The sequence below is a fragment of the Rhamphochromis sp. 'chilingali' genome, assembly GCF_963969265.1.
Source record: "Rhamphochromis sp. 'chilingali' genome assembly, chromosome: 5".
Classification (NCBI taxonomy): Eukaryota; Metazoa; Chordata; class Actinopteri; order Cichliformes; family Cichlidae; genus Rhamphochromis; species Rhamphochromis sp. 'chilingali'.
In genome coordinates this window covers 12,993,078-13,137,256 of record NC_137932.1, presented here as the reverse complement: position 1 = coordinate 13,137,256, position 144,179 = coordinate 12,993,078, and the positions used below count along the sequence as shown (strand labels likewise).

Below are 144,179 nucleotides of genomic sequence, written 5' to 3'. Positions count from 1 at the left end.
TACATTTCAATTCTAAGTCCAAAGTCTAATGCTGCAGAGTGAGAAAGTAAATTCTTAATCAGGAGACAAAGTAACAGCAGCACTTGGTTAGCCAAACTTAGTCAAGGCCATTGGTATGCATGGCACATTTTTTGCCCCAAGTAACAAACAAGGCCACCCTGCACTGATGAAAACAACTGTATACGTGACGTAAATGTGGTCTTAAACAGACATTTGTCAGTATTAACTTCACTCAATGACACCAGGCTGCAACCATCAACAGTCAAATAGTCTTGTGATCAAAAGAATATTTATTAATATGAGATAAATTAAATTCCTTTGGCACAATAGATTAGCTTGGAGATTTTTGTATGAATGTATTTCACTGTTTGGATTTTAATACTACTTCATGTCTCTGCCACTTCCATTCCTTACACCCTTTGTTGTAATGACATTAAATTAAAGTCAAGTGCTGCTAACTACCCCAGTATGATGTGTATGTGTGTCAGTATGATGTCATCTGCCAATCTTTTTGTACTGCTTTTTATTACTCATTGAGATTCAAAATATATAGCTCTATACATTTTTATTTTTACCGTCTTATTTCTTTAACAAAAGTTTGTGGACTGCCTATATGGGTAACAGAGGTTAGTAGTCCAGCAGGGCATATGCTAAGATATTAGCTAGCCCTAGCTAGCTGGCTGATAGGTTAGCTAGGTTAGTGAGGTAAAACCATAATTTATTTGAAAGTGTTATGTTGTGTTAAAGATTTGCATTTGATGCTTTTAAGCTAGCACTAAAACAGTTGGTATGAGGGGCTGATATATTTTGTTAGGCTTTTGACACTGAGCATTATGGACGAATGTCTCTACGTTGATCTCCTTTGCCCTACGACATTGTTCCAGAAGGCTTCTGGTTTGTTCAGATACAAATGTGCAAGCCTGAACTGGGCTACCATGTTCTTTTTAGAGAGAAGTGGCTTTCTCTTGGCAACTTTTCCAGAAAAACAATATTTCTTCAGACTTCAATAGCTGTTGACATAAGCTAATAGGACTGTCACGCTTACTGAGGTCTTTAGCATCTAAGATGTAGCTTTTCTTCTTTATGCAGTTTCTTTGAGCATTGCACAGACTGACCTTTGTGTTACGTTACTGAGATGCGTACTGCTGGGAAGATTAAGGAAATGGGTAAACCTCAGAACATCAACCGGCCCAAACCTCTCCTCTTATGGAGGTGCTCATGCTTGCTGTTACCAGTGTATTTGATTAGCATATTCTTGCTGCTACTTACCCTCTTAATTTCTGTGGAAGCAGTAAGGGTGTTCTTTCTCTTCACACGACTGTAAATTTGCTTGCTGCCAAGGACATCCATCACAACAACTTTATCTTAAAGAATCCAAGGTAGCTGTGACTTGAAATATACCCTATCATCTCTATAAAATCATTATAAATCTGTATACACTCTAACATCAAAAAGTAACTTTACACACTGGTATTGCATATGGAATCAGTTTTCCAAACTGGCTGCATTTAGTGAGCTAATGTGTGGACAATAGCCCGATGTTTTATGACAGGCCTCAGTTATTTAAATCTTTCTCTAACACTGTATCCCTGAAAGCAATATATTCATCTGTCTCTGTAAACCTCTGATCTTTTCCTTGATCAAAAACGTCTTTTGTAGATAAAGACTGATATTGAAATGTCTTGTCTCAATGGCCATCTCAGGTCTCAGAGTAGGCTGGAGTTCCCCAATGTGCTTAGAATTAAATATTGCAATATTCTCCATTCAGGCCAAATGGCAATACAAGCTGCAGCCAATGAAAATATTTTGGGGCAAAGAGACTCTCATCACTCACTGAAAACACATGGTAGCAAAAGCATTCATCCACACAGTGTACCTGGAAACTATGTTCGAAATCTGACAACCACCCACTAAAGCGTTGACAAATTGGTCTGCTGACTCCAAAACAAAACCATTATCCATTATCTTTTAGTCATTGGCCAGGGGAAATATTTTTGCCCTCCCAGATCTCACGATGCATTTATTGTGTTTTAAATCTGACTGCCATAACAAATCTGAGCCAAGCTCAACAATTGACCGCCTGTGCTCCTCAGATAAGAGACTATGTTTGGACCTTTGATATATTTGAAAAGGAAGCAAAATGACTGCCTCAAGAAAATAAGTGATGCGTTTGCCTACAGTGAGCCTAGAGAGGGGTTTTTAATCAATGCAGACGTGCTTCCATGCAGTCTTCCAAAATCCCAACTGTACAGTGCTCGACATTGATGACACTATGCTTTGACTGAATGCTGATTTGTCGACAAGTAAAGGGTAAGGCAGTTAAGCAGAGTATAGCTCCTACTCCATCTGAGGTGTTACGGGGATGTCCTACTGGGAGAAACCCCAGGGCAGACCCAGGACACCCTTATATCTCAGGTGAATTGGAAATGACTTGGTATCTCCCCAGATAAGCTGGAGGAGGTGACTGGGGAGAAGCAGGTCTGGGCTTTTGGTCGGATGGATGGATGGATGGCCAAAGTAGTATTATGAGTAGTAAAGATTGATTTCAATCTTTTTCATCTTGCAGGGATAGAAAAAGTGTTTTCCATTCTCATAAGAACGATGGGGATTTGTAAGAGTAGTACTTGGTTTTCCTCTGACACAGAGATGGTTAATATCATCATTTTCCTTACAGTCACAAATGACTGAAAAATGTTTGCAATGACTTTTAGGCAAGCTCTCAAAAGAGTAGCTGTGGTTCTGCTGTTGGAAAATAAATCTAACCACAAAAGATTCACCTCGAAATCTAAAAAAAAACGCAGCACTGAATAATCGGCAATCAATACAAAGAAAGCTTTCTATTCATTCAGCTTAATTGGTGAAATACTTTCCACCAGGTTTATTGTGGCACAGACCCACTTAGGATTAAGTTTTCTTCTGTCAGTTATTTCACCAAGAAGCAGAATCATTTCCACTCAAATAACACAGCAAAATATGAGCACCGCAGATGGTTTTGAGTATGGAAATAAAGTTGATTCCTTGAAAAAACTTTCTCTGAATTTTGTAACAATAAGATAGGCAGATAATTAGATTAATATTTATTTTTACATTATCCAAAGTATACCAGTGGTAATTGGCTCAACAAAATCTTACTGAAAGTCTTTCCAAATCCGACCCTGGAGATGTGATTCGTACATCAAGCTGCTGTGGTTAAAAAAATAGGTATTCTGATGCTTTAAATATAAATACAACTGTGTTCAATCACCCATTTTTATACAATGGTTTAGAAGAAGAAATTATACATTGTAGTAGTTTATCAAAAGTTAAGTCAGGGGCTGGTAACAAACAACATTTAACAAAGTAACAAAGTATACATTTCAGATACATCAGTGATTCCTTTTTTCTTCCTCTTTATTACATGAATAATGTAATCATAATGAAATTATGCTATTTCATTTATATATGTATATATATGTATATATATATATATATATATGTATATATATATATATATATATATGTATATATGTATATATATATATATGTATATATGTATATATATATATATGTATATATATATATATATATATATATGTGTATATATATATATATATATATATATATATATATATATATATATATATATATATATATATATATATATATATATATATGTATATATATATATGTGTGTGTGTGTGTGTGTGTGTGTGTGTGTGTGTGTGTGTGTGTGTGTGTGTGGGTGGTGTGTGTTGGTGTGTGTTTGTGTGTGTGTGTGCAGGCAGGGATAAAGGTGATTTAAGGTGTTGGTGTCAGATGTGCAGAAGCTGCTGATCCACTGGGATTTTCTCACATAACCACCTCTAGGGTTTATAGAGGATGGACCAAAAAGAGAAAATTTCCACTGAACAGCAGTTCTCTGAGTAAAATTACCTCATTGATGCCAGAGGTCAGAGGAGAAAGGTAAAACTGCTTTCAGCTGTAAGATGCAGAAGAGCATCTGAACACACAACAAGTCAAACCTTGATGCAGGTAAGATACAGCGCCAAAAGACCAAGTCAAGTGGCACTACTGTCAGCTAAGAACAAGAACCTGAGGCTACAATTTGCACCAAAATTGGGTAACAAAAGATTTAAAATATTTTGCCTGATGTTAAAGTCTTGATTACTTTTGCATAATTCTAATTTTAGGCAGAAACAACATGAAAGCATGGCTCCATCCTACCATGTCCACCTCTACATAGCTACTGGGTACACATCTTCTGATGGCTGTTTCCGGCAGGATAACACACCATGTCAAAAGCTCAGATCAACTCAAACAGGCTTTTTAAACATGGCAATGATTTCATTGTACAGTCACCAGATTTCAGTTCAAAAGAGCGCCTGTAGGAAATTTCCTTTGAGGACGTGCAAAACAAAAATATCTGAAGGATCTCTTTGTTACTGTCTTGTCAGTATGAAGCAAAACCCCCGAGGAATTTTTCTAGAATCTTTTTGAATCTATACCATGAAGATGAATATTTAAGGCAATTCTGAAGGCAAAGACTGGTGAGTGTAAATGCGAAAATGTGCAATATTTAAACACATAATACTAACTATATAATGCTAACTATGTAGTGCTAACACGCAGAAATTCTATTTTGGATTAAATGTTAAATTCCAAGTAAAATGACATTATCAGAACTCTGCAATACACAGAGGTACATGTCGAAGCTGACTAGTTTTCACTGACTATGATTGCTTTTCAGTTTTTCTTTGTGCACCTGCTGCTCTCCACAATGTGTTGTTTTTGAGATTATAATAGGTGGTGTTCCAACTGGCTCAGCTAAACCGTATCTGATACTCTGATCTTCCATTAAGTTGATTAAGTAGCTCTGGATCATGTGTAAAAGCTTTTGCTAGAGAAGAATGTGTCAGGAGAGGAAAGTCCAATATGATTCATGTTTTTGGATTGCTATGTTTCCCATACCACCTTTATTAAATCTCCCACAGTTCCTGAGCAAATATTTGGTCTTTTATTCTTTGTCCGTACACATACAAAACTTACACAGTAACTTTTAATGGATTCTGGTGAATACCAAAAGTTGTAAAAACAGTATGATTGTTTATGAACACAATAAAGCTATTACATTATGAAATACAAATGTCATGATTAAAAATGACCTATACACACACCTCAAGTGCCCATTCTTACAGTTTGCTTTGCAGCTTCTTCTTTGGTCCAATGTCACTGCATTACTGGTCAAATAAATAACACTGGGTGGGGACCTGTCACTGGAATGGTTGGAAATAGGGCACTCTGAGACAAGAGTTAAACTAAGCAAGAGCACACATGCTTCTTTTTCCCCCTCATATACATACTGCTTTATATAAAAAGTGCATTGTAAAGATATACACTGAATTGTTTAAAAGTACTATATTCTCCTTTTGTGTGAAGCTGTAACAAATTCGAAGTGGTGTCTTTTTGTAGTGGCAGGCAAAAGTCCATTTTTAGGGCAGGACCGGAAAAGGTGAAGGCCTGCAGCAGGATGCAGAACAGTTGCCCAACAATGTCTTTTCTTCTCACTGTGTTACCATTTTCCAGGAATGGGCACCCCGCATTCATACCAGCCCACAAATGGATGGGGCGTGCGTCGGCCAATAACCCCAAATGTAACTGGCTCTTGTCTGTAGGAACGATAGTATCCTGCAATAGAGAAAAAGTTATTTATAGCTAAAAGCCATCCTCATTTAGACAGGTAAATAAATAGAAGCATCCCCATCCATTAAACTGCACAACAAAATGAGATAATGTGCAACAATTCAATGTGTGAGTAGTAAAAAAGCGCTGGTCAAAACCTATACAGGTATGAATGGCATTTCTCCACTGGCACATCAGTGGACATGAGTTTATGGCAAATGACATGTAAGTTGGTTTCTAATGGAATTTGAAAACAATAACACTATTTGAGAATTTATCAAATGCATCTATTTTTATGGAACTGCAGTTTTGTGAACGCATCAGAGACACTCTCATTGTGGCGCAGAGTGGCATATTTTTTGAGCATAATAGATATGGTGTTTTAGGCAATCCTACATACCCTGTTCTGATGCAAAGGTACTGCTTCCACAATAGTAATAGAAATAGTCCACAACAAATGCACTATTTACTCTTGTTTCAGTAATGTTTGATAGAAAAGGACAGCACCGCAGCACAGAGAAGCTGCTACCCCAGAGGTTGTGAATTTGATCACTTCTTACATTGTAAAACTTTCAGAGATAACTGCCATTAATGTGGGAATTAGACAAATCTGAGACCTGTTTCATTTGCTCCAGCACAATGTGACTGGCCTCCCTCCCATTCATACATATTCCCAACTGGTCTTTCCCTTGCCAGGTCAATCACAGCTGTATATATAATACGGGGTGGGTTTGATACACATCTGTGTGGTTGCTCAGCACCACATCTCTCTCTCTCTCTTTCTCTCTCTCTCTCTTTCTCACACACACACACACACACACACACACACACACACACACACACACACACACACACACACACACACACACACACACACACACACCACACTCCTAATCGTACATTCGCCTGATGCCACAATGCTAAAATGCCTGGCATATAAGAAAATACCCTTAGAAGATTGCATACTTACCATAAATATAGTCAACTGCTTATATGGAGCAAGTTTTAAGCATTTTCATGGTGTACCAAAATGACCCGAAACTAATAACTACCAGCAATTCATGACTTTAATCTAAGAACTTATGGTTTAATTAGAAAAATTGGGGTAATGAAAAGCATGTGAAATTTGGGCTAAAACACAACACAAAAATCACTTTAACGAGCATTCATGCAAACAACATTCTGCATCTTTATATGTTGCATGGGTATAAATCAACCAGCTGGCCCTTTACAGAGCCAGAAAGGCAGACGGCATAGAAACAAATGATAAGTAAGGGCTAACAGTGCAGGCTGCAAATTTAAAACAATATGCACAGTCTGTTTTTATTTACCTTGTGCTGTGGGCAGATTATTTGACAAGTAGGCTGGGCCTGTCCTTCCATCCCTGTAGGAGTCCACAAACTGGCAGTGGTCCTCTCCCTGGCCAAATGTATCTCCTATACTGTAAAATGGGTCTGTGGGTAAAAGGGAGAGGTATCTTTATTATAACATTTCCCATTGCTATGGTGGGAGGCAATTCATAATAAATCTTGCCAAATGGTGTAATAATAATGGCAGAGCCAGGCAAACTATAGAAGCGTTTTACCTGAATAGAGCACTTTTCTTTCAGACCTGTTTCTGAAAACAGAATGAGAGGCAGAGCCCTCAGCTTTAAGGCTCCTCTTTTTTGGAACCAGGTCCCAGTTTGGGAGAAAGAAACATTCTCTACTTTTGAGATTAGGTTTAAACTTTCCTTTTGGACCAGGCTCATGAAGGGCCTGGCAGGTTTCTTTCTTCTGTTAAAAGGGAGGTTTTCCTTCCCACTGTCATCTTTCTTATAGCAGGTAAGCAGGTAGCCAAAAAGAAAAGGTTTAGCAAAGAACAGTAATTACCAATTATAACTCCAGGTCTGTGGCTATGTGCTTTGCATCCTAATAGCCTTTATCATTGGTTGTGTGATCACACTTTAGTCGGTGGTGACTGCCACACCTCTTCCTCCATAGAAACAGTCTTTATTTCAGATTTTTAAGCATCAGAAATATATTTACCTCTTAGACTGTCTCCCATGAAGATCTTGTATCGTAGGGAATTGCACAGAACCACACCCACAAACTTCCTGTACCATGTCCGCTTGACATATTGGCTGCCCTTACAGCTGCTGTGGACTGGGTTGAACTTGAAAGAAAAGGGAATCCAGATTGGCTCGCCTCCTGATTGCATTAAGGAATAGAGGAAGAAGAGCATTAAGTTGCATTTCTACCTAAAATGTTCTTTGATATTTTTACCTTTTGGTTTCAAAATATCATTGTTATGAAAAATCACTTGTGGCCAGATCACTCCTGGGGTCATATTGTTATAAACATAAATACAAAGGATAACAATAGACAAACGCAACTGTCACACACTAGAAAATAGTGAACACAATATCCAGTTAATTATCACAGAAGTTCAACATTAGCTATGTTACTATTATAAGGAAAGCTTTGGAAGAGAAAATCCATCCTAAATTACTGTAACTTTTCATTATTTTTCAGTATAACTTGTCTCTAAGTTGGAAATGTGTTGTTAGTGTGCAGACCTACCAGGTGGTCTTTCAATGAGGAGAGGGTCATCTGAAAAAACAAAAAAGAAAGTAAACACCAGGGGCGAAAAAGACTGCATATCAAGTTTAATGCATTCACCTGATGATGGGAAAGAAAAACCAATAGACCGTGTAATGCAGTGTACATGTGCAAGTCGGCTTCTCTTCAAGGGCGACTCTCTGTGTGAATATTGTGCGCTGAATATAACCGCGAGAATTATTCTTCTATTTTTGTACAGTAAGGAAAGAAAATGTAGAGTCAGTCTGAACTTTAATCATTAGGGTATCTCAAAGTTTACAGTTGCAGGTGATGACAGAATACAACCTGATTCAGTAACATAGGAGAGCGTTTCGCTGAATGGTCCCACACCAAACACATTCTTCGCTTGCACCCTGAAGTAGTACCTGAATGACAACAGAGCACAAAGTATAGCTTTAATAAAAGTTTTAGCATTTAACGTGCCACTCCACCTGTTTGTTGTTACTGGTTAAAAATAGGAAAATGATAACGATCGCAGCAGATCACTTGACATTCTTTAAGATTTAAGAGTAGCCCGATTTATGCTTGTATGAATCCAAAGTGAGCGCAGCACAATAAAAAGGCTCTCACGTTCACGGGAAAAGGAGAGCAGGACTGAGGTGAGGCAAAAGGGATTGTTGAGAGGAAAAAGACACATCTATAAAAGCAAAGGTTAACAGCTGAGAGGAAAGTAGAAGAATGAATGACAACAAAAAGGAAGGATGTGGAAAAGTAAAGAAAGCGAGAGAGACTCTAATCAAAAGAGAAATTTGTCACCCAAAAGCGTTACTAGATGTCACGAGCTTTCTTGCCAGAGTGCAAAACAAAGCCAAACAGTGATCTCATTTCATCTCCAGGTGGTTGAGGAATTATAAAGTCCTGTCACATTTGAAAAAAAACAGCAGTGACAACACTGAGAGACTGCAAATTTTTCCACTGTGCATGATGTGTGCGCGTGAGCTTTCGTATACTGTGCAAGGTCACACACAGTAAGTTCATCATCTGTCAATTTCAAGTCTAAAAACTTTCAACACATACAGCCATGAAGCCTGGATCCAATCACCACGGCCATATGAAGAGGCTCACCAAATTATGTCACGGGAGAGGGAGAGAAGAAAGCAATGCAGCTATAGAGAGATGACGTCATGGAAGAAGAAAGACGAGAAGAAATCTGAGTGGGTAGGAAAAAAAGGACATTGTGAAAATAAATACAGTATCAAGGACCAAAGTTGCTTGCTATTTGAAACTTTCAATGCAGAGATCTTCATTCAAAAAGAAATTCTATGTGGCAACTGCACATGTTGTACCTTTTCAAGCCAAATCTGGCCTGGCCTCATAATATGCTTTTCATAATAAATGACAGCTGAACCACAAGATGAACCCACAAAAGCCAATTTTAAACTGTTTCAAAAATATTCACATATGTAAGAAATTCACAACCAATTTGTATTCTGTAAACTTCTCTTACATACAGCAGGAGAAATAGATGCTTAGAAAACCAGAAGTAGGGAAATTAGAAAATTGTCTATTTCTATGCATAAAAAGGCTTTAAATGAATTACTACATGTTGTTAAATGGTTGCAGATTTCCATTTTTACAAGTTCAGGTATTCATTAGCTATTTAGAGTGAAAACTGCTAGACTTTTGTTTGACGAAAGCCAGTTTTACATTTAAAAAAACCTTATATACAATGGAAGTAGAATATATATGTTATGTATGCACTATATGGCAATACTTTAAAACAAAGCACACTATTAAGGGTTAGTAAGGTATTAGGAAATACTCAAGTCATCCTTTATAAAGCATTACTTCTCTGTAATATGTCATTTATAAACACAGACATAAAAGGTTCTTGCTAAATAAGCTCATATAAAGGGACTAATGTCAGCATTTTATACTTTACAAATGATGGATTCACCACTTTTAAGTATTACATCAAGTAAAAAATAGCTTTTTAGGAGCTGTAATGGTTTATGAAATAATTTAAAAAGTCTTAGTAATTAACAGAGTACATAGATATACAGTTATACATGTAATGATTAAGATATCAGTTATTTGTGAGAATGTTAATTGAGGTTTTATAAATACTTATCTAATATTGTAATTCATGGTCTATTAAAGGAGTTACGAGTTTTTCTAAAGTGAACCTATTTATGCCTTACAAAGCTGTTATAAATGACACAACAAGAAGAGCACAAAGCAATACGCAACATAGAAATATTTATTGTAAAATTCATGCATAACCCATCTGAGGCCTTCACTAATAACTTATTAATGCTTGTGTAGTTATTATAAAGTATTACCCACCACATGACTCACTGATAGAAAGAGGGAAACTTGTGGATGCAAAAAAAAGGATAAGTTTCACTTATATGCAGTTATGCTGTTAGTCAATGCAATACAAATTTGCTCAGTAGTTCTGGAAACCATGAAGGAGCCTCCAGCATGGGAAATGCCAACACTATCCCATAAACCATTCCGTGATCCTGGATATAAACTGGTTGGCGGGAATAAAAACCCTTTGCATACTTTTGGAAAGCTTTTTGTGTTCATCTGTTTTTTTGACAGTTCACAAACCTAAAAAGACTCTTGCTTTAGACTGTGCAATATACTATATAAAAGCCTTTAGTGTCCATTAATAGCATTCATTTGAACTATGCATGGTTCACACATGTTGTTTTTGCTAAAGGATATAAAGTAGTTTCACTTTTGTGTCTTCTTGCACTTGCCAGTACTTAATCACTATATTTATTGAGAACTGCTGAAGATTATCTGGATGGCCTAAATGCACCAACTGACTAAATAACACATAAACTTTGTGTATCGATTTCGAAAAAATTAATCTATTTTTAAATTACTGCAACTAGGTATAAGTTACTGCACCATTTAGAGTATCGTAAATTCTTTTAGCAGAAACCCCTAAAAGCACAGGTGAACAACAAAGGAATCCAAGACTCTCTTTCTGTCTTGGGTTCATGTTTCCATGCATTTATTTTGACAGCCATGACCCATGTCTCGTAACACACGGCTGTGGAAACATGCTCTAATAACTGAAACAGACTGAGATGGCTGTATCTCTGTGCAAGTGTCAGATAATATGTGCTGTATTTATGTTCCGCTGAATTTTCTCGGGTCTCATCTGAGTTTTACTGCACGTCACAAAAAAAGATTCATATCTGTTTCTTAACCAAACTGCTGGTTTTCCACTTTAAAGACTTTTCCTGCCACTACTGCATAAAATGTACATGCTTTGAATAATATAAAACTAATTTGATCACAGTCAGCCATGTTCCAAACAAAACAAAACAAAAACATCTACATGCAATCACACAGAACACACAGGCAACATGCATATTTGGTCACGCAGAGGTCAAGGTAAAAGATTCATGCAGCTAAGCAAGTCTTTGTTTGTAAAATAAGCTTCTTTTGTTTTTATGACTCCCACATGGGAGATGATCTTGTACACTGCTCCAGCTGGAAAGTATTTTGGATGTTCACACATTGTACGTGCAAATGCATCTAGAGAACATTAACATACTGTAAACATACACAATAAAATATGTTACCTAGAGTTGGGCTTGAGATTTTCCACAGCCAGGTGTGTCCCAGTGGCAGCTTTAGAGGACCACCTATTGTTGAGGATGTCATCGTATGAGGCACTCTGGACCATGTAGCCTGCAGAGAATAACACAAAATTAATTGCAGGTCTCCTTAGTCATTAAAATGAAAATCTCTAAAGCAGATGTAGAATTTTTATGTTTATATCAATTTGAGGGTCAGCATAACAGGAAACGTTTGATATCTTGAGAAATAGACCTACATCCTTTTTGTTTTCTTTTTTTGGCCACCAGAATTTGGTTACCATAGCACAGCACAAAGACTGAAACATATGGAAAGAGCCAACCTGACACAGTTCAAAACCAAGGTGTAAAAATAAGGGCCATATACCAGAAGTTCTTGGCAGCGTGCAATAAGTTCCTCAAGTCTCCACTGGCAGCCCAGCCAACCTTGCGGTGATGAGGTTAAGCCTCCTAGTGGCTGGTGGCAGCTTCATATTTACAGTTCATGTCAAACTATTCCTTTGTGGGAGTAGGTGGTCTCAAACACTATAAAGAAAATCTGCAGTTCTGCATTTTCTGTTGCTCATACCGACTGTCTTCCAGCCTGCCTTCCTCTCTGTCTGCTTTCTTCTTCTTCTCAGACACACAGACAAATCCTCAGAATCCGGTGAATACCTGAGGTCACACAGCCCTCGATCGCTCACTTTAAAACTATGGAGACCAGTTCAGCTGCACGTCAAACTACCGACTGTTTCTATTGGACTTTTGAGCAGGACTTTCTGTTTTTACTGGCGCTGGACCAACACAGCTGGCTGCTGACAGATGAGAAGGGAAATACTAGCTACTTTGTTTTTCTTCTGTTGAGTTTTTATTCCTCATTCCTTTTGCATAGTTAAATCGAGGTTTGATAGAGTAGTATCCTTGCTTTTGCTGTCTGTCTGTGTAATCTATAGAGGGCAATTTCTCCTACTATGGGTATAAATTGTGTCTCTTGAAGGTAGTTCTTTAAGCCAAAAGCAACAATTAAAGTATTCAGTGAATAAAGTGTATGTTTTGTCTAAAGCCTTCAAAGAAAATGCCCTCAATGCATCAGAGTAAATGGAACCAGAAGTTGGGTACAGGTGAAAACTCACAAAACCAGATGCTAACAGCTGTTTCCATGCAATAGTTATTAAAAAAAGCCATGACCCGCAAGTCGTAATGCATGGTTGTGCAAACACCCCCTAATTACAAAAACAGTCCTTTGTGATTAGCTCTGGATGTGTGAACTAATCCCGCATATATATATATGCCAGTTAATGTATATTGTATATCTAGAGTAATATATAGTAGCCTAGACCATTAGGAAAGGAAAGGAAAGGAAAGGAAACACAGGAAATTGTGACAACAATGGAGGTCAACAAAATACTAAAGAAGAAACTACATCAGATTTTGTGCACATGGAAAATCCTTCTTATTGCGATCGATTCTTCCTTTTTTTCATTTCTATAATAAGATTTGTGGGCAAGAAAAAAGTAGATATCTGAAGTTATTATTTAGGACAGTTTAAATGGGAGAAATAGTAATCACTGATGCCAAAAAAGCACAGACAGATAAGGCACAAAAGTCTAATAAAACTTTAAGTAACCAAGAACAGTGGGTAAGAATCCAAGGAAAGAAAAGACTAGTGACAGCACAGACCTATCTGTTATACACATCAGATGATGAACCTGTGCACTGCATGACCATGAGTCTGTGGTTGCCTGCCAAAGAAAACATACTGCTTCTCTTGCTGGCCAGATTGCTACCTCTGATAGCGCATACAGAAGGCCGTTATCTCCACTCTCCTCTCTTTTCCCTTTTTCCATGTGTCAATTTCAAGGTCAGATGAATTCTGGTTTTCTCTGAGAAGCGGTGGGAGTTTAGGAACACTATTCCAAGTGTTCTACGCCGTCTGCGCTTTCACAATTTATTCCCAATAAGCTGCTGGACTGAGTTCTAAAATGTGAGTCTGGAGGGAGGCTGATAACATGTTCAAGGTATCTGGTGAACCACAACAGATGAGAATATGATGAAACAGACTATGTATTAAACAGGTGTGGATGTCACAGAAAAATGTAAACACAGCAATACTTTGCTGGAATTTGACTGATTTGATTGATCTAATTAGTGGTCCGGGTAGTTTTTGTTGCCAAAAAACAGCTGTATTCACAGTGTGCTCTAATCTGCCACACAATCAAACTCTGGAGTGCACCACAGCTCCGGTTGTTGTTGTTGAAAGTTCTCCCATCAGATGCCTCAATACTGAACAGTAGAAGTCCTCACTAAAATTCTCACTTTGGGGGACAAACTGTCAAACAAAATCAACAGCAAGCTCCTGGTCTGTCTCTTCAGCTGACTTTTCAACTGCTTAAAAGTACTTGGTCGTCACGGGCGATGATCTTGCGCACAAAACTGAGGTCAGTTTAAAAGTGAAGAGCTTATGTGTGATTTCTGCACACATTGAACGATCTGCCGGAAAATGTTTCAACTGCACTGAAACCTATTGAGACGTGACGACCTTTAGGGTAACATTGACCAAATTTAAATCAGCTACAGCTTTCCTGTTTTCAAAGCTTTAGTTTCATTTCATTTCTTTAGTAACATTTTATAATAACGCTCAAATAATGTAATCACATGCAGTGCAAAGGTGAATTTAAAACACAGACACTGGTCTTTACTTTTGTCATTCAATACATTTAAACATATTTATGACTGTCATTAACACTGCATTTTGTTAGTTCGTTAGTAGTAAGTTGGGAGATTTGTTCACAATAAAAATTTTAGAACTTGCTGAATTTTCAAACAAATATCTCATAGTTAGGTTTTTCCCATGTGGCCCCCACGGGGGTCCCCTCTGCTCCACCACGTTTAATTTAAAAAAAACAAAACGTGGAAATGTCTCTGATAAAATATGTATAAAAGCCAACAAAACAAAACTACCGATGCATAGTCACTGTAAAATAACAGAACCATCTTGATTAATGACATTTCTTACCTGACACCATATCATCCTTGAGAGGGCGGGCCCAGTCTAGGATGATAAAGGAGTGGCAGCCTTCCATAGCGACCACAGTGAAGTTATGAGGCTTGTTTTTGGGAGGCTGGTTGTGATTGGTTGCCAGGCTGTCATTTTTCATTAAGTTTTCCAGGATGTCAACCTGAAGGTACTCCAGAGCCTCTGTTAAAGAGCAAGGTGCTCCCGGGTCCTTCTGGATGTAGTTTACGTATGGAGCTGATGGAAAGAATAAATGTAGGATTAGGTTACTTATTTTAATAACATAAATTTGAGGAAGATATCTTCTTAATATAGAAAATTTGGAAAAAAAAACATATAACGTTGGTAATTTTTAAAATATTTATTGTAAATGCACACAATAAAAGACATGACAAGATTCTAGTACTTTTTCTGGTTACCCAATTTTGATTTATTATTTTCCCTCTACAAATGCGGTGAAAACTATAATTCTCTTTTCTGAGTTGTAATAAGGAAGTCAGATTCTAGCCACATGCTCATCTGACTGTCCCTTCCCTGTCCTTTCCATTTAAAATTTTACTTGTTTTCAGTGATTCTGGAAAGGAGAGCTGAACCTACAGCTGTGAATACTTCAAGTATCACAAAATTCCTAGTCAAACTGGGATTTGGAGGGAACCACTGAAGTCTGGCCTCGCTCCCACCTCCCCAGATGACTGGCCCTCTTTGAATGCCGAAAGTCTAGCACATGTCAGTATCAACTCATCAACCCTCAGACAGTTAAACTGCGTGGGTTTCGGCTGGTAAAGCCTTCGATATGTGGTCATATGGCTTTTGTTCTCTGCATTCATACGCTGAAATACATCATCTGCCACCGCAGTGAGCAGATTTATGTGCCTATAGGGTGCTTGTAAGGCTGTGTCCACATGTCTAGGATCTGTGGAGGCCCGTGCTTGTGGATGATCCAAATGTTTTACTTTCCTCATGTGTTCATTTTTCACTGTTTAAAGCACTTCCCTACAGAGACACACTATCTTCTTCTGCTTGTTAAAAAACCAAAAAAAACCCCCAAACAAATCCAAAATCACACAGGCAAAAACTGGCGTGTGTAAGTCTGATGTGTATCAAAAGTCACTGGGAAACAGTATGAGGAAAGTTCATATAATGTCAGCTGTAATATTAGTCTAGTAAGGCATAAATTTGCATTCTAATAGTCCAAATATCCTGATGCTCATTTTCTTGCCCAATGCGGCAAATTCCATCCATCTGGAAGTAAGTCCAACGCATATTCACACAACTGCTGAAAATGATTAGTTAATACTTTTTGTCCCATGTCTGCTTTTGCCAGATTAATGCAAAACAAACCAAGCATGGGCAAGGACAGGAAGGGGAAGTCAATGTTGGATGGTTGATGAAACGCATATCAGTAAACTGGCAGGCTGCTAAAGAGGACCTAAGATATATTAAACTAATAAATAGGAAAGAGGAAGTCTCCACATTGAGCCAAAAGACTCTTCCTTCTCTGCTGAGGTCAGCAGCCTTAACTTTTATGATTTCCATTTTGGACTCAGGAAAGTAATAGCTTTCAGATGGCTATGTGAGGTGTGTAGTCGCAGGACAGTCGTCGTGTACCGAGAGAGAAGCTGTGCTATCGTTTCACTGTGGCTTGACATGACTGATAAAAACACAGCAATAAATCTCTCCCTTCACAATGCTTCTTGAAAAGATCATTCTAAATGATAATGACATGTTGCATTAAATCTGTCAGTAAGTTAAAGTAAAGCTTTTATTTATGTCTTATATAGAAGCTAATTGTGCTCTGAGCTCATTCACAAGCAGAATAGATAAACCTTGACTCTCATTGGCCACAGTGACTACAAAACTTTTACAACAGCTTCATGCTGCCACAACTCTACTTTAAAGGTGCACTCCCAGTATTTTTTCCACAAAGTCAATAGACGCGCCATGAGGAAAACTACAAACTCAGTCTTTACAAACTCTTGTACAACATCTTCTGTTGCTCTGCAGATGTTTAGGTGTATCTGGAGTCCACAGCGAAGCAGAAATCCTTATTGACACGAAGGAACTGATGCTTTTGTAGTTTGAATATTGCAATAATTTTGACTATCATTAGTCATCCTACTTAACAGCTCTCACTTTATGAAGTCTGTCTTGCACTAATTACAGAACAGTCTGTTTTCAAACTCTCCGTATGTTCACCATGAAAACATCCACAGTTAAAAGAAGTTATTGATCATGTTCTTGAAATGCTGTAATTTATTTTTAAAGCCTGTGGCTAGAGTCTACATGCTATTACAAAAAGGCACCTATTAAAAGGACCTTTAACATTACGTAGTGTTTGGAATAGTAACATAGATGTTGCTTTTATTTCTGTTGAGAGAACATTTCAGTCTGTTTGTGAAACCATATGAGGTGACGGGGTATGAGAGGCCAAAGAAAGCACGCAAGAACAGTTAAAAGACAGTAGGGGCCATAGTTAAGGATGAAGTCTAAAGACCCTGAATAAAATGTCCTTCCTGAACGTAGTTATTATGATCCAATTAAGGTGTGGTTGTATATTTTCTTTTTTGTGGCACGTTGTCAACGTGCAACCTGAGAAGGTCGTGCATTTATTTATTGATACGAAAACCAAAATCAAGGTCCAAAATGTATTACTCCTCTACAAAATAAAACAGAGCTCCGGTTATTATTTACAGCAGGGTAAGACCTCCATCCATATGAATAAGAAATTGAGCTGTCTCTTGACTAAACTCACAGTAACCCAAATAAAGATATACTCACAGCTAATTGGAGGAAGTGGGAGAAAAAGAGAGTGCAGTGTAAATGCTTGTTTAACTAAAGGGTATATCATGCATATAGAAATCTGTAATATTAAACTTAAAATATGGGAGAAGCTAAAGTAATTTAAGTCTTTGAACTAACATATTATGTCTATATTTTAGTGTAGTGAGTGGAAATCTGCGCCAAAACATCCTGTTTTGCTCCTAAGGTGTAATGTAGACTGATCAACAGATGTTCACTAATGATTCTGAGACTGATCCAGCAGAATGGTCACTAAAAATGGAAACCATGAAGCTTTTGGCTGCAAACTCTAGTTCAGTACATAAAGATTTTTTGTTATATGTAGATTTATACTATTGGAAAAAAGTACTGCCACCTATAGGAGCCTATAGTGGCATCCTATTACAGCACATCACTTGATTTGAGTTTGTTAGAACAACCTATTTTTTCACAAATGTTTGTAAAGGGAGACTGCATGACCCTGTACTTTACACATCTGTTGTAACAGGACTGGCAACACACAAATTCAAAGATTAAGACAATACTTTTGCCTATATATTGTATTTTTATATATTTTCTGTGGCCACTTGGAGCACCAGAAAACAGTTGTAAACATGGTGCTGACAAACCATTACCTACTTAAACATCTCATGTTTCTGGAGAAATATCAGTCAAATATTCAGTCTCATCATAGCGCTGTTTTGAGTCTATGCTAACTCCTAAAACACCTGGTTTTAAAATAGAAATACAGTATATTTGGCTTCCAAATGCCTCCTTATGTTATCTAATTATCTACTTTATCTCTGTTCTTTAGTAATGAGCAGGTCTGTGGAGGTTTTTTTTCTTTTTGATGATAAGAACTGTTATAGCTGTGGCTCTGCAAATTCCAACAATGACCTGAAAAACATGACCTGAACGACACTATGAAGTGTCCAGTTTCAGTCTCATCACACTGTGTGATCCTTCCTCATAAAAGCAGTCATATCACTCACTTTTTTCTTTTTACATTGTAGTAATATTTGCCATTGAAGAGTGGCATGTTGTGAAACTGCATAGATCGCATTAAGGCACGAGTATGTACAAGCATGGATTTGTAAGAAGATATACAAAAAAGACTTTAAGTACCTGTGAACCTCTTCTTCCCACTCAGGTCAAACTCGTTTGAAGGGCCTTTGTTGACGGGTCTGATGTGCACCTTTGGCATCGTGATCTCTGTGGTGGTGGTGGTGGTGGTAGTAGTGGTGGTGGTGGTTGGTGGCGGGGTGGTCTGGACAACAAACTCATCTAGCAAAAGCACATGTGTCGGTGAGGTTTTGATCCAAATAGATTTATGTTATTTATATCCTAGTTTAATAATCTGCTGCTGTGTTTCATTAATCCTCATTACACAGATCCATGATCTGTGTAATGAGAATGTCAGATTTAATTAATTGAGGGCAGATGTGTGACCCAACACCCAAAGCTGTACTTTTGCTACCCATATTTTCCATGTGGGAAGTAGAGGAGGGGGATGGGGGGTGGTGGGGGGCTTGGGGGGGAGAGACTTGAAGACAACAACTGTTTCAAAAGTCTCCAAAGCAAACCAATGTGGCGGGATTCAGTGGGCTTCTTCTTCTTTCATCACATATTTTTTTCCTGCGCTGCACCAGTGGACCTTAGCATTACATCATGGTCCACACACATGTAACCAGCTATGAGGCACGGCAGGGAAATGCTAAGAAAATACTGCAACACTTACTGTGACCTTTCTAGCAAACCTAAGAATGTCACATGCAACAGATTCCTTTAGATCTCAAAATTTACTGTAATAAAATAAGAAAGTGCAACTGCTAACAGCAACCAACCTCTGCAGCTCAAGCTTGAGTTCAGCTATTACATTACAAAAGAATGTTAAAACATTGAATGCAATGCAAGTGCATTGCATTCTCTTCAGCAAGTCAGTTTACATGCAGTGTGTATCCAGGAAGAAAAGTGATTAAATACAGCGTGTAATGGAAAATATCCTAAATCCAAGCAATGAACCGTGACCAAAACAAGCAAAATGAGAAACAAAGAAGGACACAGCAAGGAAAAGGGAAGAGATGGGAATAGCCTGCAAACAGATGCACTGACAAATAAACAGACAATAAACAAACAGTGCAGCGTAACAGACAACAAACAGTGAGCATACAGTGCAGTTTAGTTGGTCCCAGCCCAGTGGCGCTATGATGGTCCGAAGCCAAACTCAGCCAATACCTTTCTTAAGAACTAAAGCATCAGGCACCCTGGTCATTGTAAGCATGAAGTCCATTTCCATTCCTGAGGAGTCCTCTGTCAGAGAAGTAGAACAAGCTATAGCATCAATATCACATGACTGCAGACACATTTCGAAGTGCATTTTATTTTAGCTTATAATGTAAGACAAATACGTATTATTATTATTGCTGTAACATTGTATCTGCAAATTTGATCGTCTAGTATAGTGTTGTTGGTATAGCTTGAATATTTTCAAATTACTCTGTATGCATCTATATAATTTACTTTTTTGTGTTTATGCATTTGTCTAAGTCTGTTTCTTTGATTTTGTTTGTGTAATAACATTAATGCAATGCACAACTGATGGTTTCATAGTGTGTTTAAACCAGCAGGACTCTGGCTATAGTTAGCCTCCAGATGTCCATGTGGTTTCTGTGGTCTCACATAGACACTCACAGGCACTTATACATCCAGACACACAAACTGACCCGATCACACGTTTATATACACATTTAAAGGGTTATAGTGGGATCTGTGGCTGCAAACGGGAAGCACTGTTGGCCTTGGGCTAGATGGTCATGACAAATAATACAACTGAGAGATTTAGTGAAGTCATAGTTTTTTATGTGAACATTCTGGCTCTGAACTTGACTTCAGCTCTGTGGAAAAGCTATTAAGTAAACAATAGTGTACGTAGGTGAACTGGAGTATATTCTACTATTCCTGCTGTACATATTTCTGTTTTGATGAGCATTTTATGACAATGTCTGCAGCATATGAATTTTCAGTTAAAAACATACCTTCTGGATAGCAGTCCAAGATTCCATCTGAGTCCAGAATGGGATAACCATATTCATCTGTTTTGGAAAAGGTCCCAGGTGGACAGGTTGGGTATGGAAATCCAGTGGTAAACTCCTCTGTGGTCCAGTCAGTGGTGGTGGGTTCAGGTGTGGTAGTAGGACCCATGGTGGTAGTAGTGGTGGTGGTGGTGGTGGAGGTCCTGGGGCGAGGCCGATCCAATCCAAGTACACGTTTCCCTCCAACCATGAGGACCTTGTCTTTTGGATTGATCACAGGTTGACTTTCTCGCCCATGGCCAAACAGCGCAATACCGTCCTGGCTTACCAGAGGACTACCTATGTGATCTGGCGATGTGTGATTGGGTAGAAATGAAGCTGAATATTAATGCCTGTGTCTTCAATACAAACCAGATTTGCACTAAAATGCATAAAGGTGCAAAATACCAGAGTTTCTTTTGTAACGCAAAAAAAAAGATTAAGCTTGTGATAACTGTGAAATATTAAAAAATAGCAGGTGTGAAAGAATGCTTTTCTACAGCTGTTTTGTTTTTAACCTGCATCCAGAAAGCTGACAATGGTCAAAGTTTCTAAAGCACTTTCAGCTGATATTTCATTAAGCAGTCAAGTCCACAACAATACAGCTCTTGTAGTTCTGCCTCTGCAATAATAATACCAATAAATAAACAAACAAATAAATAATAATCTGACAGATGCATCTCTGACTGTAGACCTCAACATTGGTACGCCTGCCTGATTAAAAGTGTTTTTGACATAGTTACATGCCAAATAATTTATGATCCGTTAAGTACTCTTCTTTATTTGGATACTCCTATAACCCTATACTCTATTGCTTATAACTGTTGTCTCTTGTGGCTTTATATTTAAAATTACAGAGAAAAACTCTAAAATACAAAATCAACTTTGGATGAACTTCAGACATTATGTTTGCTTCATTTGTCATGTCATACTGTACATGACAGGCCTCATCTGGTTATGAAACTTCTTGTCAGTCAGTTGAGCTGATAAAATAGGGGGCTGTGTATAAAACTGGCTATAATTCCTGAAATCTGCACCAAAACATCCTGTTTTGCTCCTAAGGTGTAATGTAGACTGATCAACAGATGTTCACTAATGATTCTGAGACTGATCCAGCAGAATGGTCACTAAAAATGGAAACCATGAAGCTTTTGGCTGCAAACTCTAGTTCAGTACATAAAGATTTTATGATTTTATTATTGCAAAATATTTATGAAGCCCAAAGGATTAAACCTGGAAGACTGTAATGCAATCGCATCTTGATTGTCTGATTTAAAATTCACTGTGGCAGTGTACAGAGGCAAACATACAAAAGTTGTGTCTGTATCTAGCCAATAATGGACTCACTGCACTTTTTAAATACATTGTCCAAGCTGTAGATGTTAAGATAAAAATGGCTTAAGTATTTCACCAAAAATAGTGCGTCCATCCTCTCCGAGGACCACTCTTTTGGGTTTGCCCTGGGAGTCCTGGAGAACTCTTCCATCCCCGTTCATAAGTATCCCCTGCTCCAAATCTACCACCTAAAGAAAGAAACATGTTTGCAAAATTGATGGAGCCTCATGTGAGGAGTACGCTTCATCCTGACTGTGATGCTTAGGAAAGTCATAGTCCTATTCAAAATGGGTTCTCATAAACATAGACATACAGTAAACAGTTTAAGTGGGAACATCTGACTTGTGGAATTTTGAAGACTTTTTAAAGAGGTGAATAACTTTCCACATTTGTTACTTTGAAAGACAGCTTTTTGAACAATTAGCTCTGTTACTTTTTTTTCTGAGAGTAAAACTAATATCAGCCGAAGTACAAAGTACAAAGGTGACGAATTCTAACCACAGACACAGCTTATGTTACATCTCATCTCACTTCTGAACAACAAACATATTGTACTTTCATTGTTCAGTCCCAGAACATTTTGCGTAAATGGGTGGGTAAACTCCTCGAGTCTAACCACCACTCTGTTTCCAGTTTTTAGTCTAAATTAATAGCTTTATTTTTTATTTTTAACAAAAATATAGTCCCAGTCAAAAGAAAAATGGCAAAAAAAATCATATTTTGCATGGTTGGATCTTAACAAGGTTTCAAGTAGAGCTTCAAGATGCAACAAGAAGAAATGGGAGTGAGACAAAACATTTTTTTAAAGCATGCAATTTATTGAAAACAATAAACTAAAACTGAAACATTTTCTGTCAGGTAGGGTCTCTCGGAGCGCATCCTCACTGCTGAGGTGGGATGTCTTCAAAGGCCTTGTCTTCTTGAACGCCACAGAACTGATCATTTGAACTTTGCAAGAGAGCACCAAACATAGGACATTGAAAGGTCAAAGAAAGTTTTAACCTCTGATGAGAAAAAATGTAACCTTGATGGTCCTGTTGGTTTCCAACATTACTGGCACAACAAGCAGATCCCACCTGAGATGTTTTCTATACGCCACAGTGGAGGGGGTGCCATAATGGTCTGGGGTGCTTTTTCCTTCAGTGGAACAACAGAGCTTCAGAAGGTGCAGGGGCGTCAAACAGCTGCTGACTATGTCCAGATGTTGCAGAGAGCACTCCTCATGACTGAGGGCCCTCGTCTGTGTGGTAATGACTGGGTTTTTCAACAGGACAACGCTACAGTACACAATGCCCGCAGGACAAGGGAATTCTTCCAGGAGAATTCACTCTTTTGGACCATCCTGCATGTCCCCCTGATCTAAATCCAATTAAGAACCTTTAGGGATGGATGGCAAGGGAAGTTTACAAAAAAGGACAACCGTTCCAGACAGTAGATGCCTTTCGTGCATCCGTCTTTACCACTTTGAGAAATGTTCCCACTCACCTCATGGAAACCCTTGCATCAAGCATGCTGCAACAAATTTTTGAAGTGATCAACAATAACGGTGGAGCTACTCATTCCTGAGTTCATGTATGGAACTTGGATTTCTGTTTTGGGGGGGGGGGGGGGGGGGGGGGGTTACGTGTTTTGTGGAGGTGTGGTCTTAAACTTTTGATCAGCTCTAAAACAGTTGGTTTCAGTTTAATTTTATTGTTCTCAATAAATTGCACGCACAAAAAATGTTTAGTCTCACTCCCATTTCTTCTTGTTGCAGGTCAGAGCTCTACTTGGAATCTTGTTAAGATCAAACCATGCAAAATGTGATTTTTTGCCATTTTTCAAGTGATCTTAAACTTTTGATCGGGCCACAGGGAAGTTGCAGAATGGCCTCTGGTGGACAAACAAGTCAAGACTCATTACTAAGGCTATTGATGACTAATCGATTAAATGTTTGAAAGTCGCTGCCCTTGCTAGTCAGCACCAGAAATACTAGTCGGTTGCATGCAATATTCTTATTTTATTAATTTCGGTAATGGCAGTTACTGGCTGAAAGAATTTACAGCACTAACTGATGGCTACACCCCACCCTCCCACTCTCTCCATAAACAGAAGTTGTTAATGATTGACATTGAGATGTAGATCTCCTATATTTTGATGTAAAAAAATAAATATAACCAACCAATGTGTAACCACAGGCTGCACCAACATGTGGATGCTCCCACTTAAGAAACCAGAGCTTCTGCTACAAGCAGCACTAACATTAGTCATACTAATCTGACACTGTGTGCATGTGCTACCCAATATAAAGTGCTGAACATTTCAACAGTACTTATTGTATAACATTATTTGATTAGCAAGGAACGTAATAGTTGTCTATTTAAAGTATGCTCAGTTTCAAATGTTATCTGAGGCCTTTTTTGTGTCTTTTAGACTAGTTGACTAGTCTGATTTTTTTCCCTCCATCAAATGGCTATCAAATTAGCCTCTAGGAACATCACTACTTAAAACCTTCATAGGTAAAATGTGTTTCTTCTTAACTCTTTACTTTTTACATTTTTATTTGTTGACTGTTATAAATTAAGCTTTTGTGTAAGTTTAATAAGGAGGATTTGTATTCACTCAGTTGTCTGGTTTCCCCAAGTGTTTGGCTGCTATTCTATTCATTACATGCTGACTTCATTGCTGTAGTCCAATCATCTTTCATCCTGCCTCCTTCAAACCAATCAGCCTCCATTCTTAATACCATGATCATCTTTCATTCTACCTTGCAGACTCAGAGTCTAATCACCAAATAGCATAAGTGAATTCTGTATATCAATAAATTATGTTCAGTTCCTTCTGATGATCTGTCCTGGTCTCTAAACTGTAACAATAAGTATCATATTGGACATACTTCAGCTCAAAGAGTCAGGAACAGGTAAAACTAAGGTTAGTGTATTAAATATAGTTACCCATTTTGTTCCATCTGGTCCAGTGATAAACCTTTGACCAGTGGCCTTGCTGGCTCCGTGAGAGGAAGAGGACTCTTTATCATCTGTTGCTGTCAGATTGGGTCGTCCATTTTTACCTGACAGGTACAGAACATAAGCAGAGGCATGATGTTATAAAATTATTTAAAACATTTGTGAGTTAAACTGACGTCAAAAACTTCACATAATTGCATATAGGAATTAACGTTACCATTTCCATTGCTAGGTTTGATTCCTCTGCCATTATTTTGTTTCCCTCTGATGGAATAGCGAGGCCTACTCCCATTGTTCCTAAAGCTATCTCGAGATGAAGATGAGGATGATGAGGTTAATGTAGAGTGGGAGTTGCCTCCAATCAATCCCCCTGTCCTTGTCACCGTAGTGTCACTGCTAATGTCACTCTCTGAGGTCAGTACTGGTTGGGGTAAATTTGAGGAAGAAGCTGAATCAGATGATGATGAGGTAGAGTCAGATGTTGAAGAGCCCAGTCTAGAGTTTTGTGCTGGTTGTACTCTTAGGGGAAGCCTAGACCCACCAAACTGCCTGTTTGGTAAGAGAGGAGAGCGTACCCTTCCATTCACCCCTACACCAGGTCGACGATTAGTTAGAGGGACTCCAGAGGAAGTGCCAGGTCTGGTCCTGGATGAACTTTCTCCTGTATCCACACTTGCATTGTCTTCTGCATTTTTATCAGACTCTGCTGGCTTCTCTTGAGCTTCTATAGGATCGGCAACTTTATCATTTTCCCCATTCTTCTCACTGAGATAATCCTCATTGCTATGTTTGTCATTTGTAAGTTCTCTATGGCTTGGCTCACCGGAGTCTCTGTGCCCACTTAAGGAGTGATGATGATGATCAGGACTTGAAGAGATGGATGGTGAAGAGGAAGATGATGAAGATGAGGTAGCTGGGTTTCTAGTGCCGCCAGAGCCTACATTTTGATTGATCAGTGATGGCTTAACCGAACTGGCTCCAAAACCATTCTTTAGTGAGTCACGAGTAGAAGAAGCACTTGGATCTTCACTGGTTTCCTGTACTGAGGGCACTCCAGCAGCACCTGTAGCCCCTGAGACCCTGGTAGTTGTCCCCCTCAAAACCGGTCTGCCAGCCCCAACAGAAGATGACATCCTGGTCAAAGGAACTCTACTATCCTGTCTTGGAGATGCTATCCTTGCACTTGAAATGACTTTTCCTGGGTAACGACTAGCTAGCCAAGGGTATCTTTCAGCAAATGAAGGCCTGACTCTGGTACCTGCGGAAACTGGGGGTTTTTCTTTAGTTCCTTCATCTTTTTCCTTGTCCTTCTTCATTGGCTTCTCTGTCGGTTGTGTTCTAGTAGTTAAAGCAGAGTCCTCAACTTTAGTTAATTCTCTTTCTGTGTTTTTGTAGTTAGTGTCATCATTTCCTTCCACATTTGATGTGTCTCCCTCAGATGATGTGTGAGAACTCTGTGAGTTGTGTGTGTCATGTGATCTTGCAGAACTGTGAGATTCTCTTTGTGAAGTTCTTTGAGATAATCCTGATGTATTTGCAGTGGAAGGGTGGTTCGCATTTCTTTGTGAAGTGGATGGATTTGTCACTTGCAAAGATGTCGAGCCATGAGACCTAGATTCTAAAGTAGAACGTGACTTGTCAGAATTATGGGACTCCAAGACATCTTCACCATTGGAAGTCCCTCCTGATTTTGACTTTGATGTTGATGGATTGAGAGTGCTTGACTTTTCGTGGTTTTGAGTGTTTTCCGGTAAAGTGGCCTGTGACGTTGCTGAACTATGTATGCTTGAAGTTACTTGACTCTGAGTTCTTCTTGGAGAACTCGACTGTGAGATGACAGCAGGTTTGTAACCATTCAACATTCGGGTAGAATTCCCTCTTAACAAGCTCCCAGGGTATCTTCGGCCTAAACCATATCTAGAACCAAAACCAGTGCCACTGGCGCGTCCTGCTGAAGTGGAACCTCTACCTACAGGTGTAACGTGTGTCTGCTGTGAACTGTTCACTTTTGCAAGTGATGTGGAGGGTTTTGCATGTGTTATGCTGGACTTTTCAAAGGTGTTTTTCGACTCTGGATATGTGAGAGCTACATAGTCCTTTCTGCTTGCTGCAGATTCTTGTGAGGGAGAGGACAGTGAGGTCGTAGAAGGGGATGATGAGGAAGATGAGGAGGAATCCAAAGAGGTAGAAGAAGAAGTGGAGGTGGGGGAATTAGAATTAGAAGATGATGAAGCAGAAGAGGATGATGATGATGATGAAGCAGAAGAAGAAGAAGATGATGCGGAAGATGAGGATGAAGATGAATCAGTGGATGCATCCTTGGATCCTGCTTTTTGATGGACCCTAATCTTAAATGGCCTTCTTCTTGGTGGATTAAGTCGATTAAATGCAGGTTTAGTTGGAGAAGGTGTTAAAACTTTGAGGGAGGGGGTTTTAGTAGTCAGAGGCTCTTCATCATATTCATCTTCATCCTCAGTTTCAGGGGAAACATCATTATCTTTAGGCTCTGGTACAAATTCCATTGTTGTAGTCTCTTCTACTGGACGTGGTGTTGTGGGTACTTTGTTTTCCTTTTCCTCTTCCTCTTCCTGTTCCTCATCATTCTTAGCCCTTCTTCTGTTAGAGCCTCTGTTTCCTGCTCTCCTGATTGACCCCCTGACGGAAGAGAAGATGCTGTGATAGGAGCGTGTCTGGGAAAGTGGACGAAAACGCCTGTTGACAGGTACAGCAGGGAGTGGCTGCTTTTGTATGGTTGGTATTTCTGGCACTTCTGTTGACTGGATGTCATCATGGTCGGTATCTTGTTTGGAAGGCGTGTGGCCAGTCCTGCGGCTGTCCTTGCTTTTTGAAAATGCTGAGGCAGCACTGCTGCCTGCTAGGAGACAAAAAATAACAATGACAATGAAAATTTAGAATGTGCAAGTCTCAAGCTCAAATGCACACATATGCCTAATAGCTCAATCACAACAGGAGGAAAAAGGACAGCAACGTCCTTGCAACTAGGAACTAGGCGGTACATCTTTTTTTGCTTTCAGCAAATGATTGCATGAAATTGCAAGATACCCAGAGGTCAACCATATTCAACTGCCTAGTGGAAGGCAACCTGTTACCCAAAAAGCACAATCTGACTTGGACCAGTTGGAAGACAGATTGGCAAATGTTTGGAAATAACTGCTGAAAACTGGTTGCATTCTGGTTATATCCCTATAACAAAAGCCTGGTTATCAAGTGCCTACAAAATTTTAATTTAAATCAGTTAAATTGAGAGTCCTGCAGCAACTATATTACTATTTGTGGAAATTTTTTGGTATTTATGTTTTAAATCTATAAGGTTCTGGCTGGACTATGGCCATAAGTAGTTATGTAAATTTCTGATTATTGTGAAATTCTGTGTATTCAGACAGCAACAGATTTGCAACAGATGGCAAAAGGGTAGACAAGGTTGTTTTGAAGACAGCAACTGACTGTAAGTGGTCACAGACCTGGTCCCCATCTTTGAAGCAACAACTCCAAAGTTGCTGTGCCACATGTGGCATAGTCTCCAAGGACTGTTTTCCCCAGTGACTATATAATTACATTATCAAATATGCTTACTTCCTGGCATGGCGACACTGAAGGTCTTGCTCTGTGGTCCTTGTCCCTTCCTATTGGTGGCCTTAATGGTGAAAATATAACGGTCTCCAGGTGTGAGGTTATCTATGGTGGCTGTCGTGGTGCTTCCATGGTACTTCACGCTTTTTGTTTCAAAAGGCTTCATGGCAGGGACATAAGTCAAGATGAACTCTGTTTGAAAGAGAAGTTTGGAAAGGTAGTGAGATCATTCAAGAGAAAATACTGATGCTATTTCAACATGTCTGGAAAGCATTAGCTGGCTTTCTTTATTTGTTCCAACAGTGACAGTAAACTCACAGCAAAGATTAGCCCTGTGACATCAGCATGCTGCACTTTGTTTTGTAGGACACATCCATAAACAATGCAAATATTGTCACTGGGTGAAAGATCCGTGGCCAACATAGAACACCAACGTAGGTGGAGTAATCATGGCACGAAAATGAATAATTGTTATGTTTTGCCATCATGATAATAACAATAGTTTCATTATAATGGTCTGACCTTTTATTCTCCCATTGGGCTCTTCAGGTGGATCCCATGTTGCTACAACAGCAGTCCCTTTTCCTCTTAATGGCTTGACCTCAAAGTTCTCAGGTGGCCCAGATGGTGCTTGTGAAAGTGAAGAGTAAAAGTGAATGGAAAGACAGGATGGAAAACAAGTAGCATAGGCAACAGAAAGTATAAAGGGTGAGGAAATTGCTGCTTAAAGCATGTAAAAACAGTAAGGATATTTGTGCCAGAAGGCTACAACTGAGGAAAATATTGCTGCCATACACTGTCAGATCGTGCCCCCTGAGATTGTGTATGACGGAGACCTAAACTGTGAGCCAGGCAGTAAATGTTGACATTCCAATGAACTGCAGCTCAGGAGCTGAAACGTGGTATATAAGCTTCAATAATGGGAGCGCAGCAGCCAAACCTAGGCTGATATATCAAAAAGGAATAATAGGCAGCGAATGTGAAGAGATGTGGTATGAGGAAAGAAGCTTAAAAGGGTTGTGCAAGAATGAATTGCCTTTTGTATTTTTTTTTTTTTTTTGAAAAAATCATTTCTGTTTTCATTTTATTAAAAAAAAGTCAGTGGTTTTGGCTCTTTATAACCCTTCACTTCTTTCACACAGTTATAGACTCCTACTGCATCATACACTATGAGATATCATGTAAGTAATTCTCAGCAAACAGAGTCAACACATACCTGACTCTGGAGTCCTCTGAAAGACTGAGTCGCTCCACTTGCTGTGATTTTCTTCCTGAGAGATTCTGACAGAGAACTCATACATGCTGTCAGCAGACAGGGTGTCTATCAAAATTCTCCTTTGCGTGCTCTCCTTGTACTCCCAGCGTGCTGACTCACCCTTCTCCCTGTACCTAACTGTGTATGATCTGAGTTAAGAATAAAAAGAAAATGAAGAAAATGCCTTATTCCATTGAGAAAGATTAGACTTCAGTTTTATTTTTTCTCTACTTGTCATCATTTTTCTTTTTTTCCCCCCTTGTTAACTGACACTTTAACAGGGCCCACCTGGATGCCCCAGGGGCAACTTTCTCCATCTCGACAGCAGGGTCAACCCACGAAATGAGAACTGATTTAGGAGACATGACCCTGACACTGATGTCCTGGGCCTCATGTTCAGGTGGAGCTAGACAACACACAAAGAGATAAAAACCCAAATGTCTGGATCCAAACGAATATTAAAGTCACTGGATATACATCATCCCCTGACTTCTTCTAAACTTTGGCAAGGTAGTTTTGCAGAATTTTTGCAGATTTTCTATATCTACTATGAAAAAAAGACATACAGAATGATTCTCTATAAACCTGCAGGTACCTGGTGTGGTTGTTTTGGTTGTGACTGGTCTGTTGGCAGGTTTGCTCTGACCCTGGGCCTTCTGTGCCTGCAGTGACACCACATGAACGGACTCAGACGCTATGAATAAAAAAGGGATACCAGGCACGGCCAGGGTTTACACTCTGGAAACTAAAGATAGTACAAAAAATGTATCCTCTTAGCTAAATTATTTTCAATAGGAAACAAACAAATAAATAAGAAACTAGGACAAATCCAAATGCCTTCTAGATGTTGTTAACCTTTTTATTGCTGGTTTATTTCAGTAATCTTTGCCACAGGAAATTATTGTGTGCCACCTAAAGTCACAGTCAAAGATACATACATACAGTAATCATGGGCATGAATTTCATAGCAATTTAGGGCTTTTAATCATTTATTTGAACTGTTCTTTTTCCAGGGTAGAATGACTCAAAAGCATCTATTACATACTTTAAAAACAAGCAGTAAGTGCACAACTTTAATTGGATTTTGGATTTTCTCTAATCCACACAGGATTAAAAGTTTATGTACAGGCTCCAATATGTAGATTTCCACAAGTTGGGAAGGTCTCTTGGAACCATTTCTTAACAACTGCAAACACCTAGATCATCAGTTTCCATCACCATGGAGACAGAAACCGCTTCTCCAATGGACTGAGAGGGTCATAACCAAGAAAGAAACCCCTTCTCCAAAACTGACACCTTCAGGCTCGAATAAAATTTGCAGCTGCCCACACGTATAAGCCAAAATGCCTCCTGCAGAAAGGTTTTATAGTCACATTAGATAAAGATTGAGCTATTTGGTCACAATAACAAGAGCTCTTAAACCTAAACACTGTACAAAATGTCAAGCATGGTGGTGGTAGTATCATGGTCTGCAGCTGTTTTGCTGCCAGTGGTGCTGGTGCACTACACAAAGTGAATGAAATAATGAGGAAAATTTGTAAATTACACTCTGTGCTATGAAACCAATCTATTTAATTAAACTCTATCAACTCTCCTAACAGGCGTGATCAAATCTCCAGCCAGAATAATGCCACAAGCTTGTTGATGGCTACCAAAAATGTCCGGTCAAGGTGCAACTTGCTAAGTGGCATTTAACCAAATATTAGTTGTGTGTATGTATGTATTTGAGCCTGCATCTGTAATTTTGGCACTGTGCTTGTTTTTTTAAGAGGTCTGGTTTAAAATCATTCTACCCTTGGAAAAAGAAAAGTTCAAGGAAATTAAAAGTCCAAAATGAGCATGAAATTCATGACTATGTAAACGTTTGACCACAACGTATCTTCCAATACTATAAGGACATGTTGACATTTCTTACTCAGCATCATATTTGACTAAAACCTAAAGCTTTGTTCATTTCATCATTTCATTTAGTGATCAGTAGTATAAAATATTGGCCCTCTTACTTAGTTTGCGTGCGAGTCGGTTTCTCTGATCAGACTGAGGCTTGGCGTAGTGTTGGCGTCTCCTTTCCAGCAGAGGAACTCCTGCCAAAACTCTCTCGGGCTGCCTGGGACCAGAGGAAGACTGAGGTGCCCTCCTGTGTGTTCTGACATTAGGCGACAGCTGAGCCTTCCTGTCCATCCTGGTTGCCCGTTTTACGGAGGAGTGATTTCGGGGCACCACTGTTTGTGAAGATCTTACTGGACCTGCTGATGGATATAATAAATTTAAAATTCAGACTGCACTGTTCATTTTAACTTTAAAATCCCAATGTACATAATCTGGTTTTTGTGCTCAGTTTGCCTTTGGGGCCTTTTTGAAACTATCCTCCATGGAAAATGTTTCCACATAACTTTTCCACTCAAGACACATCCGCTTATTGATAAACACATAATTACTTGTCACACTCATCCAACACCGCCTGTCAGCCTGGCCAGTTGTCACAGAAGGGAAATGCTGAAGAACTGCATCATGTACCCTGTCATCTGCTATAACTTCTGGTGCTCTGCTTCCCGCTTCAATCCAAACCATCTTGGACAACATCTCAGACACTGACTCAGACAGTCAGACAATCCCTCTCATCTGGCTGCAGTGCTTAGCGATAGCATTTCCAATACAAAAACAAAAAACATCTGCCCCTCCCTCTTTTTTGTTCTTCCATTCTCTCCATCTGTTCCTCCCTTTTCTGTTTACCATAATCACTTTCAGATGGAAAAGGTCCACTCTGTTTCCCATCAGGACAGCTGGGGGAGTACTGATAAGTCAGCTGATGTAAAAAGGTGAACATGATGCATTTCAAAAAGGTTTAATCAATACTTTAATGTAAGACTTTATTTTCTATTAAACATGTAGAGTGAGCCAAATTAGATTATAGGTGTCTACATGAGGCCACCATATCTAAAAGTGACTTAAAAAGAAGGAGTTTTGTAGTTAGGGGACAAAGAAGATGTGATGAGGAAACACAATGTATAGAAGACCATGAAGAAAATACATGTGTTTGGGGTTTTTTCTGGTTCAACTTGGATCAACTTGGATCACTCTGTTTATTACTTAATGTCTGCATCTCCTGTCTGTACTGCCAGCACAGCTGAATGAATGTCTTCCCTTTGGATTCAGACAGTACTGGCTATTTGTTTAATAATGCCCTAACCCCATTCTGAATCCTTCTCTTGCTTTTCCTGTCAGCTTTGCGTGTTTTCACACATTTCCAGTAAGTGAACTGTGAAATCAGAATAAGAATTTGTGTCATGTGTGATTCAAATCACAGATTTAATGTGGACAAATGTTGTGTTGGTCTTTCCCACTACACTTTTCAGTTTAACAAGGCTTTAAAAAAACTGTAAACAAATAAAAGCATACAAAAATGTGAACAAGAGAGTTTTCATAACAGTATATACATCCTGTTAAAAATGAAGTACATCCCATGATTCAGCAGCTATACTATACAGGGGAGTTCCTGGTCCATTCAGTGAATGCAAGGGGACCAAATCCTGTGGCTGCAAAACAAGCTCAAATCATCACCTCCACCCCCGTGATTTGACAGTTTGCATGAGGTGGTTGTACAGATATGCTTTAGACTAGTGGTGCTATGTATTGTGGTCAAACATCTCCACTTTGGTGTGGTTTGTTCAAAGTACATTGCTACAGAAGTCTTGTGGTTTGTTCAGATGCAACAGCTTTCTCCTGGCAACCTTCCAAACAAGTCATACATGTTCAGTGTTTTTGTTCTGTAGAGTCTAAGATGTAGCTCTTGGGTTTTTTGCATTTTCTCCGACCTTGGGGTTAATTGGCTGGGATGTCCATTCCTGCAAAGACTGGCAGCTGTCTTGAATGATATCCACTTGTGAATAATCTTTCTCGCTGCAGAATGATGGATTTCAAATTGTCTGGAAATGGCCTTATAATCGACAGCCACAACTGGTTGTTTAATATCATGGGTGATGCCTGAACTCTCCAGACTATCAAGCTGCCAATATTTCTGTTCTTATGCTCTGCTTTCTGTGCTCACGCTTACAGTGCTCACACTTGCCGATGATCAATTAATCAAGTGCCTTCGATTTGCAGCACATTGCTGCTGCCTACCCTATAATTGAAGTGAAAGCAGTAAGGGTATGCATAGTTTTACAACACACAATTAGCTATTTTTAACAGGTCTATTGGTTTAAGTGCTAACAAAAATTGTGTTCTTCTACCTATACCTGCACTAATCCTATAAGCGTAAAATACCCCAAAAATAATACTTTAAAGTGTCTCATTCATAGCTTTTGTATTTTTTGTAAACATTGTTCACCATATGGCAACTAGCCATGACCCTTTGACAATTAATTTTCATCCCAAGCACTTTCCATTTGTTTCTTCTGATACCAAGAGTAGCTTAAAACAGAAATATCCCCATTTGGTTTTAATCAGTCTTCCCTTTTTTCTGTCTGGAAAACTGTCACAATACATAATTTGGCCCAGGTCACAATGCCACAAACCACTAAACCACTGACTTGACAGTGCTGGTAATGCCAGATCCCTTATGTCTTTTCCTGGAAGCTCAGTGGACCGAGGTGCTATGAGGCTTGCCTGCTGACAGACAGGCATATCATAGCAAAAACAGAGCGAGGCACACCTCAGTGTTCAGACTGAGGTCCCCAAGAATGTCTCCGTTATGTCCTTGGACGCTCCTCAAAAACTTTGACGTTTTGCAACCTTAAAAAAAGAAGTCTAAATGTTGCAAACAAATTGGTCTCATACTTACTCACTTTACCCACAGTTTAATTTATACAAACAATTCCCAGTCAATGGCAAAGTGTTCCTTCCAGCAGAGCTAATCAGTTTAGCCTGTAGTGAAAATATACAGTGCTAATGCCAATGTTGTCGCCATAGTTTATGTATTAGCATACCAGACTGCTAAGTCATTGTGTACCTTAGATGACTTATAAATTAGATGAGCAAATTAGTATCATCCCAAAAGACGCATATCAAATTGCAGTTGTAAATTACCAGAAATTGCCTGGCAGCACTTTAACATTTGATAAGCGCCTGTGACTGATTAATAGTCATGTTCTAACCATGCTATTGTTATTTGTTTTCATTACTGAAGCTCAATAAATGTTAACATGCTGATTTTTTTTTTTTTTTACAATTGAACTGTTTCATCAAACAAAGAGGAACATTCAGTTTGCACACATGCGATCTCATTTCAGTAATTTTCATATATAAAGTAAATTTAAAGCATTAAAAAAAACTTCAGGATGGTATACACTGCCATTATATAACAATGTCAGTGTGCAGGAAGTGTGCTAGCTCTAGTGCTATGCTTGGTAAATGGCATGGAACGAGTTATCAATTATCATTAATAATTAGATTATTAGATTATTAATAAGCTCTCAGCTGATAGTAAATGAAGATTTATAACATTAGCTACTTCTCCTTTTGGCTCTTACTTTTCATTTGGCTTTGTTCTGCCTTTCCAGGCGTCTCCATTCCCAAAAGTAAATCAACAAATATGATTATTCATGTTCCTGGAGCAGCTCTGCCTCAAACACATAAAACTGAAACTCCAGACTAGCATTGCGGTTACCACTGCTGCCTTGCAACAAGAAGGCCCTGGGTTTCCTTTCTGCTTCCCATCCTTTCAATAGGGAATTTTAAAGAGTTTCTCCACGTTCCCTGCCACGATTAAGTGGTTTAGAGAGACTAAACTGTCCACTGGAACAGTATGATGCATGTCTACGTTTGATTAGACCAATGAGCATTTACATGACATAAGCTCAAATATCACATTGGGCTGCACACAAAAAAAGTACAGCACTATGCAAAAGTCTTGAGCCACCACTAATTTTTTTTATACTTTGGAAATGGAAAATAGTGACAGCATACAGAGATTCAGCGAAACGTGCAAATATGCACATGCATGCACAATACATGTAAAGTTTGGAGAATTCCACCAAGCTTGAAAATTAATATTGGAATGACCACAACGGCTCTTAGGAAAGCTCTGGGGAGGCCAATCCATGACTGAATGTGTTCCACTGGTGTTTTTCTGTCTTTTACCCCATTAGCAGTGTGTTTGAGATCATTGTCAATCTGAAAAATGAAGCTGTTGCCAATTAGATGCTTTCCAGATAATATTGTATGGTTGATCAATATCTGATCATACTTTTCTACATTTTTCTGCAATTTTGACACGATTTCCAACACCACTGACTGAAATGCAGCTTCAAACCACAACAGAAGCTCCACCATGTTTTACAGATGACTGTAGACGCTGTCTATTGTACCTCTTTCCTGACCTCCTCCATACGTACTGCCGATAATTTAAACTACAAATTTCAAATTTCAATTGATCGCTCAATAAGATCTGTTGCCATCGACTTTTAGTCCAATTCTTGTGTAATTTGGCACACCCCAGCCTTTTCTCCCTGTTTCCCTTCCTTAACAATAGTTTTTTGACCGCCACCCTTCCACTGAGACTACGTCTGATGAGGCTTGGCATACAGCAGGGCCAGATGTATCACTCAGGTCTTTTTGCTAAGTTGCTCCTCAGTGTGAAAAGGGTTAGGTACGAGATTTGAAAAACAAGTGAAGGAGCCAATGTCCAAACAAAGAAATTTGAATGATCATCAAAAATTTGGAGAGCTAATACTCAAGACACTTAAAGAAAAGAAAAAGTCTGACTCCTTGGGAGGAAAATGCAAAAAAATATGGGGTGGTTCAAGACTTTTGCACAGAACTGTACAAATAAGTCCTAGAGGGCCATATGTTTGCATTGCTATCACTACTGCTTACATCGTTTTGGACTGACCACACAATGACATTAACAGCCTTTGAGAATGTTATAACACCAATTATTAATACATTTCCTTGATAAATTACTCTTATAATTAATTACCAAAATTGTTTGCAGTTAGTTTTCACTTACCTGATAAATCAGTAAGGCCTGCTTGACAGGGCACTCATACCCGCAACTCAAAGTGTTCACTTTCTAAATAGTCTGCCAATATTGGCTTCCAGCAATGTGTCTGTTCCTGATTTCTTGTGATTTCACAGTCTACTGAAATCTCTGACAGGTAATTTAAAAAACAAACAAACTGTGGCATATGTCATTAAAGGTAACACTCTCTAAAACAGATTTAAAATATGGTTCACCTACAAGAAAAACACATCTATCTAAATAGACAGAAATGTGGGCGTCAGAGACAAATGAGTGTTTCCCTTTATTCATCCCGTGGGGAAGAACCAAGTAAAGGGATAAAGAAAAGGGTGATTATTGCCTGAAGAAAGAGAATTCAAGACAATTCTTCGTGCTTTTAACCCATTGTCATGTAATGTTGGTAATGATGCCCTCTGATTAGGTTTACCTGCTGATAAATTGCTGACAGGTGCACCGCCCAACACAGCAAAGCCATCCAGGTTAACCCATTCAGGGTCTAGAAACAAAAACACAGGATATCTGGATATATCAACTAGTAAGGAAGCAGTTCATTCTGTAGATAAAAAGAAAAACAAACTGATTTTTAAAATATTGTTTACATAGTCTATATCATATTATATCATATCAGGTCGACGTTTTGTCTTTGTTGCTCCAGACACATTAATGATGTTGAAGCAAACAGTATGGGGTTATTTATGACAGCTGATGCTGCTCTCATGCTGCTGAGGGAACAACACATGATCTGCAAGGAATTTCTGGAAAGGCGAAGCTGAGACTGAGCTCGGCTGCCAGATTTTTGAGATTTACGGTGAACAGTGCTGGAGCTGGAGAGACCACAGCGGCCACCAGAAGTTGTACTGGGCAACACACAAGAACACAAACACACAGGCATCTGTAGACACTTTTTTTGAAAACACAGACAATGCATGACTTCATCAGTTGGCACCACCCAGTCCTTCACCACAACGACCACCAGACACACATAAGCTGCGCGCACACACATGCACAGAGTAAGTGGCCACAACACAGGATTATAGGAGCAGGGCTGGGTTGGCTGCAGACTTTGATGAAGCATGGTGCCAAGGATGGAGGAAAATGAAATAATGACAAAAGCAGGCTGGACTCAGTCAGTAACACAAAGTGTATGTATGTATGTATGTATGTATATGGAAGGATAAAGACCTTAAGTTTTACAATGTGGGATTAGAAAATACCAAAAGAAGCTATTAAAACCTAAAAATAAGCCCCTTCTCTAAAGCCTCAAACAACCACTGTCTACTGAGCTAGGATGACGATGGCCTGGTGTGCTTTCCCTCTGGCAAACTTTTAGGACAGTGCATCCAATTATGAACTAATCCACATATAGAGATTAATCATCATTAATCAAGTTAGCATACGCATGCACTTTTACACACCTCACTGTCTTGAGTGTCTACTTTGCTTCTTGTTCCTTGTCTCATTCTTGGCATTTATCTTGAGAAAATGCAGAACTGTGAGATTTCAGAGCTCACTTCACGGTTTAAGGCAAACCTTATTTGTATGCTCTGTGTCCATTTATATTCTCCTGGATTACTTTTTTTTTTGTCTAGCAGCTCTACCAGCACTTACCATTAGTTCCAGTTCACTTACAGGCATAACTTCAACATGGTTATGGAATCGTGACCATCTGATTTTAACATCTCACATTCTCATCCTCCTCTTTTTGAACTTTTATTGACTCTTTCTTACCTACATCCTCCAACATAGGAGCGCGACTGTCCTTGCTCGCTTTAGTGAATCGATGGGATCTCGTGGGTTTACTGGAGCTGATCATGAAGCGGTCCACAGGTCTTCCATCCAGATGGATAGACGGCTCCCAGCTTTCCCTAAGGCCCTTCTCCACAGATGTTGGTTTCACATTTTGTGGTCGTGGGAGTTTCTCTGCTGCAACACAAAAACCACATTAAGATACATTTCAGGGGCATACATTTTTTTAAAAGAGTTTTTTATTTAGCATTTAGCATGCAAGAAATGTGGAAGTGCATTAAACATGAATTCGGCAAAAATAAATCTCCCTAAGAAAATAGTCCTCTCTATAACCGAATTTACAAACTCAGGAAACATTTTCCAAAGTCTTTCTTGCAGGTTTCAAGTATTATTTAATACAATATTGTTTCTATTTTATGTATATTTAGCATCACATCTATAATCAAATACACAAAGAAACAGACTTCGCTGCAGACTTTGCAATAACTGCATAAAAATTACAATAGCTTTTATACACAGCTCACCATTTTTAAAAATAACTGTACACATGACTGACAGCCAGTTTAATGGCCAGACCAGATCTGTTCCCTTGTTATCTCGGGACAAATGAAGAGGACATCGTATCTGAAGTTGAAAATACAAAGTTTTGAATTTGTATTTTATGCCTTTTCACTTTAAGTACAACTTCATAAGAACAATTTCATACCATCTAATTCAGTCAAAAACACTCGAGGGGGTAGGCATACCATCGTCAAAGTCTACAACCAAGAGACACTGTCATGACTGGAAATACAGAGGGTTAACAACAAGGTGCAAACCACTGGTTGCATTCGTGTGGCCTACAGACGGAAAAGATACAAAAGCTGGGTAACTGGCTCTAATTGCCCAGTGTCCTCCGTTTCTCGGTCAGATTTCAGATCTCACTCAGATCATCAAATGTGACATCACAATTAGTACTTCATAAAATCTAAATTCTGATGACTAAAAAACAAAAATATACAAAAAACTTTATTGGGAGAAGTACAGAACTGACCAATTATTATATTTTCATGGATCAATGGTAACAAACAATTTCTATTATTTCGTGTATTTTTTTTATCCACCCAATAAACGCTGATCTAATGGGCCTATTTCAACTCAGGTCTGCTGTCCACCAAGTTCTCAGGGAAATTTTAGCTCTAAAATTCACTGCGTACGCTGTGTTATCTGTCTGCTGTTTGATCCAGAGCAGGTGGCATGCACTCAGTTTTTAGTGAAATCAGCTGTCTGTAGCTGCTGCTATAAATTTGAGAGCAGCAAGAACAAACCAAAACTGTATCATAAAACACCACAAACAGATTCTCCTTTCAAAGATGCACGGCCATTAATGCACTCTTTCTTTAAAAATATAGCAGCTTTAAATCGAAAGATCCTAATAACATTGGAACATTTGCTAAACAGATGATATGCTACAGTCATGATGTCCTTGGCTTTCCCCTGCAGAGGTTTACATGAGCACTTTTGGTTTAGTATCATCACAAATTCACCTCTCCCAGCTGGATCTTCACTTTTTAACATTTAGATATAATTGCTACTTAGGCCTCCTGAGCTCTGTTATCCAGATGGTCACAGCTGTTCATAGCCCTTTAGCGTTGTTTCAGGACTTTAGCCTGTGCTGAAAGATCGTCTCCTATTTGTTTTTGCTGAGTTCAGCCATCACCAACTCCTGAGATAATGGCTTATATCATTTTGTGATCTAAGTTAAAAAAAAACACACACACACACACACACACACACACACACACACACACGCACACACACACACACAGTCGACTCATTATTTCCTCATTAATTCAGTCTTACAGTGGACTAAGCTTCATCAGTTGTGCATGACAATCCCCACTGACGCAGGCTGCTTCTAATAAGGCTGTGTGTTACATAGCCTTTCCTCTGTCCAGACAGCCTTCATTTGGCCTCTCAGGAAATTTTGGATCCAAGGGCAAACCAGATTAAATCAAGACGTCTTCAGAGACAGCAGATGCACAAATGATATCCAAGAATAAACACGTTGGGAAGAAGCTGAGCAATAGTGGCTGTACCAATCCTAATCATACAGAGCAAGACTTGCTTTCAGGGAGTTGCCATGGGAGACTGGTGCAGTAATATAATAGCATTGTCTGTGCTTTGTTTGTGAATGTGAAATGGAAAGATGGATAGAGTATGATTGAGTTAGACAGTGGAAAGTATTAACTATGTTAAGAATGAGGGCAGGGCCTGAGGTCATTATGTCACTGCCTTTTTCAATTTTATGCTTGTGTGTCTAGAAAAGCATGGGCCCTTGTGTTAGATGGATACAGGACGTGAGGTACACATGCACCCTTGAAGAGTCACACACAGGTACGCACAGACATGTATGAGCATGTGTAGAAGCACATGGAGGTAAGCCCTGAGGTCAAATGACTGCTGCAAAACTGTTCTATAAAATACTTGTGCTGGAGCACCTGCAGTCTGCTCTGCTTTTACAAGAACACTTTTTTTTTTTTACCTTACCTTGCATCAAAATCACAGGTCGTGACCTCTCATTCACCCCATAACAATTCGCTAATAATGTCTAATAAATGTCACTTTCCACAAACTCCCATCAACAATAAGAGTTGCTAGTGAATTGCCAGATAAAGGTGGCATAGACATATCTGCTTTGCTATAGGGTTTTAATCATTTTAGCACAAGTTTTGCACATGTGTGTTGTGGGTATATGAGCCTTATATAGCAGTAAAAACAGTTAAAACTCAAGATTGAGGTAAAGTCCAGTTGCTCAACTGTATTTTGTTTAAGTTGCTTAAAATAGATGTGCTTGAACCACTCAAATAACACAAAAAAGAAAGAAAAGAACATTTTGCACATGTTTTGGGTTTGTTTGTCCATATTTTTTTTTTTGCTTTTTTCTGAAGTTTCTGATACCACTTATATAAACACCATTTTTATAAGCAGAAATATTGCATTAGAAAAAAAAGAGTTAACAACAGCGTGCCTTTTCAGAAACAATGTCCCATTAACTTTTGATAATAAACAGAGCATGCTGTGAGCAGTTTTTACTGAAAGGCTTTTCTGTTCACAGTGGGTTCTGTGTTTTATACAGAATAAATGAAAAACGTATTCTGAAAAGATGCTGTTGAATGTAAGTTTTAAATACTGAGAGAGCACCACAAACAAATTATCTAAACTGTACTTGGCTGGAGGCGAAAAATTGCTGTAAATGGTGTAAAATTGTGGAGAAAACCACCCAATTGTTGGAGCTTGTGGGAAGTTGGAAGACGTGTCTTTTGCATTTGTGCTCTGCTTGAAAGAATACACGAATCGACAAAAATCTGCAGATTTAATTACAAGACTAAGAAACCTATTTTCGTGTTTATGTGTTCAGGGACCCGAGGGAGTTAAATAACACAATATTTTCTTGCTTCTCTTGTCTTTAGATGTTTCAACCATTGGATAGAGCTCGTATCGCAAGTGTTTCCACATGGTGTTTAGAAACGTGTGTAATATCAGTTTTCTTATCCAAGTCACTGCCGGCTTTTCCCAGAAAGCCACAAGATTACTCTAAATATCGTTTTCTTTGATAGTTAGTCTTAAGAAAATAAGTGGAATTTGCACGTTTAAAAGAATTCAGATGCCTGTGTGAACATACATTCATCTATGTGGGAGGTGTGAAATCTTGCCCAGTGCTACATTTCTCTTTTTACCAGTTCACCACTGCCTCACCTCTAACGACCAGTAAACTCTCTCCTGCAATCGACTCTGTGATAAAGCCAACACACCAGACTGAGACTGTGCCCAAAGTTTATCACTGCTTTCTGACTGCAGTCAGTCACACCAATCGCTGAATTGCCTGACTTTCTGCAACCAGTTTATTGTGTTGACTTGAGCTTAATTTGCCACTGAATTGTGACTGAGGACAGATTTTATTTGAAGCGACAGCCTCAAGTGAGTAAGCGCTTAGCTTTGGGCAGGTTACACGCATCCATATCCAAAACGTTTATGGCACATGACATCTACAATCAGAAGCAGGCCAGAACATTTGGGATCTAACAGCATATTTAGCTTTTCTGTGCTGGTGCTCACATGTGACTTTGCTTTTATAAAAAACCTTTCCAAAGTTATTCTAAGGAATTATTCAAAGCAGTTAGTGATGAGGTCTGACGCCTCATAGTGTTGGTTTATTGTCTATCTTCTCGCTGCACATCTAATATGCTCAAATCAAGCTTTGACAGGGTGCTCGTAGGCCAGGTGGTACTTGTTAAAGCAAGTGGAACAGTGCCCAGAGATGACATCATGACACGAGACATGCTGTTGCTGGCAGGTTTGATATGCAGCCGAGGTGCAGGTGAGCAGGGGCATAGGGTCAGGTGATTTAAGATTACGGAAAGCATTAGCAATATTAGAAATATGCAGGGGGGAAAAAGCCTCTCAGCAAGTCTCTATTTTCCTGAAGTAAAAAAGTTGAAGTTATGAAACTCCTCATCCTAAAACTCTTGCATGTAGTCTCCCTTGAAGAATCCTGACATGTGAACTGGAGCAGAATAATGAAATTCCAGTGACCTGCAAGGACATGATTCCTTCTCCTCACTCCCTGTCCCTCGTGCTCTTCACACAGTTTGTGTAAATTCCAGAAGTTGATAGGCAGATTTCGTTTTTCCTGCACTGCCCCTGTAGAGGTATTCAGATATCCCCACGAGCTTACTCGTCCTCTTTTGTGAATAATTTCAGAGTGACGGGCTGATGATATGTGAGCAGAGAAAGCTAATGAGTAACACTATCCTCTCTCTTAACAACTACTGTCGAGAGGCCCGAGAGGAAGCCATTTAACTCAAAACTGGTCCAATCTACAGTGAGCTGTAGCTGCAGGGGCTCCCAGGTGTAAATGTGTGGAAGTGAATAAATGTGACGCTCTGAAAAGAATTCCAAAACGATGGAAAAGAAAGTGACTCAGAGAAAGGACCACAATAATTGGCAGCTGCCTATATTCAGTGAAAGCAGTGATCTCATGCGCTCAGCGCTTACATTTGAGAAGGAGGCATATAGAAGTCTACAGATCAACTGACAAAATAAGTGAACTGAATAAAATCGAGGAGGAAGGGAGGGTGAAGGAAAGTCTGGCCTTTAAGCCCAAGCCAAAAAGATTACCTTTGTCCTCTGTGAAACTCCTTGGGCTTTGTGGCACGTTTGATATTTTGAATGTTTTCACTGTCTGGAGGATGTGGAATACTTTCCCTGAAAATTGATTTTACAAACAGCACTTAAGAAACTTCAAAAACATATGTGCAGCTGTGGTTTGCACTCTCTGTGCTTGTCAAAAATTCGCTGCACATCTGATATATCACTGCGCCTTTCTAGTAAAATCCTGCCAGCCTATGAATCAACAAAAAACCTGCATAGTCTCCTGGGTTCAAAATCTGCTTCACTGTCCAGCCATTCCTGACTATAGCTGATGGATGATGTGACTCAAATCAACTCCTTCACTTCTAGTCACTAATCAAAGTCCACTTTAAAGCCATTTATCTTCACATTCAGCTGAATTAGTTCCATATTTAATATGCCACCACTCACAGTATTTCATGATGTCGCCAGAAATTTGTCATCATCTCCTAACCATGCATCACAGTTACTTTCGGATGTGGCCACTAAGGAAAGGACTTGTTCCATAACTCTCCTGCATCATAGTTTCCCCCCACAAAGTTTCATGGGTGAAAAATGCTGTCACTTCATATTTTCTCTAATAGCTCTCATTTAAACGAAATCGTTCACATCTGATAATGACTCAAACTGCACGCTTGAAATGAAACGTCCCAGTGAGTTAAATATGATGCACTTAATCTACTTTGTTTTCTGCAAATGGAAACGTGGACACTGACGTGCACACATGCAAATACCTGCACATTCTAGGATTCCTTTTGTTTAAACTTGTTAATATGACAGCTTCTTTTGAATGCATTTTAAATATCCAATCACAAGGCACGTGACCTCTTTGATAAGTTCAACTTTCTCTTCACGAGTGGACAAGAAAGCAACAGTACCTGGATAATCAGATACACGTAAGTGCTCTACTTGCACCTGCTTATGAAATAGTAAATCAACGATTTACCTGCCCAGCTGCATCCTGGCCCACAAAGCGTAAGAAATAGTGCCACGAGCGTCCTGCCTGTGGCTAAAGCCATGGTGAGTGTGGCGAACTACTGCTGTGGTGCGACGCACCAGCTGGATGCAGAGGGCTGGGACACATCAGCCCTCTTCCCTCCCATCTGCCGATGGGAATGCTGCACTTCGCCGTGAACTGCCTCTCGTTTACATCGGTAAACCTGCACACAAACACACTATTAATGCCTCATTAGTCGTTTGTGATTTGAAACAAGTATTTCGAGGCTGCTTTTCAAATCATAAAATGTTATGAAGAGGAAAACTAACTAACTAACTAACTAACTAACAAAAAAACAAAACAAAACATACAGACTGAGGCCAGAGTGCTGATTACAAACATGGAGACTTAGATATTTTTTTTCTAAATTCCATGAAGTTAAGCTAATCATTAACTTCTGGATAAAATACTAATATGAAAGAGAGAAAATGAGAAAATGTCTCCCTCTGGAGGTAACCAGGATGATTGCATCCAAAGCTTTAAGGCTGGAAGCAGGTATAAAGATGAAACAAATGGGAGGACTTGAGAAGTACTAGATTATAACAGACCTATGGATCAGTAATCTATTAAAAGAAATAAAATTAAAAAAATAAAGCCAATATCTACCTTTTAAACCTCTATGATATTCTCAAGTTTCGTCTATACGACTATCGGTATTATTCTTCCAGCCCACCTGATCCACCCCAGGATTAAACCTTTCCATGACACCATCCGTGCACCAGGTGTGAGAGAACAGAATCGTGGGCCAAGTAAAATTCCATCACATGATGATCTAATCAGTGGAGACAAAGTTCATAATTACATCAATTTTCCGAAGAATTAATTTAACCACTAGATGGAGCAGACTGTTGTTGTCAATAAAAGGAGGCATTGAGGAGAAAACTGGAACTAATTGTTGAGTATTGTAAACACTGACCTAGCAATACTATGGCTTTTATCCACTGTTGTTTTGGATATAATCTGAACCGTTTGCCTTTCAAAAAAAAAAAAAAAAAAGGTGTGATGTCATGTTACAGTAAACTGATTTATATCCATTTTTCTCTATAACTGAACTATTAATATATATTGTTTATTTCTTTTCCAATGTGCCCACCACACTGAAGTCAGGAAGATTTTCTACTCATTTTTTAATAAGAGAGCTTCTCTGATTTCTTAGAAATCTTCTGGGTTCTGCTGTAGATTCCCTCGACCTTTAATGTTATAACAGCAAATGTCCCGCACGGCCTGCGACAATATGGTAGTAAAACTGACTGAACTGACAGTTATTTTAATGAGTGTCTCCATTGGTATTGTCATGAAAACATCTCTATGTCCACACTGTAAGACCGAATAGTAATAGTTTGATAAATGAAATGAGTTCCAACTACTTAAAAACCTGTTATAAGTTCATACACCTTTATTTTTTGAGTAGTTTGAACAAGTTTGTTTTTTCAAGTTATCAGTACTTGAATATATTGATTAGTTTCTGGCATTGCCCTCAAATAATTTGAGTTTTAACACTGACGTCACTTACGTGCCTACGTACGTACCTACGTGCGCCACCTGTTTCTTTATGAAGTGCTGGCAACCATCTTGGATTCCTCGCTTCGAGTGCGAATGCCCGCTCATTACTCCGAAAGAAACTTGTGGAACGTTAATATCCGAACAGAAATAAAAACATTTGTCAAGGGGTTTTTTGCGGCATTGCCTTTGACGCTGGATAAAGGAGGGCATGCTATGGTATGTTACGGACTTTTGAACTGGAACAGCTAACGCTCTGCACTTGGCTAGCTGCATTTACCGCCTTTGCAGCATCTTCAGGAGCGCTTTTGTGGTAAGTTTTATTTTTCTGAAACTATAGTTCTCCATTGTAATATGGGTTTTTATCGTCATAAATGTACAACTCTAGCAGGCATTTAAGAATTACATGCATGCGTCGTTTTATCCATGTTGGTTTGGCCCCAAAGTGTTTTGCATGAATTATGCTAATAAGCTCATATTTAGTATAACACATTATTAGTCCGAGCAGAGGCTGGGACTAATAATGTGTTAATAACTTTTCTAATCTCTTACTATTTTAAAAGAAGTCTTTAGAAGGCGTTTCTGGATTTGCAGATTATAAACTGCCTTGTGGTTAAATTGTTGAATCAATATGCACTGCTGCGCTGCTTCACACTTAGCGCATACGTGGATATTGACTTTGGCTAACCCATTTGCTAACTGGTGGAACTTAAAACTTACGTTTAGTTCTCTGGAGTTGTACATATTAAAACTGGGGCAGCAAAATTGTAGGCACAGGACATACTTACAAAAGCAGTGAATAATCATTACATAATTACGCGGTAGAACTTGGTTTACATTGCAAATAGTTATGTATACCAAGTTGAAATGTAGAATCTTCTGAACTGTAAAATTGTTGTGCCTGGTCTATTTTAGGTTAGCTTAAGGGTGAATCCATCAATAATATATTTACCAAACAGTTATTTTTTCGTTTTATTTTATTCTGATGCCCAGTGTTCATTAGTGAAAGACTTAGTTTTTTATCTGTCAGGGGCTGGGTCTGTGAACCAGCATTTTGAGTTTATTTTGTAGTTTTGCTTTCTTATGTTATATTGAAATGAGGTGAAGTTCTTGTATTGTTGTTATTATTAGTTAAGGTTTAGTTGAGTTCTGGGCTGGTTATGTTTCATCTGTGTCTCCTTGGTTATGTGTCTTTTCTGTTCTCTGTGTAGTCTGTCTTGTCTTCTGTGTTTTACGGTTATGTCCATGCCAGGGCAGAAGTAAATTTTCAGGGGTGAAGATGCTGTTTACCTTGACCAGCTAAGACTACAGATTGTAGATGAAGTCGAGAAAAGTGAAAAGAATCCTGATTACAAAGCTGATGCACACAACTTTGGCCTTGCAATGCAAAGAGATCATCAATGATGACCTACCAGTAGGTCAGATCCTGGATTGCTGGCCTACTCTGAAATCCCAGTCCCAGGTATGAATGTATATAGATGTATCTAACAAGGTGTATTTTATATCAACTCCTGTTATCTGGCCTGTCTGAACAAATTATGCCTTTGGAGTGTAAGGATTTTGATGTATTTTGCAAAGATTTATAGACTAATTGAAACTTGTAAACACAAATGTATCCTGTGTGTTCAGATCTGTGCAGAATTCCACAGGATTACAAACCTCCACCTGAAGAACCACTTTTATGCTGTTGGACCAACATGCTCCCCGGCTCCAGAGCTTATTCAGAAAGAAAGCTGTTTGCACAGGGAACGTGTCTGATGTCCTGTCTCAGCTCTTCAGAAGCTATAATCTCCAGGTTAGTGGGTTTTTGTCTTGTTTTTGAGCTTTATTTAATTTGATCAATTTTTCCAATTTTAATTACCATTCTTGACTAGGTTAGCCAATAATTTAAAATAAAAATTTTCTTGTGATGTAGGAACAAGCTGATATCCATGCCCAAAGTGCTGGTGTGCTTCATGCCCTCTCTGCCTATTTGTACGAAGACACCTCTACCTTCATCAAAACATGGGATGTAAGTTTTGGACAAAGTTGTGAACAATATCTTAGTAGCATCCTTGTTTAGATTTCTCAAAACATTATGACACTTTGAGAGTTTGAGAAGCATCTCCATGCTTGGATCTGTCTACAACAGTGTCCATGTCACATAATGGAAACACTACATGTTTTTAATGTGTGTAGACCTTCTATAATGTTCCTAGCCCAACCATACATCACTATACAAATGAAAAAAATATATAACTCCTATTGACTTTCTGTTGTTATTGCTACGAAGAGGTATGACTTTGCTTTACTAAAAGTACTATTTTTGTCAGTTTGTTTTTTCAAATCTTTGGTGTGTTGTGGCTTTTTTGTTGTTCAAACAATTGATTTCTGAGCTAGTAATAATCCAGAAATGTGACTTGTATAGATGAAACTAAGAGAAATAGGAATGCACTAACATGAAGTAATTTTGTTTTCTGTAGATGATGCATTCTGATAGACCAGATATTAGTGAAGTGCCACTTGGACGACTCCTGATCAGAGCCAATTCCAGCGATGCAACATTCTTCTGCCCTGAGAAGACTGCAGTTTTGGTCGAGGGTAACATGATCATTGTTTTCACCACCCTGGCTGATGCATTTCTAGTGATATTTGGACTCACCTACGCCCTGCACCTAAGCTACCCAAAATGTTTGGCCAACATTTTTGACTTCATTCAGAACGTTTTGATGGGTCTGGAGGGTGGGAAGTTGAAGCCCAAAGTGCTGAGTCTTAAAAATGATCTTTTGGCAGCAGAATAATGTCCAGGGTTCCTACACAGCCCTCAAGTGCCTGTTAAAGCAAGTAATTCAGTTTATCATGTTTCCAAGTCTGGATAAGTTTGTTTTTTTTTTTAAAAGAGAGAATAGAATAAAGAAATCTTTGCAGACTCTGTTTCATACTTCATTATCTAAAAGCCACATACAAAGTAAAAGGGGTGATTTTATTTTATTAATTTATTTTTTTCCCCCAACATCACTTGTGTTTTAGTTGATTTTGATTGTGTTTTTAGTCAGATAACTGTAAATCTATAGAGAAAATGAAGGACAATCTCACTACATTTCTGGCTTCTAGGTGGGATCTTGAATGTCACGTAAGGAACGTTCCTCCTGAACTATTCATAACTGACATAAGGCGCTAAGGAGGTTTATAACACTTTGTTTTATGTCTCTAAAGAAGTATTTTTCTATTTAATGTTTTATTGCTTTGTTGTTGAGACTGTGATTGCACTCTACAAATGTGCATTTTGCATAACCACAGTATTGGCATATTAAAAAGGTTACCAATTATATTTCAGTGTATTAGCTGCACTATACTATACTATTACTTTCATTCGGTTTTCCCACCTAATAATGCAGGATTTTCTTTTCCTTTTGTTTGTTTTTTAATAAACAGGCCATACTCATGTGTTAATCAAATTTGAATACTCTTAAAACATGTTGTGAATTTCTTTATTTCTAATATTGTAACCTTGTGCCAAAATTTCCGACATTATTCCCTATAAAATGTGGTGGATTTATGTCTTTGGGCTTTTTGTTAGAAAGGCTATGTGTTAAAGTAACTCAATAAATTTGTAACTTGAATTTATGTTTTCTGTCTTATGTTTTTACAAGTGTAATTATTTTGGGCACTTTTTTTTATATCAAATTCAAAACACAGTAGATTTGGATATTACAAGCATTTGTTTTTTAAATTTTTGAGTTGTATTAGCTTAAAATGGTTAACATTTTGAAACTAAAAATTAATTCCTTAAAGTTACTTGAGCTAGATTTGTACTTGAAACTCAAAATATCAAGTAGAGAGTACTAAACCAAAAATGTGGATATAACATAAAAACATTTGTCAATGGTACTTAAAAATATTTATCTAAAGCTAATAAATAAAGTGTGTTTATTTAACTTTTATTTTTAAGTTTTAGTTACTTAAAATATTTTATGTAATCAGTTTCACCAAAAGTTTTGAGTAAAATTAACTTATTGGGTTTTACAGTGCATCTGTACCAGTGTGGGCCCAGCCAACAGTTTTCCAACAGTTCCCTCTGCTGGCTAAAGCTCATATCACTACTGGAAAACAATGTCAATCATTTGCATGTGACTTAATTTATGAATGACTTTGATGTCTTTTACATCAAAGTTATTCATCCAGAACCTTTCTAACACGGGGTTGGACCCCCTCCCCCGAGGAAAACACAAGAGAACTAAAGGGTTTAAGCCAGGGGCGCGGTTTTTAACCACACTTTGATAATAGGAAGCAGTGGCACAAAAATTCAGATTAAAAAAAGAAAATTGAATAATAACAAGAAGCAGCTTTGATGTCTGCAGCGCTGCTGGCTTTGGATCATTTGCACAGATTAAATTGTTTTTTTTTTCAGTATTAGTTACTTTATTACTCATCTCTCTATCTCTCTCATACATGAGTCAGTGCAAACCGCAATACATAATTTAAACAAAAGATACTTACAGACTGTCACTCATTCACACCAGAGAGAGAGAGACTGTGGTAGAAATGTGTGCCTGAGGCTGTTTATGCCAGGAACTCCCGTAATCGGTGAAGAGGCAAGTTTTTGTTTGTTTATGATACAATACTGGGCCATCTCACCAGATTTATTGTATCCACAGAGACTCACTGTCTAGTAGTTATATCAGTAGGTGTTAAAGTATAGTGTGTGTCCCAGTTCTGTCATTATTGTGTCTTTACTTTGTTGATCATTTTTGTCATTTGTCAAGTTTGTTGCATTATGCTCTAAACTGAATTCTTTCATATCTAACTTTATTTAAAACACAATTGATTTGTGTTTTATTACAGAATAAAGGATGGCATGTTGGCTGGTGTGTCTTCTTTTGGAATCTTTATTTTTCTTTGTACAAAGATGATAAATTCAGGGATTGTTCATTTCAGTCTGCTGTTGTCTGTGTTTTCCATCATTTTTTTTGAAGGTGCTCATAGATACTCCCTAAAACTGGGTGTTGTAGTCATCTTTTATACCCTGTGTAAACCAGTTTAGACTATGATGCTGTTTTCTCAGTTTATAACACAGCATATGTGTATTTGTTTGGAATCCATTCTTAGCAGAATATTTGACAGAATATTGAGTGCTGAGCACTGCTCCTGGGATGTTAAGGACCTGAAGCATCACAATGCTGTGACAGGAACTCCTGCTGCTGCCTTTGCAACCAGAAAACAGTGGCATTCCTGAAGAAACTCACAGCTCTGAAGTTTTGGTTTCATGCTGTGAGGAACACTATATGAGCGAGCAGATGTAGAGCTTCTCTGCAGTTGTTTGCAGACACATCTGAACACTGCATCAAAACAAAGGTTTTCACACAGTTGCGCTCTTGGTATCTTTACAGTGATACCCATTACTACTGAATGATAACTAGTTTTCAAATCTAAAAAGAGGAGCCCAAAGAAACCTACCGCCTTATCTTTTCTCATACCAAATACATATATACTCATATTCCACTTTATTAGGTACACCTTGTTAGTACTGGCTTGGACCCTCTTTTTTGCCGTAATTCTTCCTGACATAGATCCAACAAGCTGCTAAAAACATTCCTCTAAGATTTAGGTCCATATTGGCATGCTAGCATCACACAGTTACAGATTTGTCGGCTCCATGCCCCAATCTACCACCTCTCAAAAACGTGCTATTGGATTGAGATCTTGTCACTGTGGAGGTCACTTAAGTATAGTGAAATCACTGTCATGCTCAAGAAACAAGTTTAAGGTGAGTTGAGCTTTGTAATGTGGTCTATTGTCGTACTGGAAGCAGCCATCAGATGGTGGGTACACTGTGGCCATAAAGAGATGGACATGGTCAGCAGCAATACTCAGGTAGGCTGTGGAGATTAAGCAATGCTCTTGCGGTACTCAATGGCCCAAAAAGCTAAATATCACAGAGACATTACACCATCACCTGAACCTCTGATAGAGGGCAGGACAGAGCCATGCTTTTATCGCGTTTACGTCAAAGGTGCAGCACCTAATAAAGTGGCAGGTGAGTGTGCATACTGGAGTAGATTTGAAGCTGGTGGTAGGTAAGTCAACATGTTTCTGTTGTTTGCGGCTATCCTGACGCCTCTTCAGCAGGAACTGTTGGCCAAAGGTCAGAAAAGGACAATGTTCACCTCACCTGTTCGTCATGTTGACCCACAGCTATACTAAAGGGATCGGGGAGTTGCAGTATAATGTGGGCGTGGCAGCAAACCGTTTGTAGCGTGCAAAGTTTATTGTAACAAGATCATCTTTTTATTTCAAAGTAAAATGCATGAAGTACAGTAGGTCTAGATTCATGGCTAAGCGTTTTTATTAAAAATGTCTCTCAAACAGCGGTAGGATTTTCATCCGAATCCCAAGCCTGGTCTGTGTTTTTTTGTTTTGTTTTGTCCCCCCGCAATTAGAGCATCATCTCTCTGTAGTTGAAGCCCACCCCCGCCCTTCCTGCGCAACGAGCAGAGTAAAACCAAGAGCCAGCTCAGAGATGTGCGATAGACCCAGCAGCCACGGAGTAGGAGGAAATGTTAACTGGAGCCTGTGATTAATTCATTTTTGGGTTTTGGATTTTTTGTTTGTTTTCTTTCTTTCGTTTAAAGAAACGCACGTAAAGTATTCATGTTGCCCGGATAGAAAGCGATTTTTGGGTCCACCAGCCCGCAAAGAAAGGCTCACCAAGACATCATTAAACGCAGATTGCACCAAATCGATTCAAGTTTTATCTGTGTGGAGTAAAATTACTCCCGCCCCCACCAGACTGGACTAATGATGGCTTTAATGGTTCACCTGAAGACGGTCGCTCACCTGCGAGGGAAAGGTGACAAGATCGCCAAAGTTACATTCAGGGGTAAGGATATATATGTATATTTTTTTAATTATTCTTTGAAGCCGTGTGTGTTTGGAAACCTGATCGCGCTGTGTGCTGTGCCCTGATTTGCGTTTCGTTACACAATGTGATGAGAGCCAGTCAGCCGCTGCATAAAAAAGTTGGAAGAGCGAGAAAAAGAGTTTAGTTGCAGGCAAAACAGAATAACTGGTCTATATCACAAAGAGAGATCGAGTATCCAAGTCTTACGTTTTATTTCATTATGTTCGTTAATATGGTAAAAAAAAAAAACTGATAAATTAAATTCTGTCTTTTTTCCTTTATATGTTATATACATCATGTAAAGTACTACAAAAATTAATACCATTTCTGCCAAGAATGGTGAATGTAAATTCAAAGCTTTTATCTCTTCTATTTTTAAGTGTATCATAAAAGAGGAAAAAACACCAATCTTGGCATCCCTGAAACATCGATTTCCCATCACTGATTTTCAGTTATTTTATTTACTTTCTTTCAACTTACTAGAACAATGTGTTTAAGAGGCCAGTTTAGACTAAGCTGATGGCATCGATTGCTAAAGATGTGGCTAAAGATGGAGCTTTGGGAATGTTCTGTGTAAGATCTTTGGAGTACTAACCAATTCACTCAAATCTAAGAGTCAGAATTGTAGCCACGACCTTGCACTCTCTCTCAGAGGAGATGAGAAGACGAAGTGAGTTGTGGAAAAAAGGGTTTAGTTGATTTATTCATGTGTTTCACGTTCTTATCGTTTGCTTTCCGTGTGCTGTGTGTGTGAGCAAAATAATGTGAAAGAAACTGAGACAGGAAGGAGGAGCGGTGTGTTTTTCAGCACCCTGGACAGTGATCAGTCCACTGACAGGTGCTCAGTCCCTGTTGAAATCAATGCAGCATCACAATTGGAGAAGATGTTACAAGTGCACTGCTGCCTCCTTTCCTCTTGGTGTGTGTGTGTGTGTGTGTGTGTGTGTGTGTGTGTGTGTGTGTGTGTGTGTGTGTGTGTGTGTGTGTGTGTGTGTGTGTATGTTGGGGGAAAAAAAGGATAACTTCTAGTGCAGTGGTCTGTGCTGCAGTGATTGCACCAGGGTCTGGATATTCTATGAACCGTGCCTTCACAGTCAGTGACTGGATCGTCCGCTCTTTCCTCAAAAGTCCATCTGTCAGCAGAGTAGCTCCACTTCATTCATGTATAATGTTTTAAAAATTTCAAGAAAATTTTGTGTGTTTCTGTATCTATACCCAATACAGTCCATGACCTGAATAGGAATTTCCTTTGTGATCCTCTACCATGAGTTTGTTGAAGTAAACAGATATGAAGGAATAGCAGAGTCACAGGAAAGGTGGCTGCACGTATGGTTGAACATCAAGCCCAACATTTAGTGAATCAGTTTCATCCAAAAGCTGAATAATTGCATATTCAAAATTATCCAGTTAAAGAGTTCAAGCATATTTATTAATAGCCACTCAGCTGCTGGAGGGGAAATTTCATTTCCATTTTTAAATCTTGTCATTTTATCTCAGACTCACAATTTCTTCTCCATTCTTCCAGCGCATTTAAGTTTAATTATTCATTTATTTGAGCTAAATAATAATCTTTTAAATACTTCCCAAATTTGTGTGTTAATCACAGTGTCTTAATCAGCCTTGTATCCCCACATATCCTCCGGCGCCGTGGGTTTTTGGTTTAGGCTGTCAGTGGAGTTTCCTGAGCACTTAGAGTTTAAAACGTTTCCTGTCTGGAGAGGAAGCGGTCTGCCAGGAAATAAGTGCTTTGGTGCTTTGTGTAGCTGTGTATCAGACCTGCACTAAGTTCAGGAGGAGTTTGGGGCCATTTTTAATTACAGAACAGCTTCAGTTTATCTCTCTTTTTAGGGTGTCTGGTGTAAGAAACTCATTCAGTCATTATTCTGGCATTTCTTTGTACCCCAGCTTTCTGCCTTGTTATCTAGCATCTATAAGTGTATAAGTATGAATATGTAAAATATCAGATGCATTTTTGTCAACCCTTTGCTGCTTACAGAAATCAGCAATTACTGACCAAAGGTCTTTTAATGTCTCTATTTTTGAGGTATTTTGTTATCATCAGATGCTTAATTTTTGTAAGTCAGAAGAGTCCTATAACCACCCCGAAGCTGAATCAACATGATATCTCTGGAAGGGGGGAAAGGTGTAATAAAAAAGCTTCAAGCCAGTGCAATAAAGACAGCTAATAAAAATGGATTAAATGCGACGTGATGTTCTATCTCTGATCTAACTTTATCTGGTTGTTATTATTTGCTGTCAGAAACAATAAATCAAGTCAAGTCCCTTCAAAGGAGGGTCTTCAAAATGTAATTGATTTCCCGACAAGTCGTTGATGAATTCTGGTTGTGTGATCGGCAGCTCTTGGCTTTATCAGAGAGCTGCACTTCGGCTGTTGTTGCTCCTCTTCTGAGTAGCCTGCAGCGATACAGAGCCATACTCTATGCAAGAATTAATGAAACCTTATCTCTGTGCTTTACAATATTAATTTTCAGTTCATTCACCCAGGCTGTCTTCCTCTACGTTGGCACTTATCAAACTTCTCTTTAACCTCTAGGCACTTAACACAGCTGCTTAGACAGTTTGTTTGTTCTTTTTATTACTCAGAGTCTTCCTGATTCACAGGACAGGAACAGAGCTTGGGGCAATTTCTTGTATCCTGCGGATATTTTTAAAATTCCTTTTCTCTGTGTAGCACTTTATTCTGCAAACAGACACTTGGTATGTTTACTTTTTAAATTAGGGCACCTATTCAGCTTGTAATACCACTTACTGCCCCCTAATGCACCAGGAAATAAGGTAAAATTAACTGCAGAGATTAAAATACATAAAAATAAACAAATGTTTCCATGTTTCTACTCAACACTCTAGTTTTCTGCTTTAACCACATTCTTGCAAAAACTTAAGAAAGCCTTAAATGCACCTCTGCACCCTCTTCATTCATGTGGGTTTCAGACTTACACAGTGTTCTCCATCTTTCTCTCTTTTAATTTTCATCTATCTGCTTGAGATAACAAAAAATGACTCTCTGTTCCTTTTCTTTCTTTCACCTCAGGTCTTTCATAGCAGCTCTTTAACTCTTTATCTTTGACTGTTTCATCAAGGCCAAAAGCCACACCGATTAGCAGAATGTTGTTTTAGTTTGGTGTGGAGCACCTTACATAAGTGTCACATGGTCTGCTTTTCTAAGCCCACATCTAGTTGGATGAAAACACTGGTATGACAGCAGTGCCGCTCTTTTCAATAATGTAGGAGGAATATTGTCTCTCTCCCTCTCTGACACTGAAGTGGTGTTTATTTTCTGAAATAAAATTCAAAGGTTTGGGGGATTTATAAGGTTCAAGAGAGTGTAGGAGTGAAGGCAAAGAGAGACAGGAACACTTTGAAGTGGGATTATAAACTAGAGTCATATTTGTGCATTGGTAAAATTATAACGATAAGCTTACGTCAAGCATGACATCTTTAAAACCTGAAGGTTTTGTGCTTTTGAATGTGTGAAAAGATACTTTCTGCACTTATAATATCTAAAATATCTGAGCCTGGCACAATGTATTTACTCCATTTACCCTCATTATTACAGCCAAACTGACAGGGACTGTAATTAACATTGTAGGTGTCTGTATGTGTTTGTGTGTCTCCCTCTGTATGGCAGCTGATGTGCCCACAAGCACACAAATAGACATCAACAGAGCTTCATAAAGGCTCAGATGCACAAAGCAAACTATCAGAACAAAGCAGAATGCACACTGTGGTGCAGGACCATTCATAAGCATCACAAAGCAACCAGGTGAGCACAACAACCAGGACGCATGAGTGAGTCAGGTTACTGTTCAATGAAAGGTTCCTTTCCCAATATAAACTCTGAGTAGACAACAGCTTTCATTGGCTGACACACATACTTTTAGCTCTAATAATGGAAAAATATGATTTTAATTTATATTTTTTACATTCTTCTGCAGTCTCTCTGTGTCGCACAGTGAGTCACACCGTAGTCATTTAATTGTCTGCATTTCTTTTCTGCCTCTGGCGACTCCACACAGCTGTTTCATATTTACATTTGTCAGGTACTTAAAGTATCATTTGTCTTTTCGCAGCTCTTTATGAGATGAGTAGGCTGATTTTATGTCACCCCATTTTCACTTTAATAAACGTCTCAAAAAAAAAAAAACACATCACAGTGCACAGAGCTTCAATAATCACTTACCTGCTTGCTACTTTGGATAAAGTCTTAAAACTAAATTGTTTCATAATTAATGCAGCTCTAAGTAAACACCAACTGACTGCTCTTTCTCGTGCTTTGTACGTGCCCCATGCAGTGAGCCCACCCACTCAAAGTGGGATGACAGCAGGCACAATGGTGTTACTGAACCAGGTTTTAATGACTAAATTCCTCCTTATTTTTCAGGTCTGTCCTTCTACAGTCGTGTAGCAGAGAACTGTGAGGAGGTGGCACACTTTAATGAGGTCAGTATCTTTATTTGATTTGTCATACAATAACCTGTGTCAATGGTGACCAATCAGCAATTATTAAGAATCCAGAATTGGCTGATTTCACTGGCTGCAGGTTCTGTTATTGAATTGAGGTGGAAAAGGTGAAAAAAGACACATTGCTGGTAATCACTGAAATGATCACTGTAAGATTTTACATTTACAGGAATAAGGCTCTGTGTTGTTTATTAGTCATTTGATGTTAATATCTTTAAAAACAGTTTTATCCAAAACATTGACAGCTGTTTAACAAAATCTTTATTTAATTCAAATAAATTCTGGCACACTTTAAGGATGCTAGCCTTTACTTGAATTAAGTGATTCAGCTGAGTTATTCTCACTGTATTCAGTACAAGTGTACAAGCCTGCTGTGTTCGTGAGTAAGAACGTTATCCCCCAAAAGATGCCAAATGAATGTCGGGTGACATAGATAGAAATGTTGCCCTTTTTTGTACTTTGAAAATCCTGGTGTAGAGAAAAGATGGACAAAGTGCTTGACTCTATACCAGCATACAGAGTGCAAATAAAAGGTGAATACAACGTGAAGCAATGTACATGCACAGAGTGTAAGAAACTGCTCTAAAAATAGAGGATCTATTGTTCAGTAATACCACTTCCTTTAAGAATGCAGTTGAATACTGTAAATGGAGATGCCTCAGAGGAAAACTGTTAGCAATACAAATGTACATCAAAAAGTACAGTTATAAGAAAGAAATGAAGGCCAAGGGATCAAGAGCGAAGTGCAGTAGGAAATCCACACAGAGAAAAATCCAAAGAGACAGAACAGAGGTAGGGGATATTTTGTGTGTTTCTGTATCTATACCCAATACAGTCCATGACCTGAATAGGAATTTCCTTTGTGATCCTCTACCATGAGTGTGTTGAAGTAAACAGATATGAAGGAATAGCAGAGTCACAGGAAAGGTGGCTGCACATATGGTTGAACATCAAGCCCAACATTTAGTGAATCAGTTTCATCCAAAAGCTGAATAATTGCATATTCAAAAGTATCCAGTTAAAGAGTTCAAGCATATTTATTAATAGCCACTCAGCTGCTGGAGGGGAAATTTCATTCACTCTGTAAATACTGAATACTGTGCAAAAGTCTTGAGCCACCCTTCGCTTGTTTATATTTTGCTAGGACAATGGCAAAAGGGTGCAGCGATTTATTGAGCAAACACACAAAATACACTACTATGGTCTGTCCTTCAAGCTCGGGTCCTCTACTAGAGGGCTCTGCAGGTACTTGGTGGTTGCAGCTTTTCTAGCGACCTCTTCATGGTTCCCATTTGCCTGTGGGAACCCCAGGTACTTGTAGCTGTCCTCTATGTCTGCAATGTTGCCTTCTGGTAGTTCAATCCCCTCAGTTCTGACTAAATTCCCTCTTTTTGTTATCATCCGACAACATTTCTCCAGTCCGAATGACATTCCAATACCATTACTGAATATCCTGGTGGTGTGGATCAGTGAATCGATGTCTCGTTCACTCTTGACATACAGCTTGATGTCATTCATGCACAGGCGGTGGCTGACAACTGCTCCCTCCATTCTGTAGTCGGTATCCGTAAGGCTTATATAGAAATGGGCCACCAAGACCCCACTGTTGTAATTTCTTAATGCTCATGCAGACACTTAGATAACTCCCAGCATGCCAATGCTAAGCTCTAGGCTGAAGGATCTTGCTTTAACACCTCATTACTGTTCTGATTCAAAAATTAGCAACCATTCGTGAGTGGCTCTTCCCTGCACATGGCTGACATCTCACCAAGTGGCTTTTAATCATCCTCTTCTGTTCGCTTATGGTCTATCAAGGTTAGAGAGGCGAGGCAGTGTTGAACAGTGTTGCAATTAAACTGGGCATTTCATGCTCCACTGCTTTAGTTAGGAAAAAGGTGGTTCCTTAAAAAGCCCTTCTTTCCGACTTAGAGGTTTCTTTCATTTGTAAAAGAAGGTTTCACTGTTTTACTTTAAATCTAGTAAATTGCATTATTCTGAGCAGCTGCATTGCTCTGAGCGTCTCTTTGAAAACCCAAAGGATTTACCTGCATCCCTCGGGTGGTGGTTGGTAAGTCTCTGATTTTGGTTGCTTTGAAATTCTGGGAAATATTCCCAATACTATTTCTGCAAGCTTCCATCACACTGTGAAACCAGCATTATGATGAATTCAAATGTAGACTCGTGTAAAGGAGCAGAGAGGGGAAATAAGAAAGAAATGAAGGCCAAGGGATCAAGAGCGAAGTGCAGTAGGAAATCCACACAGAGCAGAAGCCAAAGAGACAGAACAGAGGTAGGGGATAAGGAATGAAAAATGAAAAACAAACAGGAAAGCACTCTCAAATATATACAGTACCTTCCCAGAGGAGGTTTTACATCAGGCTTTCTGTTTTTTTCTCATTTTAAGCTGCTGGTTTTAACAGAGAAAAATGTTCTTCGTTTGATGGCTCACAAGCAGAGTGCTGCTTCCTTCCCTGATAACAGGGGCTTTTGTTTTCAGTCTAATCAGGAAAATGCTGAAATGACTGTACAAACTTAGCCTAGTCACACAGGCACACCCACAAACACACACAGACTCACACACACACAATCACAGACACGCGCTTTATGTGTACAGTCCCTGCAGAGGCAGCATTGTTTTTTGTATCATGATGTAAGATTAAAAAGAAGAAAACCAGACAAATGAATCCCAAAATATCTTTGACTCTGCATATAACTGGTATCAACTAAGTGGTGAGGCTGAAATGTGATTTCTTATGACAACCTCTCCCAATTCTCACATCTCAGTCTCGGAGTACTGGGGAGGTAGTTAGTGTCACTCAGCATCAATAACACGATCAAGCTTTCTATGGGATGAATTGCGCTTACAGTAGTTTCCGAGCCTGTGTGAATGTGTGCCTGTGTGAAAATGTTGCAGTGTTGTGTGCTGCTGGTGGCCAGGCGTACATTTTTCCCCCAGCCCCTGGGTCCTCATCACATCCCCATCGTTGTCTTCTTCAACCTTAGCAGTAAAACATTTGCATGGCTCAGTAGGCTCTGTCCAGCCCCTGGAGTTAAGGGCCATTAGCATAGAGCTGTGTGGCTTGATGCCGGTCCATGCATAATGATAGATGCCTTTGAACTAGTATTCGGATAGACTGGATGGGGAATTCATTATTCATTATATGGTGGGGCTTTTAGCTGGAGAACACCAGGGCTTCCCCCTGACTAGTTAGACACAAGCAGAGCAAAGAACAGAGAGTCCTGCATGCACTGCACATCGCCACAGAGTTCAGTTTTGGCCCTGCAGATATAACAATTTTAAGTTTTCAAACAAGATGTCAAGAGATTTGAACCATGCACTATAGATAGCATACAAATAACAGAAGGGCATTAGAAGATTCATTTTGCAACAGCTTCCAGTAATTTCCTATGATTCTAAGTGTTTTTTCAGAATTTGTACTTACTGTCTGTGTTTTTTCTGTATTTTCCTTACTGATAAAATCCCAGAATGACCCCGAATTATTCACACTTTCTACAAACTACACTTAAAGAATGGCAGCAACCGCTGACGCCGTTCTTGCGGATGACTGTGTTGAAGCCTCGAGTTTGGCAGTTTGTGTCATGGTCCTGGGTCGTTGACCCAGCGTTTTGTGTTTATTCTGATTTGTATTAGTTTAGGGGTTAACCTGAAGTTTGGTGTATTGTCAGCCCTACCTGTGTCTGTCCTTGGTGCTCTGTTCATGTCCCCGTGTTGTGTTGTACATCAGTCTGTTCCTGTTTTATTTTGAAGGCTCGTGTTCTGGATTTCCTGTTCTGTTCTGAAGGTCTGTGTCTGTTGTTATTGTGTTCAGCTTGTCTCCTCCGGTCCCCATGTGTATTAGGTTCAGCTGTTCTTCCCTCCTGCGTGTGATTACCTTGTGTGTGTATATTTAGTGGGTGTCGGTCTGTGTTCGTTGTCGGCTCGTCTGCGTTCCTCCGTGTATCTCTGCATTCATCTGTGTTTCTTGGTATCCTGGTCATTGGTCTGCGTCTCTCTGCTCCGCTCTCCGTTTTGTAAGATTTCAGGTTTGATCTTTAGTTTCTCCCAGTTTAGGTTTGTCATTACTCATGCTTCGTTGCCTGTTTTTTGCCACTGCCACCTTTGAAAATAAACGTCACTCGTATCATCAGTTTGCTGCATTTTGGGTCCTCCTTTTCCTCCACACCACACGGCTCCCTCCGCCAGCCGTGACAGTTTGGCTGTCGACATGTTTTATAGACATCACAAGCTAGAGGAGGTCAGAGTGAGAATGTGAGGACACTGCAAGCTCAGACAGCGGCAACTTGTCAACCACATGGGAACCAGGCTATAAAGTGTTCTGTTCACACCATAGTTTTCAAAGGGAACATCATGGTTTATTGAAGAAGACGTGAAACTTGTGACTGAGGATATAAACCAATCGGGCCATCCACTTTTATAGGCATTCTGACTTTTCCTTGCAGTCAGAGGAGTTCATGCTGGTTATTAGCAGAAGTGCAGGTGAACAAACTCCAACATCTTCCTTAAATTCTGATATATTTATCTACTAGCCTCCTCAGTTTGTGAGCATTTGCTTTTATAAATAAAATCACACTATTCTCATCTTTCCTGTCAGTTAATATTGTCACGGTCCGGGGCAGCGGCCGTGTGGAGAGCGGAAGGAGGACTCAAAACGCAGCACTTATTCAGGTGTGAGGGTGATTTATTGATAATATCCAATATAAAGTGGGGATGGTAAAACAGAACTAAGGATGAACTAACTGGGAGAAACTACACAAAGAAATAGCAAACCTGAGCATGCAGGGAGAACAGCAGGGAGAGCACGCAGGGGATTACACCAGGTATGAACACAGACGAGGAGCAGAGGAAATCACACACTATAAGTACACAAAGAGACACTGGGAAATCACACACAGGTGGGGGAAACAGCTGGACCTGATTAACCTGACGAGACAGGGGAACACTAACACCAGGGACCAACAGAGGGAGCACAAACCCAGAACCCAGTGTCTAAAATCCCAAACACAAACCATCCCAAAACAGCCATGAATAATAATGAAAGTAATAACAATAAAGAACATAAACATAAAGTCACTGAGTCATGGTCGCAGGACCATGACAAATATGATTCATAGTTTGCTGAAATGGCAGCTGTATTCAGTCTCAGCTAAAATTCTGGTCAGCCTGACCAGTCCTATGAATTTGCTGGCATATTGTGGTTCATCAAAGTGAGCAGGAGGAGACCTCAGTGAGTTTACGTCCAAGCTACTTCCTACTGCTCATAGATAATCATGTTTGGGAAGCCAGTATTCAAGTAAGGCCTATTTGTTATATGAGAGTGGAACGTATCACTGTCAGGGTGAGGTTTTTAAACTAATATACGCTATACTACGTTCATATACTGTAAGTCACCTGAGCATAAAAGACTCTTAAAACATAAGTTGAAGGATTCACTGTGATCCACCTCTGGAGATCACATTTCAGTGCTGCTTCACTTGAACACTTGACCACCAGTATTGAGTAGAAGCAGTTTCCAGAGGAGCAGACACAAGCTGGAATACTGCTGATGCTAAAAATAGATAATAAACTTCACCGGGTTTTAAGATTCAGCGTTGCTCCAGGGAGGAGCTTTCCCAACTCTCGGTATACTGAATAAATGATGACCTTAGCAGAATATTTTCTTTGCTGGTATAGAGCTGGAGGGAAGGTAAAGTGGAAATTTGAGCAATGAAAATAAAGGAAATAAAATGCATAGGTGCAAATTATTGTGTAGAAGATAATCCCAAGATTTTGTTTTGAGTGTGATTTATGCATTACATTATTTATTCATACTGGTTTTCTATGAATGAATTATAAAACTACCGGTTTAAAGAAGTGTAGGTCAACACAGAAACATAATTTTCTTTAATAACAACTGTATAGTAACAGCTGTGTAAAAAAGAGAGTTTTTATAGGACAGTTTGGATACTTTTACTGTTTTCACAGAATTTAGGAGGGTTAGTAGCTTTCAGATGCTGCTGATCAAATGCACTTGATTAACAGATAATCAACAAATGTGAGTTCATCAGCTGTGTGTCAACACAATGCCACTATGTTCCCAGGAGTGGTTGTTTCAGCAAATTAACAACAAGTTCAGACCCAGCAATGGTCAGAGAATTGGCAAGAAACCCAAGCGCGACTCTAGTCTCAGTTAGCATGTTGAATAATGAAGTTAATAAACAAATATGGGTTGTTTGCAAGGTTTGCCTTGAGAAATTCAATTAAATTCAGTTCAATTTTATTCATATAGCAGCAAATACCAAGAAAAGTTGCCTCAAGCTAGGGCTGCTCGATTATGGCAAAAATGATAATCACGATTATTTTCACTGAAATTGAGATCTCGATTATTTGACGATATTTATTTAACCCTTTAAGACCTACCATAGAACCAAGTCCGCCAGAGCTTATATATATATATTTTTTTTTACATGCTGTAGTGCCATTTGTGGGAGCATTTCAAGTTGCTATACATCAATACAACTGTTATAGCCCATATTTTAATAATATGTATGCATTAAGTCCATAGTAACTACATTAATTGCAAAAAAGTGCAATAAACTACAAAAAAATTTAAAATCGTTTTTGGTTTTTTGTTACATATATTTCTACTTGGGGAAATTTAAGAGGCTTATCCCTCAAAACTTTAAATACAAAAAAGTTGCAAAAAATAGTTTCCCACCACAGGAAATTTATTTTGAGTGTCTTCATAGTTTTATTTTGGAGATTTTTGCAAAGCTATATGTGGAAGGAAACCGTGACCGAGGACAAGCTGATGGCATCAGATGTAAGTACAACTCCTCCGGTTTCATATGCAAAACAAATTATTGCGCTAGCTTACGCGGTTCCGGTTCTACAGGGATTTAAAGGGTTAACAATAACAATGTATTGAATAATGACTTTAAAAAATAATATAAAATAGTGTGCAAATGTTTGCAATATAAAAAAATAAATGAAAAATGTAAACATCTATGTTTAGTGAACTTTGCAGTGTTGCTCTGTGGTGCAGCTATGACACCGTAGCAAAGTTTACACACTATGTCTACTTGATCCACGTCTGACTCCGCGAATCCATAATGTTTCCACACCACTGAAGTTTTTTTTACCTCTCTTTTCAACCAACGGCAGTCACTCTCCTCTCCAAATAACTTCTGCTTAGCTTTCCGAGATTTCCGAGCTTCCCTCGGGTCCTCTTAATTGTTGTGACGCGTGTTCGAAATGCAGAGAGGTGCGCTCGATTTGCCACACGGAGCAGCGCGAGAGTAAAGCACGAGGGAGGGGCTAATAATCGGCTCAGTCATTTTTAATGATCGTTGAAAGCCCAGATCGTAATCGTGATTAAAATTCGATTAAGTGAGCAGCCCTACCTCAAGGAACTTTATGTTGTAAGGTCAAGACCCTACAGTAATACAGAGAAAACCCCAACAATCACTTTATCCGCTATGAGCAAGTACTTGGCAACAGTGGGATGGAAAAAATAGACAGGAAGAAACCTCCAGCAGACCAGACTCATGGCGGTCATCCGCCATGTACTTTCTAAAATGTTAACCTTGTAAAAAACTGATTTATATTGCACTCACTATATGTCTGAGTGATAACTTTCTCCCAGTATCTTACTTAGAGAATACCTAGAAGAGAAGCTGCTCTTATATCCACAAGGGAGCCTATGCAGAAGGAGTTTGATTTGCAGAGCTACCCTCCACAAGTCAGACATATAGGGGGTAGCTCTGCATATTTGATTTAGCAGAGTTTTTACATCTCCGCTGGGGTTCATGTACCCAGAACTCAATCAGGGATCTTTTCCTTGTTAAGCAAATGCATAAAGCAGAAACATGTGATTCAGTTTATATTTACTATACTATGGTATGTTATGATGGCTTCGCTGTAGCAATAACACAACACATTTATGTTAATTATCAAAGAAGATGATTTCTTTCTCAGATTTGAGATGCTGACCTGTCATTTTTTATATAACATATCTAGATAAATATCGGATAAATGTGCACTGAATGAACACAGAGAAGGATTTCTGTTGTTGCAAAGAAGGAGAACAAAAAAACTGCACTTCAGCGAAAAGAAAGTTTTTACTTGAGGCGTGAGTGCTATCTCTTAGCACAAGAGCATCTATTTTTAAAGAGTTGTGAAGCCCTTTACTTGACAAGTGTGTGGTCAATTATTTCTGCACCATCTGGTTTCCAGCAGCAGAAACTAGAGAACGGAGAGCAGTTTTATCAGAGTCCAGCTTGACAACAAAATAAGACTTTAGTGAATTAACTAGATAACATTCTTTTAGGTGGCTTCAAAGCTATTCAATTTCAAGAGAAAAGGAAGGCTTGAATTCATGACTGAGCAATCCACTTGTCTCTCGCAGGGCTAGTAATATTTTCAGTAACAGTTTTCAATTCAGTGTTACTAATGAAGACAGTCAGCTCAGTAATATTTAAGACAGAAAACAGCATTAACAGGAATTCCTGCAGCATGTTTTCAGCCTACCACAATCACTGATAAATATGCACAAATCCTGGTTGAATGAACTGTTCTGACTGAATTAATGTCACCATGTCTTCAGCCATGGCATTGTATTTGACACATGCTATAAATTAGACTGAGATCAATGTAGAAACACTGAAGCATGCAGAGAAAGTGACATACGAGCTGAAGAGGAAGTGAAAACTGGGATGGACAGTTGAATTGGAAAAAGTAAATTGAGCCCAGGTTTGTGGTGATGAGGAGGGCATGTAAGCAGAGTGCTGTCAGTGATTTCAACAAGATCGAGTTTCTAAGCAGAACCGGCTTATCAGAGATGCTGTTTCATCTGTACACACACATACGCACACAAACACACACATTACCAGCTCAGTATCATGGCAAAGCAACAAAAAATTAGACAATGTGTATTATGTTCATGTGCGTGGACACAAACTGCCCTTTTGTAGTGGGAGTCAGTGCAATTAGTAATGACTACCAGTGTACTTCAGCTGGAAGTATGATTTTTATTGTCATTCCAACACATATATTTGCACGAGTCGAAGCAAAATTGTAATTGGGTGCAATTAAAAGGCAACAAGAATGAGAACATGAAAGAGCAACATGTACACAAACTAGGAACAGACAGCTTGAGCTCATTCACACTGTCATTTAGAATAAATAAGAAAATATGAAGAATAAACAAGAAGCACTCCAGAAGCTCAAACCTCTGCCAAAGCAGCTCACTCTCTGGGCAACATTTAATTTTAATGGGGCAGTTACGTATTTTGTACACCTTCATTCATTTTATATACTCTCAATTATAAAAATATATCATTTCTTTGTTCTTTTTACTTTAAGAAGTTTGTAGTGCAGTAAAAATCATGTTGCTATAACGAACAAAGGCAGCTTAATTTTAAGCACTTGTGTAAATTTATTTTACCTTGAGGACGAGACCAGAGGTTAAAAGTCATGTGATGTTAAGAATTCCTGTATATCACTCAATAAATACCAATATCTTGTCAATACAAACAACACAGTAAAAACATTTTTAAATAGCTCTGTCTAGCATTATTATCACTTTGACCATCAGATCAATCTACTCACCTTTAGGAGAGGTCAGAGGTCAAGTCTAATATGATATTTTAAATCTTTATAAAGTGCTTTTTACATGTTAACAACATAATTACTAATTACGTAGACAGTGTCTACGTAATTAGGCTTTTTTCAGTTTTTGACCTATATATTAAGGTCAATCATTAAGTTGACCTTAAAGACCTGTGGTGGGTGCAAGCCAGATTTTAATGGATTGCTAACACGACCCCATGACCTCTACACTCCTACAAAGTTTTATCAGAGTTCATTCAAAACTTCTCGAGCTATTGTGTTTACAGACAGAATGCCACGCACCCACACAAATGCTACCAAATACAGAAGCTCTTTGTCAGAGGTAATAAGAAAATTTAAGGTACAGTGGATAGTGCAAATGCAAGATGTTTCTCATGTTTTTGACCTTTATCTGGCAGCAGCAGACTACAGAGCACCACCAGAGTTCAACAATCTGACAGCAGAGGCTGTTCCTGAGTCTGGTGGTTCTGCACTGCAGCCTCATGTCAAGCCTCTTGCATCTGCTTGTATAGATGTGTGGTGGTGCAAAAATAGGTTCAGAACTAAGCCCCCAAGTCCAACACGCCTCAGCCTCCTGAGAAAGTAGTGATGCTGATGTACCTTCTTAACTGGGAAGGGAGTGTTATGGCTCCAGGTGAAGTCCGCAGAAAGATGTTCTACAGAAAAGTAAAATGTTTCTGAGCCTAAGCATGACTAAGCAACCTCTAAGGCAGCTTTGAGCTCTAATTTGGTGAATAAACCGAACCAGACAGTGATTGCAAATAAATGCCTACAGCAAATAATTAAAAACAGCAAATGAAAGTCTTTTTGTTCTCATCACTGCCATTAAAGAGTAATCTGCTGCATTACTTGTTGAAAAAAAATCCTAATAATAAGAAACTAATTTTTAAGTATATGCTAACATTTAAATGGTAAATGTACTGATTTGTATATAATGATTTTCTGTTCCTCTGGAGCAGTCAAAGCTTTTTATACAATATGCCTCATTTACCCATTGGACCATTCATACAAGCGCTTTTCTATGCTTTTTCTGACTAAATTCTTCCTATTTAACATGCACAATTTGTGGTTCAGTATCAGGGATCAAACCACAAATGTTCCATTTAGTAGATGACCTGCCCAATTTTCTAATTTATAGTCAACTGTGGTGACTGTAGCTCAGGAGCTAGACCGGGTCGTGTACTAATCAGAATCATCAGTTGGTGGTTTAGTTTTACTCAGCATGGTTGTGAAGATAACCATGTGTTCCACAATGATAACACATTTATTTGATAAAAATGAATTAAAATCACGCTGGACAGTAAAGAAAGAAAGATGATAATAGAAAAAGCTGAGCAGTGAAATTTATTGTTAAGTTTCTGTATGTTGGTGAAGTGAAGTTCTAGCATTGAGGGATGAACTCATGCAGAGGTGGACTCACACTGGCACATCAGAAAAACTTCAATGCTATAGCATGTGGATGCAGCTGGTGCATATGTAGCCTGCTGGTAATGGAGCTGCAATCTTTTTGCAGTCTCCCTTTATCTCCTTTACCCTTTAAGGATAAAGCCTGAAGAATCAAAGTTTTGACGACTACAACATTATAAGGTTGTAAGAAGCCTGCGAGTTTGACCTGACTTTACAAGCTGTAAGAAGAATTTTCCTACTGTCAGTGCAGTGCACGTCTTTAAAAAAATATTTTGTTCGTAATTAATAATGGAGGTGTTTTCATTTTCTGTGTCTGTGGCAACAGTCATGAGATATAAAAGGATGGTGAGTGGAGGGAAAACTGAGGTCATCCATTTGTTCACCATGATGCTAGAGCGTGGGTTCACAGCAGTAATGGCTTTTCCTCAGCTTCGCATTTAGCCGCTCTGATAGGGCGCTGTGGTCTCAAGGCTTGTGGTTAGTGACATCAGTTCTGTCACTTTTAATGAGCGGCCTCACTCTGGCAATTAGGCGTTGTACAATGCAGGGGGTTGGGCGTGGGAGTCTGGGAATAGGAGTAGTGTAGTATTCAGGCAAGCTCAGAAAAGAATGGAGCAGATCTAAAATAAGATTAGTGTTCGTTTGCCTTTTTAAAAGCATCATTGCAGCGGTTGCTTCTCCAGTTACTCTCACATATTCCTAGATTCACATAATCAGTGATGCATTTTGATAAAGCAAGCCAGCCTGAATGGTAGAGTAGGCGCATTGCAGCAGTTACATCAGTCAGTGTTTGAAGCACAGTGACTACTGACACTTGAAGGTCGAGTTTGTATAACTGGAAAACTTTACAATCCATAACACTGTCTGACTACACATTGTTAGTGTTCTTTTTTACTAATATAACTTTTTGGCTAATTCTGGCTGACTGTACAGGGGCTTAATTGACATCAAAACATTAATACAGAATACATATTAGCACAGGTTTAACCCTTGTATGGTGTTCGGGTCTGTGAGACCCGTTTTCAGTTTTTTTCAAAAGAAAAATGAAACAATTAATTATTTTTTCAACCTGAAATTCATTGGCTTTGGCTTATTTTCTGTGAAGAACATAAATCCGAACTAATTTTCAATGACCTCATACTGTACCTCCCCCCACGCATTTACATTACATACAAGGTGTTCGGGTCCACTGGACCCAGGTCTAATAAAAGTGTTGAAAGTGTAGGTCATGTGTTCCCACACTCTGGCTTCCTCCTTTCTGGTGCTGCTGATAGTGTTTTCTTCCCCACCTGCACAAAGTTGCAGCATTGTTGAAAATTCAACTATCAACACCGTCTGCTCTTACATTCCCACACATTTTACCCTCTTTCTTGAGGGATCCAAATTTTATTTTCTCATACCCTGTCCCACCTGCAAATTAGGGGCATAATACTATAAATAAGACTTTGCCAGTGTGGTTCTTTATCACAACTGATCAAGATGGCAAAAGATTATCTGCTGCGAGGGCCATCCAGTTGATTTTGGAAGAGAGAGGGGCTTCGGATGATGATGTTGACAAAGAGGTTTCAGAATATTTCACATTTCTGAAAATTCAGAGTCTGACAGTGACTTTGAAGAAGAGGATGAAGTTGAGCACCATTTAGTAACAAAACGAAGACGAGTACCCCATCTGCAGCCAGCTCCAGGACCAGAACAAGCCCACCAGACAGCAAGTGAAGAAATATGGATGTCAATAACTGGTGAAATCGAATGGTGTTCTTGCCCAAGAAATGAGCCACCCTACAGAGCTGTTACTGTGATAAGCCAGGGCCAACACGGCTGACAGTTACTCATGTGCAGGACATCAAGTCTTCATTTGAGCTTTTCATCCCAGATTCCATCCAGAAATTTTTTCTGGATTGCAGTAATCTAGAAGGTGGAAGGAGATTGACCAAATTCATCTAAGAACCCCAAAGGCCTACTTTGGGGTTCTTATCCTTGCAGGAGTTTTCAGGTCCAAAGGGGAATCCAAAGAATCCCTGTGGGATGCAGAAACCGGCAAGAACCTTTCCGTGCATCAATGTCTCTGGAAAACTTCCACAAAATTTCCAGGATTATCCATTTTGATAACCGAGACGACAGGCCAGCTCGACGGCAGAGAGACAAGCTAGCTGCCATCAGGACAGTGTGGGATAAGTGGGTGCACCACCTCCCCTGTTTTACAACCCTGGGCCTAATGTCACCATTGATGAGCAGCTGATCCCATTTAGTTGTGAAACATATTGCTTCACGTGTAAATGTGTTGTGTCTTTCCACTCACTCCACTTGATTATAACTGATTTATTTTTTTATAACATTTTATATAAAAAAAAAAGAATCGAGAAGCACTTTAATTCATAAATGTGATCTAACAAAGGTAAAGAGAAAAAATTAACCATGTTTGCTGTTCATATGGCTTGTAATTGGGATGAAGTAAACATCTGTTCAGTAATTTAACATAAAATTGTTTGATAGTGTTAATTTGGAAAGCCAAAACTCTAGCGGGTCCACCAGACCCATGAACACTGGCTGAGTAACAAAAATATGAACACCACACAAGGGTTAAATAATAGTATCTATCATGGCTGCATTCCCTGAAAGTAAGGCAAACCAAGGGTTGTGGTGTTTTGTGCATACCAATACATTATTGTAGCTCACAGAGATGTGAGTGTTATTTTTCCACTTTGAGAAGTCCAAATGTCTTCTGGAAATTCTGTGAAAAGGCTCTTTTTAGCCCATCGGAGAAGGAAAATAAGTGTTAAGAATAAAATGAATGATGGCTACACTCTATTCAAATTTCCTTAAAGCCATGACAGTGTGACAGAGTTGCGATGAATCGTTGTAGAGCCTATGACGTAACCTATATAAGTGTCTGGCGCTGCAGGCCAGCCTTCTTCTGTGTAGCATTAATTACCTTGTGCTGATGTCCTGGTGATTTACATGCAGTGCCAGGCAAAACAAATAAAATCCTGGCACTTTTTTTTCTTCTGGTCGTCTCTTTGATGAGAGACCAGAGGCAAATATATTTGTCCCTCATCTCTTCGCATCCATTCTGACATGCTTCGCAATTCCCCTTCAGGAATTTGACATCTGTTATACTGAGGCTAATTCTTTATGTCGAAGCTATGACTGTTATACTCACTGATTCATTCAAGAACTGCATTGAAAAAATAGCAGGAAACTCACAGAATAACTAGTGTTACACCGGTGCACATCAGGTTACAGAGTAGGTTTATGTTGTAGGGTTTCACGGGGATTTGCGGTTACGTACCTATGCTGAAGATTCAGCAAAGAGTAAAAATCAACTGTGATCATATCAACTGATCCCTGAAGCTTTTTTACTGGTTCATGAAAAGCCAGTTACCACTTACCATTAATAATTAACAAGAACTTTTTTAAAAACATGAAACATCTACTGTAGCTAAGGAAACGGAATGTTTTTTAGAGAAGAAAGCTTTGCTAAACAAAGTGTGCATTATTCTGTTGACTAAAGTTTTGATTTTGTCACCACTGTGTGTCAGTTTTTTCCACGGCCAGATGTGTTAACATCTGTGGGATCTTTGCCAGGATGTTCACTTTATTGTAACTTTGTTGCCTCTTCTTTCTCGGTCAGAAAGTCTTCACTTTTTCAGAGTGGTCTTGTACACTCACCATGCACTTCATTGAGTACAGCTGATCTATTAGCTGATCACAAAGCAGCAACTCAGGGCATTTAGGCAAGCAGACAAAGGTGATTTAAGTGACTTTGACTATGACATGTTGTTGGTGCCAAATGGGCTGGTCTGAGCTCCCCAGAGTTCAGAGAAAAAGGTCTTAAAAAGAGAAAATATGTAGTGAGGGGTAGTTCTCTGGGTGAAAATGCCTTGTTGATGCCAGAGGTCGGAGAAGAATGGCCAGACTGCTTTGTTCTGACAGGAAGGCTACAGATATTGGGCAATAGAAGATTAGTAAAACATTGCCTGGTCTGATGAGTCTTGAATTCTGTTGTGACGCTGGGATAGTGGTACCAAAATTTGCCATAAGTAACATGAAACCTTGTAACAACAAATTTACCGGCAGCTTTTGTTGGGGGTGAACATGAGCAGGGAGTCTAATACCTGCAAATCTTCAGTAGGTTGTTTTCTTTTAAGTATGTTTAATTTTAATATTTTATTGCCCTGAGCCTGAAAAAGTAAAATTAAACATTTGGCTAAATCACAATTGTCACATAATCACATTATTTATTCATGCCTCTTTTACATTTTAAATAAATAGAGCTAAGTAAAGAAAATTGCAGTGCATGCAATCTACCTAGCAGGGTGAAGCACAAAAAGGGAATCTTCTTTGTCTTGTATATAATATTGTCATGGTCCCTGTGCCCTGCTGGTCAATCCTCTATTGGGCAATATGTTTGTGGTTTGTTTGCTCTCTCGCCCTCTCTCTCTCTCGCCACGGCGATGCTCACTGCGGGCTCCCGCTGCTGGCCCACACACCTGCTCATCACCACACCGGCCGCTGATCCCAGCTGATTACTGCACTACTTAGATGGCGAGTCTGCACTAGTCTTCGCTGGATCGTTGAACTATCAGCGTCAGTCAAACTTGTGTATCTGCCAACCTGTATCTTGAAAGCCCTTTGTTATTATCCCGCTAACCCGACCTTTTGTGTTTAGATCGTTTTTGGAACCGGATTCTGAGAGGAGTGACTGAGGAGGAGCTTTTGTACAGAAAGTGTGGAGCACCTTTTCCCCTAACCCTGTTTCCCACGGACCCTGGCGACCCGGACCCGTTTCCCCTGCACATTGTACATAGCCACTTGGTGATTGTGTTCACTGTGAATAAACGCACTGTTCTTCGCTTAAAGGGAAACCCTGGCCTGCGCCTGAGTCTCTTTCGGAACCCCTAACAAATATCAACGTTTTTTCATTAAATAAAAAGCATAGATTGAAAATTGAAAAACTGGTGCTCCTTTAAGGCTTAATTTTGAGTTTAATTTTGCATAGCATAACCAGAAATTGCTCTGTTTGCAGACACTTGTTTACAACTGAAGCCCACCAAGCTTTTCCACTTTCCCACCTCTCATTTTGTTTATCTGTCCTGTGCAGGTATTTAAACCACTGTAAGCATTTTGTCTGTCACGGTGGCTACAAAAGCCTCAGGCAGCATAAGCAGCTTAAGCTTTCTTGTTGTGGATTCCTGTCTGTGTTATTTTAGCAATAAGTTGTTCTGAATAGTATACCAAAGCAACATAACAGACATGACAATGCTATAAACAGATGTTTAAAGGTGGTGCGTGTCAAAAAAAATAGTAGGAAAACAGGAAATGTTTACAAGCACTTAGACATATAACACGCATGTTTGTATTGAGTTTACATTCACTGATTAAAATTTGTGCTTCTCTGACTCTTGGGAAATTAATATGGCTGCCCAATCTCCCTGGTGTTGTATAAACAATTCCTAATCACACAGTAGTGTGTATCATTTGACTTGAAGTGTGTGTGTTATGCAGTGGTGTGTGTGTATAGGGCATTAGCTGTGCGCGCTGTCATTTGTGCACCATTAACACCATGCTGGGGCCTCCTTTTCGCACTCTCGGCTGTTCAAACATGCCGGAGGAGATTCGGTATTAAATGAGATGTGGCGCGGCTGTATTAGCCACTACCTCAGACAACGACTGTCACTTCAGGATGTTTTCAGGCTTTGAGGGTGGTGGGAAAGAAGGGGCAGTACTAGCTTCTTCTGACTGAAACCTGGGAACACAGGCTGCAGATCCTGAAGGTTGAGTATGCATGGACTGATGTTAATGCACACTTACAGGCCTGGCCACAGATCCTTGAAGGTCTAACAGTAGCAGGTGGAAACCACGGGATTCGCTAATGGGACGGTCTTGATGGATCTCTTGTCTGACAGCCTGCAGTGTTCTCCTAAGTCAGAGGCCCATATCAGCAAGGGGCGAATTACTTTTAAATCACCTGTGCAACATTTATCCCTGTGCCCTTGTGAAGACTCTTTCCCGTCATATTGTACAGCAAGAGGCTTAGAGGTGATTTACTGAATGTGAATCAACACCTGTATGTATGATGGGGCTAAATTTATAACTTACATTTGTTTCTTTTATCTTCTGGTCTCGCCCTGTCATAGTTAATCAACACAGGTGGAGTGAGTAATGCATCACAATTGGATGTCATACTTTATTAATGGAAGCAGTAAAAGCCAATTAATTGCTTTTACCACATCTATCATACTTTCCTTAAAAGGCTAACTGCTAAGTGTTTTATAATTCTCGAGTCCCTTTAGTGTGGGGATTAATGAATCCAAGTAATTCACTCTTCCGATGTAAAGCTGGTAGCAACAAACCTGAAGAGAGTTTGGATATATTACTTTGCTGAAGTCAGCTGTGATTAGAGGTTTGAGAAAGAAAGATTGTTCAAGCTTATTTTCATATAAAAAACCAGTGGAATGTTTTCAGAATAAACTGTGATTTTGTTATATAAATGATAACCAGCAGGTGGGCTCGCCTGTATAAAAGCAGAAGCTTTAGCATTTTGTTGGAATGAAGCATTTAGGTGTGTGTTAAGACAATGCTATAATCTTCCCAGGTATGGATGTTCCAACAAATCTACACCAATGTCCATGCAAAGCTCAGAGACACTGCAAAACCCAAGAGCTATATCTCAGACACTACAGGGCTCAATTAGAATGTTAAAGGTGAAAGTTCATGACAGTATAATTAGAAAAAGATTGAAGAAGTTTGGAAATTTGCACAGGTTGCCAGGAGATGGCCTATTTTTTAAAAGAACATAGCAGCGCGGCTTAGTTTCATCTAAACAAACCAGAAGACTTCAGGAAAAATGTGTTTTGGACAGATGTGACTAAACTCTCATTTGTCCAAAGGACATTGTTTCAGTGGTCAATTTTCATGAAGATTTTGCACTTGTTTTGCTTACTCAGCCGTCTTGCAGTTGCTGACTTGGCGATAAATTCCTCTGTTTACCAAAGTTGTCCACAGTCAAATGCTAAAAGTGGTTCTACAAGCTACTGAATCATAAGGTGCACTTGATTTTTTACAGGACTGAATAAATTCCTGTGACAAAATTCTTTTACCGATGTCTGCAGCCAGTCTTGACTCTGCATTTTATTAAGATTGATGCTCTCAAGTCATATCATAGCAGTCCAACTCACTTTAAACAAGCTTTGGATATCTGTTGGCAGTAATATGTTTTACCCTGTAAACGCACGCGTTGCCTGCGTTTACAGGCAACGCAACAATATATGTTGTTTTTAAAGCTTTCATTTATAAAATAATACAGCTACATTTTAAAGAATCAGCCACCTAGATGAGTGTAGAAGAAAAATTTAATCTCATTAGATAGTAAATATTGTCTAGATGTATCAGACTCTCTTTTCTGATTCATATAAAATGATAACAACTCATCTGTTTAGATGATTCAATTTAAGTCTCCATATAGACAGCAATATAATTTTCACTCAACAGGACCTTCAAGAGAGATATCGTTTCGATGATTATTTGTCATCGAGTAAAGAAAAATGATTTCAAATGAACTTCAGTCTTTGGAAATATAGTAAAACTGTTATTCAGAGCTAATTCCTTTTAAAATGCTAATTAACAGTTATCCCTCAAAGCTATCCTCAGACTCACAAACAGGAGGATAATAAATACATTTTCATTGGATTTTTGCTTAGCTCCTGCTTTTTCTTGTTTTCACTGATGCAAAAGTTATCAGTAAGCTTGGTTGGTGCAATATAACCTGGAGATGTTCAGCGTGATGAATAAAACATCAATAAAAAAATCCCTCCTGAACAGTGTCTCTGTAGCTGCTGGTGATTTTTAGAAAAAGAAAATCAAGGATACTGCAAAGTAACAGACGCATGCTGACATAGGGCCTTGAATATAGTCCGGGACTTTGGTTGACTTTTTTATTTTTGCCTATACTTAAGTGAGAAGATAGATAGTACTGTGTATTTTACCTTGAACTTAAAGGAATTTTATCTAGTAAACAGTTAGATGGTGGATAAATTAATCAGTTGAGAAAAATTGATTTTGGAAAAGTGTTGATAATTGCCATTTCAATATAAAAATAATAATAATAATAAGTACACAAATCAGATAAATTGGAAGTTATAGTTATAGTATAGTTGAACTAATGTGCAAAATCATAGGCTGCATATAAAAGATAGAATGTGGCCACCATGATGAAGTGGAATAGCCTGACATTAACATAGCACTTGTTTAGTTTTACAGGCAACGCAAAGCACTTTAGACTGCATGTCACATATTATCTCTTGAGGTCAAAACCCTATGCCATGCTGTTAACATGCATTTATCTTTAATGCTCTCCAGTTTTAAAATCTGAGTCTGCAGGAACTTTTTTGCAACCTCAAGTGGCAATTAGATGAACTGTTTTTGCCATTTATGCAAAGGCTCCATCTGTGAGGTTACTGCTTGGAGAAAACAAGCAATTTAATGGTGTCACTCTGAACATAACAGAACTTGTCACTTTTTTCCGTGCATATAATTGATTGCATTTGCATGTAATCCGAATAATCAATGCTGCATGTTAGCTGCAACCTGACCATGTTTTTTTTCTCTTTTTCAGACATTTCGATGGCCCATTGCCAGCAAGCTGGATGGAAATGAAATGCTAGAGATCCAAGTGTACAATTACAGCAAGGTCTTCTCCAACAGGTATGGTGCTGTTTACTAATTCAAGCCCCCCAGACAGCGCTTCAGAGTAAATTGTCTATGTTTGCCTTCCTGCCTTTCTGTTGCAACCTGTGACCACCCCAGACTGACACATGATGCATGTAGCTAACCTAATGAAGGAAACGCTTAAATTCCCCTAGGGGTTTGCTCTAAATTGACTCACCTGTATGCAACAGACTGCAAACAGCAGCCAGGGCTGAGTAAGCATCACGCCAGAAAGTGGGCAGAGGTAATGAAACAGTATTAAAGTCTTGGTAACAGGCATATTTATCATTTCACACACTCCAAACAGTCAGATCATTTTAGAAAAAAACCATCCGGTCCTGTAGCTGATGATACAACTGAAAGTTGAGTATCATTGCTTTTACAATATCCGTAGGTTTAAAGACAAGTCAGACAAATGTTTCATTTTTTTTTAATTGTGTCATAGCTAATATGTTTTTACTGACACATCCCAACCTCACGAGGTGTAATCATGTGAGAACCAACTAAAAATATTACTGTGAGGTTCATCTGACCTGAATCATGGGTGCAGCATGACACTAATAACTTATAATGCTTTGTCTACAGAGAAGAGCCTTATTTTTCTGTCACCATTTCTCGCATGTCTGAAAGAACACATTCCTATTTCATCAATCCAGCCGTCCAACTAGGCCATGTAACTGCTCTTGTACTCCTTGCACATTAGTATTTCTTACATTTCAGATATGTATTCGACCTCTTGATGCTCATACCTGTGTGATGCCTTTTGAGAGCTGCCAAAATGCATGTCACCCGAATACATCCTGTATGAACAGAAATGGAGCAGAATGTACTACTGCTCTCCTAATGTGTTGTTTCTATTACGCTTCCCACATAGACAAGGTGTAGAAATCATTTGTGCAAGGCTGTTTGTGTAAATTGGCTAGTTAAGTAATATCCCTCTTCTCCTCACTTCTTCAATTTCTTGTTAATTTTTCCTTTATTTTGGTTCATTTGGATGGCGCTGTGCACTTTTTGTGTCCTGCTTGAAAAAGTGATGGACTGGTTGTACCAGGAAGCCAGTCCACCTACTGTGTCCATAACAAATCCAGTCAAATTATACCAGCTGCCCAACTTCTCACAATGGACTGATTGATGTGTCTAATATGGTTCAGACTAGAGAAAACATTGCACCACCCTCCGAGTTAATAAAGCACAGTAATGTTAACTTCCTTCTGTGTGTGCCCATAAGCATCAATACATGTGTGTAGCACCAGCTCAATAGTTAGTCTATGTAACCTAATCATGTCTGCAGTGTGCAAATTTAGCTGCATGTAAATGTGTGTAATAAAGAGCTAAATGCTGGTGACAGGTGTGCAGACACATGCTAGATCAAGTCTACATCAAGGCAGATTTGAACTGTCAGCAAGATTTCTTTATGCCATTGTGTGGAAGACTGAAGTTGAAACAAAGACAAATACATTTTTACAGGCATGCATGACAATTAGGGGTCAGTGAGTTTAGGAGGGTTTGGGCAGGGGTGGACGGTTAATTTTCCCAAATGGCAACATGAGAATCTGAAACGTTTGTGGAGGGCCGCACCAAAAAGCTGATATCAGTTCACCTCAGTATTAAATCCACAACAGTCCCAGTTTGTTTCTGTATGCGGCCCCTTGGGAACTTTATTTGCCTAATCCTGCTTTAGTGTGACTGTCCTACAATTAGCAAGTCACTACAGCTTAAGAATGCAGTCACCTTGGCTTCTCAGTCACCTTTAACGCTAGTTGTACGAAAAGACACCATAGGGAAGCAGCTGATATTTTTTAATCTTTCTGGTCATTTTTCTGTCAAAAATTAGCCTTACCAATTCAGAGTGAAAAACTGATATACATAACGTGCTAATCAAGCTAGCTACTTACGCAAAGCCACCTATTCAAAATGGTCTGTAATTATATGCTCCCTAGCAAAGATGTAAAATCTAACAGATTAAGAATTTACAGGAAAAACAGTATTAGGCTGGGCAGTAACACCAGTGTGAGTAGAACAATGTCTACATTAGCATTTTGCTAAAAGCAACACTGCACCAAAGTAGCATAGTTTTGCAGACACATGACTACTGACCATGTGATATAACTTCACCATTCTGGATGTGTGACTATTGTGAATGTGGAGTCAGGTGAATAAGGCCCTAGTCAGCAGGATTAAAGTATGATTTATTGGGTTGGGGAGCTGTAAGAGCTGTAAGAGCTGTAAGCTGTAAGCGTGGCAGTGCAGAGTGGGGAAAAATTACTTAGAAATAAGTTTGATGATAATTTGCTTGTGAACTCTAGTAGATTTTCTCTCTTTAGAGATTAGCTGACCTGTGATGCTACTTTTGCTACTTTTTGATTTAGCCAACTAAGTTAAACACTGCAAACCTATCAGTGTAGCCTATACTAAACTGATATTTTCATGCAACCTTTGAAAAACACAAAATGAGCATACTTAAATTTGTTTTTGCAAAATGCTTCACAAAAATATAATTTAGCAACACGTTATTTAAAGGTCTAATAACTTATTCAAAATTCATGACAACTTTAAATGTAAGATTTAAACTTCCAGTTTATAAAATGTCACATACTGCTTCATCTATCAGTGTCACACATTAACATTTTTCCCTCTCCTAAGGAAATTCAGCAACTGTACATTTAGCTCATGGATACATTTTGTAATAAACTACACAGAAACATTTTGTGTGTTTCCTGATGCTTGTTGAACTGTTTAAAATGTTTCATTTAAAATTATCTTGCAATTAAAAAAAAACACTACTCAATTTATGCTCACTCCTCATAGCTAAATGCTGAAGTATAGCATACATAACTTTAGGTCAGCACCATAAATGCATCACAGGGAAGAAAGGGATGCGTTGAAGGTGTAAGCAGGCTGTGGGATGCCATTATGTTTGTATTAATGAGCAACTATCTCCATGTCATCACTGGAAGAATGCCAGGTTGCAGTGCATGAAAAATTCACGCATTCAGCAACATTATGCAATAACCTGCCTATCAGATGTAATTACTCATTAACTAAAGGTGCCGGAATGCAATTCCAATTGTTGCTATCTAACTTTAATCTTTGTTAGTCACACAGGCCTAGATACTGGTTCTCAACCAGCTAGCAATCACCCATCATAGGGGAAAAATGTGCACTCCTTAACCAGCTGGCAGAAACCGCATGATTGCTTTGGTTGCTAGCAGATTGTTGTGGTTGCCCATTGTTGGTGGGCAAAGGTTCGGCTTGCCTACGAATACTCCCCAGCTACTCATCAAGCCACAGTGAAAAAAGAAAAGCGTGACAAAAAAACATAAACTGTGACAGTTTGCCTTCAAAGTAAAGGAAATCTCTCAATTGCAGTGGTAAGGTATGGCTTTTTACACTGAAAGTGAACATTTCCTGGTTCTGGTTTGCATTGCAATTTTTACGGTTTTACTACCACCTGGCAAGTAGTTACTACAGGCAACTTGTTAGGAATCTAAGCAATTAACAAGGCACGACTGTATATTGACTGCATATTATATATTGAATATATAATGTATTGGCTGTGTATATAGAGAGTCTTGTTTACAAAAAAGAAATATAACAAATTCATATAGGTGCAAGCATGCCATTGCTCTGACACAGCAAGATTCTCATTCTTAACACTGCATATAGAGTTATAATTTTTTCAGATGTTTTTTCCAACTATGGAAAGCTTTTTCATAACTTCAGATGGATATTAATTCTGCATCATTGATCCTTAAGCAATGAAGGCAATTTTTACAGTTGTACACACTGCTAGATCCATTTTAAAAAACATACATTAAATTCAATTTAAATGCAGAATTGATTTGAGCCAGAGTTTCTCTTGGGTGGGAAAAAAACGCTGTTCTATTTTAATGAAACTTTTTCATCGACTAACTTTTTCATAACAGCTCAAGCACATTTGGAGATGGTTGAGTCCAACCAAAATGTATACTTTGCCATAAGTAGGCAGTTCTTAAATGTAAAAACTGAGTACATAAGCATAACCTGACACACATTTAAACAGGTAAATAATTCAGTGTGAGTCACAGCTTTTGTGGTTCTTGCACCTGTTCCACATGTCCACAGGCTACTTAATTACCAGGGTATTTGATCTACTTCATCACTGTTTGTACCAACACACTTTAGGGCCAGTGTGATACACCCTGCCACCACAAATGTGATCACATTACAAAAACACAAAGAAAGGGCAGTGATGTGTAGTGGCCTCTTTGCTGTAGTGACATATAGACCGTGTTTTATTTGTTTTCTCATGTGGCTGAGAGATTTGCTTTCATATTCGGCCCATCATGGGGTATACTGTGTGGGAGTTATTGAGCACTGAACAGTGACAGGTTATATGATAGCATATTCAGTGTTCTAAACCTGAGGTCGGTGGTGTCTCAGCGCGTAGATTGTAAGACTGAGATAGAAGCCACAGGCAGGATGCCTGAGGCAGACTTAACAGTAAGCAAGCGAGAACTCAATATCAGCAATAAACAGAATTCTAAAAGGTCCAGATGCACGAGGAATAACCTAAGCGACCAAGCTCAGGAACATAACAGACACCTAAACAAAGGAAAAGGGACTATGTATACGGACATAGGGGAGGACAAACAAGGAGGAAACAAAGCCAAAAGCAAGACAAAAAAAGTAATTTTTTAGGTGCTTTCAATTGATCCTTCCTGTCCAGCAACATATATAATAATGTGTATGTGTTAGTCCCCATAGGGAAATTACTCTTCTGCATTTAACCCATTCACCCAGTGAAGCAGTGGGCAGCCACCAGTGCAGCGCCCGGGGAGCAGTGTGTAGGGACGGTACCTTGCTCAAGGGTACCTCAGGGTATGTAAAATAGTATTCACTGATCAATTGAGAGTGGTTGCAAGAAGTTACTGGCAGCTGCTGTGAAATGGAATGCTAAAGCTGAAAAATGGAAACAGAAGCAATTCACCTTCAAAGTAAAACTTGTGCATTTTGAAAGGCGTCTACTTCAGCATTAAGGGACAACTTTTATTTTGAAGACAAACATTCTCCATTTGCAGTTTGCATCACACATTGTTGAGTTTGCTCCATGGTAGTTAGCTAGCAATTAAATGTAGACTAGCTGCTGTTTTTCACACAATTGTATCAATCTGCCAGCTACCAAAAAAATCAGATGGAGGAATTTTGTGCAACACTTTCCTTGTGACCAGTTTCACTCAGTGATAGCCAGTTATCTCCAGCAACCACTCTTAAACCAGTTGGCTAATATACAATTTCCCTAGTGGCCAACTGTACCGAGGGGTTGCTGATCAGCCTGTGTGACTGAGGAGTCTTCAGCTAAACAGATAAACCTGGTTTCATTTTTGCTTTTGTTTCAGTGCAAAATGAAAATTGTGTCAATAATAGGCAGATTTTGTCTATGCTCCGCACCCCCACACGCGTCTTTACAAACCTTATGTTCTCTCTTTCTTCCACTTCGCCTCTCTATCCTTTGGCATAGTTTGAAATAAAACAATCAGTCAAAACAAACACATTTACATATAATTCTTTGTTTTGTCCTGCAATGGAATGTGTCTGTTACAAAGCTGTAAGAGTGCTTTATGTATATGCATCACAGCAGTAAAAGGAGCTAAACCGCAGGACCACACTCAGATTGCCATGGCATGCTGATGGGCAATAAAGCAAGACATAATAGCTTTTTCTATCATTTGCGGTTAAAAATTCTATTAAGCTCATCTGCGTGTGTGAAAAGGAGACAGGGTGTATTGATTGCATCCCCATGAATCAATAGATCATCTTTGAGCAATTCAGTGATGCATTCAGTGAATCTGCTCATATTTGTATTAGTGGCAGCAGAGTGCTTGGCAGAGATCTGGCAGATCACGGGGGCCAAATCACACACTCCTGTCAGCTGTAACATTTCCATTTCACACTATCCTCCAGCTGCACTACCTGCCGCTGCAGTGGATTAGAGCATCTTTGCGAACCCTCTGTCTGCCTTGGAAAAAATATTTTACATTTCAAAGCTGAGCTCACCTCTTCACAAATACACCTGAGCCAGACATTTTGCCATAGTCACACCTTAAATTGAGAAAGAGAAGAAGAATTAATGCAAATTGAAAGGGAAGGGAGCTGAATCATGAAGCAGATGAAAGTAAATTGTTTGCAGGACTTCAATCAATAATGAATGCCACCTTTGAAGTGCTAAAAAAAAGCGAGCCAGAACATGATAGGCCTTGCTCAGTTCAATTATTCAGCACTTGCAACACGTGCTACAAGGGTTGAAAGGAAATGACAGACCATTTAAGTAGCACTGGATATATTGATCACCCCTGTCTGGTAAAGGAAACAGTGCAGTGGGTTATTAGTAATATTGCTCAGAGTCTCAGAAGTTTCTATTCATCTTCAAAAGAAAAAAAGTTTTCTGCACAAAGCCATCTATATCCACACAGACGTTTTTCTTTAGTCATGTCAGGCCTGTAGAGTTGTGCATGGAGTTATGCATTGGGGAGCCTGGCAGATACTCACTTTCACAAAGGCAGAACCTGCCAGTGCCTCGGGGGAAGCACATACTGTTTTTGGTTTTTTTTTTTAACCTGCAATTCAAAGAGAAGTCAAGTTCTGGAAGTCTAAATTTACCTCATTATTAAGTTTCGAAGCTCTGCTGACAAATGTAGCCTCACTTTCTACTGTAGTTTGAATTCATCACCACTGACTCCAGAGGAAAGACAAAGTGAAAACAGAAGGTATAGAAAGAGCGAGAGATTAATCTAAGGAAAGGGGGAAAAAAATAATAGCAGACAGATTGCTGCTTTTGTTGCAGCTCATTCATTTATTGAGATAGCATTCGGGGGGAGGGGTGGGGTGGGGGGGGGGGGGGGGTATGTTGAATTGGAGGTGTCCTTGTGTACATGTGTGTGTTTGTGCGTACTGCAGTCCTTCACTCTATTCTGACTTGTCAGGTTCAGTAGTCCTGTTGGGAAGATCACATTGTTGGCTGCGATCCCTACAGATTTCCTCTGTGTGTGCATGTGTATTTGCAAGTGTGTGCATGGCAGCTGGTTAACTATTGTTTCCACGCTTTCGTTTTATGATATTGTATCTCCCTACGGGCTCATATCCAGGCTGCTGTTTGTGTGTATGCCTTTCCTTCCTTTTGATGCTCTCTTTGAATATTTATCACCCTGTATGTCACATATGCAGTAGAAATATAAGATGCAGCTTTATTTTCGGTCCGTGAGTTATCCGAGGTACGTGTTTGTGTAGCTGTAAACATTGTTTGTCACCACTGTATATGGCAGAAATGCCATATGGTTGGGCTCAATGTGGACTTCAGCACACGTTCTTCATGTGTGGCTGACTGCTCTGCAAACAACACACTTTTATGAGGGAAACTTTTTAAATTATTCAGCAGCTCTAATTGACCACCTGAATGGGGACTGTACTGAGTTTCTACCCACTGTAACATTTTATGAGGTGTCCTTGGGCAGTGGAGAAATCCATCTTATGATCTAAAGTTTGCAATAGGGAGGTACCATTATGTTGGTAATTCTTCAGGGGGTTCTGGATGGAGGCAACGCATTATATTAAAAAATGTTTTGTGTATGTTTCCTAAACGTTCCATAACATAAAATGAAATTCTCTCCTGAAAGCATTATGTTGATGGATCATCAGTCTGTCTGTCAATCCCATTTTTATGAACACAGTATCTCAGGAAAGCCTCGAGGTAGTTTCTCCACAGTTTGCACAAATATGAATATTTAAGCTTCAAAGCACAAGTTACTACACCAATGTCTGACGTGATAGAATATAAAATGACATTTTAAGCCCAAAATACCAACGGTAGACTTCACCGTGATGTCACACTTTCATGGACATTATTAAATGCCATAACTTAGGAACAGAAGAGGAAATGTGACCATATTTCACATTTTGTTTTTTCACTTTGTTGCCTATTCTGAAAATGTGCTGACTGTAAATCTGATTTGTGGCTAGGTTGAAGATGCATGTGCAGCCTCCACTTTTTTTTGTAGTGCCTTTATAGTAAAAATCCACATTTAATGCAATCATGGCTACAGCAATATCTTTTAGCTGTACCTCGTTTGGACATAATTTATAGGTAGAATAAATAGTAGATGGATAGATGTTTAATTTACAGAGTAGTTTTGACCAGTGTGGAACATTTTTGTGTTAACTGTTTGATATTAAGCATGAAAAATGTCTAAGTATTTTAAAATAGGCAGTAAAACTTAATTCCTATTGCTTATCTGCTAGGAAAATTAGTTATCACAGCAGAAGCAAAAATCATTTCACAAGATGCACTTCCAAACTAACCGGGGGGTTGGGGCACTAATTACTTCGTTTGAGATGCAGCATATGGCAGAGTGAGCTGGTGACAAAGGTAGTGAAGTACTTTTTCACTGTCTGTCACCGCAAATGTCCAACAGAAGTAGAAAGAGTGCCAAAGTGATATGGATCAAATTAGACACCTGCAGTGGCCAAAACAGCTCAGTTCACTGCTGCTTACATCCAAAAAAAGAGGAGATGTTGTGTAAAATTTAATGAAACCGCTAAGGGATTTGTTAATTATTAAAATCCCATGTATTTAATGAAATATGGAACAAGATGACAAATCAAATTTTAAACTGCGAAATGTTTTTTTAATAACAAAGACAGAGACATGTTAACATATTATAAATATATATGTAGGGTTTTTTTTTTTCCATTCAGCAATTCACAGCTTCTTTTGTCATATTTTTGTTTTCATAATGTGAGTTCACAGCTCTACACTCCTGGTGAGGTAGTTTAGCACACTTTTATAAGAAAGAAATTATGTTGTACACAATAAATTTGGCTTGGTCATTGTATTGCTTAAACAAGCAAAGCCTTAAAAAGGGGGGGGGGGGGGGGGGGGGGGTGCAAACTTTAAAGGTTTAAACTAGGACATGTATGTTTGCATGTGTTTTTTTTTCCAAATGCAGTGATGCGAGCGCTCTATTGCAGCATGTAAAACAAAGATAAACAGATGGGCAGCAGAGGAGGAACAAAAGACAAGTGACACAATGCCATTATTGATTCTATTGATTTCTGTTTACAATGCATGGCTCTTTGTTGCTCTTTTCCTACAGACTCATTGGGACTTTCTGTATGGTGCTTCAGAAAGTGGCTGAAGAGGGACATCTAGAGCTGACTGACACACTCACTGATGATAACAACACGTCAATAAAGGTAAACTCTCACATTAGAACAATCTACAGACATAAATCAATGTGAGCCAATCAAAATATTTAGACAGCATTTTCATGTGACTGCACCATCTAATTTGAAACCTTTAATGTTGGGCCTTCTGTAGCTTTATTTCAGTTTATGTTGGGATTCATTCATAAACCCATATTTTATCGACAAGACAACACAGATAACATATCAAATGTTTAAAATAAGAAAATAACAGAAAAAAATCAAAGCTGTTTTGAAGTGATCGGCAGCAAAACATTGAGTAACAGGGCAACAAAAGGAAAAGTAAGTTCAGCTCGAGGAACATTTTGCAGCTAATTAGACAACAGGTCAGTGGCATGTTTAAGTATAAGAAAAGCATCTTGGAGAGTATCTCAGAAGTAAAGATGAACAGAGGTCCATCAATCACCAGGAAACATTAAAATCTGGTTATTTTTTCTTAATTTGGATTGAAAAAAATTGTGGATAGAAGTCGGCTTGCTCTCTAATGATCCTACTAAACCAGTGACATCTTTTTCAGTGGTAACAAGGACAGTTTTGAGAAAATAAAAAAAAGGGCTTGGATAAACGTACAACATGTTACCCAACAAGCAACAAATGGCAAAATTAGCAATTTGTTGCTGAAAGTATAGCATTTTGCCATAAAATAGGTAAATATTATTCCCACAAAGATGTTATAGATGTCTTTGCTTTATGAACTGATCACATGCCACTGTTGAGTTTACATATTGTTTAGATTTTTCCTAGTCACCAGCAGTGTTGGTCAAGTTACTTGAAAAAAGTAATCAGTAACTAATTACTGAATACTTCCCCCCAAAAATAATCCCGTTACTTTACTGATTACTTATTTTCAAAAGTAATTAATTACTTAGTTACTTAGTTACTTTTTAAAAACACGATTTACAACCTGAAGAGGTGATAACGCGATAGATCTTTCAGCCCAATTCTACTTTTTCTACATAATCCATCATACAAAATGTAATCAAATGGAAAAGTCCCTTTTTTAACTTGTTTTATCAGTTTTAATCTTTTAACTTTATGCATCAAGCAAAAAATTTAATTATATGCAACATTCTCTGACTTGAATAAATTAGTTTAACATTTAAACCTATTTTCTGCACATTCCAGCACATAAAATAAAATATTTTTTGTGTTTACACTCAGTCTTTCAAATAGATGCAAGTAAAACACAGCAGAAAATAAATAAAGTCAAAGACTAGCGGTCCTGTTGCTCTATTTTCACCTGCAAAGCAGGAGTGGAGTAGGCGGAGGTTTACCCTGGTGCAGGTGTGCGGCAGCGGTCAGTGGAAGAATCCTTTTCTCTGTGAGTTTCCCATTACGTCGTTGCGCACTCGGTGCTTGCTTGGAAGTTTAGGGGTTTTTTTCGCTGTAAAAAGAAGTTTTCTTCCCACGCACGATGGACGCTAATGTTTTTGTCACTTTTTATGGAATCAAACTCAAAGTAAGGTCAGTACTTCCACGCTTTAAACCATAGGTGTCAAACTCTGGCCCGCGGGCCAAATTTGGCCCGCAGCCTAATTACATTTGGCCCGCAAAGCCACACCAAATTACTATTAGAGCTGGCCTACTGGTATTATACAGCTAATATATATATATAGTTTAGTATTAAGCTTTGCTTGTTCCATATTCAGTTTTTCAGCAAAACTTATTTGAGTCCATAAGAAAAGATTCATTCTTATATCTGGAGGAAGATTTCTTTTTTCAATAAATATTAACGTTAGCCCGCGACTTTGTTCCAGTTTTGAATTTTGGCCCACTGTGTATTTGAGTTTGACACCCCTGCTTTAAACGCTGCACGCTCATACTCTCTCCCACAATCGATATGTGATCCATTGTTGATCTGCACACAGCTGTTGTCACTAAGGGCGCACTCGCTTACGTCACTGTCATGAGACATTCTTGCAAAAAAATCACGGTTTTAGTAACGCAGTAACGCAGAGTTACTACGGGAAAGTAGCGTAATCTAATTACCGTTTTTGCAATAGTAATCCCTTACTTTACTCGTTACTTGAAAAAAGTAATCAGATTACAGTAACGCGTTACAAGTAACGCGTTACTGCCCATCTCTGGTCACCAGAAAGTAACACAGGCAGTAACTAACTAGGATAGGCTCCATGTTTAGCCTCACTGAAAAGATCAGCAACATTTGCTGCGAACTTTCAAATATCTTTATTTTAAATTCAAGCAGAGACTCCAAAGTGCCCAAAATGTGTCAAAATGAGTCTAATCTAAAATAGACTTATTGAATATCACAGTCATGAAAACATGCCTTTACTCCATGGTTACATTACCTTTAGTTAGGTAGTTGAAAGAACCTGATGAACACAGCAGAGGTTAAAACTGAGCCTAAATCGAACTTCTAGTTTTGTAAATTATACAACTTACCATACGGCATTAGAATTGAAAGGGATTGTATTAGCTTCCAAAATGCATTCACAAGCAAATAGGGGACCATTAAATGGAGAAATCAATCTTGAATTCCACCTGCACTGCTGACAATAAGCAATGTAACAGTCATCACTTGGCCTATAAAGGCACAAGCATTAAGGACCCTCACATCAACGAGGATCTGATGGAAATACAAGTGTGTCGTAGCAACATCAGCACATTTGCATTTAACATGAATCCAGATATTTACTATTGATTGGAAATTTTATTTAAAACTGCTCAACCGAGAGCAGTTCAGTGGTGAGGTTGAGAGTGAGGCTGATTTAGCAGCGAATGCATAATGTAAGAGTGAATATGTATATGGAAATGAGGGCAGCACAATTGAGTGTGTGAGAGAGAAGCCAACCATATGAGCTTTCAAACCACCCCAGTGTGCAGAATGGTGTTCCTGGAACCGGGAGCACTGATGTGATGCTTCTGAGATGATGACACGCAGCATGGGAGAGCTTCAGGGTTTACACACATTGCACACATTGATGCACATATCCACAGACATATGTGCAAGTCGCTTCCCATGAAAACAGGAGAATGGTGATTTTGTACCAAAAAACTGGTAAAACTAAGCCAGACATAACCTGAGAGCAACACTTTTACTTACAATCCTGCACTGGTGTGGTTGCCATAGAAACAAATCGAACTCCTCGCGGACCACAGCTATCGCCTTGTGAGGATATAAGGAAGAGCTGGCGACACAGAGAGAAATGGAGGAGAAAGGAGCCGAGAGCCCCATGTACATTTTTTTCCTCATCCATCTTTGTCAGTGGAATAAATTGGCTGCTCTGTAAAAAAGATCAGGTCGTTGTCAGGAGGCTAAAACTTGTCCAAGCAAGACTCCCAAGAAGGCACTAAAGACACACTAAAGTGTCACCCATGTTTCTGACCTGGATTAAACAAGCAGTTAGTGTCAGTCTGACTTCCCCCAACAAATACCAAGCAGAAGACATCATTTATTGTCCTGTCAAGTTTGTTTCTACTATCAAGAGCTTTTTCTACACAATTAAACTGATATAGACATGCCAAGACTATGTATTACTGTGTTGTCTATTGTTTTGTTGTTGTTGTTGTTGTTTATTTCAGTGAACTACAAGCTCAGTTTGACTTGTGTGTTGGTTGTAACATATAAAGACTCACTCATGGCTCAGTGGTTGGTGCACCCTGTCAGTCAAAGCTGCCTCACAACTAATAATGACATATATAAATGAGTGTGTTAAATTTGCTAATGGGTCCAAAATCTGTTTGTTTGTTTTTTTTAAAGACAGTTTCTGCTTCAGAGTTGTGGATTTAAATACAGGAGTTGAAAGGGACTCACTCCGTTTATTGACATTCTCAAGTTGGCATAAATGCAGTCTTCTGACACTTTAGCACACATCTTAAGCTAACATGTTGGTCTTGGAAAACTGTACAATCCCAGCTTAAGTTTTTTAATTCATGTGGTAGTTGACGCTGTAGGCATTCTTCCTGTGCCGAAGAATATGTTAGATTAAAATAACTTTACAGCATCTGCAGGTAACTTGCTGTTTCTCAAGCTTTAACAGCATACAGTGATATGATATTGATGGCTGGATACACTGCCATTCTAGCAAATAAAAATTATATATGTAGCAAGGGCAAAATGTCTTTTGACTGTTTCTCAGTTAGAGGTATCACAAGTGATTATATCTGATTTTGACAAAGGCATAATTAAGTCCCTACAACAGCTGAGAGAAGACTGAGATTTCCTTAGCAAATGAAGTCTCATATCAGAGGAAACAAAGACGCATTTAAAAGATACTATAAAAATGTCAATCTGTGGAGAACAGTAGAGTTTATAGTAGAAGTATAAGTTTCTGGAGAGGACACTGTTTAAAGATGTTTTAAACTTTATTTTGGGGAAAAGTTAAAAAAAAGTGTTTTTCAGACCTAACTTCTAACCATTAAAACTGAAGAGAGATTTTAGATATTAGATAATGCTTCAAATTAAATGACCAGATTAAGTACTTGAAGTCATTTAAAGATAAGCTGTACGTCTTTGCTTCTGAAAGATTTACTATGATTTTATCCAAATACTTTGAAGCTTCGTAACGCCGTTTCAAGTAAGCTCATTTTCATTCATTCACTATTTCATTTCCAGACCAATGTTACCATAGAGATCAGGTACCAGCCGATGGATGGCATGGTTGGAGTGTGGAGTGACGGGGACTTCTTGGATGTTCCTGACGACCGTGATGGGACGTTTTCCTTTGAAACAGATAGCTTGCTGTCAGGACAAAGCCACGGGTCAGGGACGTCCCCTGGACGATCTTTACATGGATCCATACCAACCTTCAGAAAGTAAGTCAAACATAAAACCATCTCTACATTAGAACATAGCACATTACAAATCAACTACTCTTAATTTGCCTTTCAAGATTAATGTGTTGGCTTCCCAAACAAGATATATTGTTTTAATTACATGATTCACTTTTTAAGAAGTCAGTTCCAGTAACAGCACTACTGACTCACACGTGGGTGAGAATTACTGACTAGTTCATGCAACATCTGTTATGATTACAGAGAGAAATAAACAGGAAGTCTGTTTTTTAATAAAGACTTTATTGTTCCACAAACGAGCTGTTATAAGTGATCAGTTGATCATCAGTCTATGGTGTAGACTTGACTATTGTTATTGTTTTTGCAAAGTTTCAATGAAATAAGCAAAGTATTCGAGGCAGAACTAGCAGCTTAACCCCTCGGGACAGTTACATAACTGTAAAGCCAAAAGGAACAACCTTTGGTCCCGTGTAGAAAAGACATAAATTTACTCAATTTAATACCAGAGCAGTGAAGAACAACAGTTGCTGGATTCTTTAGATTCTCAGTAGTGCTAGGCAGCTCTTTTTAACATAAATGACCTAATTGCTGTCCAGAGACTCCAGACTGAAAGACGTTAGAAGTTGTTTTGCATATTTGGCACAGAGTAAAGCTTTGTAGCTCTATAAGAAGTTTGCAGTGTCGGATAAACGGTAATGCGGTAAAAATGCAGTAGGTTATGAACGAGAAGCCAACATGGAAGCTAGAAGTATCTTTTATTGAGTGTTTTAGTTGAATTGTTATAGTTCCTCCTACATAACTGCAATATCTCTTGTTAAATTACCATCTTCTACTGGTGTTATATGTCATGCCCCATTTCCTGTCTTCCTCTTCACTGTCTGATAACAGACAAAAGTAATCTTAAGACACCAGGCAAGAAGTGTTTAATTTCATTTATTACACAAGAGTAGAGTGCAGCGTCCACTATATGGGAAAATGTATGAGTATCATGAAGTTGAATCTCCACATATTGCTGTTGTATAATAGTAATAGTTATGTTGGGTCACAGGATCCATGTGTATACAAACGTTTCCATTTTTTTAATCCATGCTGGCATCTTTTTCCTGAAAACCGTTTGCTTACCTGACACACACACACTGAAAATGTATGTATGCCTGTTTTAAGAAAAAATATAAAGATCCTCATCTACTGTATAAGCAGAATCAATAATGTCATTCCTAACAATATAATCAATTCCTATAGACAAGTAAACGCAAGCCATACAACATCAGATATATTTAGCATAGAAAGCTCTAAGAGCATGTTCTGCCAAGGCTTTTTCTCTTTTGTCATCCTCTTCCTCTGCAGTTCTACTGTTGCGTTTTCGCTGAATAGCATGTGAAATAATCTGTGGGTTGTATTGATTTCCACTGAAACTATCAACACAGCCAAACCCCTAAACCCATCTTTGTGCTGTGTATTGAATGGGCATGTATAAAAAGTTTGTGTGTAGCTTGCTGTTGTGCTCAAGTATTTGTCTGTTAATACTGAACACCTACGTTTACATTGTGTTACAGTATCAAATTCCTTGGAAACAGGGTTTCCAGCCTGAGGACAATGAGAAGAGTTAGATAGAAGTTATAGAGCATCCCATGAGTGTTACATAAGAAAGGAAGACTTTGGATATTGCTCAGAAAACAGAAATGAAAATACTGCTGTAGAAAAATAGTGTAAAAGAATTTAGTAGAAGCGGGAAGAAATTTGTGATCAAATTGTTTTTTTGCTACACACGCTTCAGGTGAACCGGCCTTCTTGTTTCGTTGCTGAGGTTGCTACAAGCTGTCAGTCAGACTAGGGCTGCTCAATTAATCGAATTTTAATCACGATTACGATCTGGGCTTTCAACGATCATTAAAAATGACTGAGCCGATTATTAGCCCCTCCCTCATTTATCCGCGACACCTTAAAGGCCGGTCCGTGAAAATATTGTCGGGCATAAACCGGTCCGTAGCGCAAAAAAGGGTGGAGACCGCTGATTAAGAGGACCCGAGGGAAGCTCAGAAAGCTAAGCAGAAGTTATTTGGAGAGTGACTGCCGTTGGTTGAAAAGAGTTAAAAAAAAAACAAAAAACTTCAGTGGTGTTGCACACTATTTTATATTATTTTTTTAAAGTCATTGTTAACCCTTTAAAGCCGGTCAGAGCAGCACGCTCCGTTTTGCGTAACTATTTTTAAATCCCTGTAGAACCTGAACCGTGTAAGCTAGCGCAATAATTTGTTTTGCATATGAAACCGGAGGAGTTGTACTTACATCTGATGCCATCAGCTTGTCCTCGGTCACGGTTTCGTTCCACATATAGCTTTGCAAAAACTGCATAAAAAGCGCTTGCAGGAACAAAAGCATAATATTCCAGAAACACGCTTTGCCGTTCCTATCAGCTGTTCGTAACACTTCTCACAGTGAAATGATGCACCTGCTGTTTTCTTTGCAAATTTGCATCATAGGATTGTTTTTTGTTTTTCCTGCAGTATATAAAAATTGCTGTATCTCCAAAATAAAACTATGAAGACACTCAAAATAAATTTCCTGTGGTGGGAAACTATTTTTTGCAACTTTATTGTATTTAAAGTTTTGAGGGATAAACCTCTTAAATTTCTCCAAGTAGAAATATATGTAAACAAAACAAAAGCGATTTTCAATTTTTTTTGTAGTTTATTGCACTTTTTTGCAATTTATGTAATTACTATGGACTTAATGCATACATATTATTAAAATATGGGCTATAACAGTTGTATTGATGTATAGCAACTTGAAATGCTCCCACAAATGGCACTACAGCATGTAAAAAAAATAAATAAAAATAATATAAGCTCTGGTGGACTTGGTTCTATAGTAGGTCTTAAAGGGTTAAATAAATATCGTCAAATAATCGTGATCTCAATTTCAGTGAAAATAATCGTGATTATCATTTTTGCCATAATCGAGCAGCCCTAAGTCAGACCTTGTAACGAGGTGTCGAAAGGCATTTTGTCTTGGGGGGAGAAAAGGTGAATGAGTTCCTGAGAAAGCCCAGACAAAAAGTTCCGCTCTAAACTGCTGCAAAATAGTGTGGCAGGATTGTAGGAGGATTTTTAATAGCCGTGCCACTTCTCATCCAATCCTATTAGTTCCTGAGTTACCGGCTGCTAAGTTTCTCTATGGTTGAGATGTTTTCAGAATTAAAATTCCCAAAGATATTTCACTGTGTCTTGAATTCTGATGCTCCAAAGCCGCTGTTAATTGTCCTTACTGTGGTAATGAAGTGTGGACGTGCAGGAGATGATAACCTGGAATGAGCCTCTCATTCCTGGAGAGTGGAGGGGGATTAGGAGGAGGAGATGGAGAATGTCATTAGCAGTTAAGCTTTAACAATGATCCTCGATTTTTATTTTTATTTTTTTAAGTTTTTAAGTTTATAGCTCTATGTTTGTCATTTTTAATCAGGGGTTGCAACTCCTGTTGAGGACTAGCGTGGACCAGGTCATGGTGGAGAGTGGACCATAGTAACTTTAACCCATTTTAGGGCAAATATTTCACATCTCACACACCTCAGTAATTGTTAGTTGTCCTTCCCAGGTATTAATTATTAGCATTTCCGAACTTAAAAGGATTTTTATTAGCTGCTGCTAGATTGAGACTTTAAATGCAGCACATTCTAATGTGAGTTACATTTAAAAAGCAGGAATTCAGTTTCCTGTTCTGAGCTTAATTGTGGAAGAACAAACATGATCCTGCACAGCGCTCAACCCACTGGTGCCTATTTCTGTTATATCAGCTGTAGCCTAAAGGTCATGTGTGCCTCGTACACGGGGGTTGGTGTTCAGTGGGGATGGAATTTCATCTTTACATCTTTCCAGCACTTCTGTAAATGACAAATTGGATAGTGAAGGTATATGACTTCCTCTTCGTCCCCTTAAGTTGGTACAGTACTGCTGCCACCTCTTCCTATCTCTCTGCAAAGTCTCTGGGCCTGCAGGGTGATTTATGGCAGCACCCATAAAGCACTGCATGCTATCTGCAACACAACAATAAGCCAGCTTTTTAGGGGTTTTGTTATTTCTAAAAGTAAATCAAGTTCTCTGAGTTTCATTTAAGCAAATGTGTTGTTTAGAGCACGAGTAAGGAGCAGAGCAGATTTTAGGATAGATTTGATTCTCCAGCTGTCTCCACAATACACATGAGGTTTACTTTGTTATCTGTAACTTGACCAAACACCTTGTGATTAGTAAAAGAACTACAAATTGCATGCTGGTTGGCTTGATCAATGGAGTAACTTTATTAAGAGATTGTGAATAACTTTTTTTCCCCTCTGCTTTGTTTTGACTTGTTTTATACTTTTTCTTCGGGCGCCAGAAACTACGTTGTGGTATTTAGATAAATATATGTACTACATGTTGTTTAGTTAAGGTAAGGAAAAGATTGTGATTTTGGTTAAAATGTGCCTTATAAGTCTGAATATTAAAAAAGTAAAACTGACCCAGTGCATGTGAGAGTAGGAATCCTTGAAATGCATCCATGTGAAAGTTATGGAATAAGTGACCAGTGTCACTGCTGCCTCAACGCAGTGCATGAGGCACAGATCACAAAAAATACCATGAGAAAATAAACTAAAATAAAATGAGATCTACATCTACAGACATCAAAACCTGGAAATAAAAGACCAGAACCCTAGTGCATAGGGCTAACAGAGTGTTTTCTTCCTGTTGAAATAATGTTGAAATTCATAGATTTATTGGTATTGCCCCACAGAAGCAAATAGCTGTAAATTTTCATTGTGTTTATCCAGGTAGTTTGAATATGCATGCACCATTTGCACAACATCACCCTCCTGTCTTCATTCCCACTGCAGCAAAAGGTAATTTGTTCAAGCAAGCGTTAATTTACTTGTGTTTTATTATTATTATCTGGTCTACTTGGTTTATTTTCACCAGTGTAAATTGCAGCATCCTTAAAGACAGCCGTGTTGTCACACAGCTGTGATCTATCCTCATACTGTGTGCCAGTGTTGTGTGATCTCCTATCTCACTGGTCGCTGTGTCTTTAGGTCTGCTCACAACATCACTGACTCCCTGAGGAAACATTCATTAGAGCAGACATGTCTGCTAATACAAAAATCTGGTCTTCAGTATGCATATAATCATCGTATTCTGCCTTCTTTATTTGTGTAGGAACCTAAAAGGAGTGCTTGCATTGGTCCTGTTGATTGATCAGGCTTTTTCTAAGTCGTGATTAGATGTATAACTAACTGCCATCTCCCTAATTCTCACCTGATTGTAGTTACACTAGTACAGCATACCCAACTGCACTTTCCACTCTTGTGTTGCACAATAATCGATGAATGCTTTATTAATAACAAGGTGAATTATTAAGTCTACTTAAAGGTCTTAATCTTTATCAATTTCAGGATCAGTTTTACTTACATAACCTTCCTGTTGTATCCTGGTCAATTATAAAAAAAAATCTAAAAGCTATGAAACAAAGAGCATGATTTAATAAGAGCACAAAATAAATTTAGGCAACACCTACAAATAGATGAAGTTATTTTCTCTGTGGCTGTGCTCCATCACAACACAAATGGCTGGCATCAGTCAGGACATCCCTGGAGAACTGAGGCACTTAGCTAATCTAACTGCATGCAACACTGTCAGGGCTATTTACTTCTTTTATTGTTTCAATTAGGCACACACGGACACAGAGAGTGCCCCTTTTGTTTTCAGTCATTTGAAGTGACTACCTCTATTAATGAAATGGAAATTTAAATGGGAAAGTGAATGAACAAGGGAATTATTACAAGGGGGAAAACGACGCAGAAGCAAGGAGTTTCTTCGCTTCATGATTTAGCACTTTTTGTTAAGTACATTTATAATATCAGTCTTTGACCAAGTAACAAGGCAGACAGAGTGAAATCCCTGTGGTTGTTTTTGTAAAAGCATTTCCCCAACAAGTGCAATTTCACAATCTTGCTTTAAACACAATGTTTCATACAGCATCAAATAAGATTTGAGCTCCAAGAGAATTTCAAATGATGACAGCATAAAAGGAATAAAAATGCTATTGATATATTGTTGCCCGCGGCCTCTAAGCATGCTGCAGTGTCTTTAATCTTAGTGTTATTGATACCAGATTGTTTTTAAAACTGACAAACGAGTTTGGGTCTTTTTGGCCTCCTTCTTTAGTAAAGTCCCTGGGAGGGAATTTGCAAAGTGTAGCATGAGGGGGTGGGGTTAAAGAATCTGTTGATTTTAAACAGTTAGAGGTGTTATTATTCTTTTGTTTATTTATAAAGTCTTTCTAGTTTGATTTTTTTCTTTAGTTGGCTGCACTCTATATATGACACATTAGATCACAGATGTGAAGGAAGGACTGGACTGTCAGCCTCCTGAACAATTTATTCTGCCTCTACCTCACAGTCAGCCCTCACACATAGAGTTCAAACAACCCTTTATTCTGACAATGTATTTCAAAATGAGCGATAGCAGAAAAGTGTATATTTAGAGATTTATGTTCTAGACTCACAGTCATTTCTGTTAATTATTATGTGGTCTGTGCTGCTAAAAATAAAGTGTAAAACATTTTTCTTGTGATCCCAGCCATTTAAAACACACGCGTTGGTTACAGCAACTTTACTGTATTTTTACCTCAAACTAACATGGCATTTCTGACTTATTTTAGGTGTTAGATACTGCCAGATGCACTGTTCTGGCACACACACACTGTAAACTTGCGATTGTACACTGTTGTCAGCAAAAACCTTCAGATCAATGAATGAGAACACTGCCGCCACACTGCAATCACAGATAAAGTTGCCAAAGTCCCACTTTGTTAAAAGATTAGTGACGAGCAGTGTTGGGTAAGTTACTTTAAAATAGTAACTTAGTTACATTACTAGTTACTTCTCTCAAAAGTAACTCAGTTACTTCAAGTTACTCGTTACTTTCAAAGTAACTAGTTACTAGGGAAAGTAACTTTGGTTTTACTCAGAATTCTCTTGTTAATGTGTTTCTTCCATAACTTTGCCAGTCTTCTAGCTTGCTTACTTGCCACAAGTGCACTGTGCCACCTACCAATAGAAAGGATATGATAACGTGCATATTTCCACAAGAGAAATCCCACGCCTGGACCGTCATTGACTGCTGCCATGATTCTAGCCTACGTCACAGAGTCATGTGCGCCTTTTACATCCAACACAAAAACTGCAGTCGTGGTGCTTTCGATTGTACTCAGAACTCAGAAATTCTGCCTTCTGAATAGGAAGATGTAGGTAACACCAGACTGCAGATGAGCTGCATACAGGGCTGGACTGGGAAAGAAAATTGGCCCGGGCATTTTGACTAGAAACTGGCCCACCATTATAGGAAAAATCATAAAGCCTTTGAATGAAAACAAACACTGTTGTGACAGTGATGTACACTGTTTTGATGGTATATATGCATCAATCTATCAATCGTTTGTTGTAAGATTCAGATAATTATTTTTTAAAAGCTAGACATTTTAAATGAGAATAAGAAAGAAAAGTATTTCCTTGTGCCCCCCTTTCCCTGTTAATGCCCTACATGCCCCCTTGGCCACACTTTGCTAGATCCGCACCTGCACAGTTACCAGCTGTCAGCTACCTAAAAAAGGATTGTGGGGTTATTTGTCTCTCAGAAACAGTTCATAACTTCCCTTCAACTCATTCATGTCACCTAAAAGGTAAACCTGTTTCTCCATCACCTGCTCAGCTCTGATGATCCAATAAGGACATCTCCTGGTTTCATCTTCATGTTTCCCTCTCACCAGATAACCAAACCATATCATGACCAGCAGCTTTTTTTTTACAGCTGTGGCTCCAGCAAACATCAGCTGATACTAGAAATTAATATTCAATGAATTCTAACAACAGCTGATCAAGCTTAAACGTGCTGCTGTTGTTTAACGCGACATCCGCTGGTTTCCTCTTTCGGCGCAAAGTGAGCGATAAACAAACAAGAGAGCCGATCAGCTGATCATTGATCAGTTTCATGATTGAAGTAGAAACAGGAGAGGGAGGGGGGAGAATGAGAGAAGAAGAGGCAGCTGTGCAGCAAAGACACAGAATAACTCCAGCTTTGTGCCTTTTTCATTGTAGCTGAATAACGGGACAAACTGTTCCTTTTCACCTCAATAAGAAACGTGTAATATTTTCTCTGAATACCAGACGGGACAGTTGGCAACTCTAATAACTTGTGAACAAAATAAGGTTCAACATCATTAACTTCATAGCACCACCCAGCTGTATAGAAACTCCGTCATGCTAGCTAGCACGCAGTACGGAAAAAGTCAGAATAACGAAAATAAACTCCACCTAAACTTGGTTCATATCTGACCCAGAGAGACTGCAGGTCATAACTTCTTACCTGAAGTTCAGTTCACACTTGGACCGGCGGCCGCCTCGGGTCTCTTTTCCTTCTGCGTCCCTTTTCCTTCATCCACCTGCTGCCTCCACCACTTGCTAATGTTACTGAATCTGTGGAAACTCCGCGATGCCACCACACGAAGTAACGAGTAACGACCCTATCTAAATCCCAGTAACGAGTAACGCGTTCCTGATTTTGGCATAATAACTAGTTACCGTGCTCGTTACCACAATAATAACGTAGTTACTGTAACGCGTTACTTAATAACGCGTTAGTCCCAACACTGGTGACGAGCGATGTAAAAATCCAGAGGCTGGTTTGTCTTATCTATCAAATTAAATGTAAACTGTAACTTATCAGTTGAGGAACCTTGCAAAGAAAGTTACCACATAAAAATGAGAAATATTAAGGAAAACATCTTGTAATATTCTCCTGTATCAGTCTGGGGTTCAAATGTTGCATTTTCAAGTCAAAGAGTAACTTTAATGCAATGTTTTAACTGAATTATGTTTTTTTTCTCTTCACCCTTTCACTTGTGTGTCCCTAAATTGCAGCCGTTGTAATTTAAATCTTTGGCATTACTTGTTTCTTTTCATGCACTGATATCCTCTCGAGGGATTGCAGCTCTCATCTCTGCTGTTTTGTTTTGCTGTGCTTTGCACTGGCTCTTATCTTCAGCCTCTGTGATAGCGCTGGTGTGTAAATTTGAACTTTTTTTGTCTCCCGATGCTGTCTTTTTGTTTTCTTTTTTTGTTCAAAGCCCTGATGAAGGAGCAGATTACAATGTTGACATAAAGACATCCCAGTTTTTTGTTGGTTTTTTTTTTTATTGCATGTGTTTAATCCAGACAGGAGTTGTAACGTTGTACGCCATAAAGAAGCTAAGGTTGCCATTATTATTTTTTTAATTACTTTAGACATAAAAAGAACCAAAATCCACTCTAGAATCAGCAGGTAAGGCAGACAAAAGTCAAACTTAAGTCAAACTGAAAGATGGCGCAAAGTGTATTCAGTGTTATGGGAGGTCGTCCAGCAGTGGTCCAGCAAAACTCACGTAATGACAAAGAGATAAAGGGACAATTCTCCTCATTCAGCTAGCCGATACAGGAAGTGACCAGGAAAATTAAACTAAGAAACACAAGAAGAGAACTAAAGAACAATGTGGCAGACCACCACAATTGCAAACTCCTCAGCACAGCCTGAATTAAACTTTACTATCCAGAGATTTTCTTTTCCAGCCCAGCTGGTGCAATAAAAAATATGAACAAATAATTAAATAAAATGCTATTTTTGGAGTGGATATTAAAATATTAAAATTTTAAATATGATGAATGTTCCTACAAAAAATGCCATTGTGTACTATACATTCTAATACCCCTGCCCTTAATTTCAGTTTCCCCAGCACTTTTATTTTCTTCTTTTTGTTTGAGTTTTCAGTTTGTGTTATGGGTAACATCTTCCTTCCTGATGCAGACGCCGTGTTAAATAATAGACCTGTGATTTTTTTTTTTTTAAGTTTTGTTTGCTTTAAATAGGCCACCAAGACTCAGAGGACTTTGTTGTGTAGGCAGGCTTTAAACTTGCATGAGAATTTAACTATGTGACTCTAATGGGGATGAAGTTATAAGCAAACATTTACTAGATCATGCATGCAAAGAATATCATTTAAGCAAATGAAGTGAGAACACAATGCACTTGACAAGATCTGTCTAAATCATGGGGATGATAGGAACACAAACGTTATCAATTAGAAAGCTAAAAAACAAAACAGTGCTTAATAGCCAAGGAAAGAAATCAAGTGTAGAGAACTAGAGAGTGAAAGCGAAAAGGGAGCATTGTTCAATAAGGTTTCAGGATAGAGTTCTTATTATCTCAGTTTCATTCCCTTGCAGTGTTATCAGGTAGTGCTGATCTTTGTCTGGCTCAATGTGCATCCAATCCAATTCATGTGAAAAAGAAAGAAGAGATATATATGGAGGGAATCTTTGTGAGCCCCTTTCAGCAGAACTCCCAGAGCAGAACTGACAGTATATATGTTAGTTAAATATTAATTGCTCCTGGGATATTTTCAGTCTTCACTTTATTTATTTGTTTTCATCTGAACTGAAATTAAAACACATGAGAAAACATACAGATGGATAGATGCTAACTAACGGTTCAGCTATTACTGTCTGGAGGAAACTGTGAGAGAATATTGGATTAACCTCAGCAAACTCAGAAATCTAACAAATGTAATACTCATGATTTAACTGAACGGTATTAAATGATTCATAAATACACACTCACAGAGCTATGTTGTTATATACACTATGCTTCCATGTTGTTTACAACAAATTTTCACCCTAATATCCTGAACGTGACACCAGAAGATAAGACTCATTAGATCAAGCAATACTTTTGTGTAGTGTAGTGAAGTGTAGTCTCAGTTTCCTGCTTTAAGCTGACAGAAATGGCATTCACTGTGGTTTTGCCCAGAGAACCACCATGCACTATTTTGTCTTTTTTTCTCTTCTCTGCAAACGCCTAACCACCTGCACTTTTCCACCAGCTAACATTACAGGTAGGGATGGGTATTGATAAGATTTTCACGATTCCGATTCCATTTTCGATTCTGTTTAACGATTCGATTCTTTATCGATTCTCTTATCGATTCTTTTTAAAAAAGGAGAACACTAAGGTCGATTAGCTTAAAACTTTGTTTTATATCTTCTCTTTGAACAAGATAGAAATTTAGGAGTAACATGGTCTTACAAACCCAACAGTGAGCTCTTAAGAGATCCAGCCTACGGCTCTTCAATGGGGTGTCACAGGGTCCTCAGGAAAAAAAATTGTAAATGTAAAATAATAACATAAATATTCTTCTGTAGCAATAACAAAGTATAACATAAATTATTCTGTAACAATTACACAAGAATATCCAGTAATGTCCCTGCCTACAATTAAACACATTCACTTACCGAAAATCGGAGCATCTGCTGTGCAAGCCTTTGACCACAAACTTAGTCACTGATCGGTGACATTCGTCTATCCTGGCCTGAAAGGAGACGCGACCGGTAGACTGCAGCGAGAACTGCCAGCATCTGAGCCAGCCAGACTCTGTCTGTCTCTCTCATCATGGTCACCTAAATGCACAGTAATGGCAGGTTTTGTAATAAGGCAGATCGCGCTAACATAATATGCACTGTTAGTTGATTATATACCTGCCGCATTAACGGGAGAGGACGTGCTGGGTTGAGATTCACGAATCCGGAGCGGAATTAAAAACATGACATTCATTTAAGGTCATCGCGTGTTTTGTGAGCTTTTGCATATTCGTAGTGTTTCCTCCCTTAAATGAAGTATTGCAAGTTGCCCTGTTGTCATCCGTTCTCGTAAAGTATAATCAAATTTTTGAGCATTTGAGCCACCATGTTTCCTGTCAGGTAAGCAACGCTCCGCAACGTGGTGACGTCATTCGGGGCGACTGGAATCGATAAGGGAATCATTTGCAAAAAATGGCAAACAATTCCAAGGAATTGAAACAGTGGGAACCGGTTCTCAACAAGAACCAGGTTTCGATACCCATCCCTAATTACAGGAGTGGTACCAACTCATAACATACAATTTTTTGGCTTGTAATATTAGAAGTGCTTAGTAGAAAGACTATTTAAAGAAAGTGGAAATAGCCACCTTGGTGTCACCTGTCTTGAGCTTCAGGTTTGGCATTTTACCATCACAAACTTGTTTTTTTTTTTTTTTTACATAGAAAATACTATACTTGGATAAGATGCTAGAGAGGCACAAGAAGTGGATCTGACAGAGAATGTAAGAACTCTAATCATGCCTAACGTTATCAGTCCTGCTCTAGTGAATGTTTTACTTTGTGATCATCCATCCAACCATTTATTTTCTTCCACTTATCCATTTGTGGGTCACAGGGGACACTTGAGCGTGTGGCAGCTGTCATAGACGTGGATGCGCTACACCCTGGACAGATCACCAGACTAACAACAGGGCTAACACATAGTGACAGATTGCCACTCGTGCTACTTTTATGCCTAGTAAAAATTTAGATCCCCAATTAACCTAACAACATGCATGTCTTTGAAATATGAAGCTGGATTACCTCGAGGGTAAGCCTGAGGAGAACATGCAAACTCCACACAGAAAGGCTCCAAGCCAGACGGCCATAGCAAGAAACAAGTCCATTTTATACAGTCTATCTTTCGGGAGCGCTCTGAAGTTGCAGTTCTGAAAAACAAATGCAGACAGAAAGCTGACTATAATCAAAGTCAGTATATTATTCTTGTGTTTTAGAGTAATACCATTGTTTGTCACTTATGAATACCAAGCAGGGGACACTGATGTGAGAGCAGATTAGTTCAGTGAGAAAAATACGCACAAGCCCAGAGCATAATCATCCAAACCAAGCCAGTGTAATTTGTTCACTAATGGCTGAGGGTATACTATTCAGTGACCTAAATCCTGACTGACAAATAGTTTATATAACCATATAACTGTTATTCATTTTATCAGAACAAACATTGTATAAGTTAGATAGCTTGAAATGCTTTGCTTACAGATAATGTTTAAATCAAGCTGTTAGTGAATAACTTCAGTTTGTTCATTGATCTTTACTGCAATTTAAATGTGTAAGTAGAGGGTTTATGGTTGTGTATGTATCAACGAGTTCTACTCACTCTCCTGAGATATACAGCACAGTTTAAGCATGCATGTACACATGTCTTTATGCGCCTTTGCCTTTAAAGTATGCAAAAGCTGTGCTCTTCATGCATTAGTGGGCTTGTTCTCGTTATATCTACTACTCTTGAATACACATCGCTCCGCATTCTGGGTGTTTACTTGTGTGTTGGGTTTGACTGTAGTGTAACTAGAGCAATAGGTTTTTTGCAGATCAAAGGAAACAAGGAGAGACGTGCAACATAATCTTCAGCTTCTCGACCCCCCTTCTCTCTGTTTTCTTTTCAAGTTTGATGTGTTGTGACTTTTTACTTTCAAAGCTACGAGTGAATTTGCATATTTTTATTTCTGTAATTGGAAACACTTGGTTGTAAAGTTTCCCTGCCACCTACTCAAATCTTTGAAGGTTACATTTCATAACTAATTCAATAAAAAAGGACTACTCATTAAAAAAAGGTGGAAAAAACAACATCCGTTGGTCTTATTTTAAACTTAGAGCCTCTTGCTGAAAATACTTGTCTCTGATGATTTTTTTCTTTTTTCTTTGACTCATAAAAGGAAATGAAAAAGAGTGACGGGTGTGACGTCAAATGTATGAAGTGTCCATTTCTATTCTCTCTTCCCCGTATTACATCACAGTGACTTTAGCTTTATCATCAATGCCAGCACTGGCCATTAGTTTAATAATCTGACCTGTGCACAGTGTCCTCTTGCAACATTCATATAAGGCAGGCTCAATCCGTGCTTTTATGTTGTTTTTGCCTAGTTTTGACACTACCATCCAAATATTGCAGCAGAAATTGAGAGTCATCAGAGCAGGCAATGTCTCTCCAATCTAATATTGTCCCATTCTGATGAGCCCGTGTGAATTCTAGCCTCGGTTTCCTGTTATTAGCTGCCTGAAGTGGCACCCGGAGAGGGCGTCTGCTCCTGCAGCCCATCTGCTTCAAAGTTCAAAGTGTTGTGCTTTCAGAAATGCTCTTCTGTGTACCTCTGTTGTAAAGAGTGGTTATTTGAGTTACTGTTGCCTTCCATTTAGCTTAAAGCAGTCTGGCCATGCTTCTCTGACCTCTGATATCAACAAGGCATTTTTACCCACTGCCATTCACTATATATTTTCTATTATTCTCTGAAAACCCCAGTAAATCAGCAGCTACTCCTTCTGGCACCAACAATTATGCCATGTTCAAAGTCACTTAAATCACCTTTCTTCCCCATTATGTTGCTCAGTTTGAACCTCAGCAGGCCATCTTGGCCATGCTTACATACCTAAATGCATTGACTTGCTGTCATGTGATTGGCTGTTCAGATATTTGTGTTATTAGGCAGTTGAAAAGCTACAATATCACATTAATTTCATAAGAGTTTGTTATGAGCTCTGGAGACTCTCGTTTGATTTGTAGAAGGATCTTCCCGTCTACAAATATCTACAAAACCCATCATCCTTTCTCTCCTCTACCTCCTGTCTTTGTACATCTGAACATGTCCCTCCACCTCTCTCTCTCTCTCTCTCTCCCTTTCCCTCATCCTCTCATCTGTCCAGCTACCATTTGCCAGGCTGGTCTGTTTTTTCTGCAGCTGACAGATATAGTATATGGAAATATAGTTTATAATAGAAAGAAGCTTCAGGTGGATTGATTTGACCTCCTTGGAGCTGAGTAGCATCAGTGTTTTTCATGTGGTATGTATAAGAAATACTTTTGTCACATTATTACATTGCAGTGATGTGTCCTCAGACTATAAGGAGAATAAGGGCTATAAGAGAAATAGGTTAGACTACTCTTTTTTTTGAAGAATAACTGTGAATGCAACTAATGTTCGATGTTAACTGCGTTATTAAAGTGGTATTTCATTTAGCTGATGAGGCTTCAAATTCAGCCCAAAACGTAAACATATTTAACTTTTGTCAGGGTCCGTGGGTCTTGGAAAAATTTTATTCTTTTGTTTGTAAAGATCATTTGTTTTCTTTCTTTTTTTCCCTTTAATGTATGTTTTTCTGGTTGGTTTCTTTATATTTGCTAGTTTCATATTCTCACATAGTTCTGTCCATGGTTATAGTTTGGTTTATATTTAACTCCTTGAGTTCCTGTGCAATCCTGCTTCATGTCATCCTGCATGGTTATGTGTTTGCTTCCTCTGGGTTCCCAGCATTTTCAGCCTTAGGCATGTTTCAGTTTTCCAGTATTTCTGTGAATGGCAGCATTAAAGCTGATATTTTCAGTTATACCTGTTTCCTGAGTCCTGCATTTGGGTCCACAAACCTGCCTGCCACACAGCCGACACCTGACTGCTTGCAATCTTGTAGCACTGAAAGAGAGCTGGAGAAGCTGGGTCTAGCTTCTTGATTAATTGGCACTTTTTCATCATTCATATACAGTTCACGATTTACCATCCAGCACTTTTAATTTAAAGTAACTTATCAAGTAGGAAAAATATGGTTAAACTTTGCCTCAGGGACATGACGCAGATTGAGAAACCTAAAAGTAAAATCTTAAGCATAAATGGCCATTTTCACTGTAATTGGAGGCTCTTTTTTGCATTTTTAGTGGGTATTTCTTAGTATATTCTGACTTTTATCAGGAATTCATAGACTTTTAAACCACCATGGGTTATGAACCTATCATATGAGATGTCTTAAACTTCAACTTTTCCATATTCCATGAAATGAGGCTGAACTGTTTTAAAATTACGAGGTAAAGATCAAAGCAAAAGTTGAACTCTGATACACCCGGCTCTCACTGCTTGAGGCAACAAAAGGAAAACCCTCCTATTCATTAATTTTCTGACATGTATCCATATCCGCAGCAAATTAGACAGCCACACTCATTCTTAATTATTAAGGCCCCTCATTTGTCGATCTGCTGATGACATCACAAGCTCTTTGTTGTTGCGGTGATATGTGATCCAGATAATATCGATGTGGAGACACTCGATACTCTTGTTTTGTGATTGAGGGTCTGGAGAATTGTTTGGTGGTGATCAGGGGGAGCAACAGGAATTGAATGTCCAGCCAGTTTCAAAGATGTCTGTGAGGTATGGTCAACTTTATGGTGTTGAATTGCATTTTGAGGGTGCACACAAGCCAGCAGTGGAGTTTTTGCTGGAGTTAAGTTCAGGTTTTAATGTTAACCCAACTCTCCTTATGTTACAACTCAAAGTGACAAGTTTGAAGTTCAGGATGGATCGGCAGTGAATCAGACACTTCATTACCATGATATCACTTCCGTCTTATCGCTTCTCTTTTTCATTGTTTTGTTCACCTTCACTAGAGCAGGGAAGGGAGTTTTCTCAGCCATGAAGCTCGGAAAGATCAAGAGCTCTAGAGATGACCACAAGAAAGGTAAAACACTCCACAAAACAAGACCTGTTTAAGTTACTGAAATTAGAAACTGAAGATTATTTTCTGATCTGAAATTACTTATTATTTATAATTATTTAACAATAGAAACCTTTGATAGTTGTCTATAGGCTTAAAATTGGTGTAAGCAGTATGTAATTGAAAATAATGGAGATCTAAAGTACCCATCAAGTTTTATTTGGTAATTGTGTGGTTTTTTTGCTTTGTTTTTTTGTTTTTTTTTCCAATTATTCTTGCAGATGAGCCAGCCGTCCTGGACATGGAGGACTTGGACAAGAAAGCAATGCGTCTTGCTGGTATGCTGGAACCAGACACCATCTCTTTGGCCTCTGTCACGGCTGTCACCACAGACGTCTCCAATAAAAGGTCTTATACAGTAACGCATGCACACATCACAAGGCACAGCATTAAAATACAAGCAGACCTAGAGGCAGATTTCACAACCTGAAAGTTACAGTATCTCATAAAATTAGGTTATCTGTGTGGTGTAATGTAGTGTGGAATCCTGAAACAAGCAGAAACTGCTGGAATCTGTTCTTTCAAAGGCACACCCACAAGCTACTAAAAGCTATTAAAAATGCTTGAATTTAAACTTTTATGAAGGCAGGCTTGTGTAAAATGAAGATGTTCAGTCTGTATTTTCAGAGAGAGCTACCTAGATCTACCAAAACGTCTTCAGCTGATGTAATGTTAATCTGTTTTGCAGTCTGATTAGAAAAGAAAATATATGGAGGTCTGAAACCGCTAATGTACAGGCACTCAAAGGAAGAGTGGGGAACTCCAGGCCTCAAGGGCCGGTGTCCTAAAGGCTTTAAAAATACCACCCTGGGACAACACACATGAATCAAATGATTAGCTCATTGCCAGCCCTCTGGAGAACTTCAAGACATGTTGAGGAGGTAATTTAACCATTTAAATCAGCTGTGTTAGATCAAGGATACATCCAAAATCTGCAGGACACCAGCCTGGAGTTGCCCACCCCTGCTCTAGAGAAAACAGTGGTTGGAGACTGCAGTTCGACCAAAATTATTGCAGCCTTGCTGTCTTTGAAATTGTTGCTACAAAAATCGATCTACAGTCATCTGGCATTTTTAAGTTAACTTTAGTGCATCAAGATGGCAAAAAACAGGAATAAGACAGAGTTAGTCTGCTATCAGTTTGTGATTAAATGCTGCCATGTTAGCACTTGTATGAAATCTATTTGTGATAATACAGTGATTAACTGTGATAAATCAGTCAAAATCATGCACAGAAATTCCAATTACAAGCCACAACCTCAGTAATATGAAACAGAAATTCAGATATTTCTCCACAAAAAGTGATATTGGTACTGCAGGACAGTGACTGCAAAATGGCATAGCAACATGAACCTTACTTATGCAAGAATATAACCATGTTACAACCAGTTGGCTGCCAATTAGCAACTAGCTGAGTCAAGTCCCTTGTTGCAAAGAGATGAATCACAAACAAGTTGCACTTATCAGCACACAATGACGCAGAGTGTTGGCAATATGCCTGTATTTATAAATTAGGTGGCAATTGTTTGCAAACCCAACGCCATATGTCTGAAAGTGACTGCAACTGTTTGGAGACAGGTTGCCTCCCCCCTTGGCAACCACTTTGAAGGTGTCGCCAAACAGTTGAAGGTTTTGTTTTCCTCAACTTCTCGGTGGCCATTTAATTGCCACAACTGTATGCAATTGGTTGTGGAATGCAAAAAAATTGAATGCAACCACCAGTTTTTCCTTTTTTTTTCTTTTTTTCTTTTTTTGCTGTGACTGAGCAATTTGCAGTTAAATAAGCTAAAGTTAGTTGCACAGTTTTAAATATACATACACAAACATACTATGTTTAAGATTCAAACTTCAAATTAAATTTGTTTCATGCTTTTTCACTGTCAGTTTGTTGAAGAAAAATCATGATTATGTTGATTTCTTCAGGTCAAAGCCAGACATCAAAATGGAACCAAGCTCCGGACGACCAGTGGATTATCAGGTGAGTTTTTGCATGTAGATGTGGGGTTGAAAGCCGGTCTTTGTAACCAACTCTATCGACTTGATTTCCTGCATGTTTGGCCTCAAGTTTGTTTTGTTTTGTCTTTTTTTAATTAAGCGTACTTTCTTTTTCTCAGGCTGGTTAAACTCAAAGCAACTCCTACATTTGTGTGCATCAGATCTAAATGGGATCTGGGGGTCATTAAATTACCCGTATATAAAGAGGAAGGAGATGGCTTACCTAACAGCTACCTTAACTTTTCTTCAAAGTTTAAAAGACCTTGGAGCAACTGTGGGCTACAAGGCAGCTAATTAACACGTCCACTCTCATTTCCTCCTTTTAATATCAGGTCATCTCACTGCAGGCAGTTAGCTTTTAGCACAAAAGGTGAAAGCAGACCAGCCTAGCTGGCTGCTTTCTATCTTTAAAAAGGCTGTAGACAAAATAACACGTTGTATCTCATTTGTTGCAAAATTTAAAAATTATAGTTTACTGTCATACACAGGGATTGTGCCCAGTTGCATGTGCACTATTAATATGTCCACTGATATTGTAGATGTACTGATATGTATATTTGTGTACTTTACCGTCACAACTGTTTGCCTACTGGGACTAACAGTTCTGAATTTATTCATCATTACATCAACAAACACCTAAACAGAACAGTGTAACTACGCCGCAATGATAGCACATGGCCCATTTTCATGACCTATTTAAATGTAAAAAACAGAATACTTTTGTACACCAGCTTGTAATCCTCGTGCAATCGTGAGCAGCAGACTGTCTCTCCCTTTTTTTTTTGTTTCGCTTGGTTTCTCTTCATCAAGCAAAGAATAATTAAACCAGAGGGATACTTGAATGTGGAAACCTTCAGCTGGGATCTAGTCTGTCCATAAGCAACTACATTACCTCAGCCTGGGGAAATGTTTGAGTAAAACCAGTCTAAACTACTGCGCTCTGACAAAAGCCCTCACAGCTTTTCATCATTAGTTTCTGAAAGATGGGTCTGGATTGTTTTTTTATGAATTGTTCTCATGATAATTACTGAATGGTTGAATTATTTATAATGAGACCGTTGCTGTTTTTTGACTCACTATTGGAAGAAGAGCAGCTTGTTTAAAGTTTCAGAGTCAGATCTGATGCATTAATGTCTCTCATCAGATCAGCATCACGGTGATCGAGGCCAGACAGCTAATAGGCCTTAACATGGACCCTGTGGTGTGTGTGGAGATTGGAGATGACAAGAAGTACACATCTATGAAGGAGTCCACCAACTGTCCATACTACAACGAGGTGAGACAATTTAAGCTTTTAAAATGTAATTTGCGAGCTTTGTCCTTAAAGTAACAAATCTGTGCATGTTTATCGTCTGACTTCTATCAGCTCTGTGGACCACTTTTGTGTCTTTCAGTTCACTGTTTTGGTTTTCAGGCAACAATTCTAATTTTCCAATGCAAAAAAAACAACAACAATTGGACATGTGGGTAAAGCTAGGCAAAGCTAGTGAGAACAGTTGTTTCTCAAAATGAAGTCATCAGTCAGCTACAACCCTGAACTTCATTAATATGCAAAGAACAGTAGAGGATAGGAGTAGTGTAATGCTGCAATGATTTATTGACTAGTGTACAATGCGCTAAATTGGAGAGTGTTAGTAGCAATTGTAAGGTGGTAAGGACTGTGCAGAGCTCAGCCTCTTAGTTGTGCCCTGCAGGGGGTGAAAGTGACAGTCTGTTATCGATTGTCTGAGGATCCCCTATCAAGAGACAAACTGTAAAGCAGAGTAATCATGATCAATAGTGCTTTAAGCGTTCTGTCTTTGTGTCAAAACCGCTTCAGTCCCAGCTTGTTCTGCATCTGTGCTATTTCAGGTAGCGGTACATTTCTCTGCAGTAAGATTCCTAAATTGGTTGTAGAGGGAAAATTAGTTGCATATCCATGAAACAAATCTCCTGTCAAACCACTCATTGCTCTGTTAGATTGAGATCTGGTGAACGTGGAGGCCATTTGAGTGCAATGAACTCACTTTCTGTTCAAGAAGTTAGTTCAGGTGATTTGAGAGACAAGAGAATAAGAATGAAAAAGACTGCAAACTGTGGGTGATGTAAGCCTATGTTGCTTTGTTAGGAGAGGCAACCACTGTATTTTAATCCACCCATGCATGCCTGCAGCAGAGTCAGTGGGCTACAGTCCAGCACAGCATAATTGTCTTTACAGGGAGAGAATAACTGCCCCACATTAGTGTGGGCAAACAAACACTAACTGCAGATGTAAAATCACACATGCTAGAACAAGAAATAAATCTCACAAATAGTCATTGGTGTGTATGTGCTGGTTACTAGTTAATTATCCATCCTGAAATAAAACAGCAGCAGAAAGCAGCAGATCTCCCACCAAAGTGGCCTGATAATGAGAGGATCTTCTCTCTTTCCCACACTTCCTTAGTTAATTTCTGAACTGATGTTTTCTTGACTTCAAAGTTATCTAGAAACAACTGCCTGACACATTTTACTCCAAGACCAAATCTGAAAGAATGATGTGTTTTCCTACAATCATTACTAGAAAAACGAGGGCATGAGTAACTGCGTGTTAATGAGAAAGCTTTTTTTTACTCTGCAGTATTTTGTCTTTGATTTCCACGTCCCTCCTCACGTCATGTTTGACAAGATCATCAAGCTTTCAGTAAGTAATTTATACCACAATGTGTCCACACTTGAGTGCGTCTGAATAGACTGTTACCATACCCTCTTTCTTACAGGTTATGGTATATGAGCTGTAAATATTACATTGTTAGTTCACAAGAGAAAATGTAATAGCCCCATTGGACAGAAGGTTGTATAAGCCAAGGCTGAAACTGTTCATGCTTTATAAGGTGTAAAATATGTAAAACTATGCACCCCCAGGCCCCTTAGTAGGAAATCACGTTAACAGACATCAGTTTCTTTATAGATTATTATAGTCTCATAGCTTATTGCCTTATATACAATATTATTTTTTACCTTTTTGTCTAATTAGGTTATTCATTCCAAGAACCTTTTACGGAGTGGGACCTTGGTAGGAACCTTCAAAATGGATGTTGGGACTGTTTACTTTCAGCCTGGTAAACTCCAAGCTTTCTGCTTTCATGCTTTTATTTGCATTCATGTAATACTTTTCATTTTCAAATATCAATTTACTAAATGATTTTTTAAAATTTTGATGTTGTAAAGTGAAAATGAGCTGATAAATGCTGTTAGTGACTAACTGATTGACATCTGTCTCAGAACACCAGTTCTACCATAAATGGGCCATCCTGTCTGATCCTGATGACATCACAGCAGGATCTAAAGGATATATAAAGTGTGACATCGCTGTGGTCGGAAAGGGTGACAACATCAAGACTCCACACAAAGCCAATGAGACTGACGAAGATGACATAGAGGGGTAATAAGCTGTCACTGATTAGGAATACTGTCGTCAAGCGAAATCTGCAGCATACATGAAAATCTGTTAAATATCTCAGATTTACTAACACATGTTCTGAATTAATCCCAAGTATTTCATATGCTTGTTACATGAAATTATCTCAAATGCAGACAGTAACTCCACAGGCTTGCCTCTGGATGTTGTTTTGCTATTACCCTGTCCTCTAGAAATCTCCTGCTGCCAGAGGGCATCCCAGCAGAGAGGCAATGGGCGAGGTTTTATGTAAAGATCTTCCGTGCAGAGGGACTTCCTAAAATGAACACAAGCATCATGGCTAATGTGAAAAAGGCCTTCATAGGAGAGAACCGAGATTTGGTGGACCCCTATGTTCAAGTGCACTTTGCTGGGCAGAAGGTAATATGAGGCTTGAAGGCTTGAAGTAGTTAGATTATTAATTACTGCATTTATATTTATGTAGGCGCTTTAGCCATAGTTTAGTTAAGCACCCAGGAAGAGTTTGTGGTTAATTTTAATATTTCTGGACCGTGTGGTACCCAGAGGTTTAGATTAGCTCCTTTTGTAGAAATATTGTTCATTGAATCTCTAGAATATAAAATAAATCAGATTTAAACCATGTTCATAGTAGTTTAAGCCGTAAGTAAGTACGTCTTGGCCTAAAAGTGAGCATGAATGAGTTTATGTTCAAATCAATGTTTATTTTAAAAGGGACAATGCATATTATCATCATGTATCATCATATTATCATCATCACCAATTCATATTTGGTGTTTGCTTTTAATACTCTAAGTTGTTTTATTATGTATGTTGTATTCTTGTACAGCACTTTGGTCAACGCTCCTGTTGTAATTAAATGTGCTATATAAATAATTAAACTATTAAACTATGTAAATATGGGAGATTTAAACATACAGGCTAATTTTCATCTTCAGTTCCTAGCAAGCTGATGGCAAAAAAAAAACATACGATGACAAAAACATAAAAAATTAAAATGATTTATAAAACCTCACAATGGCAAACATACAAGATATTATTATTATTATCTGCTCACTATCACTGGAACACATTGTTTTCTCTTTGTGAGATATGCAATTGTGAGATATGCAATTATGCAATTAATTATAAGGTGTGAGAAACTGAACTGTGATAATGTTTTAATTATAACATTTTTCCAATTTAGCTTTAGCATGAAAATAAAAACATTTTGCAGTTTCTGTAAAGCGATATTTTCAAAATATTTTTGAGCTACTGAAGCAGGTTGAAGCAGGTTGTCAGCATTTACTTGCAGTGGTTCAAAAAATTGCCTTGGACTACACATGTATGAGCTTCATATGCATAAATTTAAAACAAAATGTCAGGTAGCTGGCTCCAAAACTGCCAGCTACCTGACATTCTGCTTCAATTTTGAGACTTGGAAATTGCCAACTGGGTATTAGTTGCTGAATTCATTACTTCTGTAGTGCCAATCATTCACTGACAAAAAGGCTCCCTAAAACGATTTCAGTGTAAGTCACGGAGATTAAAACCCACAGCATTTATTCCAACTGCAAAGACACCTACTGTATTTTGTGCACTGTGGTTTATATTGAACATGCTCTTAAGAAATCTCAAGGAACCAATTGAAGAGAAAACCAAACTACTATATACTATATATAAATGCTATATGCCTCAGTAAGTCACATTTAATCAAATGAAAAAAATGTGAGCACTTTATTTAGCATTTAAACATTTAACAATATTTGCTGTTGCAGAATGACGACTCTATAATGTCTTCTTTAAAGTCTACATTATTAAACTGGCACAGCTATAACTATATAATGCTATAACTGACCAAAGGTGTTTTTTTTCTCTGTGATTCTGTTATAATTCCTTATAATTCCTTTTCCTTTCTCCAGGGAAAGACTTCAGTCCAGAAAAGCAGTTATGAACCAATATGGAATGAGCAGATCATCTTCACCGAGCTGTTCCCGCCTCTCTGCAAAAGGATAAAGGTCCAAATAAGGGACTCAGATAAAGTCAATGATGTTGCCATAGGAACCCATTTCATTGACCTACGCAAGATATCAAATGATGGTGATAAAGGTGGGTCAAAACGTAGTTTTTCTTACCAACATTGATTATCTGCCAAGTACTTTAATTATTCTGCCATGCTAGTGTCTATCTGTATTTTACTAAATGTACTAATTAGTGTGGTAGATTGTGTATTGAGCCATATGACGTGCCTGACCTTCTGCTAATGTCTGTAAGAAATGACTTGTCTGACATTCAAATTAACTTGCTGCACATGCTGAACCAAAGGGGAGGTGCAGTGGACTGGAGAGCATGTTGCAGCCCAAGACAGGAACTGCACAGAACTGCATAGCCAAGGCACAAGTGCAAAAACCACAAATGCTGCAACAGTAAAGCAAAACAAAAAAAACATCCTGTGAATGCAAAAATCCAGCAAACAGATCTAAACTGAATTTGTTTTTGTTTTTTTCCCCCAGATTTAATTAAAAAGACAATACTTAATTGATAATAAAGTTAGGGCTTCCGCACCATCATTCTGTTTGAGCCCATAATAAAAGATATTTTTCCTTTACTTTGTTCAGGTTTCTTGCCTACCATGGGTCCAGCCTGGGTCAATATGTATGGTTCCACTCGTCAGTACACTTTAATGGATGAGCATCAGGACCTGAACGACGGACTCGGAGAAGGGGTGTCCTTCAGAGCCCGTCTCCTGCTTTCTGTAGCTGTGGAGATCCTGGACACCACTTCACCTGAGATCTTCAGCTCCACTGAGGTTCACGTGGAGTCTGTTTCCAACATCTCAGAGGTGAGATAGACCCGAGATGGTGGTGCTGTGTAGCTTTATGGTGTATTTATGAAGCCACGCGTAACTGCTCAGCAGAGGAAACAAAGGCACTAGATTTGTTGCTTTAAGCTGTGTTGTTCATATTTCCCTCTGCTGAGAAAATCGTTTAACCCAACTTCAAACATCGTGAGAAAATGTTCTGGTTTGGGGTTCTGAACAGGATGCTAATAACTAACACTGAAGTTTAATGGCATAAGAATATCAACTTGAGTCTTCCAGGACTACATTAGCGAGATAAATTGGACTGGACTGGCCTTGCAGAGCTACCTAAAAAGCATAGTGATGAACAGCTGCAAATAATACTGTTTTTTTAAGTGTAATGATTAATATTTTTTTATATTTTTTAATAAGAACCACATGAATGGATAACAAGCAAAGGGCAGAAAATTGGAACATAAAATCAAAGTGCCTCAGCAAGTCAGAAGGGTGACATGCAGTTTTTATGTCTGTTGTAAATTGCAGCTGATTATCTGAATAGGATGCACTTTGCTCTAGTAAAATGTTTACTGTCTTTTTTACCCCCATCAGAGTGCTACAGGAAAAATAGAAGAGTTCTTCGTCTTTGGTTCCTTCCTGGAGGCCACCATGATCGACAGGAAGACTGGCGACAAACCGATCAGTTTTGAAATCACAATAGGTAAAAAATAAATTGAAAAATGTACTGATTTGTTGTGTTAATTTTGACCTGAAAAGTCAATAGCTGCTGTAACTACCTGGATAAATCATTTAACAGGTAACTATGGTAACCAGATAGATGGCGTGAGCAAACCGTCATCAAAGAAGAAAAAGAAAGACGGAGAAAATGAAGAAGAGGAAAGTGAGCTGATCCAGAACTCCAGTGAGGATGAGGCGGATGAGGATGGAGACCTCGTATCAGTGTCCTCAACTCCTCCCATGAAGCCTGTCATCACTGACAGGTTAGGGGTGAAAGGTCACAGATCAGAAAACAATTTAATTATTTTGCTGTTATTAGATTTGTTTCAGTTAGCCAAAAAAATGTATGCCTTGCTCAGTAGCAAACTGTTATAGACTGTATCCTTTTTAGTAATATAATGAAATGTAACCAACAAGTATTGCCTGTAATAATTACAAGTTAGTTAACAGTCCTGTTCAATCATTACAGGAACTACTTCCATCTTCCCTACTTTGAAAAGAAGCCATGTATCTACATCAAGAGCTGGTGGCAGGACCAGAGAAGACGACTTTACAATTCCAATATGATGGATAAAATTGCAGACAAACTGGTTAGTGTACATCTTTATGGCACAAAATCATTCTAATAATCTGTAGCAGCCAAGCTAAACACTATTATGATGTTTAGTGGTGGTTAGCACCTTCGCTTCACACCAAGAAGATCCCGGGTTTGAATCCAGTCTGGAACCTTTCTGTGTGGAGTTTGTATGTTCTCCCTGTGTCTGTGTGATCTTCTCTTCCTCCCAAAGACAGTCCAAAGAGTCCAAAGACATCCACGGGGTCGTGTTAATTAGTGTTTCTAAACTTCTGTAGGTGTGAATGTGAGGGTAAATGATTGTCTGTCTGTCTTAGGGTTAGACTCCCCTGCGACCCTTATTTGTAGATAGAACATAAGATAGAACAAAACTATCTCCAAATTTGCAAAATTTCCAAAAAATGCTCTCTTTGTCTGCAATTTTCACACTTTGTGAAGCCGTTGATTGAGTCAGATGTGACCCTAGGGTGACCAGTTGTGGTCCGCTGGTTTAAGATATTATTTGTTATAGATGTAATAGATGTTTTGAATGTGTGAATGTATAAGTAATAACAATTTGACTTGTCCTAAGTTTTGGAACTGTTTGTGTTTGGACAGGAAGAGGGTTTGAATGATGTTCAGGAGATTATTAAGACTGAGAAGGCATTTCCAGAGCGTAGACTCAGGGGAGTGCTGGAGGAGCTCAGCATCGGCTGCAGGTGAGCTGCATAATAATGATCATTTCTCATGGTTGCATATCAAAGCTACATACAATTAGCATTCAAACAGCAAGAAAGACAAAAAGCTACCTCTGCTACCTTCATGATCACTCAGCTTTAAAGTAAATAGTTATTAAACATGTCATGGTAAAAGGAACCAGCATTGGTTTTTTTCTTTATGTTCTTTCAGTAGATTTCGAAACTATTTGAATTAATCAGAGTTCGTACGGGTGCTTGAAATCCTTGAAAATGCTTGAATTTTAATATTGTATTTTCAAGGTTTGAGAAGTGCTTGAATTTCAGATGTGCTGCTTAAAAGTGATTGAAAGCGTAATTGTATTTCATTCACCACAAATAACTATCTGATTGAATAGTTTTCGTATCAGAGAAATAAAACGAGTCGCAAAATGTAAAAGCAAAATTTCTCCGCCTGGGCTGCCTTGCACCTCTGTCTGTTTCAATGTGTGACCCCGCCCCTCCCCCTGACAGTCAGGGATGAGTGCGCTAACATACCTGAGGTTGCTGTTTTAATGAGTGTTTGATGGAAAATGACAATAGCGGAGTTTGCGCTCTCCAGACGCATAATAGGTGAGTCCTAGCAAATAATTTTCCAGTCCAAACTATTTTTTGGAGTTGCATAAATAATTTGTGCGCCTTCTTATTTGATGCAGAACACCTGATTGTTCTGTAAATAGTTTTAAATGGTTATATAAAAAACCTCTGAGCCTTGGCTGCATTTTTAGGTAAATAGTACCTTATAACTTTGTTGTTTGCAAAACTCGTGGATATTTTTTAAAAATGTACAATTTCTATTTGCATTTCAAGTTATGAAAATGATTCATTAAACATGTTTGTGGTTTTTACAGTCAAAAATATAACTTTTTTCTACTCGTATTTTAAATTTTGTCTGATTAGATAAATTGCGCTTATACAGTTTGTCAAAATGAGAAAATAACTTGTTTCTGTGCTACCAAAGTTCCCCGGCTTTCATTCAAAATGTGTTTATCATCAGCACCTACACATAAACTACTTAAACGTTATAAATGGCTTCAAGCTCACACTGAGACCTGTGGGACACTATCAGCCACTGAGACAGTAGACACATTTATGTGTATATGAATATTTCATACTTTAAGGCTGCCTGTTTATTTAAGGGAGATGAACAAAATACATTAGAATTGTACATAATAATATTATAGATGACAGATTGAATAAATAGATTTTAAGTAGATGCTTCTGCATTTTTAAAGTCTTATATGTTGAATTGAACTATGTGATCTTTTCAAAGTCAGTGCTGTTCTCCATGCCTGTCTGACTGTACATGATGTTATTAGCACAAACACTTTAAAGCTGATCATTTAGGACTTCAACAATAATACAGACAGCAATGTAGTTAAACATCTTACAGTTAGTTTTATTGGGAATTAACTTAAAAAACAAATAATCAAACAGATGTCTCTCCTATTTTTTGTGTCATACAGGAAAGAAGCATCAATATCTGATGAGAAGACATTTCTTTTTTGTTTTGTTTTTTCAACAGGAAATGAATATCTTTAAAAAGTTGACTTGTTCACATTTCACATCTTAATTTTTAAGTGAAATGTATGCATATAAGGTGACCATTTGCAGTATTTTTGTGTGGTGCGTTTTTCTATGTCTTAACAAAAGGAGAACAAAGGTGTTGAAGTTCACCTATGATTTGTTTTAATTTTCACATGATCTTACTGAGGTGATGTGAATTGAAACATGCATTCTTTTTTGGGGGGCGGGGTAGTAAATGTGCTGGAAAAGCTTAAAAAGGGACCTTGAAAGTGCTTAAAAGGTGTTTCAATTTTACCGTGAAAAAGGCGTATGGACCCTGATTAATAAAACATTAATAGTTTAATAGCTCACCACTTGCACATATAACGACTGTAGAATCACAGAATACTGCAGAATATAATTTTATATACAGTGTTAAGCCTGTAAAGTGTGTGTGTGTGTGTGTGTTTTTTCTTTTGTTTCCAGTCGGTTTGTGTGTCTGGCTAACAAGGATGTGAACCAAGCAGGCAGAACCAAACTCGATCGAGAGAGACTCAAGTCCTGCATGAGAGAAATGGTATGATCCATGTTTCTGTGATGCCACGAATGATAGAGGGGAAGTTGAAGTTGTAGCTAATTAATTGCTAATCTCTTTGTAAACATTATGGACTTGATATTAAGGCCAAACAAGTAAATTAATTTCTGAAATACATTATCACTGCCTCATGATAATTGAGTGCAACACATCTTTGTGCATTTGCAACATTACCAACACCATCACAGTCTCTCTGGTTCAGTGTTCGTATTTGGCTGTGACACATCTTTTAATTAGTTTCAAGAGGAAATGCAACAAGAATGCAAAGTGTTCAGAAAGAAAACAGAGCCGTAAACAGTGGTTTAGAGGTGGAAGGAGAGGAGAGGGTTGTAGCGCAAATAGTTTCTCATATCCGATGCTTCTGAACACTGTGCACTTATATATATATTTACTTTTATTTATCATATTTTAAAAATACCAAAGATGAATACAAACTTAAATTGTTTGTGGAAAAAAAACTGATGGCAATTCATACACTTTATGTTCAACTCAGTTCAGTTTTATTTGTATAGTGCCATTTTACAACAATATTCCCCACAAGGTGCTTTATAGTGTGAAGTAGAGATACTACAGTTTAAAAAAAACCAACAACAATTAGACTACGGCTTTTAGCAAGAAATGGCGATGGTGGGAAGGAAGAACTCTGTTTTGACAGGAAGAGACCTCCATGAGGGGCAGCCATGTGCTGCAACTTGCTTGGGAGTGAAGGGGAAAGAAAAGAGAATAGATAAATGAGCGCATACAGAGACCATGAATAGCAAAAATGATAAAACAAACTATGGGGGAGAGAAGAAAAAAGTTGCAATCGTGACATTTAAATGCATCAGGTGTGAAAAGAGGGGAGTGGAGAAGTGCTCATGGGATGTCCCCCACTAGCCTGAACTTAAAGCAGCATAATAAGCATCACCTGATCCACCCTAAACTATAGTTAAACTATAGCCCAAACTGGTAGCTGCTTCCACATATGTATGTCTCTAAGGTGCTGTAACTCTTTACTGTACTGCACCAATAAAGCACCGTATGCCTCATTACCACTAATTATCTCTCCTCCTGCAGGACAGCATGGGCCAACAGGCTAAGCAGATTCGGACTCAGGTGAAGAAAAACACAGTCAGAGACAAACTCAAGCTGGTGCAGAACTTCCTGCAGAAGCTTCGCTTCCTTGCTGATGAGGTAGAGATGCAATCCCTCGTTGTGTGACCCTTGGACATTTAAAGTGTTAAGACATCATCGGGTATGGAACTAGAAATAATGAGAATGGTCCTCTGTCTTCACTGTCCAGCCTCAGCACAGCATCCCAGATGTTTTCATTTGGATGATGAACAACAACAAGCGCATTGCTTATGCACGAATACCTTCCAAAGACATCCTGTACTCCATAGTGGATGAGGAAACTGGCAAAGACTGTGGAAAAGTCAAAGCTGTATTCCTTAAGGTGCAGTAATCTCTAAGCTATACAAGTGACTAAGAAAACCAGCATGTTTTCATTTTTCGTAGTTACATTTTTTTGATTACTTGGTTTCTTGTTTCTCTTATCTGTCTCCGCAGCTTCCTGGTAAGAAGGGTTTTGGTCCTGCAGGCTGGACAGTTCAGGCTAAGCTGGAGTTATATCTATGGCTGGGCCTCAACAAGCAGAGGAAAGATTTTCTCTGTGGATTGCCAAATGGTTTTGAAGAGATTAAAGCCACTAAAACTGGCCCTGGTCTTCACTCGATGCCCCCCGTCGGCCTCGTCTATGACAGTAAGCACTATACACACAAAACATGACAAACTCTGGAACTTTTACACATCTGAGAAGCAGATATGGACTCATCATTTTTGTTAGTGCCAAATAATTAGGCAGGAAATACTCCCATCATAGAAAGTACCTGTAACTCTAACATGGATATTTTATCTTTTGAATACTTTGTCTTTTGTATTATAGTAAAGTCCTCTTTTTTAAAATTTTCACTCCCCATAATTTGCTTAATTTCATATCGCCTGATTTGCCGTTAACCTTTAACTCTAAAATCAATTCTAGGCAAAACGCACACAAACAAAAAAGTCAGTCAGAAACAGACATTGATTTCAATTGATCGCCTTTACTTTGTGGCTCAATTTTCTAACCTCGGTCTAACATTGCTCACAAAGGGGATTGCATGTCAGTTAATGTGATGTGATATTTGTCTTTGTGTGCATCCAATAGTGAAGCAGGTGTTCCAGCTGAGAGCACACATGTACCAGGCTCGCAGTCTGTTTGCTGCTGATAGCAGTGGCCTTTCAGACCCCTTTGCGCGGGTCTTCTTTTCCACACACAGCCAGGTTACTGAGGTAAAATGAGTGCCCGCACATGCAGAGACTGTGTTTGTGTTTATGCTGATTATGCATAACTAAACTTAGTATTTGTGTGTGTGTGTGTGTGTGTGTGTGCTGCAGGTTCTGAGTGAGACTCTTTGCCCTACTTGGGATCAGCTGCTGGTGTTTGATGATGTGGAGCTGTTTGGTGAGGCCAGTGAGCTGAGAGACGATCCTCCAATCATTGTGGTTGAAATCTACGATCAGGACACTGTGGTAGGATACTATTCTGCAAGAATGAGAGAATGGAAGGATGCTACATACTCAAACTGCATGCTAAAATGTTTTAAATGAGTTAGTGTGTGCTAATAAAGCTCTAAATGTGCTTTGCTTCTCCATCCCTTATGTTCTTAATGTCTGTCCACCCTTGTCTCACTCCACTCTGTCCTTCAACTAAACTCTGACCTCAATTATGTTGTGCTGGCTAAATAGAGTGACAGAGCATTGCTACTGTAATGTGTCAATGTATTCTAATTTTTCTAAAATAACTTTCTTAAAATTTGATCTCTTTTTTCTCCAACTAGATTTAAAAAATCTTTGCAAAATGTGCATTTCTACTTCAGTGGCATCCTAAGACCTAGACCTCTCTTATTTGTTCAGATTGTACTGTAATAATCATTTGAGACACATATTTGTTTAATAAGAAGATTGAGATTTTTACTTTGAACCTTGAGCCATTTGGTGCCACACAGACTGCACTTCCCACACCCATGTCTAACCCTGTATCCCCTTATTGCCTTGGCCGTCTGCTGTTACACATTGTGGTGTACAGGGTAAGGCAGAATTCATAGGTCGGACCTTTGCAAAGCCCACCATCAAGATGTGTGATGAGCATTATGCACCCCCGAGGTTCCCGCCACAGCTGGAGTACTTCCAGATTTACAGGGGGAACTGCACTGCCGGGGAGCTTCTGGCCGCTTTTGAGCTGCTGCAGGTAACACATGGAACAATGTCCGAATACACTCGTAAATATCTCTCTCCGTGTAAAAAATTATGTCTCACTCTTTAATTCTTTTCCTACTTTTCCTTTCTTAAATAGGCCTGTAAACTCTCTACATTATCACTATTTCTTGTATTTGACACTGACAAACCTTTTCTATTTACCCGTCTCTCCTCCCAATACAACCAATCCCATTTTCTCCTTTTATGTTTCTTTTCCAACTTATCCCTCCACTTCCCCTTTGAATCACCCTTCTTTTTCTTTAAAATATCGATTTTCTATGTCTTTCTTCTCCTGCTGCCTACAGATACCCTTTGATGCAGAGGAGATCAGGCGAGCTCTGATTGCTGTCCATAATTTTGCTGTTCCTCAGATAAAGGTTTTCTTTTCCTTCTCTCTTTTCAGCCAGATTTATCTTACTGTCTGGCAACAGTGTTTTCAATGTGGACAATAGATTGTGTTTTTTTCTCTGCCAACAAGACATTAATAATTCCCTTTTTTAAACTTTCTTCTTAAAGTTGTTCTTTAAAGAGAAAAACTGCGTTAACTGAAGAACTTTGAGGGCTGTGGGTCGTAAAGCTGATAAAGTGCTCTCAGAAGGCTTCCAACTTGGTTTAGTTCCCTTCTCTCCCCCTAATTAGATTGGTCAAGGAGGCAGGGCTGACCTCCCCCCCCTTGAGGGGCCGACAGATTCAGAGCGTGGACCCATCCTCCCTGTGCCGCTGGGCATCCGGCCAGTACTGAGTCGCTACCGCATAGAGGTGAATTTGAACTACTACTCTGGCTGTGTGTTCTGAGCTTTTTAAACCCCCCTTCCTTATCACATCCCAGTTGTTCTCTGGCTCAGGTTTTGTTCTGGGGATTAAGGGACCTGAAGAGAATCAACTTAGCTCAGGTGGATAGGCCCCGTGTGGACATAGAGTGTGCAGGCAGAGGCGTTCAATCTGCGCTCATCCAGAACTACAAGAAGAATCCCAATTTCAGCACCCTGGTCAAATGGTTTGAAGTGGTAAGTGCATCGATCATTTGATATTTAGACCCATTGAAAATGGTTGCTTAGATGTTAAATCGACATCCTTGAAGAAAACATTACTCTTGACTAGAATTTTTTTTCTCGATTTTGATCATAGGACCTTCCAGAAAATGAGCTTCTCCATCCCCCTCTCAATATTCGGGTGGTGGACTGCCGAGCATTTGGCCGCTACATCCTGGTTGGGTCACATGCTGTGAGCAGCCTGAGACGTTTCATTTACAGCGCTCCAGACAAGACTTCCAACAACTGGGCGACCGCAGGTGCTGACCATCATGTGATGAATTAGTTAATAAGGGCTCTATTAGCTGTAACATGAGTGTGTGAGCCACCAGCTCTTTTTGTCAACACTGTGCAACACTGAGTACTAAATAACAGTGTAATATCTGCAGTAGCAGTTGGTAATAAAGGTTTTAAGTGAAACACATGAAATGCAGTCTTTCAGAAATGTCTTTTCTCCTTTTTTTGTTTCCTTTTTTCTAAAAAAAAAGACTTGAAGAATGTGATCAAACATTTGAGATAATGTTTGTAAATCCTCTTAATATAGTCTGTTCTGTAATAACTTTACTGATTTCCTCACTTGCTTTCTGCTCTGACCACCTTTTTCCTGTCACATCCTCCCTTTATCCCTTCTCTCCTCGCTCCTCTCTCGCATGTCCTTTCCTTCCACCCTCTGCTGCCTTTAACTTTCGCCTGCACACCAGCTAAGCTAATGAATGGCTACATGGTCCTGACCAATGGCGGACCCCAGCCCCGCTCCTCACCCAGCCTTTCCCCCCGCTCCTTCTCTCGCCCCGCAGGTGACATCGTTGTCAACATGGATGGAGATCCTCCAGTCCGAAAGATGGACACCGTCGTCAAGTTAGACGCAGTAAGCTTTTCATTAAGCTTGTGCACAGTGGATTTCTATAAACTGTATGTTTATATGGTGTATTTGTAGCTGGTGGTAGTAGAAGTCCTGCTTTATGTTCAGTCCTCTTTACCTGCCTCTGTACATGTGCCAGTCATACCTGCGCCATCCGCTGTGTGTATTAATCCTTGTGTTGTTTTATGTGACGCCCCCTACTGTAGACGTCTGATGCTGTTGTAAAAGTTGACATGGTGAGTAGTCCTCTTGCAGAAACTGAGCAATAAAAATACGTGCCACAGTCCGCTGGTGTGTCATTATAAATAAGAAGTCAATCTACTGAGGGTCAGTTTATGTCTGCCCTTCTTTTAAGATTGTGGAAGAAAGTGACAAAGACAAAAAGAAGAAAAAGAAGAAAAAGAAGGGAGGAATGGAGGAAGAGGATGAGCCAGATGAGAGTGTTCTGGACTGGTGGTCTAAATATTTTGCTTCCATAGAGACACTAAAGGAGGTTTGTCCCTTTGAATACAGTCAATTCTGTTTGCTTCTACATGTGTCCTACGGGACTTTTTTTCACAAGCACAATCCTATTAGACTGACAAATACTTCTCGGTTGGTTTTTCAGATCCTCAGAGCCCAGGAGGCAGCTCAGGCAGAGGCCGAGGAGAGAGAGGACATCGAGATAGCAGCTGAAACGGCAGGTATTGAACTCTATCAAATCAGCAATGCTGCCTGCCAGCATGCAGCTGTGGCTGAAGTCGAAGAGTCTGAATGCTAGGAAAAGGTGCTTTGATGCTTTCCTTTTTTATCTCCCTTGGAATAGGGCCATGCTAAATGAAACAGAAGAAGATGTCGTCATGTAGTTTATCTCACAGAATTCAAATTTCAGTCCACTTTTGTAACTGGTAGCGTCACTTTATCTTTTTTTAATTTCATTTACACTTTTGGTAATGAAGTGTTAATTTTCACAGGGTTGTCAACATTTACATCACCACAATGTCGCTAATATTGAATGTTAGGCTGTGGTTTTGCAAACATGGACCTACTATATCCCTGACTGTTTTCGGTTCCTTGAACTATTATGTAGTAGCATGAGAGGCATCATATGTGTTTGTTGCTCTTCCTCTCTTTCGTCCCATGAATCCATCATTCATTTGTGCAGAGCTGAACATCATAATCATTTTTCACATTAGCATGACCTCCCAGCTATGCAGTACAGATGAAAGCTGGAGGAGAAAGGTCTGATTTATTAATCATCAGAAATAAAATTATTAAATACTTTTTATTGCATAAAATGATTTACTGAAACTGCAATAAAAATCAGGCGCTAGGCGAGTCGTATGAAGAAAGATCATTTTTAAGTTCACAGTTACAATTTTACTATTCTTTGTACAAGTAAAATGCAGTTCTTGTTGTAATCTGTTCTCAAAATAAAGTTTGTCAATATGTGACTGTCACTCTTCTCGATCAACATTCTTTTTTCAGAGAATGTCAAAGGATAATAAATAAAATCTCCACAAACTGGGAAATTTAGTCCCCTGATAAAGACCTATCAGCTTTCATGTTATATAATGTGTAGTGGTGCATGCAACCCGGCCACCTATGTCTTCATGTCTTCATCCCGTATGTCTGTCTTCACCTCCATTCATGGTTTCAATCAGATGTCAAACCCGATGAACTTCTTCTGAAAGGCTCCAAGACGAAGGAAAGGGGCAAAGAGAAGAAGAACTCTAAGGACAAGAGGAAGGGTCAGGCTGCAGATGGCTCCGAGAGGCGACCAGTGAAAGCAAAAGTGGATGAGCTAGTGGTGAATATGCCATTAACAGTCATACAAAAGCTAGCCAGCACACGTTAATGTCCCTGCACACTTAAAGTTTTTGTGTTTGCCGGTTTATTTCAGGTGTACAACAAGGAGCTTGAGAGTGAATATGGCAACTTTGAAGACTGGCTTCACACGTTCAACCTGTACAGAGGAAAGGCTGGGGAAGACGACGAACACGCTCTGGATGATGACAGGATTGTTGGTAGATTCAAGGTGGGAAAACACTGTCTAAGAACTGTTACTTGTCAGACTACACTAACAGAAAATACAACATATAAATATCATTTTTTTCATCAATCAGGGATCCTTGTGTATATATAAGTTACCTGTATCTGAAGAGATCACAAGAGAAGCAGGATTTGATCCCAACATGGGGATGTTCCAGAGCATCCCGCACAACGATCCTGTCAACGTCCTCGTTCGTGTCTATGTGGTCAGGGTAGGTGGCCTTCTTTATGTCTAAATCTGTGCCACAGTCATAAAAACTAAGTGTATGAAAATAAAATGAATACTTTTTCTCTCTTCTCTTTGTTTTCCAGGCTACAGACCTCCATCCTGCTGATATAAATGGGAAAGCTGACCCATACGTTGTCATTAAACTGGGCAAATCAGAGGTCAAGGACAAAGAGAACTATATCTCCAAACAGCTCAATCCAGTATTTGGAAAGTAAGTCGAGAGAAATTTTGAATCACTTTGTCGTTGAATGATGGAGGTGTAATAACAAAAAAAAAAAAAGTTGTTGCTGCTCATCAAATTCTTGATGAGCATATATTTTTCAAAAAGTTTTACTTGTACTTTTTTAACTAAACAATGGCTGTAAATTATTTTCATGTCCTTGTATTGTGCATTTATTTCCATTCCATTGTTTAGACAGTGACCCAACTTTATGTGTCAGGATCTATTGCACCTTTTGAACTATTCACATTACCCTCCACTTCCTGTCCTCAGATCATTTGACATCGAGGCCACCTTTCCCATGGAGTCGATGCTGACGGTGTCTGTGTATGACTGGGATCTGGTCGGCACAGATGACCTGATTGGTGAGACAAAGATTGACTTGGAGAACCGTTTCTACAGTAAATTCAGAGTCACCTGTGGCATTTCCTCCAGCTACTCTGTGTGAGTGTAAATCTATTTTATCCTGCTTGAGTTGTTGTTTAAGTTGTAATGCCACAATATGAAACTTAACATTTGTTTTAAGTACTTTTTTGAAATGTGGAATTCTTAGCTTAATAATAGTATAAACAAACAACTGAATTATTAAAAGTTTCCTTGGTTTGACTGCATTTGGTTTGCAGTTAAGTAGCACTTATAATATGGCTCAGTAAGAACATGATTATAGAGGGGTAACAACAGTCACTGCCTCTTTGTTGGTTAATGGTTAATATCGAGCTATTGCTTGATATTTTTAACTGGGTAATATTAGACTGTAAATAAAATTATGGGGTAATAATGTTGAAACAAATGAAAAAATTCAGTTATATAATATAAAATTATGGTGAAAAAATAGGATAACCTTGTAAAGTAATATAGGTTGATGTTTTCATATATTAGGACACCATTTCAAAATTATAATGGTGAAATTAGTTCTGTTGTATGTCCTAAAATTCTCCAAGGTAACATAATTATAAAATTTGATGCTGTCGCTTGTTACCTGGAAAACCTTTGCTGTAGTTTAATAACCATGAATCTGGTCTCCAAAATATAATACTACCTGTTTCTATGTAATTTCATAGTAAGAATAAAGTCAACCAAAATGCCCAGAGGTATAATAATTATCTGGGGAAAAAAAGTTTCTGTGTAATAACCATGAATCAGCCATCTTTTCTAAGCAATTTCTCTATATTGCAGCCAATAATATTTCCTACAAAAACCAAGGACCAGGAAAATACATATGCAAAACCTTTCAATGACTTACATGCTCTCTCTGTGGTATTTCTTGATGTTAGCCATGGATATAATTCTTGGCGGGACCCTATGAAGCCCAGCCAGATCCTGGCTAAACTCTGTAAGGATGGCAAGATCGATGGACCTCATTATGGGCCAGGAGGCAAAGTCAAGGTGGCTAATCGAATCTTTACAGCACCGACAGAGATTGAGGATGAAAACGGTATTGTTATATTTTTCCTCGTGATCCTGATTAATCTTCTTTTGTCATTTTTCTATATCTCATTTATATTCCTTACATATCCATTTACACTAAGTTGGTTTTACAGAGATTTTCACATTTTCAGATTTGTTTACATTAAGATTAAGGTGAGGTGAAATACGATTTATTCCGACTTAAGCTTTTCTTGCTTTCCTCGTTGCTTACTATTATTCTATTAGGTCTAAAGAAGCAGACTGAGGAGCATTTGGCCCTCACGGTGCTGAATCACTGGGAGGAAATCCCAAGAGTTGGCTGCAAGCTCGTCCCTGAGCATGTGGAGACCCGACCCTTGCTGAACCCAGACAAACCCGGTATTGAACAGGTAGGAAAGGACTGCGTTGCTAAGACACCCAAAATGTATCTGATTGGAAATTAGAGCAGATTCTTTTTTATTTCCTCAAAGGGCCGCATTGAGATGTGGGTGGACATGTTCCCTATGGATATGCCTGCTCCTGGACCTGCAATTGACATTTCTCCAAGAAAACCAAAGAGGTACATCCTGACTGGAGCAATAAGATGACTGTCACTTTGAAAATATTCTATGTTAATACAAAGCTATAAACTGAATATAAATATTTATTCATTGCTCTTCTCAACAGAAAGCTTTTTTTTTTCAAGAACAAAATGTAGTTTTATCCCCTGGTTAAATTATGGTTTGACTAGTTAGCTCTAAAAATGTCAAATATAAGTCCAACTATGTGTGTTCCTTCCTCCCCCTCGCTTACCAGATATGAGCTCAGGGTGATTATTTGGAATACAGACGAAGTAATACTGGAGGACGATGATTACTTCACTGGGGAAAAGTCCAGTGACATATTTGTCAGGGGGTAGGTATAGCGGGATGGGGCAGCCAACCCTCATCCCGTGGGTGTGAGCTGTGTGTGATTTGTTTTGCAGTTAACCATTACCTTTTTTTTGTTTTGTTTTGTTTCCATTTTTCTGTGTGCGTGTTTGTGTCGTGTGTTGCGTCTCTGTGTTCGTGGCGTGTCTCCTGTCTGTCGTCCTCTCTCTCTTTCTCTGGTCAATACTCTGCTGATGTCTAGCTTTGAGCTTCGTGTTATAATTTGGAACACTGATGACGTAATTCTAGAGGACGATGCATTCATGACAGGAGAGAAGATGTCTGACATCTATGTCAGGGGGTAAACACACGAATCCATTGCATGGCTCGTAACAACAAAATACCCTGATTTACTCCTTCTGAAGCCCTTGAATCCTTTTTTTATGACCCTCCTGTTTCTCTAACTCTGCATAGCACGCAACCTCGCTTGTCTCAAACACCCCTGTCAGCACGAAAATAAATGCATATGGAAAAACTTGCACAGAAAGGACCAAACCACATGAACAACACGTAACAGCATATAATACAAACAAATTAATGTGCCAATGCACTCACCCCCAGCCAATCCCAACAGACCCCTCCCTGAACTTGCTTCAATCAGATGTTTCTTACTGTTGAAAGGGGGTTTTCCTCTCCACTGTCACCAAAGCACTTCCTAATGGGGGGGTCATGTGATTGTTGGGGTTTTCTCTGTTTTTTCTGTATTATTGTAGGATCTTTACCTTACAAAGGCACATTGAGGCAAATGTTGTTGTGATTTGGTGCTATATAAAGAAGATAAAATTGAATTGAATTGAACCAGTATAACCACTACTTTTAGACAATTTCGACCGACTGCAAAGATATGTCATGTGTTGACATAAAAAACTGTGGTACAAAATTCAAAATGCTTTAATCATGAATAACTAGGACTAACTTATGTTGTTCATGAACCTTCAGTTAAGGTAACACTGAGCAACAATTCCTATAATGCCAACTCACAAGACTCACATCCTATTGACAAGTCAAGGCTTGCTAATAAAGTTGTTTTACCCTACGTACAGTTATTGGTCTCTGGTGAAATAACTTTTTTTCAAAATGCTAAAGAATTGATATTAGTTTCCAGGTAAAAATAATAATAATAATAATAATAATAACAGTATAGTTTTGTTCAATTTTTTATTTAATGCAACCAACGCATATGGCAAATAAGACTGGCCTTTTTTTTTTTGCTGTTGTTGTCTTTTTGCTTTTGTTTTTTTACAACGAGGCATTTGAGGTTTTCTCTGTGTGGTTTGGTCCTGCAGTAAATTACAAATATTAATTTAAAAGATATTTACGGTCATGGAAAAAAAAACTCCAGCATGGAAGTGTACTGCACAGACACAAGTATACAGGTGTTCCTGATAAACTGCTTGGTGACTGTCTGCATGCTTGTACGATCGAACTCTTGTCTTTAAAAGTGACATTGTCTTTTGCAGCCTAGATTAGATTTTTTTTCATTTCATTTATGTTATTATGTTTTAGTGACTCCTCTTTCTTTACACTTTATGTGTCCCCTCAGGACTGTAGCAAACAGGGTGTCATTCTTAAACAACCCTAACAGTAAAGGATTAGGTTAACCTTCAGTTTGCACTCTAGATTTCAGTAGCAAACGTTTCAGGACAGACTGGAGAACTGTGGTTGTTTCAGATGGATCCAGTGTTGTGATACAGTAATAATGAATCACTTTTTGGGTCACGTGAATTTGGCGTGTTTTCTTCCCTTTGTAACCACTTTAAAATTTGCCCTCTCCCTGGAGCCTTTATCTCAGTCTAATTTATGCATCTCGATTACCATATCAGCACTTTGTGATATTCATTATTTACCTGTTTTAAACTGACAAATACCTTTTGTCAGATCTTTTTTTATTTATTATTTCCTTTTTATTCCTTTTAGAATTTTCTTTTTCTTTTTTCGAGGGGTGTATTTTGAGAACTGAGAGTGCACCTTCCCTCTTGCTCCTTCTGACTTAAAGTCAACCTCACTTAACTGTTAATGAAACAGCTGCAGCTGACCATCAATGCCAGGCATCAGTCCTCCATTGGCAATTTGCAGTTTTAAATATGAAGCTTTTTTCATAAATCTGCAAGTTTTCTGTGTCCATAAAACATGGAGATTTCATAAATCTGCAAGTTTTATGGATGCATGGCTTTCTAAATAGTGCGAAACTCCAACATCAAATCAGATTTTTATGGATTACTCAATAATGATTTTAAAGTTATCACATGTATGAAGCTGATTTGCTTTTGGGGAGCCGCATTATGTGCATTGATTCTGACCTTCTAGCATCATCTCTCTTGTTAGCTAAATAATACATTTAACAGGCCCTTTGCTCTTGTTTAAATCACTAAATTGACATCACGTAAATTTGTACATGTTGGACTTTAGAAGTGCATGGCTGACAAATCCAAAAACATCTACTTATGACACCAAACCATGATCCTGGAGATCAGACTAACTCTCACCCTTATGACCATTTACATAGATGGCTGAAAGGGCAGCAGGAGGACAAACAGGACACAGATGTGCACTATCACTCACTGACCGGTGAGGGGAACTTTAACTGGCGCTTCGTCTTCCCTTTTGATTATCTCATGGCTGAGGAGAAGATTGTCATCTCTAAGAAGGAGTCCATGTTTTCCTGGGATGAGACCGAATACAAAATCCCTCCTCGTCTCACGCTGCAGGTCTGGGATGCAGACCACTTCTCTGCTGATGATTTCCTGGGTGAGGATGAAATAATTTTTTTTTGCAATCCTTTCATCTGACATGGACTACAGGGACAAAAGTACTGGGCCACTTACACATTTAACTTACAGGAGCTACTCAGCCAAGGATACCCATGGCATGAAGCTCTTGGCACACAGTTTTTGTGCTGATGTTAATGCCAGATGAGGTTTGGAGCTCTGTAGCCTTTGAGCCAGCAGAGCATTGGCAACTTTTATGTGCTTCAGCTCTCCGCTGCCAATTTGCAATAATACTGCTTACAGTTGCCTGTGGAACATCCAGGAGGGAAGAAATTGCACAAACTGACTTGTTGCACTGTTGGTATGCCAGTCTAGTACCATACTTGCAGTCACTGAGCTCTTTAGAATAACAAATGTTTGTACAGATAGACTACAGGTAGGCATTTGCTTTTATCAGGGTTACTAAATTACGTCTAATAGACTTCTAATAGAAGGAGCACTGACAGTAACTACAATCTCACAAATGCTCATGTAGTTCTGCTGTAGTTTCAGCCAGCCATACTCTTAGCTGCTTATCCAGTTCAGTGTCTTGGAGAGCATATCCCAGTTGTCAGAGGGCAAGAGGAGGAGGACAGGTCAACAATCCATCACAGGCCCGATACAGAGAGAGAGAGAGAAAGAACTGTCCACACTCACACTGACACCTACGGTTAATTTAAAATCACCAATGAACCTAACATGCATGTCTCTGGACTTGGAGAGAAAGCCAGGGTACCCAGAGAGAACTCATGCAGGCACAGGAGGAACAAAGGAGCAGTTAGTTTGATATAAATGCATTTTATGGATGACTTTCTTTGTAGCTGTTTGTTTTCAGCTAAGTCATCCTTTTCTTAACATCCTCAGTGTATAAAAAAAGAGTACTGGCTATTCCAAATTGACTTATTTTGCTTTCACCATTCCCAGGTGCAATCGAGCTGGACCTAAACCGTTTTCCTCGGGGCGCAAAGACAGCCAAGCAGTGCACTCTTGACATGATTCGAAATGAGCAGGATCTGCCAACCATTTCGATCTTTAAACAAAAGAGGGTTAAAGGATGGTGGCCATTCGTAGCCCGTAATGAGAATGATGAAATGGAGCTCACGGTAAGACAGTCAAGAGTGAAAATGAGCAAAATCATGACTGGTTTATTATGATTCTTATGATAATACTTATAATACTTAGAAAGACATTTTCAAGGTAGTAAAGCTTGGTGTAGAATTAGCGGTATAAGGGGGGGGGGGGGAGGATAAGTGAACATACATAAAATTGTGAGTTCAGTTCAAAGCAAACCGTGTGTGTGTGTGTGTGTGTGTGTGTGTGTGTGTGTGTGTGTGTGTGTGTGTGTGTGTGTGTGCATTAATCCACCTGTGTTCACAATATATGATATCTTCTAAAAGTCCTTCAGATTAAAAAAGTAGAGGAAAAGAAAATGTTTTTTCATTTAGATTCTTATACTACATGAATATCCTCTTTACCCCAAAACAGATATTTTATAGTCAGCATTTTGTATGTGGTAGGACTTCTTTATTTTGAGTTCTGTTTTCAATGTCATTACAGGGGAAAGTTGAAGCTGAGCTTCACCTAGTGACAGCAGAGGAAGCAGAGAAAAGCCCTGTAGGACTGGGACGAAATGAGCCAGATCCACTGGAAAAACCAAAGTAAGATATTAACGGGTTATGTTTAAAAAAATATATACAAGAACTTGTGTTTTGCAAACACACACACACACACACTGGTTTCAGAGTTAAAAATTTTTAACGCTTGTCTGGAACAGAAAAAGACAGACATGAGCAAGTGTTTAACTTTGTCTTTAGGAAAATCATTCTATCAGTGCAAAAAGCAGTGTTTCTAAAACATCATAAGGTGCTGCCACTTAAAATCGATATTTTTTTTAAAGATGTAAAACATTTTCCAGTTAGCCTCTAGCATTGCTTTCTGCACTGTCAAAAGGCCACTGTTACACACTCGTTACTCCTCCTATCATCTCTTCAACTGTCTCCCTGTCTTTCCCCTCATCCCTCCCCTTTCATGTGCGTGTTATTCTTCTCCTTACCCTCCCCCCACCCTCCCCCCTATTTGCCTCAACTGCATTCCTTCCCTCCCTCTTTCTCTTCCTTCTCCCGCAAAGTCGCCCGGACACCAGTCTTATGTGGTTTCTGACCCCTCTGAAGTCCATTCGTTACTTCATCTGGCACAACTACCGCTGGCTGATCCTCAAGGTCTTGGGGCTGATTCTGCTGCTGCTCATGCTGGGCCTCTTCCTCTACTCAATCCCTGGTTACCTGGTCAAGAAGATGCTGGGGGCCTGATGCGCTGGTAGCCTCCGCCCCCTCTTCACTTTGTCTGCTTCTCTTTTTGCCCCTGGATTCTTCTCTCTTAACTTTAGCTCCTCTCCTTTTTTTCCAGCCAAGCTCAGTTTCTTAGTCTTCTCTGTTGTCTTAGAAGTAGACTAGTCGTCTGTGTCCTTTATTGTATCTTGTCTTAGCCCTGTGTGCAAGTCAGTGTCATTTGCCACCAAGCGTCATTATAAATCTTGTTACCACCCATATTGTGACCAACTGTTTAGTATGGACACATGTAGGGATGCTTTGACTTAAGGTGAACAAGGTGGTTGAAATATCCATGTTCTTATCAAGTGGGATGATTGGTAGAGAAGGGAAATGTATAGACAAATTAAAAATTACATAATTCTAAAGATGTGAGGGTTAAAATGTATATATATATATATATTTTTTTTTTAATCCAAAAATGACAAAATGAAGTCAAAACGTTTAATGGTAGTTGAATAGTGGCTCCAAGAATGCAAAGCCCATGAGGCAAAACTACAAAGAAACATCAACAAATGCAAGGATTACACTATGATGAGAAACAGACAAAGGACATAGGGAGACATGGAGCTATATATACAGTACACACATAAGGTAATCAAGAGAAGTTGAAACATCAGGGGTAACAAATCACAGCTGAAGGAAGTTCAAACAAGACATAGGCAGTAAAATTAAATGAAAGTCACAAGAAATGACAGAGTTTCAAAAGTATCAAGAGTATCAAAATAAAACGGAGAAAAACAGGGAAATACCAAACACAGGAAAGAAAAAGACAAAACCCCGAAACCTGAAAATTATATCATTGATTATATTAATAAAACCTGTATTTAAGCATATTAAACCGTAGTTGTTTGCTTACAAGCAACAAAATATAAAAAGAGTTCCTGTATTTTTTAGTAATGTTGTGCTAAGTATTTTTGCATATACTTTGTGGGCATTTCAACATCGTATCTAGGCAAACGAGTCCATCGGCCATCTACAATATGAAAAAATCTCATCCCATTTTATGAGAAAAAAACCTGTGAATTGTAATGCACTATAAGCTGTATGAGTGCCTACATCCAGGATATTTCTGGATTCTGGTTTCCAGGGTGGGGAGCGGTGGGGGGCAATAAGCATCTGTTGCAAACATTTGCCAGAAATGTCAGTCTTTTGAGCTGTTGGTCAATCATCATCCACTCATTTACATGTGTCAACATACTCATTCTGCATAATAGAAAGCTTCCACTCTGTGATGTGTTTTTTTGCTCCTGTGAAACATAATACTGATAGAAATGTGAACCGTGAGCATGCATATTATTGCAACATGGCTTACTAACACCAGCTTTCTCTTTCTGTCCTACTCCTCTTTATTTGCTCCCTTTCATTGTCCACCATTACTCACCCCTTCTCACCCTCCTTTAACTCAACACTCCTTCCACTTCCATGTTTTCCTCACCATTTCTTTATTTTCATCCTCTTAAAAACTCCACCTGAACCATCCAGTCGCCCAGACACCACCTTCCTCTGGTTCCTGAGCCCGCTGAAAGCAATCCGCTACCTGGTGTGCAACCGCTACAAGTGGCTGATCATCAAGATAGTGCTGGCCCTGCTGCTGCTCATCATGGTGGGCCTCTTCCTCTACAGCATGCCAGGCTACCTTGTCAAGAAGCTGCTGGGGGCCTAAGTCACTGCTAGGGGGATGGGGAGGGGAAGGGTGGCTACATGGATAGATGGATGGATAAGTGAAAGGGAGCAACACTGATGGGAGACAAGACTGCTATGTTTTCTCCTCTCTAATCCAATCTGAGCTTCATAATCAGCTCACACCTTCCCCTCTTAGCACTGAAAGGAGAAGGGAACACCATCGAAAGTGACTGCCCCACTGCCCCTTCCTTGCCCCCCTGGCTCCCAAGTAATGAAGATCCAACTAACAACTCTGCAAAACAGCTAACAAATCGAATGCACAATATTTGGACTCCATCCTTTTAAACGATTACACAGAAATTACATGGCACAAAGTAACCCCCGATCGAACCTGAAAATCCTCTGAAGCAATGCTACATGAAAGTGGGTGGTTCTGTATTTGTTTCAGCCTTCAGTTTATTTTATATGTTCCAGGGTTAGTGGTCAGGCGATTGCACTTTCAAGTCATACTATATGAGCTCTTGTTACTGTTTTAGCTTAAGAGGGAATGGACAAAACTTTGGGTAACACTTTAACCCTGCCACCATTTTATTTATAAGCACTATATTGAATAAATGGTTTGTGGTGTGGTGTTATAATGTGGAGAAATTGAACATAGTGTTAGTTCAGGCAGGCCTCAAAGTCCCCACAGATCAACTGATATCAATTAGCCCACAGCTAATGGCTCAGATTATATTTATCTATTAGATTCTATTTAGGATGTTTTAGCCAGCCTACAGTTGCTCCATGTGGCAAGCTGCTTTGCAAACCACATTCATTCCAGTTCCTCCTTCTAATGCTGTTTGCTCATTATGTTCCGAGACATAATGAGTGTTGCATCATGTCTCAGAACAGAGTAAATATAAATTACTGCAGATGGAAATATCTCTGAAATTTAAGGACCTTTGAAGTCATTATTGATGTGGAGTACTTGTCAACAGCTATAACTTATTACGTAATGATATAATAATTCTTTATCTGTTTATAACCCAGCTTTCTCTAGTCACTGCTCTCACGAGAAGTTATATTTTCATTAGAGTTTGTTATAAACTGTATATGAAATTTCGATTCAGTGCTTATAAATACTAAATGAGGTTAAAGTGTTACCTTTTTAACTGTTATTGGTATTGCAGTTTTTGCACACTTATATAGTAATAATAATAAGGAAACAAAAATAATTCTATTTTCCTAGTAAATTTCAGTGAGACATAGAACAAGATGACTTAGTTATTAATTGTTTAATTAATGAGCATTTTGTGGTGTTTAGTTTATCTGCAGTTTTAAAGATTTCTCCTTAAGAATAAAAACAAAAACTGATTTTGCAAATGATTCAAATCTCCCCCTCATTTTTATAATTGTGTTATTGTGCAAGCATGGGTGTTCACAGCAGCTTCCCTCTGGATGTCCTGAGTTTTATGTGTGTGTGTAATTATGTAAATGCTCTCCAGCCTCGTCTTCTGACTCATAAACGTCACTCATAAAAATCCCAGAGAAAATTAAAATAAATAATTTGTGATTATCATTTTGACCAGGGTCTGTTTAATAATCCTCCAAAGTTACAGACATGTAAAGGTGATCACTGTTGGCTACAGTATATGTTAATATGCATGCATCACTGTGATAACTGACCAAAGTGGTCATGTGTGTTAGCATGACTTGTCTTTCCAGCTCGACGCAAACCAAATCACCAACCCTGTTGTCTTTAACGTTAACGAAAATGTAAAAGATGATTTTTATGGGAATATTAGTCAAATATGTCGGGGTTACTTCTGAAAACTCTGTTTTTGTCTCCAGACAAAAGTGTGTGGTGTCCTTTACGTTTAGTTTGCCTGTGGTTGGAACCTTTGCTTGTGATACTGTGTTTCACTGTTTGCAATAAACTTGCCTGTTTTTACAATGGGTTTGTGTATTCATATACATTGTTTGTTTTGACAATTTGAAATAGACTGAATTACACTGATAACATAACACCCCCACTGTCATGGTCCTGGGTCGTTGACCCAGCGTTTTGTGTTTTGTGATTATTTCCCTCTGTCTAGTTATTCTGTGTCCTCCCCCCTTGTGTCCGGTTCGGGTTCTAGATTTCCTGTTTTGTTCTGAAAGTCTGTGTCTGTTGTCATTGTGTTCAGCTTGTGTCCTCCAGTCATCATGTGTATTCAGATCAGCTGTTCTTCCCTCCTGTGTGCGATTACCTGATTACCTTGTGTGTGTATATTTAGTGGGTGTCGGTCTGTGTTTGTTGTCGGCTCGTCTGCGTTCATCCATGTATCACTGCGTTAATCTACATTCATCTGCGTTCTATGGTGTTCCTGTCTCTGCGTCTCTCTGCCCCGCACCCCTTTGTATGGTCCCAGGTTTGTCACTTAGTTTCTCCCAGTTTAGGTTTCCGTTTGTAATTACTCGTGCTTCATTGCCTGTTTTTGCCACTACCACCCTGTAAATAAAACGTCACTCGTATCATCAGTTTGCTGCATTTTGGGTCCTCCTTTTCCTCCACACCACACGGCTCCCTCCGCCAGCCGTGACACCCATAGTGCTAGTTATCCTTAAAAGTATGCTGATGATAATCAGTGCTGATTTACCATTTCTTGTTTATAATGATTCTTGCCCCTGTGGGGCTCAAAGGACAAAAAGAAGTTTACAGCTCTCAAACAGCTGACAAGGATGCCATTAATGTTTACATCCTGTCGTGCTGTGATGAGCATTAAGTTCAGTTTCATTGTTTAGCCAAAACCCTGAGCACTAAATCCTCACTAAAGGATTCATTTAGATTTAAATGAATCCTTTAGTGAATCCTTTATTCTATTAATTTATTTATGGGTTAAAATAAATAAATTAATAGAATATTAAAAGTGAGAAAAAAATGAATGACTAAGCTGGTATCTAACACACTAACTTAGACGTTTTCATCCAACTGTCCCACTTACTATTTATTTTAGACAGGAGTGTCGCATTTGTTTTTACTAAGTTCCAGACTGGGAAATAAGAATGGCTTAAAGGCCTGCAGCGATATAGACATATATATATATAGCTATATAGATTGACATGCTTGACTAACATTATTATTTTGTTGCACACAAAACCCTCAACCAGTACACTAAAATGTATTTTTATGTTTTTGGTACAGAAGTATTCTCTGGAGAAAAAAGGAATGAAAGTCGGTATAAGTGAAACAGAATACATGTGTGAGCGAGAGAGATGGGTGTAACAGTGAAACTGCAAGGAGCAGAGGTAGTGAACACAGATCGTTTTACAAGCTTTACAAGACGGCAGTGAGACCTGATGTGATTAAGATTTTCACTGGGAAAGACCAGGATGGACAATGCACAGGGTTGGTGTGCCATACCTATCACGAGGTGATAAGGTGAGATGAAGGCAGGTGATAAGGTGAGATGAAGGCAGATGATCCAGTATGACAACCCCTAAAGAGAGCAGCTAAAGCATTGGTCCCCAATCCCAGTCTGCGAGGGTCGGTGTCCCTGCAGGTTTTAGATCTCACACACCTGAATCAAATGATTAGTTCATTACCAGGCCTCTGGAGAACTTCAAGACATGTTGAGATGGTAATTTATTTATTTAAATCAGCTGTGATGGATCAAAGACACATCTAAAACCTGCAGGGACACCGGCCCTCGTGGACTGGGATTGGGGACCCCTGAGCTAAAGGCTTGTAGACTACTGCAGACAACTTGCTCAGCAGAAAAGGCAAATCAAGTTAGTGACTAGTTCACATTGGCCTGAAGAATTTCCTTCAGCAGCATCAAAAACAGAGCCAAAAAGATATTGGGCTTTAATTTTATTTGGATTTTATTGGATGTTAATTCAACTAATTACAGACAAATTTTCTCAATTAGCTCCAAAATCAAAATTAAACTTACTAACAATCTAACATGCTTTTTTTGAATTTCAGTGACTGCTGTTTGATTTATGAATCTGTCTTTGCAGTCGCCCCAATGCCAGCATGTCGTGGCTGCTGGCTCCAGTGAGGACGATGTGTATCCTGGCCTGGAGGCACTACAAGCTGCACTGTGTGATGCTGCTGGTTGCTGTACTGGGTCTGCTCTTCTTCTCTCTGCCCTCAGCGCTCAGCCACAAGCTGTTTAACATTGCTGGGTAGAGACGAACCACACACACATCCTCTGTGTACTGTTGTTTACACTGAACCACACTGTATGTGTTTGATTAACTACACTGTAAGACTATTTTTCTTTTACATTTGTAAAAAATAAATAAATAAAAAATCTCACACTACATTATCATTTAATGGTGTTTTTTTTTTTTGGTTTTTTTTTTTAAATGAACACAAAGGCACTTCCAGTGCTCTCGGACTCCACAGTGATTATTCATTAATTAGAGCTCCGGGTACCTGTCAGAGAGGCAGAGAAGATGTTAGATCCATGATGTTCTGCTCAGTTGGGATTTTAAAGCCCTTTTGTTTTACTGATTGCTATGATTATAGTTTAATTTGATAAATGTTTCTTATTTTATCATTTAATTATTCATTGTATTGGAAGTAAGTACTTGAAATTAATAACAATAATAATAATAATAATACCCAGAATTGGCCAGAGGTATAAGAGGTATTCAGATTAAATGATCTGTTCATTCAGTCAAAAACACTCTAAAATTCAGTCAAATCTGAAATCTGAAAATGTTTGCATTGAAAAAGCTGGATAGTTAATCATTTGTAGCATTAACCACTAATTATTATTATAAATGATCAAAGCTTCCTGTTTTAATATACAGGGTGTATCAAAAAAGAATTGTCTGATTTCAAAAGCCTATATTTTAATAGTAATAGACAGTAATTTTAAAATACGTGGCTGAATATAAAGTTTTACATACAAAACTTCCAGTTTGCTCAATGTGTCCTCCCAGCATACGTCCATGTGATTGTCAAACTCATCCCACACTTTTGCGAGTATCTGGAGTCATTGCTGTAATAATGTCACCACATCAAACTCACTCTTTCTAACAGTACGTGTGTCGCTCGATGCCGGTGAACAGTTAAAGCACTTTGAAATTTGGTGATTCTTTTTGATACACCCTGTGCTATGATGGTAAAGGCCCTATGTTTTATCATTATTCTTATTCGCACTAGATTACAGTGCTGTAAACTTAAACATAAGTGCACGTACTGCTGAGTATCTGTTGCAGCTGCATCCGCAGCTTAGTGTTCTGCTGCCTCAGGAGCTCAGTTTCAGGGACAAGCTCAGAGATATCCATCAGGACCTCTCTGGAAAGACACACACACACAAAAATGACTGATCTGATTCAGAGGTATTCCTGCTTTCAGTGTAGGTGTTACTCACTCATACTGCTTTAATTCCCTTTCTGCTGCATCCCACAGCTTGAGTTTGTCCTCAGTGATAATGTTGCCAAGCCTATCCCAGTAGGCTTCTTCCACTGAGGTATCTCTAGCTGGATGGCTTAAACTGGAACGCTCGTGGACAGACCTCCGTTTTCAAAGCGCAACAGGAAAAAATTAGTATAAAACACTCACACAGAGGAAGAGACACGGGACTGATGATTCAATATGTAGTCTTACTTCCTGTGCTGCTCAAGGAAACATCGTAAAGCAGGCAAGATGTTGTTAGGGTTGATGAGTCTGGAGGTTGAATCAGCTGTGGCGCTGTTCTCCATGGCCTCTGCCTCCTCAACAAAATGACCCTGCAGCCAGAACAAAAACACTGACAGAAGATACAAGAACAGTAGTTGTCTAATCACAAAGGCCATATTCAGTACAAGCCCACTGCTCATTCGATTCCTCACCACAGTCTGCTCTCCTTGTTGACGTTTGTACATGAGTAAAAACTCAGCCAACTTGGCTAAATCCTTTTCTTCAAGACCCAGAACCTAAAAGAGAAAACAGCATGTGTGATTTTCAATAGTAACTACATGAAAAACATGAAAAGGAGCACTAAATGTGAACTCACAGCAAAGAGAGAATGCAGCTTCACAGTGGTCTGTTCATTTTTCTCCATGGGGGCCAGCAGCTTCCGCAGTTTATCTTCCACCAGGAATCCCTAAGTTGGGAGGAAGATATTTATCTTAAAGGCTCTTGTAACTGCAATTTTGCATTTTTTTTAATCTGTTTTTTTCTTTGGTTTTACAAAAGTAGTGTTTCTCTATAATAATACCTGACTGACTATGCAAAAACTGAGATATACTGCTAACACCCTACTTAAGTCATCTGCTTTGTCAAATGTGAATATTTTCCATATATAATTGTACTTTGTTTTTTACCCTGCAATAAAAGGCATAATTTGTATTGTGTAGTTATGAAATGTTATTAAATGGTTTTATTGCTCTAGCTTCCTGAGCTTATTCTCAAATTTCCAAATTAAATAACATCCCAAAATGTATCAGCCCTGCTAAAGCTCATCATTTAACTTTGTTCTTGTTTAATCTGTACCAAAGCTTAATTAGAAAAGCTTAGCTTGACAAAAATTTCTCATGTAATTACTGACATGTTACTGACGTGTCTAGTATGATATAAATACTGCACATCTGTGGATGTCTAAGGAACATGTGCAATTCATGCCCCGTTCTACAACAACCGCCTCCATACTGTCATCATTCATAAACACAACCTGTGGACTTGTTTCTAACCGTTTCATCACAAAGCAGCTCCATTGCTTTCATCAGCATCTCTGAGGATAGCTCCCCTTCCTCCACCCCTGTGCCGTGCTCTGAGTCCCTCTCCAGGCTGGGCCCGACTGATGCATCCATCATCCTCTGGCTGCAGTGTGAAAGATGCCTGGTTTGCAAGGGGTGACTGGTGGGGTTAGTGTCATGCTCCTGAGATCTGCGGGGACCAGGTGACTCCATGAAGGCAGCTGAAGGACATTCCCAGGCTAAACCAAGGTGCTTGCAGATCAGAGAGTCAATGGCCAAAGCCTTCTCCGCTAGCTGTGTCACCTCTTCCTCCATCATTACCCACATCTCCTCAAACTTTCGGGCATCAGCGGCTGTGGTGTACCTACATGAAGCAAGGAAGGGTTGAAGTTGAACAGGAAAAAAATAAAAGAATTAGGTTATTATTTTTAATATTATTATCATTATTATTATTATTATTATTATTATTATTATTATTATTATTAACACTTACTTACCTGACTTCCTTCTGTATGCGTTCATAGTGCTGGCGGGAGCGTTTTTGGACCTCACACAAATACTGTCTCTGCTTCATAAACTTGTCCTTTTGTTTGGCATACTTGGTTTTTAAGTTTTTCACCTCTTTCGAAGAGCTGAAACAAAAAGATACCATCATAACTTGGACATGTATGTGTATTTCTGTGTATTTCTATCTGCAAAAACTGTAATACCCTAATATTTTGCCCTTCATTTCTCCCAGCTTGGCATTATATGCTGCATTCTTGTTGCCATGTTCAAGTTGTTTAAAATTTAAAATTACAGATTTGCCTTTCATCTGTTGTTGTTCTCTCAGCCGAGCCTGTAAAAGCAAGAAAAGC

At 38.8% G+C, this 144,179-nt stretch overlaps 4 protein-coding genes across 10 annotated transcripts in view; 2 read left to right on the top strand and 2 right to left on the bottom strand.

The window, feature by feature from the left end:
• Nucleotides 1-4,794: 4,794 nt before the first annotated feature.
• Nucleotides 4,795-44,686, bottom strand: fndc1 (fibronectin type III domain containing 1; the record flags this gene model as incomplete). 4 transcript variants are annotated; one of them, XM_080883929.1, is made up of 22 exons in its annotated part: nt 4,795-5,664; nt 6,990-7,112; nt 7,686-7,847; nt 8,220-8,249; nt 8,544-8,623; nt 11,804-11,912; nt 14,814-15,050; nt 18,717-18,875; nt 19,827-19,901; nt 20,627-20,971; nt 22,074-22,185; nt 24,931-25,046; nt 25,160-27,817; nt 28,537-28,725; nt 29,056-29,163; nt 29,750-29,937; nt 30,077-30,194; nt 30,384-30,482; nt 31,792-32,037; nt 37,177-37,245; nt 38,478-38,672; nt 44,614-44,686. In XM_080883929.1, 22 exons carry the CDS (start codon nt 44,684-44,686, stop codon nt 5,549-5,551), a joined length of 5,607 nt encoding a protein of 1,868 aa, XP_080740055.1. In that variant the 3' UTR covers nt 4,795-5,548. The 4 variants fall into 4 exon arrangements, with proteins under 4 accessions (XP_080740055.1, XP_080740057.1, XP_080740056.1 ...); XM_080883931.1 differs by having other exon boundaries at nt 31,792-32,034; XM_080883930.1 differs by having other exon boundaries at nt 38,478-38,669.
• A 1,323-nt stretch (nt 44,687-46,009) lies between these two features.
• LOC308397120 (uncharacterized protein) lies at nt 46,010-49,735 on the top strand. The gene is made up of 5 exons (XM_080882849.1): nt 46,010-46,477; nt 47,376-47,626; nt 47,794-47,959; nt 48,080-48,175; nt 48,627-49,735. Exons 3-5 carry the CDS (start codon nt 47,846-47,848, stop codon nt 48,942-48,944), a joined length of 528 nt encoding a protein of 175 aa, XP_080738975.1. The 5' UTR covers nt 46,010-46,477; nt 47,376-47,626; nt 47,794-47,845; the 3' UTR covers nt 48,945-49,735.
• A 2,962-nt stretch (nt 49,736-52,697) lies between these two features.
• Nucleotides 52,698-139,340, top strand: otofa (otoferlin a). 3 transcript variants are annotated; one of them, XM_080883641.1, is made up of 47 exons: nt 52,698-53,023; nt 57,447-57,505; nt 77,176-77,264; nt 86,396-86,495; nt 91,081-91,280; nt 107,602-107,672; nt 107,930-108,056; nt 109,631-109,685; nt 110,847-110,978; nt 112,302-112,364; nt 112,698-112,782; nt 112,946-113,105; nt 113,315-113,501; nt 115,001-115,187; nt 115,697-115,920; nt 116,488-116,596; nt 116,693-116,876; nt 117,083-117,203; nt 117,785-117,885; nt 119,893-119,983; nt 121,058-121,174; nt 121,284-121,436; nt 121,550-121,742; nt 122,187-122,311; nt 122,417-122,551; nt 123,108-123,269; nt 123,583-123,654; nt 123,917-124,036; nt 124,123-124,284; nt 124,406-124,568; nt 125,010-125,176; nt 125,377-125,406; nt 125,526-125,663; nt 125,778-125,853; nt 126,814-126,959; nt 127,053-127,187; nt 127,276-127,413; nt 127,514-127,641; nt 127,924-128,094; nt 128,925-129,085; nt 129,304-129,446; nt 129,528-129,616; nt 129,853-129,951; nt 132,472-132,713; nt 133,637-133,815; nt 134,270-134,370; nt 136,525-139,340. In XM_080883641.1, the coding sequence occupies exons 1-47, from the start codon at nt 52,942-52,944 to the stop codon at nt 136,703-136,705; spliced, it is 6,153 nt and encodes a 2,050-aa protein (XP_080739767.1). In that variant the 5' UTR covers nt 52,698-52,941; the 3' UTR covers nt 136,706-139,340. The 3 variants fall into 3 exon arrangements, with proteins under 3 accessions (XP_080739767.1, XP_080739769.1, XP_080739768.1); XM_080883643.1 differs by lacking the exons at nt 129,853-129,951; nt 136,525-139,340 and adding exons at nt 130,168-130,266; nt 134,841-135,225; XM_080883642.1 differs by lacking the exon at nt 136,525-139,340 and adding an exon at nt 134,841-135,225.
• Nucleotides 139,341-140,817: 1,477 nt separating this feature from the next.
• Nucleotides 140,818-144,179, bottom strand: part of drc1 (dynein regulatory complex subunit 1 homolog (Chlamydomonas)) — a 7,538-nt gene continuing 4,176 nt past the window's right edge. The window contains exons 8-16 of one of the 2 annotated variants that reach the window (XM_080883645.1): nt 144,033-144,160; nt 143,820-143,954; nt 143,317-143,686; nt 142,641-142,730; nt 142,477-142,560; nt 142,253-142,374; nt 142,017-142,160; nt 141,843-141,940; nt 140,818-141,070 (exon numbers count right to left, since the gene is read on the bottom strand). In XM_080883645.1, the coding sequence (XP_080739771.1) occupies nt 141,051-141,070; nt 141,843-141,940; nt 142,017-142,160; nt 142,253-142,374; nt 142,477-142,560; nt 142,641-142,730; nt 143,317-143,686; nt 143,820-143,954; nt 144,033-144,160 (1,191 nt within the window). In that variant the 3' untranslated portion in view covers nt 140,818-141,050. The other variant, XM_080883644.1, reaches the window with a different exon arrangement.

What these genes read in the sequence shown, in the direction of transcription:
- otofa (XM_080883641.1), top strand. Translation starts at nt 52,942, where the DNA reads ATGATGGCTTTAATGGTTCACCTGAAGACGGTCGCTCACCTGCGAGGG. An exon ending in TGCACTTTGCTGGGCAGAAG is followed by an intron (nt 113,502 to 115,000) that starts GTAATATGAGGC and finishes TCCTTTCTCCAG; the next exon opens with GGAAAGACTTCAGTCCAGAA. An exon ending in TCTACGATCAGGACACTGTG is followed by an intron (nt 122,552 to 123,107) that starts GTAGGATACTAT and finishes TGTGGTGTACAG; the next exon opens with GGTAAGGCAGAATTCATAGG.
- LOC308397120 (XM_080882849.1), top strand. Translation starts at nt 47,846, where the DNA reads ATGCTGTTGGACCAACATGCTCCCCGGCTCCAGAGCTTATTCAGAAAG. An exon ending in TCAGAAGCTATAATCTCCAG is followed by an intron (nt 47,960 to 48,079) that starts GTTAGTGGGTTT and finishes CTTGTGATGTAG; the next exon opens with GAACAAGCTGATATCCATGC. An exon ending in CCTTCATCAAAACATGGGAT is followed by an intron (nt 48,176 to 48,626) that starts GTAAGTTTTGGA and finishes TGTTTTCTGTAG; the next exon opens with ATGATGCATTCTGATAGACC.